This window comes from Protopterus annectens, chromosome 15.part0 (assembly GCF_019279795.1).
Source record: "Protopterus annectens isolate FY-2018-M chromosome 15.part0, PAN1.0, whole genome shotgun sequence".
Classification (NCBI taxonomy): domain Eukaryota; kingdom Metazoa; phylum Chordata; order Ceratodontiformes; family Protopteridae; genus Protopterus; species Protopterus annectens.
In genome coordinates this window covers 794580190-794724368 of record NC_056749.1, presented here as the reverse complement: position 1 = coordinate 794724368, position 144179 = coordinate 794580190, and positions in this window count along the sequence as shown.

Genomic DNA, 144179 nt, shown 5'->3' with positions numbered 1-144179 from the left:
TGTATGGTGCAGAAACAGGGGCAATAAAGGCACAATAGCTGAGGAAGTCAGAGGTGATGGAGATGAAAGAGATGGAAGGCAGGATGGACACCGTGGGACAGACAAAGAAATTAGGGCATAAGAGCAGAAAGCAAATTAGCTCCAATTGCAGAAAAGGTCAAAGAGAACAGATTACTTTGGTTCAGGCACATGTGTAGAAAAACAGAAGACAATCTAGTAAAGAAGACTTGGAACAGACATTAAGAAGGCAAGAAGAAACAAGGGTGTCCAGAACAGAGGTGGATTGATTGAGTAAAAGAAGACCTGCGATAGTCAGGCATGAATGTCAAAGAAGATAGGAGAATGGCATTGGATATAGAGAGATTGACACAACTCTGTGATCCCATGTAGAGAATGGGGAGGAGGGGGTTGATGACAATGATGATGATGATGATAGTGATGATCCCATGTAGAGAATGGAGAGGAGGGGGTTGATGACAATGATGATGATGATGATGGTGATGATCCTATGTAGAGAATGGGGAGGAGGGGGTTGATGACAATGATGATGATGATGGTGATGAAATAAGAAACATAGTTCAAGAGTTTGAGCTGCTAGTTTCCCTTCAAGGATTTGTCTATATTGTACATAAATTAAGTACACCCGATTAATCTAATACTTTTTCATATTTTATCTGATTTGATTTATTGAGTATATTTTTCATGTTTAAGGAATTTATCCAAAATGAAATAGCTAATTTCCTAGATAATCAACTTAGTGCACGTTTTATGCCATCTGCATTTATAGTTATTCCATATGTTCCAAATTCCCAGGTTAGAGGGTTAATAACTTCTCCTCGTCTCCTAGACTAACCACTTTCTTGAGGTATTTAGTATTGAAAATTCATATTCACTTGTGTTAATCTATAATATGGATATTGCTGGTACTATGGAAATTATTGCCTTTGGAAATACACAGGCCACTGCTTGCTGTGCAAGCATCTGGAGCAGAAGGGGTGGAGAGCAGGCCTTCTTGAAGACATGTTTAGATAGTGAATAACAGTGAGAGCCACAGTGAATTTCTTATTCTGTCCTGTGAAATGTACAGTGAGGACAAATGCCCTGCAAGTACCTTGACGGTAAACAGCATTGCCAGAGTCAGGCACATCTCCACTTGTATCATGCGTTCTAATCACAAGTCAAGACTGCATTTTCCAAAGCATCATGCTAATATTCTTGTTTCTTAGCTGAACCCTCAGTGAAGGTTAATTTTTCTACCATACCTTCATTTCTCTAGTGTTTGTTAAAAATTAATTTCCCAGAAATGACTACAGTAATTTATGTGATAAATCTTTAGTGGGTAGAAGTGGACTTTGAGTGCCTCTCTGTTTTCAGTTACTAATACTTATTGAAATATATGCAAGCATTCTTTTACTGCCCTTATAAAATAGAATAATTCTCAGTTAACTTTATTTAATATGAACAGACGTTGGCTGTAGCTATAAGAAGAATCTACATTGCCGATATTATCCAGCTTGCTTTACAGCCAAAATGAATACTGTCAGAAATATTTATATCTATAATATTTCCTTTTCATGTAACGACACTTACATTACTGCAATATTTATTTCAAGATTGACATAATAATTTTCATTAATGAATACACTATTTTACTGCGTGTCAGAATGGTAATTGAAATATTTACATATGCAATGATCTGCAATTCTGCACACGTCTCCAGCAGCCGTAAGTGTTTGGAAATGACACAAAATCTGAACTGTATGTATTACATCAAAGTCAAGCTATTCATCTGTATAGCTTCAAAAGTCATAAATACATATGAAATAAGTAAAATTAATCATTCACTAAAAGCGTGTATCAAAATAGAAAATTTGATATCATAAGTAAAACCACAAGAAATAAATAAATCACCTGAGGAATAATTGAGTGCTGTTATTAAATATCCTTTCCTGCTGCACAAAATGCATGTACTTTTTCAGGCTTATTTAAAAGCCCAGTATAAAAAAAAACTCTGTCATAATAAAAAAGCACTGTAAATAACACATGTAAGCTTGCCAGTCACAGTTTACACTCCAGCAGACTATCAGCTGCTTCTGTAATACTAATGAAAGTTAAAATGAGTTCTAAAATACGTGTATGAAAATTGTGACTACTATTTTTTTTCTTTTGTAATGTAAAGGCATCTGAATTTCAGATTTACAGAAGAAATTTAATCACAGTCTATGTATACTGATTTAGTAAGTGGATAGTGTTGCCAGCAACTAAATGGATTAGTTGCTTTTTAAGGTGGCATTAGTCCAAATGCATGATTACTTCATAAAGCAGATTGCTTTCTCTGAAAGGTAAACCGTTCTTTTACATTTTGGAAAGCAGCCATTTATCTGCGTGGCAACACTAGTTGTACTCTTGAAATAAATGCATTAAATATGTCTTCACTTGTCACACAGATTAAAGGACATCTAGGGACAAAATAAATGTTTGATATCCCACAGTAAAAGTAATAAATATATAATATTTTGCTATTATTCTGGGATACCAGAAACAGTAAGTCTTTACCCAGATAGCACAGCTGAGATTCTTGCATGAAAGCATCTGTGGTCATTTTCAGAGTAAGATTATACAGAAAGTAATTTCTCTACATTGTCAGCAAAGACTCCTACAGGAAAAGTTATGGTTTTCTGAATAATAGCATGTCTGTGATTGTTGGAGTATAAGTAAATCTATGCTCTGCAAATTCAAGCTTTTGAACAGTGGTCTTGAAGAAAACTTTTGAGAATTTCATGGACTGGAGGAAGATCACAATAGGCTATACTTAAGAAAATAACATCTAGCTTGTGCCCTGAAACGTCTGGCACTAAAACTAAAACTCATATACTTTGGCCATATAATACAAAGAAAGGCGTCAACAAATAAAGCAACGATGATAGGAAAGATCAAAGGCAAAAGGGGAAAAAAGGCAGTAGAGGCTAAGCTGGATACGTAGTATTTCTGAAGTAATGAATATGAGTTTAAAAGAACTTAAAAGAGTAGTTCTTGAAAGAGAGGCATGATGTCATAAAGTTGTTGAGGTCAAGAAATGTCAGATTTGAATGAGTAAACAATGTCATCTTTACATGCAGTTTGTGACATTTTAGTCACTTTTTTCTGTCTGTTAATCACTTTCTCTCTCTCTCTCTCTCTCTCTCTATATATATATATATATATATATATATGTATCTATATATACATACCCGGTTCGGTAGAAAGAGAAATTAGTGGAAGGTGATTTAACTGGTTGACAGCTAGCCAAATTTTAATGTTGTTACTTTGAACCCCCCCAAAAATGCTCATTAGCTTGATCAAAAGAACTTATTCTGAATACCCTGTGAAGAACTGACTTCAGGATTTATTATCACAGTAACAGAGTAGCAGAGTGCCCTTACTGAATGAGCTAAATGAAGGTGTGTGGGCCTTTATGCACCCCCATAAAAAATCATTCTTATTGTATGTGCAAATGTTCTTCTGACCATTTTATTTTCACAAAAAAGTGCATTATATAGTCTTTGATGAAAGTTATAGCTGCTTAGAGATCCAGTTACTTACAAATGCCCTATTACATATTTTATCTTCCGTAGCTGTTGATAATATACATAGAGATATTGTTCTGAACAAAAGCACGTCCTGTAGCTTGTGTCCTGCAGAATCCGGCATAGTATATTGCCAATGTTATTTTGATTTTAGAATCATAGTGCTAGTTTTCTTAACATATTTATGTGTTTAAGAGTTGATTTTTGGGCACCGCAACTGAGCTACCAAGTGGTGCAACTTCAGCATCAAACTCTACATCATATAATATTACACAGGGCTAGAAGATTCATTGTACGACTATCAAAACAACAAATACAAAGTACTTAGAAATAATTCTCAGTCTCTTCCATTTTCTCTGAAAATAAATGATCTAATTGAAGAAAATGTTACTAAATAATTCAAAATTTAAAAATTAAAGAGTTCAGTGAATGAGATTTTATTTTAATGTGTTGAAATGATGTATTTAAATGCATGATGCTGGAAATGCTAGCTGAAATGTCTCAGATTGCCTACATTCCTAAGTTAGTCCTTCACTATCAATTTCTGAAACAGATTTGTCTGAGGTGAAGGACTCCTTTTAAAAAATAAGTGTGACAGATCTGAGTTATCCAAAGCTGATAATTTATTTTGCAAAAAAATCATATCACTGGATCTGTTCCTGCTTATCTCTAGGAAAAATATGCCGCTTTTATCTTCAGTTTGCCACATCAACAAACCATTTCTCTTCATTCAAAATCCAATGCCTCATAAACCAGTCTACATCAATACCTGAAGAGTTTAACTAACATCTCCCAACGATATGTATGTATATATATATATATCTACACTACTTTGTAATGCTGGTCACGCACACTATTATTCCTCTGATATAAACGTTATTATAGCCATATAAGTGTGCATGTGTGTGTGTGTGTGTGTGTGTGTGGTGTATGTGTGTGTGTGTGTGTGTGTGTGTGTGTGTGTGTGTGTGTGTGTGTGTGTGTGTGTGTGTGTGTGTGTGTGTGTGTGTGTGTGTGTGTGTGTGTGTGTGTGTGTGTGTGTGTGTGTGTGTGTGTGTGTGTCTGTGTGTGTGCGTGTGTGCGTGTGTGCGTGTGTGCGTGTGTGTGTGTGTGTGTGTGTGTGTGTGTGTGTGTGTGTGTGTGTGTGTCTATAAAATTGTCTCTGAACCTGCTTTACACCCTACCTCTCATGTCCAGTATTAATATTTTCTGCCCTACCTAGTTCTTTCTCTGGATTTCTTTGAATTTCGAAGCATTAATCATATGATCTATTAGCTATATGACAAACCCACTAATACACCTTTTCAAATGTTCAATGTTCAGAATATACTAATACATAATAATCTCTAATAGCTGCCTCTACTTTCATATGAATGCAGTCAAAATAGCAAATGTATGTGTAATTGTTCATGCATAATATTTAATGTCTGTTCATGTATATTACTGAATGCCTGTTTAAAAATGTTTGCAATTCTCTCCGTAGGCAAATCTAACAAGTCTGCATGTTGCCAAAATGTGCAACTCCATCCCTCAGCCTCTAAACCAATTGTTCAGTATTATGTAAATCCTTTAAACTTGGACTCCAACATCTCCTAATGGAGTCATGTCACAGCTGTTGCTCTAACCCTGGCTTAACCACTTATGTTTGGTTTATAACCTTATGCTGTATCCTGTGCAAATGTACTTCCTGGATGCCTTGTGCTGTAAGATTTTACATTACTGTAGAGGTTTGTGCATATGATCTATATAGCAGTATTTTTCTTTTCATCTGTGTAATATTCCTGATAAATTTATTGATTTTTGTGTCTATATGTTGTAAATCCACAATAAGTTGTATATTCGCAATAAGTTGTTCATGTTTTTGGTTTATCTTTCTGTGGAGCTTTTGTCTCCAGGCCTATACTAAAGTGGAGTCTTATCACCCCAGATGGACCTTCCTGGTTAACAAATACAATAAATAAAACAAATAAATAAATCAAATTTACAGTATATTGGGGAACGGGAAAGGACAATTGTAGTCCAGCACATGTAAGAAATAAGAGAACTAAAACTTGTATAATAAGGACTAGTGAACTCACTGCGTTTCTATGAGAAGGGATACCTCTATGGAACAAGGGTTAGTGAACTCACTGCATTTCTGAGAGGAGGGATGCTTCTACAGACAGCTTTGTGCCTTTATGAGTGCATTGTGGAAAATATTTGATCTAATCACACCAAGATCAGCAGTAAAAAATTAAATGGCTAATTCAAGTTCTTCAGTGGGCATGGTTTTCTGTGTGGTAACTCAGGATTGGATGCACAAGCTCCCCACCACCTGGGATGGAAAGCAGAAATCTCTCAGAATAAATGCAAAGATTTATTGTAGGAGGCCTTCATCTGGCACATTGCATTATATTCAATTAGATAAAATCTGTCCTAGAAAATACCAGATGACTACTACCTGTCTGTCAAAAAAAAATGTATATATATATATATATATATATATATATATATATATATATATATATATATATCACATGGGTCAGAAATTTATAGCGAGGTCACGAAAACTATTTTATAGACCTCAAGAAGCTCAACTGGACTGTCTGCACTGCTATTATGAAAGAACTGGTGCAAGAGAGTACTAAGAAATGCTGGCAAGTTAAGGCTAAAATCTTCACGTTGTAGGACCTTGCCTAAAAGGATGGGGGTGGGAAGATGGTGTCTGACACATCTTGGAGTGAGGAAAGAAAGTCCTGCTTATCACATGGCTGATACCTAGCAGTAGCACCATGACTTCAGCTAGTAATGTCTCAGACTGGATACATGGCTGACAACTAGCAGTAGCACCATGAGTTCAGCTAGTAATGTCTCAGACTGGATACATGGCTGACACCTAGCAGTAGCACCATGAGTTCATCTAGTAATGTCTCAGACTGGATACATGGCTGACAACTAGCAGTAGCACCATGAGTTCAGCTAGTAATGTCTCAGACTGGATACTTGGCTAACACCTAGCAGTAGCACCATCAGTTCAGCTAGTAATGTCTCAGACTGGATACATGGCTGACATCTAGCAGTAATACCATGAGTTCAGCTAGTAATGTCTCAGACTGGATACAAGGCTGACACCTAGCAGTAGCACCATGATTTCAGTTAGTAATGCCTCAGACTGAACACATGGCTGACACCGAGCAGTAGCACCATGAGTTCAGCTAGCAATGTCTCAGACTGGATACATGGCTGACATCTAGCAGTAGCACCAATAGTTCGGCTAGTAATGTCTCAGACTGGACACATGGCTGAAATCTAGCAGTATAGCACCATGAGTTCAGCTAGTAATGTCTCAGACTGGATACATGGCTGACACCTAGCAGTAGCACCATGATTTCAGCTAGTAATGTCACAGACTGGATACATGGCTGACATCTAGCAGTAGCACCAAGAGTTCGGCTAGTAATGTCTCAGACTGGACACATGGCTGAAATCTAGCAGTATAGCACCATGAGTTCAGCTAGTAATGTCTCAGACTGGATACATGGCTAACACCTAGCAGTAGCACCATTAGTTCAGCTAGTAATTTCTCAGACTGGATACATCGCTGACACCTAGCAGTAGCACCATGAGTTAAGCCAGTAATGTCTCCGACTGGATACATGGCTGACACCTAGCAGTAACACCATAAGTTCAGCTAGCACATGTTTCAGACTGGATACAAGGCTGACACCTAGCAGTAGCACCATGAGTTCAGCTAGTAATGTCTCAGACTGGATACATGGCTGACATCTAGCAGTAGCCCCAATAGTTCAGCTAGTAATGTCTCAGACTGGACACATGGCTGAAATCTAGCAGTATAGCACCATGAGTTCAGCTAGTAATGTCTCAGACTGGATACATGGCTAACACCTAGCAGTAGCACAATTAGTTCAGCTAGTAATTTCTCAGACTGGATACATCGCTGACACCTAGCAGTAGCACCATGAGTTAAGGCAGGAATGTCTCCGACTAGATACATGGCTGACATCTAGCAGTAGCACCATAAGTTCAGCTAGCAATGCCTCAGGCTGGATACATGGCTGACACCTAGCAGTAGCACCATGATTTCAGCTAGTAATGTCTCAGACTAAATACATGGGATACATGCCTGACACCTAGCAGTAGCACCATAAGTTCAGCTAGTAATGTCTCAGACTGGGTAAATAGCTGACACGTAGCAGTAGCACCATGATTTCAGCTAGCAATGTCTCAGACTGGATACATGGCTGACACCTAGCAGTAGCACCATAAGTTCAGCAAGTAATGTCTCACACTGGATACATGGCTGGCACGTAGCAGTAGCACCACAAGTTCAGCTAGTAATGTCTCAGACTGGATACATAGCTGACATATAGCAGTAGCACAATGAGTTCAGCTAGTAATGTCTCAGACTGGATACTTGGCTAACATCTAGCAGTAGCACCATGAGTTCAGCTAGTAATGTCTCAGAGTAGATACATAGCTGACACCTAGCAGTAGCATCATAAGTTATGCTAGTAATATCTCAGACTGGATACATGGCTGACACCTAGCAGTAGCACCATGATTTCATTTAGTAATGTCTCAGACTGAATTCGTGGCTGACACCTAGCAGTAGCACTATGATTTCATTTAGTAATGTCTCAGACTGGATACATGGCTGACAACTAACAGTAGCACTATGAATTTAGTTAGTAATGTCTCATACTGGATACTTGGCTGACATCTAGCAGTAGCGCCATAAGTTCAGCTAGTAATGTCTCATACTGGATACATGGCTGACATCTAGCAGTAGCACCATGAGTTTGGCAAGTAATGTCTCAGACTGGATACTTGGCTGACATCTAGCAGTAGCCCGATGAGTTCAGCTAGTAATGTCTCAGACTGGATGCATGGGTGACACCTAGCAGTAGCACCATGAGTTCAGCTAGTAATGTCTCAGACTGGATACATGGCTGACACCAAGCAGTAGCACCATGAGTTCAGCTAGTAACATCTCAGACTGATCTCTTGGATGACACCTAGCAGTAGCACCACAAGTTCAGTTAGTAATGTCTCAGACTGGATACATGGCTGACACCTAGCAGTAGTACCCTGAGTTCAGCTAGTAATGTCTTAGACTGGATGAATGGCTGACACCTAGTAGGAGCACCATGAGTTCAGCTAGTAATGTCTCAGACTGGATACATGGCTGACACCTAGCAGTAGCACCATTAGTTCAGCTAGTTATGTCTCAGACTGGATACATGGCTGTCACCTAGCAGTAGCACCATGAGTTCAGCTAGTAATGTCTCATACTGGATACAAGGCTGATACCTAGCAGTAGCACCATGAGTTCAGCTAGTAATGTCTCAGACTGGATGCATGGGTGACACCTAGCAGTAGCACCATGAGTTCAGCTAGTAATGTCTCAGACTGGATACATGGCTGACACCTAACAGTAGCACCATAATTTCAGTTAGTAATGTCACAGATGGGATACATGGCTGACACCTAACAGTAGCACCATGAATTCAGCTAATAATGTCTCAGACTGGATACATGGCTGCCACCTAGCAGTAGCACCATGAGTTCAGTTAGTAATGTCTCAGACTGGATACATGGCTGACACCTAGCAGTGGCATCATGAGTTCAGCTAGTAATGTCTCAGACTGGATACATGGCTGACACCTAGCAGTAGCACCATTAGTATAACTAGTAATTCTCAGACTGGATACATGGCTGACACCTACCAGTAGCACCATGAGTTCGGCTAGTAATGTCTCAGACTGGATACATGGCTGACTCCTAGCAGTAGTACCATGAGTTCAGCTAGTAATGTCTCAGACTGGGTACCTGGCTGACACCTAGCAGTAGCACCATGAGTTCGGCTAGTAATGTCTCATATTGGATACATGGCTGACACCTAGCAGTAGCACCATGAGTTCAGCTAGTAACATCTCAGACTGATCTCTTGGATGACACCTAGCAGTAGCACCACAAGTTCAGTTAGTAATGTCTCAGACTGGATACATGGCTGACACCTAGCAGTAGTACCCTGAGTTCAGCTAGTAATGTCTTAGACTGGATGAATGGCTGACACCTAGTAGGAGCACCATGAGTTCAGCTAGTAATGTCTCAGACTGGATACATGGCTGACACCTAGCAGTAGCACCATTAGTTCAGCTAGTTATGTCTCAGACTGGATACATGGCTGTCACCTAGCAGTAGCACCATGAGTTCAGCTAGTAATGTCTCATACTGGATACAAGGCTGATACCTAGCAGTAGCACCATGAGTTCAGCTAGTAATGTCTCAGACTGGATACATGACTGACACCTAGCAGTAACACCATGAGTTCAGCTAGTAATGTCTCAGACTGGCTACATGGCTGTTACCTAGCAGTAGCACCATGAGTTCAGCTAGTAATGTCTCAGACTGGTTACATGGCTGACATCTAGCAGTAGCACCATGAGTTCCGCTAGTAACGTCTCAGACACGATACATGGCTGATACCTAGCAGTAGCACCATGATTTCAGCTTGTAATGTCTTAGACTGGATACATGGCTGACACCGTGCAGTTGCACCATGAGTTCAGCTAGTATTGTCTCAGACTGGATACATGGCTGACATCTATCAGTAGGACCACGAGTTCAGCTAGTAATGTCTCAGACTGGATACATGGCTGACACCTAGCAGAAGCACCATGAGTTCAGCTAGTAATGTCTCAGACTGAATAAATGGCTGATACCTTGCAGTAGCACCACGAACTCCGCTAGTAATTTCTCGGACTGGATACAAGGCTGATACCTACCAGTAGCACCATGAGTTCAGCTAGTAATGTCTTAACCTGGATACATGGCTAACCTCTAGCAGTAGCACCAAGAGTTCGGCTAGTAATGTCACAGACTGGATACATGGCTGACACGTAGCCGTAGCAGTTAGAGTACAGCTAGTAATGTCTGAAAGTGGATAATTGGCTGACACCTAGCACTAGCACCATGAATTCAGCTAGTAATGTCTCAGACGGGATATATCGCTAACATCTTGGTGTTGCACCATGACTTCACCTAGTAATGTCTCAGACTGGAAAAAAGGCTGATACCTAACAGTAGCACCATGAGTTCTGCTAGTAATGTATCAGACTGTACACATGGCTGACATCTTGCAGTAGCACAATGAATTTGGCTAGTAATGTCTCAGACTGGATACTTGGCTAACACCTAGCAGTAGCACCATGAGTTCAGCTAGTAATTTCTCAGACTGGATACATGGCTGACACCTAGCAGTAGCACCATGATTTCAGTTAGTAATGTCTCAGACTGGATTCGTGGCTGACAACTAGCAGTAGCACCTTAAGTTCAGCTAGTAATGTCTCAGACTGGATACATGGCTGTCATCTAGCAGTAGCACGATGAATTCAGTTAGTAATGTCTCATACTGGATACTTGGCTGACATCTAGCAGAAGCACCATGAGTTCAGCTAGTAATGTCTCATACTGGATACATGGCTGACACCTAGCAGTAGCACCATGAGTTTGTCTAGTAATGTCTCAGACTGGATACATGTCTGACACCTAGCAGTAGAACCATGAGTTCAGCTAGTAATGTCTCAGACTGGATACTTGGCTGACATCTAGCAGTAGCACCATGAGTTCATCTAGTACAGTCTCAGACTGGATACATGGCTGTCATCTAGCAGGAGCCCCATGAGTTCAGCTAGTAATGTCTCAAACTGGATACATGGTGACACCCAGCAGTAGCACCATGAGTTCAGCTACTAACGTCTCAGACTGATCTCTTGGCTGACACCTAGCTGTAGCACCACAAGTTCAGTTAGTAATGTCTCAGACTAGATACATGGCTGACACCTAGCAGTAGCACCATGAGTTCAGCTAGTAATGTCTCTGACTGGATACATAGCTGTCACCTAGCAGTAGCACCATGAGTTCAGCTATTAATGTCTCAGACTGGATATATGGCTGACATCTAGCAGTAGCTCCATGAGTTCAGCTAGTAATGTCTCAGCCTGGAAACATGGCTGACACCTAGCAGTAACACCATGAGTTCAGCTCGTAATGTCTCAGACTGAATACATGGCTGATACCTAGCAGTAGCACCATGAACTCCGCTAGTAATGTCGTGGACTGGATACATGGCTGATACCTAGCAGTAGCACCATGAGTTCAGCTAGTAATGTCTTAGCCTTGATACATGGCTGACATCTAGCAGTAGCACCAAGAGTTTGGCTAGTAATGTCTCAGACTGAATACATGGCTGACACCTAGCAGTAGCACCATGAGTTCAGCTAGTAATGTCTGAAAGTGGATAATTGGCTGACACCTTGCAGTAGCACCATGAGTTCAGCTAGTAATGTCTCTGACTGGCTATATCGCTGACATCTAGCAGCTGCACCATGAGTTCAACTAGTAATGTCTCAGACTGGATACATGGCTGACACCTAGCAGTAGCACCATGAGTTCAGTTAGTAATGTCTCAGACTGGATACATGGCTGACACCTAGCAGTGGCACCATGAGTTCAGCTAGTAATGTCTCAGACTGGATACATGGCTGACACCTAGCAGTAGCACCATTAGTATAACTAGTAATTCTCAGACTGGATACATGGCTGACACCTACCAGTAGCACCATGAGTTCGGCTAGTAATGTCTCAGACTGGATACATGGCTGACTCCTAGCAGTAGCACCATGAGTTCAGCTAATAATGTCTCAGACTGGGTACCTGGCTGACACCTAGCAGTAGCACCATGAGTTCGGCTAGTAATGTCCCATATTGGATACATGGCTGACACCTAGCAGTAGCACCATGAGTTCAGCTAGTAACATCTCAGACTGATCTCTTGGATGACACCTAGCAGTAGCACCACAAGTTCAGTTAGTAATGTCTCAGACTGGATACATGGCTGACACCTAGCAGTAGTACCCTGAGTTCAGCTAGTAATGTCTTAGACTGGATGAATGGCTGACACCTAGTAGGAGCACCATGAGTTCAGCTAGTAATGTCTCAGACTGGATACATGGCTGACACCTAGCAGTAGCACCATTAGTTCAGCTAGTAATGTCTCAGACTGGATACATGGCTGTCACCTAGCAGTAGCACCATGAGTTCAGCTAGTAATGTTTCATACTGGATACAAGGCTGATACCTAGCAGTAGCACCATGAGTTCAGCTAGTAATGTCTCAGACTGGATACATGGCTGACACCTAGCAGTAACACCATGAGTTCAGCGAGTAATGTCTCAGACTGGCTACATGGCTGTTACCTAGCAGTAGCACCATGAGTTCAGATAGTAATGTCTCAGACTGGTTACATGGCTGACATCTAGCAGTAGCCCCATGAGTTCCGCTAGTAACGTCTCAGACACGATACATGGCTGATACCTAGCAGTAGCACCATGATTTCAGCTTGTAATGTCTTAGACTGGATACATGGCTGACACCGTGCAGTTGCACCATGAGTTCAGCTAGTATTGTCTCAGACTGGATACATGGCTGACATCTATCAGTAGGACCACGAGTTCAGCTAGTAATGTCTCAGACTGGATACATGGCTGACACCTAGCAGAAGCACCATGAGTTCAGCTAGTAATGTCTCAGACTGAATAAATGGCTGATACCTTGCAGTAGCACCACGAACTCTGCTAGTAATTTCTCGGACTGGATACAAGGCTGATACCTAGCAGTAGCATCATGAGTTCAGCTAGTAATGTCTTAACCTGGATACATGGCTAACCTCTAGCAGTAGCACCAAGAGTTCGGCTAGTAATGTCACAGACTGGATACATGGCTGCCACCTAGCAGTAGCACCATGAGTTCAGCTAGTAATGTCTCATACTGGATACATGGCTGACACCTAGCAGTAGCACCATGAGTTTGTCTAGTAATGTCTCAGACTGGATACATGTCTGACACCTAGCAGTAGAACCATGAGTTCAGCTAGTAATGTCTCAGACTGGATACTTGGCTGACATCTAGCAGTAGCACCATGAGTTCATCTAGTAAAGTCTCAGACTGGATACATGGCTGTCATCTAGCAGGAGCCCCATGAGTTCAGCTAGTAATGTCTCAAACTGGATACATGGTGACACCCAGCAGTAGCACCATGAGTTCAGCTACTAACGTCTCAGACTGATCTCTTGGCTGACACCTAGCAGTAGCACCACAAGTTCAGTTAGTAATGTCTCAGACTAGATACATGGCTGACACCTAGCAGTAGCACCATGAGTTCAGCAAGTAATGTCTCTGACTGGATACATAACTGTCACCTAGCAGTAGCACCATGAGTTCAGCTATTAATGTCTCAGACTGGATATGTGGCTGACATCTAGCAGTAGCTCCATGAGTTCAGCTAGTAATGTCTCAGCCTGGAAACATGGCTGACACCTAGCAGTAACACCATGAGTTCAGCTCGTAATGTCTCAGACTGAATACATGGCTGATACCTAGCAGTAGCACCATAAACTCTGCTAGTAATGTCGTGGACTGGATACATGGCTGATACCTAGCAGTAGCACCATGAGTTCAGCTAGTAATGTCTTAGCCTCGATACATGGCTGACGTCTAGCAGTAGCACCAAGAGTTTGGCTAGTAATTTCTCAGACTGAATACATGGCTGACACCTAGCAGTAGCACCATGAGTTCAGCTAGTAATGTCTGAAATTGGATAATTGGCTGACACCTTGCAGTAGCACCATGAGTTCAGCTAGTAATGTCTCTGACTGGCTATATCGCTGACATCTAGCAGCTGCACCATGAGTTCAACTAGTAATGTCTCAGACTGGATACATGGCTGACACCTAGCAGTAGCACCAAGAGTTTGGCTAGTAATGTCTCAGACTGAATACATGGCTGACACCTAGCAGTAGCACCATGAGTTCAGCTAGTAATGTCTCAGACTGGATACTTGGCTGTCACCTAACAGTAGCACAATGAGTTCAGCTAGTAATGTCTCAGACTGGATACTTGGCTGACACCTATCAGTAGCACCATGAGCTCAGCTAGTAATGTCTCAGACTGGATACTTGGCTGACACCTAGCAGTGGCACCATGAGTTCAGCTAGTATTGTCTTAGACTGGATACATGGCCGACACCTAGCAGTAGCTCCATGAGTTCAGCTAGTAATGTCTTAGCCTGGATACATAGCTGACATCTAGCAGTAGCACCAAGAGTTCGACTAGTAATGTCTCAGACTGGATACATGGCTGACACCTAGCAGTAGCACCATGAGTTCAGCTAGTAATGTCTGAAATTGAATAATTGGCTGACACCTAGCAGTAGCACCATGAGTTCAGCTAGTAATGTCTCAGACTGGATACATGGCTGACACCTAGCAGTAGCACCATGAGTTCAGCTAGTAATGTCTCAGACTGGATACTTGGCTGCCACCTAGCAGTAGCACATTGAGTTCAGCTAGTAATGTCTCAGACTGGATACTTGGCTGACACCTAGCAGTAGCACCATGAGCTCAGCTAGTAATGTCTCAGACTGTATACATTGCTGTCACCTAGCAGTTGCACCATGAGTTTAGCTACGAGTGTCTCAGACTGGATACATATCTGACACCTAGCAGTAGCACCATGAGTTCAGCTAGTAATGTCTCAGGCTGGATACTTGGTTGACACTTAGCAGTAGCACCATGACTTCAGGTAGTAATGTCTCAGACTGGATACATGGCTGACACCTAGCAGTAGCACCATGAGTTCAGCTAGTAATGTCTCAGACTGGATACTTGGCTGACACCTAGCAGTAGCACCATGAATTCAGCTAGTAATGTCTCAGACTGGATACATGACTGACACCTAACAGTAGCACCATGAGTTCAGCTAGCAATGTCTCAAACTGGATACATTGCTGACATCTAGCAGTAGCACCATGATTTCCGCTATTAATGTCTTAGACTGGATACATGGCTGACACCTTGCCGTAGCACCATGAGTTCAGCTTGTAATGTCCCAGACTGGATACTTGGCTGACATCTAGCAGTAGCCCAATGAGTTCAGCTAGTAATGTCTCAGGCTGGATACTTGGCTGACACCTTGCAGTAGCGCCATTAGTTCAGCTACTAATGTCTCAGACTGGATACATGGCTGACACCTAGCAGTGGCACCATGAGTTCAGCTAGTAATGTCTCATGCTGGATACTTGGCTGACATCTTGCAGTAGCACTATTAGTTCAGCTACTAATGTCTCAGACTGGATACATGGCTGACACCTAACAGTAGCACCATGAGTTCAGCTTGTATTGTCTCAGACTGGATACTTGGCTGTCACCTAGCAGTAGCACCATGAGTTCAGCCAGCAAATTTTTTCGGGCTGTCTGTGTGCTATAATAGTTAATGATTTACTGGTTGGATGTAATGATGAAGCAGAGCATGACAAAAACCTCAGGAAAGTTCTGGACAGAGTGCATGAAGTGAACTTGAAGCTTAATCCTCTGAAGTATAAAGTTTGACTACCAAAAGGTACCTATGTAGGTCATTTATTTATCATTACAGGTTTACAACTAGACCCTTCCAAACAAGCAGCCATTCTTAAGATGCCAGCTCCCGACAATGTCCAATCCCTGCAGCATTTCTTTGGTATAGTTAACTACAGTTGACTTTAGTGAGTTATCCATGCCTTTAAGAGAGCTGACATGCAAAATTGTTACCTGGTCATGGTTTGAACAACACCAGAGAGCATTTGATAACCTCAAACAGCAAATTGTCAACCCGCCTACATTGAGATACTATGATGTCCACAAACCAGTAGTTCTTTCCTGTGATGCTTCAAAGTTCGGTGTCGGTGCATTTATTTTTCAAGAGGGCAGACCTGTTGCCTATGCATCTAGAACTCTTACCTAAACTGAGATGCAGTATGCTCAAATTGAGAAGGAACTTTTGGCAATTGTGTTCACATGTTCGAAGTTCCATGATTATTTTTATGGCTGTGCTATCCAAGTCAAAACAGATCATCAACCTCTAGTCATTATTTTAAAGAAGCTTATGCGTATCACTCTAGCAAGACCACAAAGAATGATGCTCAGATTACAAAAGTATAATTTCAAAATGGTCTACACAAAAAGCAAGCTTCCTTATCTGGCTGATACCTTATCTAGATTGCCCAGTAATTCCACAAAACAACTTAATGCAGAGAATTTTGACTTTGATGTCATGGAAGTACATAATTTTTCTACCATGAGACTTGATGAACAAAGAGATCATACAAAGACTGATCCAATTTTGCAGAAGCTCAACGACTTCATCAATGCTTGACGGCTGTCAAAGCAATTTTGTGTACTGCCAGAAGTACAATGTTATTTTCCATACAGAGATGTGATGCAGATGGAAGATTATATCATTTTCGAAGGTCCAAAAGTTATTGCTCTTACTTCCTTACAACAGAATACCTTCAGATTTTGCATCGTGGCCACCCAGGTTCTGAGGCTTCCAAAATGTGGGTGAGAAAACTAGTATTTTGGCCTTCTCTGTCAAAAGGACATTGATAACGTGCTTTTGTCCTATTCAGTATGCAATGGTACTAAACTGCATTTGCAAAAAGAGCCACTTCATTTAAGCCACATTCCTGAACTACCTTGGTCAACAGTAGCCACTGACATATTTGGGTGGAACAATCAGCATTACTTAGTGTTGGTAGACTCTTATTCAAACTTGTTTGAGATCGATTTTCTACCTAACCTCATATCCAATGCTGTTATTACTAAGATGAAACATCATTTCTCAGTTCATGGTAGTCCACTTAAAGTTATTTCTGGCAATGGTACCCAGTTTACCAGTCAATTGTTTCAGAAATTTGCAAAAGAGTGGGATTTTCTCCGTGTTACTAGTAGTTTGGAATGCCCACAGTCAGACATCCTTGCTGAAGATGCAGTACAGAGTACAAAGCAATTACTAGAGAGGTCAAAGTGTGACAATACCGATATCTTCTTAAATTTACTTAATCTCAGAAATACACCCAGTAACAACCTACTAGGCTCACCTGCTCAGAGACTTCTATCTAGGTAAACCAGAACAACCTTGCCTATCAGTTCTAGTTTGTTGGTGCCTAACGCTAAAAACACCACAGCAATCAAAGCCCAACTCTTTAAGAAGCGCTCCTTTCAGAAGTCAAGCTATGATAAAATGAGCATATTTCTTCATCCATTAAAAGAAGAAGAGACAGTGAGGATGCAAACAGCAAAAGGCTTTGATCAAATTGGTCAAGTGAGAGGCATATGTGCTGATCTGAGATCCTACTTAATGGAATTTGAGGGCATAGAATACAGGAGAAACCAGAGGCAACTTTTTTTGGTGTCTGAAATGACATTGCAGCATTGTACCTGTGATGCAAACTCTAGATCTCAGAGCAACCCTGACAATGTTCATACTGAAGAACATGTCTTATTATCCATTCCCATTTCTGATGATGTTCCCAATGTTGAACATTCCTTAAAGACAGTCCCCGTTGCTAGATCTAATTCTGATTTTTATGTTACATGATCAGGTCGTTTTTCTAGACCTAGTGTAAAATACACAGTAACCTGGACATGATTGTTTTATATGTATCTAATTTTGTATGATTGGATGTCATTGAATTAGTTCTGTATAATTGTATGTTAAAAGATAATTTCAGTATAATTGCATGTCATTGAATACTGCCATTTCATATATGCTCTATTTCTTAAAGAGGGAGGATGTAGATCAGAGCGTGTGTATGTACCTTTAAGAAGCATTTCCAGATGTAGCACGTGCATATAAATGCTGAGCATGTGCAGGCAGCAGAGCTATTTTGAGAAAACAGCCAGAGTGTTAACATGTATGAGTGTGGTAGTCAGTCTGTTTATAAGTTTATTTAAGTTTAAGTTATTAAGTCTCAATCCTGATGTGTTTGCGTGTAATAAAGCAGCTTGAACCAAACCCACAACTGTTCGTTTGTTTTATCCTGACTGGATGAGCGACACCACCCATCCTCACTTTCCTTACATTTATACTCTAGCCACCACACCCCTTCCTTGATTGTACTCCCAATCAACTTCCACTTTCTATCATTAACCACTCCCCTTTATAACACACCCATATTTCTTTCACACCATTACCTCTCATCCCCTATTTCTTTCCCTCCATTTTTTCCTGACCTCATCACACCTTACAATGTACCACTACTAGCTAACCACCCCACTTCTCATCCTTCTCACACTCTTAACCTCATACCACACTAAACTCTCTTACCCAAGTCTATCTTCTACTCGCTCATTCACCCTTACTAATAATGACACCATCCACTCATACACAATCTCCCCATCTCTGTATAACTTCGCCCACGTCTGCCTTCACAAATATAAAGTACTTCAGCACACCTCTCTCTCCTGAAAACCAGAGGTAAAGCACTATACCTTACACCCTCATCATACACTGTTTTCTAAACCCACAAGTATTCTGCATCTTGCTGGAGACATCCACCCCAACTCATTCCCCTCTACCCCATCTCGCAACACCAATTTCCCTACACCTCTCTCCATCCCTCCATACTTTCTCCAATCCCCTTCCCCACCCTCCCACCCCTGCAACTTCTTCCCCTAAAATTCCAACTATCTACTCTATGATCATTCAAAGCCTCATCAACAAAACCACTGGACTCCATGCACGGATTACCCACACCTCCCCACACATTCTAGCCTTATCTGAAACTTGACTTAAACCTCATATCACTAATAATGAAATATTACCACCTGGATATAACATTTAGTGCTCTGACAGAATTCCAAAAAAAGGTGAAGGTGGTGTCATCCTTTACTTTGTCCAACTCAGCCTCTCACCTCTACCCATTCCTAAACCCAATTTTGAACCTGTTGAACTGCTTATCCTTATCTGTCACCTAAATTCACTCAAAAAAATTTGCTATAGCCTCCATATGCATCCCTACAGGGAATGATATCCCCACCCTTGAAAATATGCTGTCTTCGATCTCCCACAACATATCCTATGAAGCTGTGATCCTTGGAGATGTAAATATTGATTGGTCCAAATTAATGTGTGACTCTCCATAACTCAGTATCAATTTACATGGTTTCTACCAACTTGTCAGATCTCCCACACGCATGTACAAAATCTCTTCTACCAGTTCAATCCTAGACTGGGTTATCACAACCGGACCTAACCTCTACCACAACCCCTGTACCTTACCTGACACCTTGAGTGATCATCTTCCCACCCACATCCAAAGATATTCTCTCCAACCACCTAAAACTCACTAATACAGAGACTGCCATAAACGCTCATACTTTAAAGCTGACATGTTTAACACTAGACTATTGAGCATCAACTGGTCCTTCCTCCATCACCTCCCTCTCGACAAGGCTGTGCAAAACTTTAATCAAGTATACCTTGACATTCTTAACTCCCTTGCCCCCACTTAGGAAAATTAGAATTAAAGCTAATTATGCCACCTGACTTATTAAAGAAACTCACTCCCTTATGCATAAAAGAGATAGTGTTTGGAAAGCCTGGATTAAATCCAAGTCATCATCACTGCTCCAAATCTACAGAGAACTCAGAAACCTTTAAAAAAATAATAGTGATAGGAACTTTTACAACTCATCCCAATTCAACAAAAACACTAATCCAAGAAAAATCTGGTCTACCATTAACAAAAGTCTTCACCCAGGTAACCCTTCCACACTCACCCCTTTCCCTCCCACAAAATAGCTCTTAAGAAACTGCCACCCTTCTTAACAAATACTTCATATATACTATCCAAAATCTTACACATACTAGCCACAACCCCAACCCCCCTTCCACCTCTTCTAATCCAAACGACAGAAACCCTTTCTCCTTTAAACCAGTCCCCACCACTTACATCAAATCACTCCTGCTTGAACCTAAACCTTGCTCTCCCTCTGCAGGCAACCTACCTCCCATCTTCCTTGAACTTGCCACTGAATCCATAGCCTAACCTATCTTTCTGTTAATAATTAGATGAATTCAAGAAGCCACAGTCGCAGACATTTGGAAATCCTTCTATACCATCCCATTGCAGAAAGGTGGAACTTCCATTGACACATCTAATTACAGACCCATAGACATTCTTTCCCCTTTTTCTAAAATTCCTGAAAAATGCATCCATACTCAGCTACTGAATCTACTACTCCAAAAAAATCTGTTAACTCCCACTCAACACGGCTTCAGGCCAAACCACAGTACTGCTACTGCACTCTTATCTTTTACCCACACTGTAGCCGAGGCCAGAGATAATAACCAACTTGGATCCTGTCTTTTCCTTGACCTCTCCAAAGCCTTTGACACTATATCACACTCTTTACTTCTATCTAAACTATCTGATCTCAGTCTTTCTGGGCCCCCTCTTGGTTGGTTTGCTACTTACCTCTCCAATAGGCTACAATCAGTCAGATGGAACACGTTGTGCTCCTCCTTCTTACTCATCAAATCTGGAGTCTCCCCGAGCTCTTTCCTTGGCCCCCTTCTGTTCAATATCTTCACCAATGACCTCCATACATCTTGCAACAAGTCTTCTCTTATTCAATATGTGGAAGATTCTGCGCTCATTTCCATCTCCAACAATATCTCTCAGCTTCACACAGTCACCCAAGGCTCTTTCCTCTCCATTGAAAGATGGATCTCTGATAATCACCTCATCTTAAATCCAAAAAAAAAAAAACAATGTTTTTTCCTTCCTCAACCTCTGTCTCAGCATAGATCAACATTTGTCATCTCATCCCTTGACAACACCATCATTAAAGCAAAACCGCCCACTAAGCTTTTAGGTACCATTATTAATGATGAATTAAAATTCAACCTGCATATCAACAAAGTATTTAAAAAACAACAAAAACTAGGTCTACTGTACAAGAATAAGAAATTCTTCACTTTAGATGCTAAACTCTCCCTGCCTCAAGCATTCTTCTTTATGCAGCCCCAATCTTTACAAACACCCATTACACATTATTATCTAAGCTAGAACAAACATACAACAAAATAGCCAGATTTGCTGCAAACCTACCATATACCTCTCACCACTGCCTTGTTCTAAATGCACTTCAATGGGTACAATTCCCCAACAACTTCGACTGTTACAATTCCAAATTACACATTTAATACTACACAAGCCTACATCCTGCCCTTCCCTCTCCTCCCTTGTATCTATTATACCCCAATCGTCCTCTCTGTACCTCAGATTAACAACTCCTTGATATCTATAGCCCTAACAAAAATATTGGAAAACTACTATACAAACACACAGTATCCCAGGCCTGGAACAAACTCTCCTCATACATAAGGTCTATAATGCACCTAAAACATTTCAAAAAAAGAGCTGAAACACTACCTACTAAACACAAGATCATGTCCCTGTCATGGTCCTACCTAATTCTCCACATCCCTTACCTCCACTATTTTTCTGTCTGAATATTATATACCCTACTCTTTCTCTACTTTAATCATACTGTTCTTTCAAGTTCACTAGCAAGGCTGCAACAATCCATGTAAATATGTGTATCTTAACTTCTGCTTTAATAACTACTCTTAAATATGTTGCATGTTAATACTGAACTGCCTTTTTTAATTCACTATGAACTTATTTCCAGCATACATTTTTTATTAGACTATTGTAGCCTCATCTTACAAATGTATTAATTACTATATGGATTCTTTTTTCTGTAATCATAACGTTTTATGAAACTATTACTTGTTAGTTTGTATAACTATGGAGCTTTTCTCCTTGGGTCTCCACTGAAAATGGGCTTCTGGCTCAGTTGGACCAACCTGGTTAACAAATGTCAAATATATAATAAATAAATAAATAAATAAACTTGGTGAACATTAATCCATTGTTCAGACATCCTTTACATTAGTTACATCATTTACAAATAGTTTCAATTAAAAATAGTTACATACATTGTATATGAATATATTTTTTAAATGCAGGGATGTATATCCAGTGCAATATCATCAGTATGGATAGATTGCCAGGTTTTATGTCAGAATATTTGTTACTATAAAGACTTGTTCAAAATCTACGACATAGGAAGATAAGACAAAGAGTTAGAGCAGCCAAAAGAAAGGAAGGAGGGAGGAGGCACAATGAAGGTAAAGTAGATGAGATGATAGAGGAGGGTGTAGTTCTAATAATAGTATGTTAGGTTTTGTGCAACAGAGTTATGACATGAATTCATATAGCTATATTAGTACCAGTTAAACCAGGGTGGTGCAAGTGCAGAACCATTTATTTATGAGGTGTTGATTCAGTTGGCATTTAAAGTCTTTCAAGATGCAAACTGTTCTTAACTGGAGTGCGATAGTATTCCAGCTCTTAGCAATGCAATGTGAATACAAGCAGATGTACCTGGCATTTATCAACATTTACCCAGAATGTCATCATCAGATGACAACAGATAACTCTGACTGCTGTGTTGAGCTGGTGAGCATATAATCTGTGACTGATATTAATATACAACACATATGAGCTCTTATAATGCTAGTTAGCTGAATGAATGCTATGTATATGCTGTGTATACTCCTATTGTGTAGAGCAAGATAATGTAAGATTTACCCGATTGTTACAGCTAAAGACATGCATTGTGTGATGGCCCTGTAACATAGGACATGTGAGCATAAAGGTAGCACAGCAATTGTACATAGGTCCATAGGGTCGTAGGAGGCTATTAGTCTAGCAGCCCTAGAGCTCTTACAAGCCTAGCCATGTTATTCCCGAGTTGCCTCAGTTGTCCGTGGTTAGATGGCCGTAATTTGCTGAGCACATCTATGATAAATATTGACTACCCCTGTCCATGAGGGTCATGGGTGCCACCCCAGGGGTGAATTTGTGGTCTCCCATCCATTTGTCCAGTTTGCACTCAAATAGGGTCAGTAAGGAGCTCTGCGTCATGTGAATTGGAAGTTTATTCCAGAGTAATGTCAATCTTTGGGAGATATATCTGTCTTTCCAGCATGCTCTGTTTATGTCACAGGCTAGGTTAAGATCCCTAGAGTGAGTGACTCTTGTACCATTTGACAGGTATACCAATATGCATTATGACAGATAGGGAAACACTTACATGGCATGTAATCATTGGATGACAACTACTGACTCCAACTGCTGTGTCATGCTGTTAAACACATAATTTGTAACTGATGTTAATGTATGACACAAATTATGTCTCAGGTGAAAAATGTTAAGTAACTTAGGTCTCAGTCAGCCAAACGCAATGCCGCCACCTGCAATGCACCAACAATAACAGAGATTGGGATATCCAATCAGTGTGCACATTTTAGAATACTGATTACTGTAGATCAGAGTGTATGTGCTGTGTCTTTAAGAAGCATATCAAGGACTGAGCGTGCAGATATCAATACCAGTCACATGCTATTCCCAGTGCCATTTTGAGAGTTCAACCAGAAAGTTAGCATGTATGATTGCAGTAGTTAGTTTGCATATAAGTTACTTAAGTTAAAGTCAGTAAACCTCTATCATGATGTGTTTGTATATAATAAAGCTGCTTGAACAGAACCCACAAAGAGTTTTCTACTGTGTCCAAAGTAGGAGAGCAACATGGTGTCAGAACCAGGATAGCTGAAAATAATATTCAGCTCCATGAGGTGCAGAGATGACAGTGAAGGTAAACTAAGAGAAACAAGCACAAACAAGTGGCAGAAAAGAAGCAAAGGGAATTAGAATTTGCACAAACTACTTATTTTATAAAAAATATAAAATGGAGCAATACAAGGGCACAGACCGCATTATTAAGCAAGTGGGAGGCACAAAAGGTTTATTAACTCGGGGAAATGTTTAAAATAAAGATATTTGACAGCACAATTATCAGAAAAGTAAAACAAGTATGTTTAAAGCAAAACGAACATGGTTAAGGCAAAACTGACATGTTTAGAGTAAAATGAGCACAAAAAACGTACAATGGGCATGAAAACAGATAAAACAAGTAAAACAAATGTAATAATAAGGGAAAAAAGGAGCACATTAAGCATAACTAAAGCAAGGCGACTGCATGTGTTTTGGCAGAGGGCTGTGTTTTGGCATAACTATGACTTTGTATTGTATCACGGGCATAACTAGAGTTATTCAAATTATCTCAAATTCTGTAAAAGTGCTTACAGTGTGTGCTTATTACTGTGTATGTATTCTGAAGAGTTAATTTGTGTGCAAAGTGCAACTATTTCATGAAGTACAGTCAAAGTATAGCCATTTCCAAATGTTTCTTGTGCTGGATGTGTCTATTCGTGAAGTGCCATCAATACAGAGGGTTTCTTGCACTGTAAAGAATTGTCTAGCAAGGTACCACAATTTTGGAGAAATTTCAATGTGCTGTGTACAGTCTATTTGCAAGTGCAATTACTTCAAAATGTTATTACTTTGAGCTTCTCTTGCCCAGTTCATTTGCATCGTGCAGCTGTTTGAAATGTTTCTTAAAATGATGATAAATTTACTTTTATAAAATAGCAATTTCAAGAGTATTACAGTGCCTGAGAGACTTATTTCCCAAAGTTCAGTTACACAGAGGCTTGCATTGTGCAAATGTTCATCGTGTTACCCTGCTGCAGTCATCACACTTGGGTTATCCTGCCGTCAGGCGGTCCCGCAGTCGGCCTGAATTCCAAAGTCTTGGTCCAGCGTCAGTTGCTGTCGCTTCTTCCCTGACATCAGTGCGCCAGGGGTATATAAGAGGCATCCAATGCCATTTTCTTCAGTCTTTCTTGCCGTGCGGTGCCCGAAGCAGAAGCAGTTCGCAAGTGCCGGTCGGCCGACACCTGAGATTTTCGATTCGAATTTCAGTCCGAAGTCTTCAATAAAGCTAAGTACCCCATTGGGGAACCTTTTTTTGCCTCAGTCCGATGTCAGAAAAAGTTAACAATTGCATTTCTTGTGGGAAGCAAAACCTTCATAAGGACTTCCATTCCTATTGTATTCCTTGCCTAGGCCCAGACCACGACGTCACAGGTTGTCGGTTTTGTGCTAGGTTTAATAAACGAACTATCAAACGCCATTTTGACTTTGCACAACATTACTTTGGTAGGAAATTTAATTATATCATGCTGTCAGAGCAGCCGACAACCGGCATGCATAAGAAATGCAAGGATAAGGACAGGCAGCCTAGGAACAAGCCAGACTCCGAGGCCTCAGCCGGGCCTGTCGCCGGTTCTCCGGTTTTCAGTGAGGCGCCTACGCAGCCCCTGATGACTGCATAACTGGAACTCCAGACAGCTGTGAATTCTCAAGCGGAGTCTACTAGGCCGAAGCAGCCATCTTCATTAGGCCCTTCCAACACCGGAGCAGAAGTAGACCCTGGTGCAGTGGAAACACTTTCGGTTGCAGAAGGCGTTTTCAGACCGACTACAATCACCATTAAATCTTACTCTAAACTTAAAACTCCTTTAAAACCAAAAAAAGACTGTACATCAGTCTACAGTACAAGGCCCCATGCCTAAGAAAGAGATGCTTAAGATGGCTGAAGATTTGATTACCCTAATCAGGGGTTCCCATCCCCCTCCTGATAAAAGACCAAGACAAGAGGAAGATTCTGCTTCCTCTGACCAGGTTTCAGTTTCCTCAGATTCTTCTGAGGAACAGGATTACACTTTTCCACCTTATGAAGACTCTGATGCTGAAGACTCTATTCCCTCAGCATCTCCCCCCTGAAGACTACTCCTTTGGGGAAACTTTACATACCATGAGGGAACATTTTCACTGGGAAGGCCAGGACTACTCTGATTCTAAGAAAAGGCTCCGAGAGTTCCTTTTATTATCCCAGCACAGACCTCTTGCTATACCTCCAGTTTTAGATATTGTGCATGATGTTTACTTGGAGTCTAGTCTAAATCCAGACTCTCTACCTCCTGCTCCAGCCAAACCAGACAGATATTACAGAGTACCTGACTCACACAAATTCCTTTATAAAAGCCCTGTGGCTGACCCAGAAACAATTTCCCAGGGTCCTAAGGGAGCTAAAGCTTCTATGGCTAAAAATCCTGTGCCCTCTGAAAGGGATTCCAGAGCCCCAGATAGATGGGGAAAGAAAATATACACCTCAGCAACTCTGGCTATGAGAGCATTAAATTGTCAGTTTCACATGCTGAAATATCAACAATTCCTACTGTCTCAATTAAAACAAAAAATGAGCACACATACTGAGCAGTCTGAAGTTGCATGCAGCTGAACAGGTGGGCAAACATACTTTACAATGTGGATTTGATTCATTGGAAGCTTCCTGTAGAGCAGCTGTTACTGGCTCTATCATATGTAGACATGCTTGGTTAAAAGAACAGACCCTTCCTGATCATGTTAAAGCAAAATTATTGGATGCACCTTTACAGCAGGATGCATTATTTGGTGTCAAAGCAGAAGAGGTTTTAAAGAAAATGGAGGGTAAGGCAAAGTCTATACAGACGGTCAAGGATTTTTTGCAGGTACAACCCCCTCATTTCAGCAGAAATTGGCCAACAAAAAACTGGTCCTTTCCAGCTTCTGACAGATCACAGAGGGGCAAATACAGATGCCCAAGTGGTAGAGGTCAGTCACAAGGCCCTTACAAACCTTGCCAATGGGGTACTGGTATCCAGAAAGGAGGAGAAGACAGGGCCCAAGCTAGCAGAAGACAAACACAATGACTCAGTCCTCAAACTACCAAGCAAATCTCTCCTGGCAGCTCCCCTGGGAGGAAAATTAGCATTTTTTGCAGACAACTGGCACATCATCACAAAAGACAAATGGGTACTAAACATTGTCTCTCAAGGATACATATTCCACTTTCATACCTTACCAAGGATAAAAGGAATGCCAAACCTGCCACCAAATCAATGGGCAGAGGCACAAAAACAAATTACAGCTCTCATGGACATGAGAGCCATTCAACAGATACCTGCACAGGAGCAAGGACAAGGATTTTACTGAAGACTCTTTCTAGTCCCAAGAAAGGGCAAAGCATGGAGACCCATTCTGGATTTTTCAGTTCTGAACACCTATCTGCAAGTACCAAAATTCAAGATGCTAACACTACAGCAGCTTCTTCCCATGCTGGGCAAGAATGCTTGGCTAGTAATGTTGGACCTCAAGGAGGCATACCTGCATGTCCCTATCAGACAAAATTGCAGAAGATACCTCCGCTTCATTGCAGGTTTAACGCATTATCAATTCTCTGCACTGCCCTTTGGCTTATCTACTGCGCCCAGGGTCTTCACAAAATGACTGGCACCAGTAACTGCATACTGCAGACAAAGAGGAATTCAAATATACCCATACCTGGACGACTACCTTATTCAAGCAGAAAGCAAGGACATTCTTTTACAGCATCTGGCATTTGTCAAACACCTTCTAAGTTGCCTAGGGTACACAGTAAATGAAAAGAAATCAAAACTAGTGCCCTCACAAAACATAATATTCCTGGGTGCCAGCTTGAATACAATGGCCCAGATGGCTTATCTCACGCCAGACAAGCAACAGCAGCTGACTCAATATTTAAAAATAATGGCAACAAAGACCCAACTCCCTGCAAGAAAAATTCTGCAGGCCTTTGGATTCATGGCATCTTGCATACTACTAATACCATTTGCAAAACTGCATATGAGGAAATTACAATGGTACCTGAAAAGCGTATGGGCTCAGCACAACCACGGCTTGGAAACAATGATACCACTCATTCCCTGCCTTCAACAGGAGTTTCTATGGTGGGCACAGGCATGTCACCTCAACAAGGGTCAGCCTTTCACCTTACCCACAGCCAGGCAAACTATGACAACAGATGCATCGGACTATGCCTGGGGAGCACACATGGCAGGACAGTGCATTCAGGGCAAATGGACTACAGATCAGAGGCATCTGAATATCAATCAAAAAGAAATGCTAGCAGTACAGAATGCCCTAACAGCTTTCAAGAACCTTTTACACCCAGGACAACTAATAATAAAGACGGACAATACCACAGTAATGTGGTACATAAACAAGCAAGGGGGCACACATTCCTACCCTCTATGCAGGCAAGCAATGACCTTGTGGAACACTGCACTGTCTTACCAGGTTCAATTACAAGCACAATTCCTGCCAGGAAAGAAAAACACATTGGCAGATGACCTAAGCAGAAACATCATGGATCCACATGAGTGGAAACTAGATCCACAAGTATTTGCAATAATAGCTCAAAAATGGGGACGCCCAGACATAGATCTGTTTGCAAGCCCCCAAAACTACCAACTTCAAAAATTTTGCACAAGGACATTCTATCCACAAGCTTGGAGAGTGGACACCCTCTCATTCAGTTGGAAAACATTTACAGTGTATGCCTTTCCTCCACTGCCTCTTCTAGCAAAGGTACTGCTGAAAGTCAGATTAGAGAGGCCACAAATGATACTCATCGCACCAGACTGGCCACGCCAGCATTGGTATCCAATTCTAAGGAACATGGCCCATGGCCCACCATGGATTTTACCACAGATTCCTCACCTGCTCACCCAGCGAGACAATCAGATTCTACACAGCCAGCTCAAGACTTTAAACCTGGCTGCATGGCAAATTACCTAAACAACCAGCCAACACCTCTATCCAAAGCTGTTATGGATGTCATTCTGGAAGCCAGAAGGCCCAGCACCAGGAAAACCTATTCAGACAAATGGAAAAGATTTTGCACCTGGAACCAGGCTAAAGGCCAAAATCCACTGGATCCAAACATTCCTCAGATTCTACAATATTTAACTGAGATGTTGCACAAAGAACTTTCCTTTTCATCTATTAAGATCCACGCCTCAGCAATTTCAGCTCATTACAACACGGATCCTCCTTTATTCTCACATCCACTCCTAAGACAGTACCTCAGAGGGGTTAAAAACATAAGACCACCAAGGAGAGCAGCAACACCTACTTGGGACCTCAACTTTGTTCTGGAAAAGCTTACACTGCCGCCCTTTCAACCAGCTTTTTCAGCTGACTTAAAATTTCTTTCATGGAAAACTGCCCTGCTACTAGCAATAACCTCAGCTAGAAGAGTCTCAGAGCTACAGGCACTAATGGCAGTGGAGCCTTTCCTCATTTTTCATCAGGACAGAGTTTCTCTACGAACTAACCCTTCCTTTATGCCAAAGGTGGTATCCAGTGTGGCCCTTAACCAAACCATTCATTTGCCCACCTTTTTCCCAAATCCACAGAACAAAGGAGAAAGACTCCTGCACTCTTTGGACATTCACAGGCAATTACATTACTACTTGGATAAAACTAAGGCTTTCAGAAAAACTGACCAGCTCTTTGCAGCCTATGCTACAGGATCACAAGGAAAAGCTATTTCAAAACAGACCATTTCTAAATGGATAGGCCATCGCATACGTTTCTGCTACACACATCATGGGAAACCAGTACCTGCTAACATTAGGTCCCACTCCACCAGGGCTACAGCTCCATCAGCAGCCTTTCTCAGGGGAGTGCCAACCAAGGATATTCTGGAAGCTGCAACTTGGAGTTCAGTGCACACCTTCACCAAACACTATCACTTACCTCTATATTCTAAGACTATTGCTGGTTTTGCCACTGCAGTTTTGCAGGGCCTACTAGCTTCTTCTATCCCTGTTTAACTCCACCTCCCATCCTTAGCTTTGGAATTCAACCCAAATGTGATGACTGCAGCAGGGTAACACGATGGACATAGTGCAGTTTTGTACCTACCATAAATGTAGATGTTCGAGTGTTCACCCTGCTGCAGTCCAGGTTACCCTCCCTCCATCCCCTCTGTACTAGCTGAATTTATCTAGACCACTCTATCCTATACAACCTCTGTGGTGTATTTGCTTGTGCCTAAAGATATTGTTTTATTTTTATCTAGCTATATATATATATATATATATATATATATATATATATTTTTTTTTTTTTTGCCTACCTATTGGGGGCTAATGACATCTGGGGCAAGAAAAACTGAAGAAAATGGCGTCAGATGCCTCTTATATACCCCTGGCACACTGATGTCAGGCAAGAAGCGACAGCAACCGACGCCAGACCAAGACTTTGGAACTCAGGCCGACTGCAGGACCGCCTGATGGCAGGATAACCCAAGTGTGATGACTGCAGCAGGGTGAACACTCGAACATCTACATTTATGGTAGGTACAAACCTGTACTTTATTTGATATGTTTCTTACACTGATAAGAGGTGATTTCTTGCAAAACAGTAATTTCAAGAGTGTTACCATGCCCTAGAGACTTATTTTGCAAAGTTCAGTTATACAGACGCTTGTTGTGCTATTGGGCAAAGTTACTAATACTGGCATAAATTTCTGGCATATGTGCATGTGTATGTGTTCACTCTTATTTGCAAATCCCTTCACTGGTATGTGTTAATATGGCAGATGGATTTCAAAAGCCCTTACCAGTTGTATTTGAGCAGAATATTGCAGAGAATTGGAGAATATTTGAGCAAGGGCATATCATTGCTGGTGCCTTCCTGTGTCCTGACAGAGTGCTCTTCAAACTATCTGGATATATACAGAGCTGAGTATATTTTTCTGGCACTTCAGAGTTGTGTACTGGTAATTGTTGTCTGACTAATTTTATATCATTGCTGGCTGACTTCAGAGTTGTGCAGTTATTTTTGCTTTGCTGTATAGTTTTTCAGATCTCTGCTGAAGATGCTGGTTTTCCCCTACTCAGCCTCCCTGTTTTGTTGTAAATTTGGAGGCTTTTGCAGTTGCCCACCCCCACTGTAGATTTGATCTGGGACACTCCCCCCAGTCCCATCTCTTTACCTCATTTTACCTAATAGACTCCTTCTGCGCTTGTTTTTAGTCATTTTTAATTTAATTGCATTTTTTAAACTGTTTGGTCTAACATTGCTACATACTCATGTGCTAGCTTGCACTGCATTTGAATTGTTTTTACTACTGTTTTAGCTACTTTTATATATATATATATATATATATATATATATATATATATATATATATATATATATCTATATCTATCTATCTATATATATATATATATATATATATATATATATATATATATATATATATATATATATATATACATAAATTCCTTTCCCGTAACTAGTGTAGTCCAGATTCAGATTTGCTGTATCCAGGACTGTATGTAAGCTTCTGAGCCCCCCCCCCAAGCTTTCTGTGTTGGAGGGAAGCCTTCTAGCTTATCAGTGGGAGTGGTAAGCATTAGGTAACCTATCTACCACATAAGGAGTGGTCCTGGCCTGTAGTTATTGGCCGTTTGGGCAGTTTGTCCATCTCTCTCAACTTTTTGATTTAAAAGCCCGCATTTGCACTTGTTTCCCCCCTTTCCTGTAACTACTTTAGTCTATATACAGATTCTTAGTTTTAGCACTTGAATTTGCTTATTCGTGATCAGCACTTGTTCAGAACTTGTAAGCACTAAATAACCTACTAATTACTACAGCACTTAACCTTCCTCATTACCTAGAGGAAAACAGTTTTGGTACTTACCTTCCTCAGTTGCTTAGAGAAAAACAGCTCTTGTACTCACTTTAATCACTTATCTAGAGGAAAATAGTTTTTTATTTAGGCATGTCCAAGGGTCAGCTCCCAGTGTTCTCTCCTGTCTATCTGATGAATCTGGGCATCCTGGGGCAATGTAGAAATTGCCTCATGTACACAGACAACTCTCTCCTCCTACCACCCAACACTACAACCTGTGAGAGATGCACTTATCTAGCCAAACTGGAGGTAAAGCTCTTTCCAATCAAGACTGAACTTGACAGTCAAGAGGAAAAGGTAAACACTTGCACCACACCACACTCATCACATAGTCTCACTAAATCTACACCACCAAAATGCACACATAGAAACACATAAACATTCGTGGAGGCTCTCAATAATAATCTGCTCAAGCAACAGAGACCTCCAAAGCAGAAATGCAAGCAACCTCCACCCCCTCCCCAACACAACCCAAATGACACATAGCCTGCAGACTCAGTGTGCCACTCACCCACAGCCAATAAAGCAAAGCAACGTACCCAACACACTAGTCATAGGTGACTCTATAGTCAGGCACACTGATATCCCACTCACCAGGCTAAACAAGGAGAAGGTTACTGTCAGCTGCCTGTCAGGTGCCAGGATCCGCCACATAACCCTTCCACTCAGGTCACTCCACAAGAAGTACAAATATGTCTCTGTCATTGTCCATGTTGGTGTGAACGACCTGAGATGTACCTCCCTGGACTACATGAAAAGAGATATGGAAGAACTCTCCGATCTTGTAGCCCAGGCAGGTATGACCCTAGCCCTGAGTTGCATTCTGCCATCACCCAAAATGATGCAGCAGTACAAGGACAAAATAATTGACTTCAACAATTGGCTAAGCTTCTGGTGCCATTCTAAAGGGATCCAGTATCTGTTTGCATGGGATGACATGGTTGACAGACCACAATGCTTTGCCAGAGATGGCCTGCACCTGTCACCCCTGGGATTCCGGATACTGGCTATGGTTCTTGTCACCCCTATAGTACCTTTTTTAAGAAAGGTTCAAATGACAAATTCACCACCGTAACAGGAACAGGCAAGCAAAAACTGAGGGTGATGCTACTCAATGCTAGAAGCATAAATCTCAAAATGCACTCACTCAAGGCACTCCTTAAAATAGAGAACATTGATATCTGTGCAGTGACTGAGACCTGGTTCAAGGCTCCCGAGAGCACCCCTGCACTACCAGGCTATAACTCATACCACACGTTTCGGCCATGTAACGTGGACCGGAACACCAAAGGCAGAGGTGTGTCCATATTCATTAAGGATATCCACACCTCCAGGCTAGTTGCTCAGCATAACGCAGCTGAGGTTATCCAAGTGCAACTAACTCTGGGCAAAACTGCAATCCAAATTGTAGCTTGCTACAGATCACCCACCATGCCCCAGGATTCCCACTCCTCTTTTCTTGATGTACTGGAAAATATTAGGGTTCAACCAAACACCCTAATAATGGGTGATTTCAACTACCCCACCATTAACTGGGAAAACTACTCATGTACCAACTCCTTTGCTCAACGCTTTCTGGAATTCATAAACTCCAATGCCCTGGATCAACTTATCCACATCCCCACCAGGGGCAACAATACCCTAGATCTAGTCATTACCAGCATGAGTGACCAGTGTTCCACACCTGAAGTCAACTCCTCATTGGTCCGATCCGACCATAAGCTAATTACCCTAGATATCTACATCCTGCCCCCACCCCCCATTAAGGAAACGATGGTAAAACATTTCTCCAAAGCCAAATTCATGCTTCTTAACACAGAATTGGTGAACTTCATGACACCCATGCACATGGACAATACAGTTACGACTACTGAATCCTACACAATTGCACTTTATAAGCACTTACATGAGTGCATGGATCGTGCTAACCCAAACGGAACCAAGACACTATCCTCCAAAAAAAGGAAGCCAATCTGGTGGTCCCCTGCCATAAACAAACTGTACAACAGAAGGAAGAAACTGTTGCAAAAGAGAGTAAATTCCCATGAGTGGAGGAGCTCCCTGCTCAGCCTCAGTAAGAAGCTGTGATCCCTGATATAATCCTCCAAAGCTAGTTACAAAAACAAAATCACAGCTGATTCTAAAGACAACAACAAAGCATTCTATAGCTATGTCAAGAATCTCAATGGCAACACTCAGAGTTAGAGCACAATGGCACTAAATATACAGACCCAACTGATATTGCCAACATCCTGGCAGATAGGTTCAGTGCTAACTTTACTCCCCTCTCACCCCCTAAAGAGCCCATCTCTATACCGGAAGAATGCAAAGTTCCTGTAATCATGGCTGCACAGGTAAAAACCACACTCTCCAAAGCCAAGAACACAGCATCCATGGGACCAGACAACATCCCAGGTTGCATTCTACATGAACTACAGAATGAACTGGCACCCTACCTAAGTACCATGTTCAATCATAGCCTCACCTCAGGCTTTTTGCCTGCTGAATGGCGCACAGTGAATGGGGGGTGCCACCACAGGCCCCGGGAACTACCGCCCCATTAGCCTGATGAGCCTGGTCTGCAAGGCCATGGAACGTATCATCATGGAACTTATAAACAAAGACATTGGTAATCTCCAAACTCTGGACCCTACCCAGTTCGGGTTTGTAAAAGGTAGATCATGTCTCCTAAAACTGATAGACTTCTTTGAAGCAGTCACCATAGCCGTAGACAATGGTAAGGTGGTTCACACAGCCTATCTAGATCTTGCCAAGGCTTTCAACACCATCCCCCACTCTGAAATTATAGATAAACTCACTAAACTAGGTATAAATCCTTATGTCACAAGATGGGTTGCCAACTGGCTCACTTGCAGAATCCACACTGTGAAAGTAGCAGACTCCAAATCCGACTTCAGACCAGTGACAAGTGGAATACCACAGAGTTCAGTCCTGGGTCCTCTCCTGTTTGGTATCTACTTCTCTGAAGTACAGGCTAACACAGAAGGTCTTTGGCTAATGAAGTTCGCAGATGACTGCAAACTAGGAGCCATAATCGAAACTCCTAACGGTGTGGACATCCTACAAAAGGGCCTCACTGAGACAGATGCCTGGTGTCAAAGCCATGGCCTGAAGCTCAATGCCAAAAAGTGCATTGTTATCCCCTTTGGTAAAAACTCTGCACCCATGAACTACAACATAGGCGGTAGTATACTTAACACCAAAAGTGTGATGAGACCTTGGGACACAGGTGGACAGTAGCCTCTCCTTTGATAATCACATCACCACAGTAGTCAGAAAATCCTTCTACATGGCACACCTCATCACAAAAGGTTTCTCATCGAGAAAAAAGAGGTCATTGTTCCCCTCTACTCATCACTCATTAGACCCATTATAGAGTACAACGCCCCTTTTGGTATGTACCTCACAAGACATCTACAACAACTGGAAAGGCCGCAGAAATACCTCACAAAGAGGATTACTGACCTCAAGCAGATGCCCTATACAGACCGTCTCAAAAAACTCCAGCTTTACTTCGTCGCATATCGCCTACTCAGAGGTGATCTCTGCCTAACATACAACGGTATGTCAAACCCAGAGCTGTTGGACATGCTCTACTTAAAGAAATCCCAATCCCTCAAAGCTACATGCTCTAGGGACCTAAACCTTGTCACCACAATAAACAGAACATGCCAGAGGGATAGATTCCTGTCCCAGAGACTTCCCATACTCTGGAATAAACTACCTATCTATATCAAACAAAGCTCCTCATTAGCACTCTTCAAGAAAAATCGTGATGATTGGATGGGAAATAGGAAATTCACCCCGGGGATCACCTCTGTGGCTCTGCTCGACAGTGTCACAAGAAAATAATTTTCTTGGTTGGCAAAAGCCAGGGTATCTTTTTGGCTGGGCTTGTATAGGTCCCAGGGCCGATAGCCTAGTACCTACCTATGAACCTATGAAGAGTACGATATTTTTATACAAGCAGCTAATTCAGATAAAGATGCATGCACCAGGGCATTCATTTTGCTAAACCTCGCTGGGTCAGAGGCCATAGAAAGAGAGCATTCATTTGTTTATGCACCAGCAGTATGAGGGAGAAGGTGAAAATCATCATATTGTTGTACAGACTGAATCAAGGGAAGACCTCATGTGTTTGAAGTGCAAGTTCAGAGAAATGTGTAACTCCCAGACAAATCTTACATTAGAGAGGCATTTGTTCTACATGAGAGATCAAAAACCAGAGGAAACATTTGCAGCTTATATAAGTGACCTGAGAAACAAAGCCAAAATGTGCCAGTTTGGAGATCTAAAAGATGAGTTAATAAAGGACAGGCTCATGTGTGATATTAATAGTACTGCTGTGAGAAAGATTTTGATTCGTGATTTAATGTTGAGTAAAGCCACAGAGATTTGTCAAATCCATGAAGTTACAGAAAAACACACAAGTATGCTTACAAGTGACAAAGGCATGGTTTCTGCAGGCTCCAGAGCAAATGTAGATGGTATACAACATGTGGTAAACAGAAGCAGGCTTAAGCACATGGCAGCCATAGCCCCTGCTGGCTCACCAGGGAAACCATGTAGTTTTCCAGCAAGTTCTATGACTAGTTCAGTTAAAGGAGCATGTTCCTCAGTGCAGTATAAGCGTGAATCAGCAAAACCCAAGTCCAACTTTATTGTTAACTGCCACAATTGTGATGCAAATCACGAGTCTTAAACAGAAATGGTTAGCATTTATTTTATTGACATTTGTTAACAGGGTTTGTCCAACTGGGCTTGTGGCCCATTTTCAGTGGAGACCCAAGGAGAAAAGTTCCAGTAATACATTTTAAAACAAGTACAATTTTAAACAATATTGATATAATAGTAGTTATAGCAAAATGATTTACATATGTTGGGATACATGCATAAAGTTAAAGTTGTATTAAAAAGAAGCTAAGTAACAATTTTACATTGATATAGTTCAATAGGTTAACAAATAACATTTTTTGTTTGTAGAAAATTGTGCAGATGCATAGTAGACACATTGGAGAGAGAGGTGTAATGTGGTACTAAGTATGGTCCTTTTGAGGGTACATAAAGGGAAGGAAGACTAGGCAGGGTCATGACAAGGGCAGGTTCTGGAATTGAGAAAATAAGCTTTTAGTTCATTTTTAAAGTGTGAGGTGTGGGAGACTGAACGTAAGTCAAGGGGAAGTTTGTTCCAAGCATGGGCAAGGGAGTGTTTGTAGAGTAGTTTGCCTACTGACCTTTTTGGGTGGTAGATATCAAGTAATTGTTGGTTAGAAGTATGGAGGGTCCTGAATGGGATGTAGATGGAGACTAAGGAAGATAGAGATGGACAGAAGGAGGGTTTATAAAGAATAGAGTGTAGCATATGAAACTGATAAGATAGCAGAAACTGGGGAAGTTCAAGCCATTGAAGAGAGTTTAAAGAAATGCAGTGGTGTGAGTTGTATGGGGAGTTAGTAATGCATCTGTCTATTTTATGGTAAGTCTGTTGCAGTTTGTTTAGTGTGGAGGCCTGGATATTGGTAAGACCTGGGACGGCGTATAAGAGGGAGGGGAGGAGGAGTGCCTGGCCCAGGATAAGTCTAGATTCAGGGGTTAGAATTTTTTGTTCCGATATAGCAGACCTAGTTTCTGGTTTGTTTTTTTTTATACATTGGAGTATGTGTAGGTTGAACTTGAGTTCGTCATCGATAATGACCCCTATGAGTTTTGTGTGGGTGTCAGGTTGGATATTTGTATTGTTAGATAGATGTATACAAAAGGAGGTTTTGTGATGAGAAAGAGAATGGTGAAGGAAAAGTAGGAGTTTGATCTTTTTGGGATTTAGGATCAAGAGGTTGTGAGAGAGCCATTGCTCAGTGGATAGTAGGGCCTGTTGGGTCAGGGAGTGTAGTTCAGGAATGTTATTTGAGATGGATATAAGTGTGGAGTCGTCGGCATACTGAATAAGGGAGGATTCTTTGCATGAGGTGTAAAGATCATTGGTGAAAATTTTAAACAAAAGGGGTCCCAAGATGGAGCCCTGGGGAACACCAGTGGAGATGGGAAGGAAAGGTGAAGAGGATGAGAGCCATTTGACAGATTGTTCCCTGCCAGATAGGTAACTATTAAACCAGGCAAGTGTGGAGGGGGATAGGTGGAGATTTGTGAGTTTGGATAGTAGTAGAGGATGAGAGACAGTATCAAAGGCTTTGGAGAGATCTAGGAAGAGACAGGAAATGAGTTTATTGTTGTCTAGGGCCTCTGCAATGATATGAGTGAAGGAGAGGAGGGCAGTGTTGGTGCTGTAGTGAGGACGAAATCCATGTTGGGTAGGGGTAAGTAAATGGTGTGTGAGGAGGTGATTGAGAAGCTGTGAGTGAATACATTTTTCTAATATCTTGGAAAGGGGGACAGAATGACAATGGGTTGGTAGTTTGAGGGGTCAGTGGAGTTTCCACCTTTAGGAAGAGGGATAGTGAAGAAAGATTTCCAAAGGGTGGGGACAGTTGATTCCAGAATAGATCGATTAATTAGTATAGATACAGGATAGGCAACTGAGTCAGCAGCAAGTTTGATGAATGTAGGAGATAGATTGTCAGTGGAAGGAGAGCAAGGTTTTAGCTTGAGTAGTAGAGATTTGATGTAAGTAATGGGAACTGCTCAAAAGAAAACAAAGTTGTGTTAGTGGGACTTGGAGAGGTGGGTGTCGAAGTAGAGTTTGGCTTAGAGGTTACCAGATTTTGGATGGAAGAGATAAAGTTTTTATTCAGGAGGGTAGCTGTTTCCTGAGAGGAAGAGTTAGGGTATGGGGAGGGATTAGAGGGCTTTCCAGGATAGAGGATGTTGTTGAGAGTTGACCAAAATGTTTGAGGATTGGATTTGTTGTTAAGCTGAGCAGAGCTATAGTATAACGTTTTGTCATTAGTTGTATGCTTTTTTGCAAGGTTCCTCAGTTGCCTGTATTTTTGAAGAAAAGGTGGTTGTTTAGTTTTAGTCCAGGATTTCCAAGCATGATCTCTTTGTTTCATAAGGGACCTAGTCTCTTTGGAGAGCCAGGGAGCATGGTTTGATTTTACTCTGATCTTCCTAGAGGGAGCTAAGGAGTTTAGAGTATTCATGAAGATGCTATTGAAAGTATGGGCAGATTGTTACCAGGAGGAAGGTAGATAGAGGCAATTGCAAGTTTTTTGTGGGGATTCAGATGGCAGTTAAGGATGATGATTTCAGCTGGGAGGAGGTCAGGAATTGGGGAAGGGTATGGTGAGAGGTTAAGAATGTTTGAGTAGAGGATGGCCATGCCACCACCTTTTTTTACAGGTCTATCAGATCGGAAGATACTCCTGGTGGGAGTATTTCACTATTTGAGATGTGTGGCTTGAGCCAGGTTTCAGATAGGGAGAGGATGTGATGGGTATTGAGAGCTATTCATGAGTGCAGCTCAGTGACTTTATTTGCTAGACTCTGAATATTCAATGAGTAAATAGTTAAGTATTTGGATGGAGATGATTGTAGTGACTGAGGTTGGTGACTGTTAAAGGAGTAAGATGGGGGCAGCAATGTCACAGTTGTAAAAAATAGAACCATTTTCAAAAGTTTTGCAAATCAAGTAAACTTCACACAGTTGTAAGGAAAGGTCACACGAAAAAGCAAGCTGATCAAGTAGAGCTGCAGCAGTAAACTTTCTATATAGATGGCATATCAGTAGTTGGTGAAAGAGTTGATGCAGTGAATTTATTGGTGAAGAGCAAAGTGTTTTATACTGTCCGGATCAATGCTAAATCCACAGAGCTTAAAGTAGACACTGGCTCAAAGTGTAATGTTATATCAGCAGACACATTGACTAACGTAACAACTAATGAACAACACAATGTGGCCAGTAGTGGGAAACTTGTTGCTTATGGAGGTGAAGAAATTCAGTCTGAAGGCTCAGTGATGCTTTCATGTTATTTAGCTAAGAACTGTTACAACTTATTATACTATGTACTCCGAAAACCAGTACAATCTTTATTTTGTCTCAAACATAGTTTGAGAATGAATCTGCTTTCTTTTACCAAAAAATTCCATCACATAAGTGCATATCCTAGTTCCAATTTTTCTGAAGCCATTCTCTCAGAGTATGCTGATGTTTTCGATGACAAGTTGGGAAAACTTCCAGTTATCTATTCCATGAAGTTAGACCCAGAGGTCACTCCAGTAGTCAGACCAGCAAGAAGAATTCCGATAGCCATACAGGATAAAGTTAAGGCTCAGCTGGATAAAATGGTGCAGCAAGGTGTGATTTGTCCAGTTACAGAACCAACTGAACATGTGTCATCCATGGTAGCAGCTCATAAATAGGCTCAGATGAAACCAGGATATGTATTGACCCAAGGGATTTGAACAAAGCATTGAAGAGAGCACATCATCCAATATATCCAGTCAAAGAAGTCACAGCCGATACCAAATGCCACTGTTTTTTTCTGTCTTGGATTCAAAGAGTTCATTTTGGCAAGTGATGCTTGATCGCAAATCCTCATTACTAACTACTTTTGGTACCCCATTTGGCAGATATAGATTCCTAAGGATGCTATTTGGAATAAATTCTGCAAGTGAAGTCTTCCAGTGTGCAATGGAACAAACTTTTTTGGGTTATTCTTGTGACATAATATTATTTGATTTATTGGTTGTAGGCAATGGTGAAGCAGAACATGACAGAAACCTAAAGAGAGTTCTAGATAGAGCACATGAAGTAAACTTGAAGCTCAATCCTCTGAAGTGCAAATTCAGATTTCCAGAAGTTACATATGTAGGTCATTTATTTACCAGTACTGGCTTGAGACCAGACAAAGCAAGCAGCTATCCTTCAGATGTCAGCACCAGACAATATTCAAGCTCTACAGCATTTCCTAGGCATGGTCAACTATTTAGGCAAGTTTATACCAGACTTCGGTGAGTTGACACCACCTTTAAGAGAGCTGACATGCAAAAATGTTGACTGGTCATGGTTAGAACAGCATTTGAAGATCTTAAACAGAAAATTGCCATTAAGATACTATGATGTGAATAAACCAGTCAGTCTTTCCTGTGATGCTTCAAAATTTGGTCTTGGTGCAGTTATATTTCAAGAGAGCAGACTAGTAGCCTATACATTCAGAACACTTACTCAAACTGAGATGCAGTATGCTCAAATTGACAAAGAACGTTTGGCAATAGTATTTGCATGTTCCAAGTTCCATGATTATATTTATGGTTGAGCTATTCAGATTAAAACTGATCACCAACCTGTAGTTATTATTCTAAAGAAGCTTATGCATTCAGCTCCAGCAATATTACAAAAAATGATACTCAAATTTCAAAAGTACAAATTTAAAATGGTCTATACAAAAGGCAAACTACTCTATCTGGCTGAAACATTATCCAGATCACCCAGCTTGACGCAGAGAATTTTGACTTTGACATGATGGCAGTGCATAATTTTTGTACCACTAGGCTTGATGAGTTGAGAGATCACATAAAGACTGATCCAATTTTGCAAAAGCTCAATCACTACATTAATGGCAGATGGCCGTCAAAGCAATCTAGTATAGTACTTGAAGTGCAAACCTATTTTCCTTACAGTGATGAAATGTTGATGGAAGATGGCATTATTTTCAAAGGCCCAAAAATTGTTGTTTCTGCTTTCTTGCAACAAAAATATATTCAGATTTTGCATCGTGGTCACTCAGGTTCCACATCCACTGAGAGAAAAGTGAGAGAACTAGCATTTCCTTCACTACTGAACGACATTGATAAAGTACTTTCTTCTTGTTCAGCATGCAATAGTACCAGATCGAACTACATGGACAACAGTAACCACTGATATCTTTGAATGGGACAATCAGCACTACTTAGTATTGGTAGACTCTTATTCAAATTGGTTTGAGATTGACTTACTACCTGTCCTAACATCCACTGCTATTACTAATTTGAAACCTCATTTCTCAGTCCATGGTAGTCGACACAAAGTTGTTTCTGACAATGGTACTCAATTTACCAGTCAGTTGTTTCAGACATTTGTAAGAGAATGGGACTTTGTACATGTTACTAGTAGTCCAGAATACCCACAGTCAAATGGACAAGCTGAACGTGCAGTGCAGAGTGCAAAGCAAGTACTTGAAAGGTCAAAGCACAACAATACTGATGTCTTTTTGAATTATTTAATCTCAGAAACACACCCCGTGGCGATATTCTTGGCTCATCTGCTGAAAGACTTCTATCCAGGCAAAACAGAACAACTCTACCTATTAGTTCCAGTTTATTGAGGCCTAAAGCTAAGAACAACAGAACCATCAAGGCTCAATTATTCCAGAAGAGTTCTATCCAGAAGTCCAGTAATGATAAATCGAGCAGATTTCTTTGTCTGTTGAGGGAAGGATAGACAGAGAGAATACAAACGGTGAAAGGTTTTGACCGAATTGGTCAAGTTACAGGTATATGTGCCAAGCTGAGATCCTACCTTGTAGAATCTGAGGGTGTGGAGTACGAGAGAAATCACAGACATTTTCTTCCTTTACCAGAATCATCATTGTAGCATTGTTCCTGTGAAACAGACTCTAGATCTTAGAGTGAAACAAATGTTGCTCCCATCACAGTGTGTGTTTCAACCTCTAATTCCATTCCTGAAGATGTTCCTAATACTTCCAAGGTTGAACATTCTGTAGAGACAGCTCTAGTTGCTAAACTAATTCCCAGTTTTATGTCACACGATATGGTCGAATAGCCAGGCAAAGTATGAAATCCGTAGCAACATGGACTTAACTGTGTATGTATGTACCTAGTCTTGTATAAATGAATGACAAAGAACTACCTGTGATATCTGCATGCCAAATAGATTCATAACGCTGCATGGTCTATTTCTCAAAGACAGAGGATGTAGATCAGAGTGATGTGCTGTGTTTTTAAGAAGCATATCAAGGACTGAGCATGCACATATAAATACCAGGCATGTGCTATTCCCAGTGCCATTTTGAGAGTTCAGCCAGAGAGTGAATATGTATGATTACTCGAGCTAGTTTGTATATGTTACTTAAGTTAAAGTCAGTAAACCTCTAGCATGATGTGTTTGTATATAATAAAGCTGCTTGAACAGAACCCACAAAGACTCTTCTATTGTGTTCAAAGTGGGAGAGTGACAATTACTCTTTAGTGTATAATTTAGCAGTAACCCACAAATAGGTTTGGGAATCTCAGGATTAACCCACAGTTGGTGTGGTTTGTTCACAAGGGTGAAGCCCGAGTAATTGAAGAAAGCCATCTGTGGGCTAATCCTGTGATACCCACTCCCAGCCATCGGTTATTGATATTACGCAATGGCATTATTTAAGAAAGAAATTGCTTACCTTTCTTAAATACTGTCTTTGTACAGTGCAGCTGTAGTGTTCTTCTGCATTTGTTGATGTACTGCGCAGGCATATGGAGCTTACGTTCCCACACTTGCACAGTACGTCATGCTTGAGGAAAAGAAACTGAGAAAAGAGAATCTCCTCTGTTGCTGTTTTTTTTTCATTAATGGTCTTAATGAAAGAAAGCTATATAAAGCCCACCATAATGGGGAATGAAAGGTCCAAAAATAAGGACAGATCTGTTTTTTTTTTTGCTCTTACAAACTTACAAAGTTACTGTAATACTAGATTTTGTGTTAGCAGGCATTTTATGAAGGATATGAATCTTAACAAAGGTCCATCATTATTTAATGACTTCAACGTGCAGTGGCTACCCAGACAGTTACATTTTCCATGAGGAAAAGATCAAAACTATATGGCAAAAATCTGGACATTCTGTGAAAATCTTGACAGGTGAGAGGTATTAGAGTCTGTGGAGACTTTGAGAGAGACAAAGTAGAAATACAAGGAAAATCTGGCATGTTTCTGTTTCTTTAGATTTGCAGAATGTGCATGGTGTTTTTCTCTGACCTCTAAGCATATACTAATAGAAAAGTTCAGCTGTTCAATGGTACTCCAGTGGCTGGATTTTTTTCTATTAATATATGAGTGATTTACAACTGGCATGCTGGTTTGGCTGCCCAATCAATGTACACATTTTTGAATGGCAATGAGCTGTTATTGTATAAAAGCTAAAACCTTTGTTGTAGTAGTTGTGTCTGGGGCTGAGTGCTCCTAATTTAATAATGTCGTTTTTGGGGGGATATCATAAATCTGACTTGTTTCATTGATATAATCAGTGTCTCTCATAGGTTAATAGGTTCATAGGTAGGTACTAGGCTATCTGCCTGAAGGCATTTATAAGCTTAGCCAGAATGTGTTGGCTTTTGCCACCCCCTTAGATTAGTTCCCTGTGCCTCTGTCCAACAGAGCAACTCATGTGATCCCTGGGGTAAACTTTGTTTCCCATCCACTCGTCAAGGTTTCTCTTGAAGAGTGTTAGCGAGGAGCTCTGCCTAATGTAGATTGGAAACTTATTCCAAAGCATGGGAATTCTCTGGGACAGGAATCTATCCCTCCAGTACGTCCTATTTATTATTGTGGTGAGGTTTAGATCCCTAGAGCATGTGGCTCAAGGGGATATGGTTTTCTTTAGGTGGAGCATGTCCATCAATTCTGTGTTGGACATGGCCTTGTATGTCAGGCAGAGATCACCTCTGAGTAGACAGTATGCAACCGAGTACAGCTGAAGTTTCTTCAGTCAAGCTGCATAGGGCATCTGTTTGAGGCCAATGATCCTCTTGGTGAGGTACTTCTGTGGTCTTTCCAGCTGTTGCATGTGTCTTGTAAGTACATCCCAAATGGGGCATTGTACTCTATGATGGGTCTGATGAGTGATGAGTAGAGGAGCACAATGACCTCTTTTGATCTGGATGCGAACCCTTTTGTGATTTGTTGGGCCACATAGAAGGATTTTCCAACCACTTTGGCAATGTGATTATCAAAGGAGAGATTACTATCTACTTGTGTCCCCAGATCCCTTATTACGTTTTCTGTATTTAGGGGACTACCACCTATGTGGTAGTTTGTGGGTACTTTGTTTTTTCCAAACGGGATGACTATGCACTTTTTGGCATTTATCTTGAGGCCATGATTTTGACACCAGGTATCCGTTTCAGTGAGAACCTTTTGGAGGATGTCTGTGTCAGCCGGAGAGTCAATTATAGCCCCTAGTTTGCAGTCATCTGCAAACTTGGTCAGCCATAGTCCTCCTGTGCTTGCCTGTACATCTGAGAAGTATATGCTGAACAGGAGGGGTCCTAGGACTGAGCCCTGGGGAACGCCACTTGTAACCGGTTTATAGTCGGATTTAGTTCGTGCAACTCTCACCATGTGGGTTCTGTCCATGAGCCAGTTGGCAACCCATCTTGTGATGTAGGGGTTTATGTTCAGGCTGGTGAGCTTGTCTATAATACCAGAATGGGGAATGGTGTCCAAGGCCTTTGCAAGGTCTAACTAGGCTGTGTGTACCACCTTTCCCTCGTTTATAGCCTTGATAACTGTCTCAAAGAAGTCCACCAGGTTTAGGAGGCATGATCTGCCCTTAACAAAGCCAAACTGGGTAGGGTCCAGTGTCTGGAGGTCCCCAATGTCTCTGTTAATGAGTTCCATGATGATGTGCTCCATAGCCTTGCAGACCAAGCTAGTCAGGCTTATAGGGCAATAGTTCCCAGGGTATTTTGTGGCTCCACATTTGTGGAGTGGAATAACCGTTGCTGTGCTCCACTCAAAGGTACATAGCCTGTGGAGAGGCTGAGTTTGAACAGTGTGTTTATGTGAGGGGTTATTTCATCTTTGAGCTTGTGTAGGATGTAGCCTGGGACACCATCCGGTCCCATTGATGCTGTCTTTTTGGCTTTGGAGAGGGCTGTTTTAACCTGAGTGTCTCTGATATCAGGGGCTCTACATTCTTCTGGTATGGTTATGGGCCCTTTTGGGGGTGAGAGGGGGGTGAAGTTTGCACTGGACCTGTCTGCCAGAATGTTGGTGATATCGGTCAGTTCAGTGTATTTTGTGCCATTCTGTACTAACTCCGAGCAGATCTGAGCATTGCCACTTAGATTCTTGACATAGCTAAAGAATGCCTTGTGGTTATCTTTGGAGTCCTTGGCAATTTTTCTTTCGAAACTCGTCTTGGATGATTTTTTGAGGGATCGTAGTTTCTTGCTGATACTGATCAGGGATGTCTTCCCTTCTTGGGATTTTACTCTTTTCTGTACTAGTTTCCTCCTTCTATTGTATAGAGTGTTTATGACAGGGGTCCTCCAGACTGGTTTCCTTTTCTTGGAGGAGTGAGTCTTGGTTTTGCTTGTGATAGCACGATCCATGCATTCTTGCAGGTGCCCATAGAGTGCATTAGTAAAGGATTTTGCAGCTTGGACAGCGTTATCCTTTAGCATGGGGGCTTTGAAACTTTCTACCTCGATCTTAAGTAAAGTGAAGTTTTTTTTTTTAAAGTTTTTCACTGTGGTTTCCTTGTCTGGGGGTGGGGGCAGAATGTGGATATCCAGAGTGATTTGTTTATGGTCAGATCTAACCGGTGAGGGGTTGACCTCTGGTGTGGAACACTGGTGATGACCAGGTCCAATATGTTGTCACCTCTGGTGGGAGTGCTGACCAGTTGATCCAGGTCATTTGAGTTTATAAATTCTAGAAAATTTTGGGCAAGGGAGTTAGTACTTGAGTAGTTCTCCCAATTGATGTTTGGGTAATTGAAATCACCCAATATTAGGGTGTTTGGTAGGACCTTTATATTTCCCAATGTTTCCAGAAATGCAGAATGGGGGTCTTGGGACATGCTGGGTGATCTGTAGCAAGCTACAATTTGAATTGCAGTTTTGCCTGTTGTTTGTTACACGTGGATGATCTCTGAAGCATCGTGCTGTGCCACTAACCTGGAGGTGTGGGTATCCTTGATGAATATGCCCCCGTCTTTTGTATTTTGGTCTGGGTTCTGTGGCCGAAATGTATGGTATGAGTTGTAGCCTGTTAGTGCTGGGGTGCTCTTTGGAGCCTTAAACCAGGTTTCTGTTACTGCACATATATTGATTTTCTCCACACTGAGGAGTGTCTCGGGTGCATGCATTTTGAGGTTTAGACTTCTGGCATTGAGTAGCATTACACTCAGTTTTTTGTTACTTGTGCTATTTACGGCAGTGGGTTTGTCTTTTGAGCCATGCCTAATAAAAGGCACTATGGGGGTGGCAAGAGCCTTGGCCAGTATTCAAAAGCCTAAGGTTGACAGGTGTAAGCCGTCTCTAGCAAAGCAGCGTGGCTTGTCGAGCATGTCATCCCAGGTGGACAGACACTGGATCCACTTTGAATGACACCAGAAACTTATCCAATTGTTGAAATTGATCATTTTTTCTTTATACCATTCTATCATTCTTGGTGAGGGCAGGATGCTACTCAGGGTCAGGATCATACCGGCCTGGGCTATGTGATCAGAGAGCTCTTCCATGTCTCTTTTCATGTAGTCATTTCTCACAAGTAATAAATATTATTGTAAGGTCACTATGATTTCTTAATCATTATGCATGTATCTTACTTAAGTCATTGACTGCTTTATAAACATCTAATTTATATTTCCTCCAGATTTTCAGTCTCGTCTGCTGCAATTTTTCCTACATCTAAGATGTAGCTCCTTTTCCATTATCTGCACCTTCTCATGCATGACCTCATCAAAAAAGTAGTCTCAGCCTTTTCATTCTACTCTCCTTCTCTCACTCTCTCTGCAACTTCCTTTGCTGTTAGTTAGCCAGTTATAATTTATTTCCTTCTCGTCTTTAATTTCTAAGTTAAATCCTCTTTGAGTTTTGCAATGCCAGACTTCTTTTTGATGCAGCATTTCATGTTTTGTTTCCCTAACGTCTGCCTGTTTATCAAACATTTTGCCTTTTTGTTATTGATTTCCCTACTCAATAACCAACAGTGTTGTCCTACCTCTGTTATAGTCCTCCCATTTTCTTTCACTTATTTTTGCATCGATCCTTCTTTCCTGTAGCTTTAACACTGTCCTATCGCACTTTTCAGATGCTCCTTGTATCTTTTATTCACCACACTTTTAATCTTGTTGTCCTTCTTTTATTTTCTTTTGACATTTGTTTTACTCCCACACCATCTCTAGTCATTGTTAATGTCATCAGTTACGCTTCAATGATTATTTGTTTCAGTTTACTTTACTTGTAAATGTATCACTTCCTGATATCAGTATCGCTTCGGCAAATTTCCAAATGATTTCTTATTAAAATGATCTAGTTAGCAGGCATGTATTACCCCTCTCATCCAAGATGTATATTCCCTTTCTCTCTTCTGCCTGTCTGCCCCCATACATCTTCTCATTTTCCCTTTTATATCTACCTTCTTTGTTTTTTTTTAGTGTCTCTATCACATCATCTAAAGTTGCACTGAAGCCTTCTCCAATCACATCGACTTTGGAACTCCCGCTTGATTGTTCTCAAACCAAAATAACTTCCTGTAGAAGCCATTCCCATCTTCATTCAGAGTAAATATGTTACCAATCATCCATTCAGCTCTTCACTTCCAGCTTAAATCACTCTAATTCATACTTACCCTTTTGAATATCTTGCATCAACACCAACCTTACTATTAACAGAGCTGTCACTACTGTTTCCTCTGTTCTCACATTTATGTGGCTTTCATTAAAAGTGACTCTTTTAAGTGGTATTCCATATTTCCATTACTTTTAAACTGGTCACTTGCAATAAACTATCTCACATTTCTCTCTTCAAACATTTTGCATTTACTGATGTTCTCCAGTAAAACTATGGGGCTGACTAGTGATTCAGAGATATGGAAGAAGTTACATGCAGGAAAGGTTTCGTGACTCATTTGTATGTCTGTAAATCGAATACCTAACATAATTGAAACAACTGCATTAGTGATCCCCCTACCAACCCCTGCAATACTATCACACATGTACCTACACACACACACACACACACACACACACACACACACACACACACACACACACACACACACACACACACACACACACACACACACACACACACACACACACACACACACATACACACTCACACACACACATACACATACCATACCTCTCAACTTCTTAGTGCAAGAAATCTACACAAATCTTAAAATAATGGTGGAAGACAGGCCCTAAATTAGGGACAGATGTTAAATATTGTTCTTATAAACCTAGAAAGTTAATACAATAACAGGTTTTGCATTAGCATGAATCCTCAGTGATTTGCCAGAAAACCACAAGTTTTATGGGTAACAGTCAAAAAATTTGAGGCAAAAATCTGGACATTCTGCAGAGATCTGGAGAGCAGTTGAGAGGTATCACATGCCCGTGCACGCACACATACACACAGAAGACACACACACTCACATGTACACACACACACACACACACACACACACACACACACACACACACACACACACACACACACACACACACACACACACACACACACACACACACATTCTGAAGTACATGCACAGTCACACAGACATCTGGACAGTTGTACACATGTTCATAGGTTCGTAGGTGTTTACTAGACTAATGACCACAAGGGCCTTTTTAAGCCTAGACATGGATCGCAAATCTCTGACAACTTCTGGTACCCTTGATAAGTGTAAGCAGAGGCTTTGGAGATGCAACATTTTCAAGCAGGGGCCTGGGAGATGAACCATTTACATGTTGCCTGTATCCATTAGAGACATAAGTGCTAAACCAGGGATGAATTTCCTCTTCCTAATCCAGTTGTCCAAGTTACACTTGAATTGGGTTAGGGATGAACTCTGCTTCACATGGATAGGGAGCCTGTTCCAGATACAGCGCAGTCTCTGGGAAAAATGACTGTCTCTCCAGCAGGTCCTATTTATATCACAGGCAAGGTTTAACTCTTTCAAATGGGTCATTCTGGTGCTGTTTGTTTTGTGAATATGGTAGAGGTCCATCAGACTGAGGTTTGACAATGCTCTGTATGCCAGGCATAGATCACCCCTCAACAGCCTGTAGGAGGCAAAATATAGGGATAGGGCATCAAAGTGGTCTGCATAGGACATTTTACTTATACCCTATGTTCTTATAGTGAAGAACCTCTATGGATGCCACATTTGTTGGATATGCCTGGCTAGGTACATACCAAAGGGAGCATTGTACTCAATAATAGGTCTGATGAATGCCAAATACAGTGGAACAATGACTTTTCTGGATCTAGAAGCAATACCTTTGTTCATAAGTTGCACAACATATAATTATTTCCTCACTACAGTAGACACATCATGGTCAAATGATAGATTACTATCTATGTGTATCCCTAAATTCTTAACTACTCTGTCAACTCTAATTGTCCATATGATAGTTACCAGGGGTGGATGACTTCCCAAAGGATACTGTTATGCATTTCTTGACATTTAGTTTTAGACCATGGCTCTGACACCAGTTGTTTATCTGTGTCAGCCCTTCCTGGAGAACATTTGTATCAGTGGGGGAATTTAATGACAGCTCCTAATTTGCAATCATCTGCAAATTTAGTCAGCCAGAGACCATTGACATTGACCTTGACTTCAGAGAAGTAAATGCCAAAAATGAGTGGTCCAAGAATCGATCCTTGAGGGACTCCACTTGTAACTGGCCTCTTCTAAAGATGGACTCCCCAATTCTAACTTCCTGGGTTTTGTCTGTGAGCCAGCTGGCTATCGACTGGATGACATATGGGTTTGTACCTAACCTCTTGAGTTTGTCTTTAATGCCTAAGTGGGGTATTGTGTCAAATCCCTTGGCCAGATTAAGGTGGGGAGTGTGAACCATTTTTCCCTCATCCATTGCTTTGGTGACCTTCTCAAAGAAGCTCCCAGGTTGAATAGGCATGACCCGCCCTTTCTGAAACTAAACTGGGTTGGGTCCAGTGTCTGAAAGTTTACTATATCATTATTGATCATTTTCATGATGATTATTTTCATGGATTTGCATATAAGACTAGTGAGACTTATGGGTCTGCAGTTTCCAGGGCCTGTAGATGGCCCACTTTGTGAAAAGGGATGGTTGTTGAGGTTCACCATTCCTGAGACACAAAGCCTGTTTGAGGGCTACCATTAAAATTGCAAAGGTTCTGATAGGTCATGTTTCATGCTATTTAGAAGGCATACTGGGATATTGTCTGGGCCCATTGATGCAGTGTTCTTGGCCTTAAAGAGAGCATTAGGGACCTGTTCCCTAGTTAAAGGAGGGGGAGTTATATTTGATAGCATTTCCTGAGGGAAGGCTGAGTGGGAGAGAGTGGTAAAGTTGGAGGTGAATTTGTCAGCAAATAGGTTTGCTATATCTTCTGGCTCAGTATAGGTGGCTCCATTTACAATGAGCTCTGAACACAACTGTGTATTGTCTTTGATGTTGCGAACATAGCTAAAAAATCCCTTGTGGTTGTCCTTGGCCTGGGAGGCCAAATTTACCTCAAATTTGACTTTGGCAGACCTTATTGTCCTCTGAGTTCTTTGTTTAGTTTGTCGAGAGTGCTTTTATCCTGCTGGGTGCTGCACCTCCTAATTTTTGCATGATTTTCTTCCTTCTATTATACAGCCTATTGATTTTGTGTTTCCACCAGGGTGCCTTCTTTTTGAGTTCATTCTGTACTTCTTCCTGGTGAGTACAGTTGCCTCTATGCAGCTATTAACATGCTTTCATAGGGTTTCTGTGAACAGTTCTGCATAGGAAACAGTGTTCTCAGAGTTTGTGGGGCTTCAGATTTTGTCAGGTTACCACTTAATAGCAGGAAGTTAGCCTTAGAGTAGTTCTTGAATATTCCAGGGGTTAGCTGGTAGTCCAGGTTTTATTTTTACTTCAAAGAAGACATTTTTTGGTCTTACCTTACTAGGGAAGACATTACACTAGAGAGTGTGCAGCACTCTCCCATATTACTGAGGACCAGATCCAGTATGATTGCACCCCTGGTTGATATATTGAAAATCTTGTCCAGGGAGTTTGTGTTTACAAAATACAGGAATCTTTTTCCCTCTATGTTTGGTGTCACATAGGATTTCCAGTTAATACTGAGGCAATTAAAGTCACCCAGTAATATAGTATTGGGTTTGATGGTGAGTGTTTCCAATAAGTTTAAATATATGGTATTTAAACTTATACAGTCATAATCATGGCCCTAGACACACAGACACACACACACACACACACACACACACACACACACACACACACACACACACACACACACACACACACACACACACAAACAAACACACACATGCATGCACATGCACTCACACACATATACACATGCATGTGTGCATAGCCATTCAGTTCTTACCTGTTGTAGCACTCAGTACTGCACAGTGAAACAGAAAACATGGATGGTCACCATAAAATAGCATATTCGGTCTCCATTCCCCTGCTATAAACACACCCCAAGATTCATTAAACTCCATGCAGGAATAGTGCTATTCCTGCACAGAGCGGATTGTGCCCATGTAGAACAGCAACGCACCTTGCATATTAATGAAGACGCGCTGCTGTATTCTCCACATGGACATGATTCATGTATGAGCATGGGGTGGGGGGCGTCTGAGCATTGCTCACACAGTACACATGCTCCCTGCACTATTGAATTCCTGTATGGCAATCAGTAAATTAACAGTGTCCACGGACACTGTTATTATAACATAATAGTGTCCTTGGACAAAATACACTAAAAAACACACAAAAGTACAGCCCTCCACAATGGTCCAGCACATACAGATAGTATCCACAATGGTATGTCAGTGTACATGCTGGCATACCAAATAAGTAAGCATGTTCCTGAGAGGAACATGTAAAATAATGCCACCTGTATGATGTAGTCATCCAGATGTCCTGCCCTAAGAGGCAGAAAGCAATGTGCATACCCCTAAAGTAAATAAAAATAAAACACATTTATTTTTTTTCCATCCCCAATAAAGTTTAAGTGTAGCTAAGCAGGTGTGCATGCCGCACAGTTGCTTTGAGCATAGCTTAAACATCCAAAGGGGCTAAATAGAAACATACAGCCAAATTCATCAAAGTGAAATAGAGTAGTGGTTAGAGCATTTACTGAGCATGTAGTCATTCATAGTTCAAGTCCCATTGCATCCCATTCCTTTTTATATGTGAAAACAGCACTAAAAGTATCTTTTTTATAAATAGGTAGTAAATAATATATATTTGTTAACCAGGGTAGTGTAGCAGGTCCAAATGTGCTGTGTCAGTGTAGTACAAATGTGAAACTCCCATATAAACACAAGTGTCCCATATAGTATAGCCACAAAAGAATATAATGCAATGAAAGCACATAGGGGGATGTTATGGAAGGGAAACATACATATCATAAGATGTCATTAATAAGGAATCAACCCCACAATCCTGACAGTCCATAAAATGAAAGTTGAACAAAGCTAAAGTGTGCTCAGCTATGCTTAGCTGAAGTAAGCATTGCTAAAATTTGTATGCTTAGCAATAATTAGCATAGCTAAGCGGATCTGTGCACTGGTAAGTAGTGCTTGCCATGTCTAAGCAATGCTTATCTTATCTAAGTGGGCTTGCCCAATGCTTAGCTCAGCATATTCAAAACCATCCAATCACAGCAAAGGGCAGGAAATCAGCCCTATTTAAACCTCACAGGCAGGAGTACAGCCCATAACCAGTTGTAGCTCATCACTGCAGGCACTATGGCTGGTGTTGGTGAAGGTGTGTGCTTTTGGGTGCAGCATGGAGCATTAAAAAGTGCAGGGTCATGGTTGGACTCCTAGTAAAAGACCATGAAGGGAGACTGCTGCAGTACCAGTACCAAGGCTCCCAATACAAATTGAAGGCCTGGGACCATCTCATACATGATCGCACCAGTGCCACTGGCATCGCTCAGACTGGTGAGCAGGTTCAGCACCACTTTGCTGACTTGAAGGGTAGGAAGAGGGAGCTGTTGGACCAGTGGGTTAAAGATGCATGGGCGAGGAATGTCCCAGCTATGTAAGTATCAGTATCAATAAGCGTTTTCCAAGGTCCAGCCTGTGTATGTGATGGATAGGCATGCATAAATGTTTCTCTATCTTCTGTACATCTGTAGATGGGAGGGCCATGAACATGGATGCCCATGCCAGCAGGCTGTTAAGGTTGCATTGTGAGGCTGGTGAGTACAAACCTAGCTTGTATAATTCAGGGCAAATAAATAGAAAGGAGTAGAGTGTCACCTGTCAGTATTTAAAAATGGGTATGGTTTGTACTGACTAAATGAGACATTAGCAGAGTAATAGTGATGTACAGGGTATATATCAATAAAAGTGTCAGTACCTGTCAATAAAAGTCAAAACTCCGGACTGGTTCTGTTTACTTTGGTATGTGGTGGTATGAATTGAAATGTGTACAGCTTCTGCACAGCAACTATAGCTCTGAAGGCATTAAATAATCAAGGCTCATCTGACAAAGATTGTGGAGTTGTAAAACAGGAGATTAACTAAATGAAATGTTCCCTGCACCAAGATCTGATACCTGAATAGTAATGTTGTGTTAGCCAGTGTTTTCCAGACTGTGCTATGTCCAAGTATGAATACACAGTATGAGAACCATCTGCCATGCATGAATGTCAGAATTACAAGGTCAGATTGTACAACCAAGAGAGTATTAGGGAGAAAACAGTCAAGTAAGAGACAGCAGTTTCTTAATAGCTCATTCTGATGTAACACAAACTTGTTGTATTTTTTGCACAAACAGGCATGGTTTGAATCCCGGGAGTGGTAGTAAGCTGTATGCATAATTTTACCCAGGAATATGTGAATATATATAGAAACTGTCAGGTAGTGTTAACAGAAATTCCCTCCACAGGTCTGCCAGATAAGAAAAGGTATATCTTAGCTGTAAGAAGGCTGTACTTATACACTGTATACAACACCCACTGTCCAACCCCAAGGCTGTAAATGACAGCAAGATAAGTACATACACCAAGTAGTCTCCTTCAAGAAATGTCCAAGTGTCATGCCATCACAGCTAGTGGTCACTGCCGTCAATACCCAGGGTGACCGATAGAAATCAAGGTAGAATATGGCAGTAGCACACATGCACACACACACACTCACACACACACACACACACACACACACACACACACACACACACACACACACACACACACACACACACACACACACACACACACACACACACACACACACACACACACACACACACACACAAAGTATGAGTGCACATATGTAACCTTGACTATGTGAATATGGGTAGAAACAGTCAGGTAGTGTTAACAGAAAATTTCTCCACTGCTCTGCCAGGTAAGAAAAGGTATAAATTAGCTGTAAGAAGGCTGTAATTATACATTGTGTACAAAAATACCACTGAACAACACAAGGCCATAGGTTGATGTAAAGTTAGATAATACCTGGACTGTAATCATTAAAGCAATGATCATTAAAGTTGTGAGCAATCAAAGCCTATACAGTTGTTAATTGACATCGCTCACTCTCTCCTACACCCTATTTGCACCAATAATCTAAACACATAAATCAATGGGTATGTTTTTAACCAAACCTGCTGTTGGGACATGTGTCCTATTGTCTACAAATATTTAAATGTTTGACTATTAAGGTTCCCTGTTCAAATACTATCATTGGTGGCCTGTTTCTATCACTGTAACCTGCATGCTGTTATAATGCCCGCTCTGGTTCCATATGTGCATGTGTTCTGTTTGCAATGCAACTGTTTCAAATCTGTTGTTTTGGGTTAATGTGAATACCTATGCATGCTGTTATAAATAATCCTGCAATGTGTTTTTCATCACTAACTAACATGTTATAAAACTGCAATACCATAGCACATCTGGGAAGGCCGATCCCAGAGGATCCGCCTGTCCTGCCTCAACTGGCCATGTCACTGGGCCCCAGCATGTCTGGGACCCAACCCAGGACCTCCTCATCCGCTGGTCCTGCACCACCTTTGGGTGGAACAGCCTCAGGGGATGGGGCTCATCCTCCCCTGGGAGCAGGCACTGACAGGACACTGTCACCTGACATCAGGCCTGGGGATTGGTGCATAGAGAGCTTTGAAAGGAGTTCGGAGATCTGCTATGCCAGATTGAGGTCCGTATGGTGCATCTTGAGGGTCAGCCTGCCACTCCTGCTCAGCCCCCAGCATGGCCACCTTTGGGTCATGAAGGTGCAGTGGTGACTGCCCATGGGTGGGGACCTCAGTCCCACTGTATCCATTTGGGGCTCATGTGAGTCCGATTCCCAACCACCCTCCCTGTCCAAGGTGTTTACCCCCCACATGTGTCATATACCGCCCCTGTCTGCTGTCTTGTCTGTCTTGTTTGTCTTCCTACCCAACCTACCTCTGCAAATATACCTGCTATCCTTCCCCAACATCCCACACATGATTGGATGACTGATACTATTTAAAGTCTGTTAGTTTTTAATATGGTGTTCTGATGAAGTCTACGGAGGGTAGATGAAAGCGCTAAACTAGATGTCTCAATAAATACAGCTTTTGCATTCCATCTGACTCATTTTTGGAACCAGACACCGTAGTTAACCAGTTACATTGTTCTAACTGATTGGTAACATCCCACTCTCACCGTATTAAAAAAAAAGGGAAATCTGTTCCCACAAAAAATGTCTCCCCATACATAGGTGTCCATTTCGAACATGTGTCCACTGGACACATGTAATCCGGTCTAATTGGCTTAACAACACATTACTGTTGTCTGCACCCCTCTCTCAAGGGTTTGAGTGTCCAAATTCACCTCCAAAAGATGTACAAATTCACAGCTGTTGCTGTATCAAAAATGGACAGCTATGGACCTTCCCTACATCTGTTCAGCACATCCCTAACTATCTGTCACATTGTTTTTCCCTCTGCGTGCCCCCTTTTTCACTACTTTACTATCACCCCTTTTTTCTTTTAAAAAAATAATCTTGTGGGTAAGCTGCAATAAGCAATGCCTACACAGATTAAGCACTTTCCTTTTTAACTATGTGTTGGCATTGCTTAGCATCATGCAAACCCACTTATAACTGCCTTAATCAGCCTGTCTCCATTAGCCACTGTTCTGCACAACAATGAATTAATCAGCCCTACCAAGTCCTGAACCCAGGACCCTGTACATCATAGTCAAACCAATTTACCACTACACCATCTGAGATCCAGCAATAAATGCTGTTTTTTCAAAAATATCATTCAGTACAGGTATAGCATAGTAGGGAAAAAACACTATGGGATCAGTCATGTTTGGTATATATAAATATAAACATATAGATGTGTATGGTGATAGATACATTTTAAAAAGTATATACATCAGATATAGGGAGCTATACATACAAAACAAATACATATAGAATATAAACATATATTTTGTTATATCAAAAAAGGAATATATATATATATATATATATATATATATATATATATATATATATATATATACCCATAACATGTAGTGGAGTTATACCCAGCACCATACTTCTATACCTCTTAGTGCAATAATTCTGGACAAAGGCTGTCAAAATGGGGGACAATGGTCCAAGAACAGGGACATAATGTACGTACTGCAGTTATAAATGTAGAGTGTTCATACAGTAACAGGGTTCATGTCAGCATACATGTCCAAAAGGATGTGAGTTGTGAAACTGAAATGTATGTCATCATTTACAGACAGAAATCCTGGCATCATCACAGTGACATCACAGTGATTTACCACAAAATGAAAATAATGATTCAGTGGAACAGAACATACATGTGGGCAATAATCCTGGACAGTCTGAAACAATCTGGCCATTTGAGAGGTATACTCAGAACCCCATTATACAACAAATCTGGACCAAGCCTGACCAGGGGTGTAAAGCCATGAAATGGGTAATATATCCCAAATACTGGAGTAGATAAGGTAACACAGTTGATGCAGTAATACCCTCCTGTCTATTGTACCATATATTGACTGGAATAGCCCAAGTCCAAAACCAAATTACTCCCCACTACTCACTGACATACATCTTCACATCATCCCACTGATGTGTCAGACATACACAACATGTATAGGGGCCAGGCAACAGTACATTTGATATATATTGGGACATAACATCACAGTAGGGGAACTACAATGAGCTGCTAGGCTTGTCACCAAGTACTGTCTAAACTACAGGCAGCCTGACATAACACAGACCCAATTTTGCTATGAGGGAATACACATGTAATTGCAAATATATCAGGCACTACAAGGATGTAACAGTGCTGACCAACAGGCACCAGTGTGAAAGTGCATACCCAAAACCAATCTCACCACATTCAAAGTGACATACTGGTAAGCCACAGGAAAAGTAGAGTATATGGACTGTGTGAACAAAATCATCAACATGTTTGTCACTTACACACTACCCCTATATATACTGGCACAATTCACAGTGTAGTCTGACACATGACTGTGGTATGGGACATGTATCAGTCTGCTCCTACAAACATATACAGCTGATAGAGTACCAGAAGCTGGAGCAGCATGCAAAGTCAGATAGAAAAGGACCCTCAGCACTTACATCTACCTCCCCCCTAGACAGGCCAAATAACAAATTCACAATACACTGCTACACAATCCTGACAAGTCTGTCGACAATTGCCCAAAATACACAGTCCTCTCAACTGTATAGAGTCCCACAGAATGTCCAGGCTTTGTCCTCATATAATGCCTTCTACACTTAACATGTCTGGCAGTCTGATACATCACTGGGATGATATCTTGAATTAAGTCACTATATAATGATATACTACACCTATCCACCTCTTACAGCATGACATCTGGACAAAGCCTGACATATTTCGGGGCAGAGACCCAAACACAGGGGCATCATTGGCATACTGCTCTCATAAACTAAGAAAGTTGCTGATGTACCAGGGTTGTTGTAACATATCTGTTCTGAGGGATAGGAAGTCAGAAACACACATGGATGTTACCATTTACTGACTACAATCCTCAGAGTATGCTACTGCATTTCTAAGGCCAAAAAATGTGTGAGTAGCACACCAAATATAAGTATCCAAACTCTAGCCAGTCTGTGGATAGCCCTACATTTGGAAGTTATGTCAAACATATAACACTATCAGAGTTAAATTCAAGCAGAGCAGCCATAGCCACTCAAACCCTGTCAAACTAGCATTAGATCAACTGTATAACAGCAATACTTACATTCTGTCCTTATGTCTGGAACATTCTCCCCCAGTTTGTTGAGCTGTCTCCACGGTGTTTGCTGCAAAAAGGTATTCCCAACTACACTCTGTGATGCTGTTTGTTACACACCTCCATGAAGTACTCCTCCCCAGCAAGGAAAAGGGGCAATGCCCACATGAAGTACTCAGTTATAGGAGTGTGTTTCCATGCTATTGGGTATGAGAATGATACCGCAGCTATTACACATGCAATTAGCAAGTGGAGGACTCCAACTGGTGCACATGCCATCAGCTGCTCATGAGCATTACCTACTAAAGGCAAGATGCTGCCTATACAAAACAGATACACACATACACACACACACACACACACACACACACACACACACACACACACACACACACACACACACACACACACACACACACACACACACACACACACACACACACACACACAGACACACACACACATGCACTCTCTCTCTCTCTCTCTCTCTCTCTCTCTCTCTCTGATGGAGTATACCAACTGAACTGAAAACAAATAAACACAGTTATGTCAAACAATCAAGCCTGTAATGGAATGTAGCATGTGACATGTAAACGTGAAAAATAGGTTCAAATAATATTATGTCTCAACAACACATGCTGTACTGATGTATTGCTGAGCAGACTCTATGGCCATAGAAATTGTGTCTGTCTACAGTGACATAGAACACAGGTAAGGGCCCTGAGTCACCCCAGGAAAGGATGGCTCACATATGACCACTACTGGAGTGTGTGTTGCACAATACCGACTGTGACACTGCTAGGCCACACCCAGTGCAAATCATGCCATCAGTAACTCTGCTATGTCCAGCTCTGACTTGTGCATCTTTTTTCATTGTCAGTGTCTCCAACCCATATAACATAGCTAGTCTCACTATCCTCTTGTAGGCCTTCCCTATCACTCTTAATTGTACTTGTCTGTCACATATCACACGGCACTCTTCCCCACCACCCACATCCTGCCCATACTCATGTCGTCACCTCTCCCTTACACTCGCCATTACTCTCAACTGTTGTTCCCAAGTATTTACACCTATCTACCTTTGCAAACTGTACTCCCTTTATCCTCACCATTCCTCCATCCTCCCTCCCAGTCACACACATATATTCTGTCTTAGTCCTGCTGACCATCATTCTTCCCCCTCTAGACCATACCTCCACCTCTCTAGGGTCTCCTCAACCTGTTCCCTACTCTCACTACAGACCACAATGTCATCTGCAAACAGCACAGTCTAGGGGGACTCCTGTCTGATCATGTCTGTCAACCTGTCCATCTCCACTGGAAATAAGAAAGGGCTCATAGCTGATCCCAGATGTACTCCCACCTCCACATTAAACACACCTGTTACTCCCAATGCAGAACTCACTGCTGTCACACCAGCCTTGTACATATCCTGTAGCATTCTTACAGATTCCTCCGCCACACCTGATCACCTCAAACAATACCACAACTCCTCTATAGGCAACCTGTCATATGCTGTCTGTAAGTCCATAAAGACACAACACAGCTACATCTGACCTTCTCTGTATGTCCCCATCAACACTCTCAGAGCAAACATCACATCTGCACTGCTCTATCCTGGCATGAAACCATGCTGCTGATCAGTAATCCTCACCTCCCTTCTTAGCCTAGCTTCCACCACCCTTTACCATTACCTCATACTGTGACTGATCAATGTTATCCCTCTGTAGTTACTACAGCTTTGCACACCACCCTTATTCTCATAATCAGAACCCAAACACATTTCATCCACTCTGCACACATCCTCTCACCTCCCTCAATTACAGTAAACAATCCAGTTAAAAAGACCACTGCCATTTGTCCTAAACACATCCATGCTTCCACAGATATGTCATCTGGACCAATAGCCATACTATTCTTAAACCTCTTCATAGCTATCCTTACGACCCCCTTAATAATCTGTTGCACATCCTGAGTCACCATATCCACATCATCCAACCTTCTCAGTCTCTCATTCTCTTCATTCAACAGCCCATCAAAGTACTGTTTCCACTTGCTCGACACATTCTTCTCGCTAGTGAGTGCAGTTCTACCATTATCCTTTCTCAGCCTTACTTGTTGCACATCCTTCCTAGCTACATGCCTCTGTCAAGACAATTGGTACGGGTCCTATCTTCCATCCCTGGTATCCAACCTTACATACAACCCTTCAAATGCTCCATCCTCAGCCTTTGCCACCACTCTCTTTGCCATGCACCCCATCTCCCTATACACCTGTCTACTTTCTGCATTGTCTGACAATCCCACTTCTCCTTGGTCAAACTCTTTCTTTTAATACTCCCCTGTACTTCCTCATGCCACCACCAGGTCTCCTTGTCCTCCTTCCTCTGTGCAGATGTCATACCAAGCCCCATTCTGTTCATCTCCCTTACTAGCTCGGATGTAGTTACCCAGATATTTGGGGTCTATATTACATCAATGAACATTTAAATGTTCGAATCTCTAAAGGTCGACCTTTAGAGATCGAACATTTAAATGTTTGAAAATGTAAAAAAACAAAATAAAGAAAACAAAAATTAAGAAAAGGGTTTTAGCAGGGGGGAAAGCCCCCCTTCACCCTACACACACCCCCGCTACTTAAATATACCAACTCCAAGATCGTACATCAGTGCACTACAGTGCGGAAATGGGAAATTTCCCCTTCACTACACTGTAGCATGATCTTGGAGTTGGTATATTTAAGTGGGGGGGGGGCACAGGGGGACTTGCTTAGTTTTTTTTTTTTTTAAGATTTTCAAACACGTAAATGTTCGATCTATAACGGTCGACCTTTACAGATTTGCAGGGGCAGCTCATGCTATTGGACTGCAGGACTGCAGCCCTCCCAGCTGTAAAACAAAACAAAAAAGAAAAAGAAATAAATAAAATAAAAGAAATAAAAATGCATGTCCCAGAACATTGTGCATGTGCGATTGCAGCATGCGCACAGAATCCAGACTGTCTTCACCAGCAGTCTGGAGTACGAATACAACATTCAACTCCACATTTTCCCAGCAGTCTATGCAGTTACAACTGCATAGACTGGAAGGGGTCAGACTGCAACATCCACAGGCAGGAAGGACTAGGTGCTCTCACGGATGTAGAACAGGCTTTACTCTGCATGTTACAGCAGCTTTTGGCACATGGCTCAGAAAGGAAGAGATGTATTCGGCATGGAAAGCAGCTTTGTCTTAGGTAGGGTGTGTGTGTGTGTGTGTGTGTGTGTGTGTGTGTGTGTGTGTGTGTGTGTGTGTGTGTGTATGTGAAATGCCCCAGTTGCTACATAGTGGTGGGTAGAGAATAAGGCTTGAACCCTGTACCTTGAGGCCAAGTGGCAAGAGCCTGAATTCCCTACCCACCACCATTTATAAAAATGTGTAGATTTTTGCCTCATATTTGTTCTGTTCCTCATACAATCTGTGGTTTCTGTATTTTTGTTTCTTAACACAGTCAGTAGTGCAGTGATAGCATTGTTGCCTTACAGGTTGTCTGGTTTGATTCTTGGCTGGGGTGCCTTCTGTGTGGAGTCTTCATGTCCTCCCTGTGTTTGTGTGGGTTTGCTCTGGTGTCCTCCCATTTTACAAAGACATGTATCTGGAGTGTTTCTGCTGAAAATTGGCTTTTGTTCCATGTCAGACTTTCCTGGTTAACAAATGTTAAATAAAAATGGCAAGCATTTGAATTTCAGACGTCATATTCTTCAGAAAGTACATGGTAATGCAAAACCTATTATTATAGCATTTTTCTAAGTTTATAAGTTGGATATTTGAAATTTGTCCCTATTTTTGGGACTGTATTCACACATTATTGGCTTCGTCCAGGTTTTTTGTGCCAAGGTTGAGAGCTATGGTGAGAACTGAATTCACTGAATATGTTTGGGGGCTGTATTCCCCCATTATTGGCTTTGTTCAGGTGTTTTGTACTAAGATGTTGACAGCTATGGTGAGAACTGAATTCAATAAATGGTACCCATTTAACTTTCAGTCTTCCTCTCTTTCATAAAACAGATGATTTGGCATAGTGGTATGCTGCTCTGACTATTTTGCACAGGGTCCTGGGTTCAATACTTGGCAGTGAAATTTATGGTGGTAACACAGCATTTTATTCTAGCAACTTTCCAACATTATATAATCAATGTTTAAAATGTGTCACTATTTTTTGGTCTTTTGCCCCCCCCCCCTAAATTTTGGCTTTTTCCAGATTTCTTGTTTTGCAAAGTTCAGAGATACAGCTGAGTCTCAAATACATTTTACAAGAAGCTGAGAGCTGCAGGGGAACAAAAGTTTAGTGTTGCTTATGCTGAGTCTGCTTGCATTGTTAATAGCCTAACAGGTAGTGTACTTGCTTTTGATGCAGAAGGCTGTGGGTTCTACTCTCACAGTAGCTAGATGCATTGCTGATACTGTATTGCATTGTAAAGGGGGTGGATGCTGCAGTCCTTTTTAGTGAAGATACCTAGTAACTATATGAACGTGTTATCAGTTTGCCATCCATTCCCTATTGCAATATTACTAGCTTATTGTTTTTTTAATGCAACATAGGCAATTTTTTCCTCAAGGGCAACATGAACTTTATTTGTAGATGAAACAATGAAATATAAAGTTGTTTGCTAGCAGCAACCTCTTCATTAGTTACAGATTTCTTTAATGTGGAATTATTTAGATGACTTTTACTTCTTCAGAGATTGTGCATATTTACTGATACTGGTGGACTGTAGAAGTTTGAGTAGACTTGTATGATAGAAATGTTCTGAACTGGGCAGTTTTGTCATTATTGGTGCATGCATTTAGTTTCATTGTTTACTGGAAAAATGTTCAAAGCAACAAATTTAAAATGCAGTCTAACAACTGTACTATATTGTACAAGTAGTATAATTTAATACAATCAGGAAGGTGTATCAAAGAGCACATGTGTTTCATGTGCAAGGGGCCTATGATTTGAAAACAGCCCAAAGTTAATCTTTATCTACCACTGGCAAAATGTATTTTCTTTGAATGTGGCTTTCAATGCTGTTTCAGTGAATGTGAGTTTCAAGGGCAGAGAAGTTTTAATGCTAATAAGTCTGTTTTCATTGTGAGATTGCATCGCTTTGTTTAGCAGATGTTTTAGTGCTTGTGCTGTAAAATGCAAAATAAAACTTTCAAATGAAGTCCAAATCATTGTAGAAGTAAAGCAGTATGCACGTTAATGTTTATGGTAAATAGGGTGAAATAACCAAGTAATGGTTCATTGGAATGGCTGCAGGGGGGAGGCTCCATTCGACCATGATTTTGTGAGGGAGAAGTGCGACAAACTCAAAGACAGCCCCGGCTGAACTATACCTCTCAACTGTCCAGATTTTCACAGAATTAATAGATTTTTGCTTCTTATTTTTGGTTTGTTCCTCATAAAATGTGTGGTTTTCTGGCAAATAATTTAGAAATTAAGTCACTAAATAATGACAGACGCTGAGTTTCAGACTTCATAACCTTCAGAAAAATGCATGCTATAGCAAGACCTGTTATTCTATCAGTACTAAAAATTGTTGTATAAACTGAGACAGTTGTTTATATATTCCCCCAGTATATTTGGCCTTGTCCAGATTTCCTGTATTAACAGGCTGAGAGGTACATGCAAATAAATTGCTTTATAGAATTTGACATATTCAAACCTTTCAACTGTCCCCAATTTTGGCTCAAAATGTTGCTCTTCACCTAATAATCCCGCCGCAAAATGGCACTTTTGGAAGAAAACGTGGAGGGTTTACAATTAAGAAATAACTGTAATAATCAGAGTTATAGATTACTTTTATTTCAGAAATGCACGTAGATTATTTTATTTTGTCAGCTGCTCAAGTTAGCAGTACTAATATTAAAAAAATTGTCCCTTCTTTGACAGGTTCCCAGCTGTATTGTGTGGCTATTTTATATTTTTGCATCACATTTTTGGTCCATTTTTCATAAAATTGTGTTTTTTTTGGCAAATTAGTGGCAAATCATTAAAGACTGAAGTCAGAAAATAATGACCGACGTTTGAGTTTCAGATTTCATACCCTTCTGAAAAATTCATACTAATGCAAGACCTTCTATTATCTTTCTAAGTTTATAAGAGCAATATTTAAAAAGTGCCCTTATTTTTGGGCCTTTGTCCCACTTTTATGTATGGCTTTGTCCAGATTTCTTGCTCTAAGGTTGAGAGGTATGACAAATGTGCCAGGGCCATCACAGTCAGCCAGAGACTTTTCAAATTGTGACATACTTGTTGCACCCCACTCCCCCATGTAGTGATTCTGTATGTGACCAAGCAAGGCAAGGAGCAGTTATGCAGTGTAAATGTGCAGAGTACCCCCCCCCCCCATCCAAGGTAGACACAAGTACTACTTTTATTGTGTCCTTGATTTTGCAGAATGATCTGGTTTCTGTCATATTTTTATACTGTTAATTTATGCTTCTTATTACTCAGAAAGTGCCAGTTGCTCTGTGTTTAAGTAGCAATGCTTTAATGACCATCAGGTAAGCTTGTCTGATATTTGCTACTTTCAGCATGTTACCTGGTACTTTAATAAAGCTGAATATAAATTATAATTAGAATTGCAGTGCAAAGAAAAGTGGATTGAGTTGAGTGCTGCTTGTTTTTCTTATACTTGATTTTGACTGGCATTCCAGTAATGTATTTAAAAAATAATTTATTTTTTCATGCCTCACAACCTTTTTGTTTCCATCTAGATATTAAGTAAGCTGTCATGCAGCCAATGCATTCAAATATTTTTTTCTTCTACACTTCATTTTGTCTTGATTGGACTCTCATAATGACGGTTTGGCACCCAGGACAGCGTATTTAATTAAAGTTCCAGTTTTTGTGGTTTTGAGCATAGCTCCTCCCCTTTTTAGTTGGTCACACCCCTTCCCATTGGCCACACCCATTCAGCTGTCTCCTATAGCCCCCCTTTGATTTGAAGTCACCAGCTGCCACTGCAGAGTTGAACATTTATGTGTTTGTTGATCTAATATAGACCCGATATTTGCTAACACTTTACTGCCACCCACTGCCTGTCTGAACTCTTCCCTGAGCTCAACTTCACAATCACCCTTTCTCACTATCCACCATTTGATCCATGGTGCTGCCTTCACACTCCTTTCCATCTTTGTGATCACCAACGTCATCCTAAAGACCAAACTTCCATGCTGCCTAACTACACTTTCCCCTGTCACCACTTTACAGTTACCGATCCCCTTCAAACAGGCCCACCTGCATAGGAGATAATCCACCTGTGTGCAGCTTCCACCACTCTTGTATGTCACCCTATGCCCCTTGGTCTTGTAATGCTATGTACTCACCACACCCATGTCCAGCCTCTGTTGCAAACTCCACCACCATCTCACCTTCTGCATTCCTTTGCTTAACACCACACCTACACATCACTTCTGCATCTATTCTGTCCCCTTCACCAACATGCCCATTGAAATCTGCTCCAGTCACCACTCACTCACCCTTGGGTACACGCATCACCACTTCATTCAACCACACCAAAGCATGTCTGTCTCATCCATCACACATGCAATTAGCAGAGCATATGCAGTAATAACTGTCAACATTACATGATCAACATCTGGAGCCCTTCTCCCCGGGCCTCCGCTGAAAATTGGCTTCGTTCCAAGTCAGACTTTCCCGGTTAACAAATGTTAAATAAATAAAAAAATAAAATAAAAACTCCCAACCTCCTGAACATCACTCTACCCAACACTCTTATCACCTCTGCAAACACTCTTGGCATAATGTTCCTTCAGGTTGACCCCTACACCATTTTCCCTCCCATACACACCATGATAGAATGATTTGTACCTGACTCCAATACAAACAGCTGTACACCCCCTTCCATCTGGTCTCTGGCACAAACAATATATCCACATTTTCCCTGTCCAGCATATCAGCTAGCTCTGTCCCCATACCAGTCATACTCACAACATTAACAGTTCCTACCCTCACTACCACACACCTAACCTTTCACCTTTCTGCCTGCCATATGAGCATCAGACATCCTCCAGGGTATGGCTGTGAATGCAAAGGTTGCTGCACTATTAAATGACATATGTGTGTTACAGCAATATGAAGAAAGTGTTACTAATTGTAGCCCATAATGCACCATTGTATGTGCATTGTCCTACAGATGTCATGCCCTAACAGGCTGGCATGACTGACTGAGCAGCAAGGCTGCCATTACAGTGTTCCATACTGACATAGAACAGAAATGTATAGCAGGTATTACCTGTGCATATGTATGTATAAGTAGGTGTACCAGGCTGCCTCACAACAGCTGACATGGTATGCAAAATGTCAGGTGAATAAGCAGTACATGTTATACACATGTGTAACTTTAGTTTCTGTGCATTGAACAGAGTTACACCTCTACAGCTACTGGTTGTGTCATTTCCCAGACACAGACATGGGTAGTATAATAAGCATGAGTACACAGACATGGGTAGTATAATAAGCATGAGTACACAGACATGGGTTGTAAAATAAGCATGAGTACACAGACATGGGTAGTATAATAAGCATGAGTACACAGACATGGGTAGTATAATAAGCATTAGTACACAGACACGGGTAGTATAATAAGCATGAGTACACAGACAAGGGTAGTATAATAAGCATGAGTACACAGACACGGGTAGTATAATAAGCATGAGTACACAGACACGGGTAGTATAATAAGCATGAGTACACAGACACGGGTAGTATAATAAGCATGAGTACACAGACAGGGGTAGTATAATAAGCATGAGTACACAGACACGGGTAGTATAATAAGCATGAGTACACAGACATGGGTAGTATAATATGCATGAGTACACAGACATGGGTAGTATAATAAGCAAGAGTACACAGACACGGGTACTATAATAAGCATGAGTACACAGACATGGGTAGTATAATAAGCACGAGTGCACAGACACGGGTAGTATAATAAGCATGAGCACACAGAAATGGGTAGTATAATAAGCATGAGTACACAAACATGGGTAGTATAATAAGCATGAGTACACAGACATGGGTAGTATAATAAGCATGAGTACACAGACATGGGAAGTATAATAAGCATGAGTACACAGACATGGGTAGTATAATAAGCATGAGTACACAGACATGGGTAGAATAATAAGCATGAGTACACAGATATGGGTAGTATAATAAGCATGAGTACACAGACACGTGTAGTATAATAAGCATGAGTACACAGAAATGGGTAGTATAATAAGCATGAGTACACATTCACAGGTAGTATAATAAGCATGAGTGCACAGACATGGGTAGTATAATAAGCATGAGTACACAGACATGGGTAGTATAATAAGCATGAGTACGCAGACATGGGTAGTATAATAAGCATGAGTACACAGACACGGGTAGTATAATGAGCTTGAGTACGCAGACATGGGTAGCATAATAAGCATGAGTACACAGACATGGGTAGTATAATAAGCATGAGTACACAGACACGGGTAGTATAATAAGCATGAGTACACAGACACGGGTAGTATAATAAGCATGAGTACATAGACATGGGTAGTATAATAAGCATGAGTACACAGACATGGGTAGTATAATAAGTATGAGTACACAGACACGTGTAGTATAATAAGCATGAGTACACAGAAATGGGTAGTATAATAAGCATGAGTATACAGACACAGGTAGCATAATAAGCATGAGTACACAGACATGGGTAGTATAATAAGCATGAGTACACAGACATGGGTAGTATAATAAGCATGAGTGCACAGACATGGGTAGTATAATAAGCATGAGTACACAGACACGGGTAGTATAATAAGCATGAGTACACAGACATGGGTAGTATAATAAGCATGAGTAGTGAGTACACAGACATGGGTAGTATAATAAGCATGAGTACACAGACATGGGTAGTATAATAAGCATGAGTACACAGACACGGGTAGTATAATAAGCATGAGTACGCAGACATGGGTAGTATAATAAGCATGAGTACACACACATGGGTAGTATAATAAGCATGAGTACACAGACACGGGTAGTATAGTAAGCATGAGTACACAGACATGGGTACTATAATAAGCATGAGTACACAGACATGGGTAGTATAATAAGCTTGAGTACACAGACATGGGTAGTATAATAAGCATGGGTATCACATTGAAATTGTTGAGGTGGCCAACTGTGTTCTGACTTTTTGTCCATGCCTTCTACAAACAGATGTATGACCACCCATATAGATGTATGGCCTCAGCAATACCTTACTTGTAAAATCTGTCTCCACCAAAGTAGAGACAACCCCTTTGCTGGACAGCAGCAATGCACAAAGCACATAATGTGATCCTATATTGGTTGTACAGGGCAAAGTATGAGCAGGCACCAACTGGACAGCATGTTAACCTTTGTCTGAATGAGCATAATAGGTCACAGGTGAATTACTATAAGGCTAACTACGAGTACTAATTGGACACATCCACTAAGGGCAATCTCAATACCATCTCACATATGTTTGCAGTCTCAGATGTACCAACCCAACCCACCCTGTAATGGTGGTCAATCACAGCACATACATACATACCATAGCTACAGACAACCTGCTGCAGACAGGTTTAAGGCAGACATCACCACTCTGGATCACCATCAGTATAGGTGGATATGCACAGCGCATGCACACCTCCCCTCATCAGCATGGATCAGGTCCAAACTGCCTATTCAAAGTTAACAATAGCAAGTTCCCTTGGGGCCTAATAACATTCTTGTCTGCATCCTACATGAACACAGGCATATGCTTTCAGCTCCATTACACCATGTATACAAGCAAAGCCTGAACACCATTGACATCCTATCTGCAAGGAGCATGGCTACGTTCATCCCTCTACACAAATGTGAATGATGAATGGTGGTTTATGCACTCATTGGGGGGAACATAACACATCAGGACCAGGAGTACAATGCATGTTTATACAGTGCTGCCATGTACAGGGGTATGATGTGTTTGCAAGTGGTGGCTAATGATGGTCCATATGCTGGCTCTGTAAAGAACTCTGGGCAATGTCTCAGGTCCTGTGATGTGTTTCCCTGTGTATTTCCTCCAGGTGCCATGCAGCAGCAAACACCTTACACTGGTGTTGAAACAGCAGACAGCAGAGAAGCTGTAATCTGAAACGATGGCATTCTTTATGGCTGTAACTGACAAAATCTGCAAAAGCAGACTGCCCTGTTGGATGAGATCATCCACAGAGTGAATGTATTGGGCCACCATGGACACTCATATGATCAGGTCAAGCATAGAACAACTGACCTGATACATTGTACCCGGCAAAGGGCTGCAGCTGCTGTAGCAGGGGACTGTACTGCTTCCGGTGGGGGGCCAGTGGCACAAGCCCCACTTACAGCAATAGTGGAGCTCCTTGTCAACCTTGGGGTAGACCCCACACAAACTCAAACATGGGAAACAACAGTTGTGTAGGTGGGTGGCACCCAGGCAACAGGTAAGGAGCATCCAGGTAAGGCCAAAGTGCACATCAATGTAATGAAGTAGCATTTAAACTGTCTTCTACAGAGTCTCTAGATGCATATGTCAGTGCAAAATGGATTAGTGGGCGGGGTGTAATAATGCACACAAGTGCACATCTATGGTGAAGGATAGCAAATTGTGTACTGTACCTGTGCAGAAATGTAGCATTCCTCTTGTACCAATGCCTAATGTGAATTTGCTGACAATACCTCTCCCTCACAACTACATAGGTCCCACTGGTCTGCACATGGGACAGCAGCCTGAACCCAGTAAGTATGGGATTTCCCTGTTGTGACTCACCAGTACCTCAGGCATGCTAAGGTTAATGCATGTAACCATGCACACAACTGTTACACTCAGCCATTTGGCAATATCTATATATTCACCTGTGGTGGTGTTTACTGCATTGCATCATGGTGGTCATGACAGGGGCCTATATGCAGGAGATGTCACATATGTGTAGCATACCTTACAACCTGTCAATGCAGGACACCTGGACAAAGGCCAACAAAATAGGAGGGCAAAGGCCCAAAATCAGGATCATATTGTAGAAATCAGTAGTATATAGTGCATATAAATGGTGTACACACCTGTTAGAATGCCAGGTATGTATGATATACAAAAATGAGAGTGCCAGGTATGTATGATATACAAAAACGAGAGCATAATAGGCAAGTTCAAAATACTGCCAACCTTTCATGTGACCTATAACCTGTACAATTCAATTGTAAAGCAAAAATAAATCTGTCATAGGAATAATAATGACACATAACAATAGTACAACAACCTAGATGCATATGTGTGCACAGGCTGAAGCTAGTATTGCGTTGAGGCAGCTTTTGATATAACTACAGCAGTACATTTATTGGGTACACAATAGCCATCAATTACAGAGACTCTTTGATTAACAGCAACTAACGGTCTGCTGTCCTACCAGGATTATCCCAACATATACCCAGTTGCCTGCTACAGCAACAGCTATGGTTCACATAGAGCTGACGAAGCTGCTAATGGACCACATGTTTGAGTTGTATCAGCCTGGAGAAGGGTACCCAAACATTCCCACAGAATTGCACATACCATGGAACACAGTGCAGACAGTCATCAAAAGGTGGTGAAAATATGGGGCTAGAGTGACATTGGAAAGGAGTGGACATCCCACCAAAGTCTATGAGACTACATGACCAAAACTGGCCAGAGAGGCTGCCTGGAGCCCTACAGCAGCAGTGAATGAGTAGCAGGAATCCCCAGCAAGTACTGGGTGTGTACTACATGTCACAATAACCTTCCATGGTCTCCACATGTCCGGCCTATAGAGTAGGGTTGGAAGATGGCAGAAGTTCGACACACCACACAATATCCAGGCCTGGTGAAAGTCTAAAAAGCAAGTGGGAAATGTGTTATGGTAATATGGGAGCATGGTTGTACTCATTAGCCACAATGCTGACAGGTGTGTTTGACACAATGTCACCTCTGCACATCACCACACAACACCACCCCCATGGTGAACCATGGGGGTGGCAGTGTCCTTCTTTGAGAGTGCTGTTCACAAGCTGGAACTGGTCCTGTAGCCAGGTTAGAGGGGATTTGAACAGTTCAAAACACTGGTCCCTTGTGACTTCAAAATGTTCTGGTGTCTGCCACATAGCTGTGGATGGTGAGGAATTCCACCTTTCCACACAACAATGGCCCAAACCATACATCCATATCAACAAAAGGATGGCTTCACCAGAATACATGCAATGATCTGCACTGGCCGAGCCAGAGCCCACACCTATATCCAATAGGATATATGCCGGGTGACCCAAAGAGGGGAGTGCACAGGGGATGCCCCTGCAACCTGACATAGTTGGAGGTCTTTTGCAAGGGAGTGTGTGCAAACATTGGTAAGTCAAGATGTGCCATGTTGATAGAGACCTTCCCAAGAGGACTGCATGCTATAATGGAATCAACAATTGTTTAACAGAGTATTACTTTAAGGGTGTGCACACTCATGCAACCAGCCTATTGCACCTATTTCATTTACCAGATGTTACCTGTAAGTGATGTGTATGTTGTTCAGTTGGATTGCACAGGTTATATGTCATTTAAAATGATGGCAATGTTGTGACCTGATTTCTGAGGTCTCATGTCATATATCACAAAGCCCTGACATGTTAACAGGTGTGTGTACACTTAGTATATCCACTGTAAGCTTGGGAAGTTGTTTGGGTAACTGGCTTTGTTTTAAAATACATGTACTGCAGCTTAGGCAGTCTGCACCTCCAATTAGGACATTTCTTAGTGCCATCATTCCACAGACCAACCCAGTAATGTATCAGACAAACACAGGAGTATGAGGAATAGACCAAACATATGAGTCACACATGTAGACATTCAGCAAAACCCTGTATGGTCGGGGTTATGTTCTGTAGAAGTTGCCACAGTGGTATATAGGTGAACAGCAATAATTTTTCATGGATGCAGTGTGTGCTAGGTTAAGGGCCATCACCTACTAACACCACTCATGTATCCTAGAGGTGTATATTAGTAGTAATGGTAATTGGAAAGGGATGAACTTCATGATGCTGAGGGTCCATCCAAAGTGTGTATGTTATTGTCTGACTGTGTGTCATGAATGCCCCCAATCAGCTAATGTGAGGTCTGTGTAATGCCTTTGAGGCACCTCGCGTGTGTTTGTGTGTGTGTGTGTGTGTGTGTGTGTGTGTGTGTGTGTGTGTGTGTGCATGTACCAGCAAACCTTATGATGCCAGTAGTGATTTCATATGTTGTTTTTCCCTCACAGGTGGACATGGTTGCTGCAGTCCCTCCCGATCTGATACTGATGTCAATGTCTCTGCAGATTCTGACCATGATGATACTCATATTGAGGCACAAGTGGGGTTTTTAGGGGCTGATACTGTGCCATCAGTTGGCATCCCATTATTGTTAGCCCCATCCCCACACACAGTCACAATGTCCACACACACCCCATCATCAGTGGCCACAGATAATGGAGAGTTGGTGGGTGTTGACATGGAACAGGCTACTGTGGTGACTATGGCATGTGAGGGTGCAGGCACTAGCCATAGCCAATGTGCTGGTGAGGTCCCACACAGGCAGATGGGCAGGGCTGCTCAAAAGAGGATTGCAGCCCATCACACACCTGTTGCAAGTGCCATGGCAGCAGTCATCAGACGCACATCTCAGGCTGTCATGCGAACACAGGCACATAATGAACATAATAACAGACATATATGCAGGGTCATGGATGAGTACGTCCCTGGTGTCCATGGCAATATGAACTCACTGGAACCATCTGTGAGCATACTGGGGTCATGGATAGATGGTGGGGGGAGACCTTGGCACTCCTTGACCGTGGAATATCTGTGCTTGAGCATTTGGCAGACAATGGCCAACAGCCATGTGGCTGAAGGGCAGCACCACAATCAGCTGAGGGTCTGCGTGTCCATGCATCATCACACACATTCCCATGCTGGCAGTACCACCAGCACTACTGATGTGGGTGCACTGTCCATGCCATGACACAGCAAGCCATGAGTACGTGATCCTGGCTGGTCCCAACAGGGACATGGGTCCAGCAGGCAGCAGTCATCAGTGGGGAGTAGTACTGCATCTGGACTCGGCTCTGGTGGTGCCGATGATACCCTCAGCAGGCCCAGTTCCCATGTCCATGGCCAGAGACAGTGAACTGTACACTCTGACATGTACATCCCACAGCTGTCCAAAATACCCCTGTGTAGGATGCCCATATGGCGTGACTGTGTGCATACAAACACACACACATCACCATCGGAAAAGTCACCTCCTCAAACACAGACACACAGACACACACACACTCACACACACACACACACACACACACACACACACACACACACACACACACACACACACACACACGCACACACACAGGATCACAGTTACCAGTGTTGTGTTTGGAACCCCTACTCATCAAGTTGTGATACCACAGCGTTATGCAGTTATTGCAGGTGGCACAGGACTACTAGTGTGATTACTGTTACAACGTACCTGTAAGTTGAATAACATCACATGGCCTTGTGGGGTATGGCAATGGTGGCTATACTGGGTGGGAGAGTTATCATAATAGTGTCACATACAAGTCTAAACACTCACAACTGCTATACACACCAATGTGCATGTGCTCGCATGTGCACACACACACACAAACAAACACACCACCCCTGCACTGCCAATTTAATGAACACCCCCCAAACACACACACATGATGTCAACTGTGTAGCCCAGCCTAGGCTTCTGCTAAACCCACACAACACCCTGTGCATCTGATGATACCTGTGCCACATCCATGCCATCCATACCATCAATGCAGGGACATGCTTATATGGATCTGATGCACAGGGTGGCTTTAGTAGAGTGCAGCTATTTCATGCTATATAAGGTGCTGTCATCTGGCATTTGTAATGAGTACACATCAGAGTGTGCGTGTGTGTGTGTACCTTTTCAGCCATGGTGCATTACTGGTGTTAGTAACACTAAGCAAATGTGTTCTCACATGCTGTAGTCTGTTTGTGTTCTGGGTGTCTGTGTATCAGCAGTATGTGGCCCTGCAGACATCACCAACAAGGAGTATGGCAGTGTAGTAACACATCGGCTACATCACTGTCAGGCTACAGCTGTACCTGCACACATTTCTCAGGTCTGTGTAACAGTTCTTGCATGTGCCTCACAGCTTATAGGGCTGTTGGGTTGTATCCCAGTCTATGGTCGTTGACATCAGCTCTAGTATAGTGAACAATGGTAAGTGTGGTGGATGGAACACACATCAGATTGCTAATGCCCTCAACCCCAGAGGATATTGTGTCAACCAAACACACAGAGAATATTGTTCACACACACACACACACACACACACACACACACACACACACACACACACACACACCCACATACACACACATACACGGATGCACACAGGATCACAGTTACCAGTATTGTGTTTGGAACCCCTACACATCAAGTTGTGGTACCACAGCATTATGCAGTTATTGCAGGTGGCACAGGACTACTAGTGTGAGTACTGTTACAAGGTACCTGTAAGGTGAATAACATCACATGGCGTTGTGGGATACGTCAATGGTGGTTGTACTGGGTGGGAGAGTACTCATAATAGTGTTACATACAAGTCTACACACTCACAACTGCTATACACACCAATGCATGCACACGCACACACACAAACACACACACACACACACACACACACACACACACACACACACACACACACACACACACACACACACACACTTGCCAGTACTGACATTACCAGACCAACCTATCTTGTTATTCATACCATACTATTCCATACTGTTGCACAGAGCATATAGGGCTGACGAGTGTCTACAGCTACCACTACTGTTGATGTCAGCAGCGGAACTCATACAGTAGACTTAGGAATATGTACTGTGTGTACCATGGCATAAAATATGAATCCATGCCCATCCAATGGATGTCATTCGCACACAAAAAACAAGATACTCTTCTCTCACACACATTTGCCAGGAATGAGAGTAGAACCCCTACCTATCTATTTATTGCTACAGATTTATCACACTCACCACGGAGGTTATGCAATGATCCTTGTCCAAAGGTACTTCTAAGTTGAGGGACATCACCAGGCCTTGCAAATTATGACAACAGGTGATGTACTGGGTGAAAGAGGTCACAAAATGCAGTAACCTACACATATACACACTTGCACACACATTTGCCAGGACTCACATTAGAACCCCTAGCTATGTGATTATTGGTATTATAGTGTTATGCAGTAACCGCACACATCATAGAGCTTATAGGTTGTGGAGTGTCCCAAAGTACCTATATAGTGAATGACATCTACAGCACTTGTAAGGTATGGCAATGGTAGTTGTACTGGGTGAGATGAGCCACCAACTACTTTCACACACGTGTTTAAATACAAACCCTTTCAGACACACTAATGCACACACACACACACACACACACACACACACACACACACACACACACACACACACACACACACACACACGCACTTTACAGTACTGAGATCCATGAGTTCAAAGAGTCATAGGTGTGTATGGCAAATGGTCATGGAGACTTTACAAGGCTAGCCCATGAGAATACACTGGTATCATGCCACCTGACAATTCTCCCCAGTGTGTCTACTGAGTATAGTCACTGGAGTGATTCCCAGGGTGGGTATTCTATTCCCCATCAACTCCTCCTGATTTCTCTTGAAGATGGCCAGTGATGTGCTAGGCCTGACATGTATGTGACATCTATTCCATAGTGGGCCCAGTCTCTGGGTTGTGAACCTGTCCCTCCAGCATGTCCTGTTGAGTGTGAGGATGGGGTTGAGTTATCTGGGGCATGTTGTGTAGACAGATTAGTTTCCTCTGATATAGCATTCCTGAAAGGGTTGTGTCCGTCATGACTGTGTATGTTAGGCAGAGATCACACCTAAGTAGCCAATATAAGACAGAGTGTCATTGCAGTTGATGGAGTCTGTCCATATGGGGCAAGTGTGTAGTACCTAAGATCCTCTTTGTGAGGTACATTTGCAGCCTCTCCTGTTGTTGCTGGTATCCAGTAGGGTACATGGAAAATGGACCGTAGTACACATTGATTGGCCTACTGAGGGGAGTGTACAGGGAAACACTGTCTTTTTACTTCCCGGATTCCACACCCTGAGTCAGGAGACGTGGCACATGGAAGGACCTTTGGAAGACAGTGGCACTGTGGGAGTCCCCATCAAGCTCACTGTCAGCCTGTGTTCCAGGTTCAGTTATACCAACATCAGTGTTCAGTGGACTACCATCAATGTATTACTTTATGGAAGCCATGTTGTACCCAAAGGGGATGGCAGCACATCATCTGGCATTGAGCTTATATCCAGAGTTCTGACAACAGTCATAGGTCTCAGAGAGGCCTTTGTGAAGGATGTCAACCTCACGTGGGGTTTAATAATAGCACCCACCTTGTAGTCATCTGCAAACATTGTCAGCCAGGGTGCCTTTGTATTGGTCTGATCCTTAGAGGTAGAGGTGTGGATCCCAAACATGAGGGGACCCAGGTCCACAGCCTGTGGAACTCCACTCATGACTGTTCAGCAGTCTGACATGGAATCCACTGTTTTCACTCTGTGGGCTCTATCTGTGAGCCGGTTTGCAGACCACTTACTGATATAGGGGTTGCTGCCTACCTGAGTCAGTTTGTGTATGATTTCTGAGTGAGGACTGATAGCCAAGAATTAGATGGGCAGCCTATTGTGTTATCTATTCCATACTGTCACATGGTTATTGCACATGGCACAATGCTTATAGGGCTGCAGAGCATCTACAGGTCCCTCTACAGTGGATGACAACTGTGCGCCTTGTAATGTGGACACTGGGACATGTACTGGGTGGGCAACAGCAAAAAGTAGCAAAACCCACCCCCCAATGGACATAGTTCTCACACAAAATCAATAACCCTACCACAGATATGATACTGTTCACACACACACTTGCCCGGACTGAGATTAAAACTCCTGCCTATCTATTTATTGCTACTACAGTGTTATGCATTTATCACATGCACCACAGAGGTTATAGGGTATAATGTTACACCGCTATTGGACATGCCACAGAGCTTATGGGATTGAGGCCTGATGAAAGGGAATTCTAAGATGACTGATATCTGCAGAACTGCTAAAGTAGGGAAAGAGGAAGTGTACTGGGTTTGAATGAACCCAAAAGCTTTGACTTGTAAACACACACACTTTAACATTTCCCAGGACTGGGATTAGAACTTCTACCTAACTAGTTATTTGTACTATAGGGTTATGCAGTTACTGCACACACAATAGAGCTTATGAGATTGAGGTTTGAAGAAAGGGACTTCTAAGGTGATGATATCTGCAGGACTGCTAAAGCAGGGAAAAGGGAAGTAGATCGCGTTTGAATGGGCCCAAAAGCTTTAACTTGTAAACACACACACACGCGCACACACACACACACACACACACACACACACACACACACACACACACATACACACACACAAAACACAGTTTGACATTTGCCAGGACTGAGATTAGAACTTCTACCTAACTAGTTTTTTGTACTATAGTATTACACAGTTGCAAACACACACACACAAGCACAGTTTAACATTTGCCAGGATTGAGATTAAAACTCCTACCTAGCTAGTTTTTTGTACTATAGTATTATGCTGTTATTGCATGCACCACAGAGATTGTGTGACTGAGGCTTGATGAAGGGACTTCTAAGGTGAATGATATCTGCAGGATTGCTAAAGTAGGGAACGGGGAAGTGTATTGGGTTTCAATGGACCCAAAAGTTTTAACTTGTAAACACACAGACACAGTTTAACATTTGCCAGAACTGAGATTAGGACCCCACCTAACTAATTATTTGTATTATAGTGTTACACAGTTATTGCACGTACCACAGAGATTATAAGGCTGAGGCCTGATGAAAGGGAATTCTAAGGTGAGTGATATCTGCAGAACTGCTAAATTGGGAAAGGGGAAGTACACTAGATTTGAATGGACCCAAAAGCTTTAACTTGTAAACACACACACAGTTTGACATTTGCCATGATGCAGATTAGAATTCCGACCTAACTAGTTATTTGTACTATAGTGTTACACAGTTTTTGCATGTGCCACAGAGCTTATGGGGCTTAGGTCTGACAAAATTGACTTCTAAGGTAACTGATATCTGCAGGACTGCTAAAGTGGGAAAGGGGAGGTAAACTGGGTTTGAATGGACCCAAAAGCTTTAACTTACAAACACACACACACTTTGACAGTTGCTATGAATGAGATTAGAACTCATACCTAACTAGTTATTTGTATTATAGTGTTACACAGTTATCACATGCACCACAGAGCTTATAAGTCTGAGGCTTGACGAAAGGGACTTTTATGGTAACGGACATCTTCAGGACTGCTAAAGCAGGGCAATGGGAAGTGCACTGGGAGGGGAAGGCTTGTTCATTCCTAGAACCTGCTAACATTTCTCTAAGTGTATGAGCATGCCCAGTGCAACCTTCTCTAGAACATGTGGGACTCCATTCCAGGGATTGTTATACTCCAGTCCGGTTTGTTTTGTGCTACATACCTCTCAACCTGTTGGTGCAGGATATCTAGAGATAGCCTATCAAAATGTGGGGATAATGGGCCCTACGATGATTGTGACTATTTCTCTCAGTGATGTATGGGTTGCTAGGGTTACAGGGCTTGTTTTAGCAGACATCTGATATATCTGTTGTTTGACACTGTCATGTATTGTTTCAGTACCTCGTGACATACCTTCACAGATCATCACAGAGATTTAGCAGAGTAAAACAGGATGGATGATGCACACACCAAAAGTATGGGCCAAATGCTATGAATTCTGGCACAATTCAGCTTGTTGAGAGGTGTCCCTATGAGCAATTGACTGTTGGAGCTGTGGAAATAATCCAGCACCTTGGTGATATATTACAATGGTGGAATCTCTGTGCATTTCTGTTTTGGCCTGGTCTGATTTCCAGTCCACAGTTGGGTAATATAAGTCAGACAGGATCAGGGTGACAGGCAGACTCCAGATAGATTTGTACAGGATAAGATATGAGGGGGGTGTCCTAGGTCAGATATGTTTATCTATAGCTACCAGTGCTTTGCATAGGGGTCTGCTCAAAGGTTGACTGCATTTGGAGGGTCGTGTGTGTGTCAGACTGTTTGACCAGCCTGGAGGTGTGTCTTTGTCTCACATATGTATGGTCCACCTCATTTTGTTTGGATGACCACATTTTGAGGTCAGGATGTTGCATAGAATGAGTGATCAGGGAAGGGTGTCTTACTCCTCATGGCTGTGGGCCAGAGTTCTGTGGGTGCAGACATGTCACCATCTTCCAGGGTTAGGACTGCCTGCAATGAATGCATTCCCATGTTTAGACTCCTAGGCCTGCCTTTTGACTGTACAGAGTATCATAGAATGTCCACATTTATGACTCATATAGCTTGTTGGTTACACAAACTAGTGTGGTTTTCAAGGAAAAGTGTTTTGCAAGTCACTCATGGTTGAAGTCAGATATTACTGACAGTTGACATTGCAGTTTCGGACTTCGTACCCATCAGACATTCCATGCTACTACAATCATTCCATCAACTTTATTACATTATTAGAACAATATTTCAAAGGTGTCCTTCTCTTTGGACCTTTTTTACCCCATTATTCATGACTTTGGCCAGATTTCTGGCTCTCTGACACTGGCAGGTTTTCACCTAGCAGTTCGCAGCATGGCCTTTCTTTGCCTTTTTTAGACTGCATTATGTTGGTGTTATGTACCCCATGACACTCCATAACAAGGTCCTGTGGGTGAGGCATGGGCATTTGCCGTAGGCCTGTAGGCCAGGTGTGACAGATGCAGGCTATCTGTAGCAAGGCAGTCCATTCTGATGATCAGATATTCCCAGGCCACCAGCAGTGGACAACCCTGAGATGGTACCAGTAAGTTGACTGTGGGTGTTACTGACAATTGCTTTCTGTTTGTGTTGAGCCATCACTCTAGTTGATGGCTGGAAGCTGCTTAAGGCTAGGAACAAGTTACTGCATTTCTATGGGACTATCAGGGGTGACACATGTGTACACACTACACATTTGAAGAGACTGTGCTGATATTTGCTTAGCATTTTGGTCCCATTTACCATAGTGGTGTGCCCTATCTTTCAGACTACAGGCATGACAGTATCGACCACAGGTCAGACTGTTTTGGTATAGATAATTGAGTTTCAAACATCTTAACTTTGAAACCCATACTGCCACTGCCAGACCTGCTGTTATTTCACTTTGTAAAGGTCTGTAGGTGGGGATTTCATGGATGTCATCATGTGAGGGCTTTTGCCAGGCATTTCTGTATGGTTTTGTACAGCTGAGCTGCTGGGTGAGGCTGGAATTGGGTATGGGACCCCTACTTTGACATCCATACATGTGACCTATGACCCCCAGTTATCTGTCTCACCACATATACTGCAGTGGTATTTGTCAACTAGGGTGGTACTGCATGGTGTGGGTAGGCTAGTACTGTGAATACACTTCCTGCTGTCCCACAGAGCTGTCAGTTGTCTGCTGCTATTCCAGTAAGCCATCCCATTCCCTTGCATGTCTGAATCAATACCATAGATATGCTATCACAACATTCCACTCCATTCATTACTTTTGTAAAGGAGACTGACTTACTTTGTGCCTGAGGCTGTTGTGGAGATGGTGATTGAGGGCTGACAATGTCAGATGCACACAGTATGCCTACACATGGTAGAGTATAGGCGGTGTGTTGGTTGGCATCCATTTTACTGTGTGTGAGTCAGAGAGAGATCAGTCCCTTGGGTCCTACAGTGACAGTGTATGTGCTATGCGTTGCCTCTTTGCCAAGGATGGGGCATACTGGGCACACCTCCATCTGCCTACAGGTTCCTCCTCCGAGTCCCTCTGTGCCTGTGGAGGCCTAGGCAATGGTGGGGGGCTGTGTGTCCCTTCCCCATTTTTTTCCTGCTGCAGCTGTTTCCACAGGATCATATTGTGTAGCATGGCACATACTATGAACATGTGTGCACATGTGGCTGGAGAGTACTACAAGGCTCCACCGGATATGTCAAGGCAGGGGAACCATGACTTGAGCATCCCAAACACATACTCTATAATGATTCTGGTTTGCACGTGTGCTTCATTATGGCATTTTTGTGTGGGTGTGAGTCTACATTTCTGATGGGTGTCATCATCCATAGCTCCAGTGCATAGCCAGCATCCCCCACCAGATGGCCATATGGGATGTCCTCACTGGAAAACACCTGGTGCTGCTGTGATGAATGCCAGATGTGGGAGTCATGATAGCTTCCAGGTCTGCCAGCACACACATTCATGATAATGCCCTGGGTATCACACATGACCTGGCAGTTGATGGAGTGGAACCCCTTGCAGTTTAGGTAGACTCTACCCTGGTCACCGGGTGGTGCTTTGATGTTAATGTGCATACAGTCTATGGCACCCAGTACCTCCAGGTATTCTGCTACATGGTAGAAGAGACGCATATTGCTGGTCCTCTCCTCACAGGTGCTGTGGAAGCAAATGTGCTCAGCGGCATGCAGTTGCATGGCATCCAGGAATTGGTGGAGTATTCTGGACGCAGATGCCAGTGAGACTCCCATAGTATCCCCAGTTGGTCTTTGGAAAGTACCTGTAGCTAGTATTCTTAAGGTTACATATACCTTGGTATCCACTGGGATGGGCTCCCCTCAGTTGGTTCTGGGTCTGAGGCAAGTCTGGCACAGCTCAACAAGTTGCTGAAATATGTCCCTGTCCATCCTGTAGTGCTCTACTATCTCCAGATCATGTAGCCCCTGGTAGGTTACCCTGGGCCTGAACACTCTTCTCCTCCTCCGCGGTCTGAGTTGGTTGTCAGCATTATCCTCCTCTCCACCCTCAGTCTAAATTAAAGCAACAGCAGCCCCTAACATGTTTTGTTAGTTTTGTCAGTTTAAAATTCCCCCAAATATGTACACCAGTGGTGTAGGGTTTGTAGGAAAAAACTGACTGGAAGGTGTTTGCATAGTTTATAGTAGTGTGCTGGGCTGCTGCCTGTGTGATTGGCTGATTATGATACATAGTTTATAGTAGTGTGCTGGGCTGCTGCCTGTGTAATTGGCTGACTATGATACATAGTTTATAGTAGTGTGCTGGGCTGCTGCCTGTGTGATTGGCTGACTATGATACATAATTTATAGTAGTGTGCTGGGCTGCTGCCTGTGTGATTGGCTGACTATGATACATCGTTTATAGCAGTGTGCTGGGCTGCTGCCTGTGTGATTGGCTGACTATGATACATAGTTTATAGTAGTGTTCTGGGCTGCTGCCTGTGTGATTGGCTGACTATGATACATAGTTTATAGTAGTGTGCTGGGCTGCTGCCTGTGTAATTGGCTGATTCTGATACATAGTTTATAGTAGTGTGCTGGGCTGCTGCCTGTGTGATTGGCTGATTATGATACATAGTTTATAGTAGTGTGCTGGACTGCTGCCTGCGTGATTGGCTGACTATGATACATAGTTTATAGTAGTGTGCTGGGCTGCTGCCTGTGTAATTGGCTGACTATGATACATAGTTTATAGTAGTGTGCTGGACTGCTGCCTGTGTGATTGGCTGACTATGATACATAGTTTATAGTAGTGTGCTGGGCTGCTGCCTGTGTAATTGGCTGACTATGATACATAGTTTATAGTAGTGTGCTGGGCTGCTGCCTGTGTGATTGGCTGACTATGATACATAGTTTATAGCAGTGTGCTGGGCTGCTGCCTGTGCGATTGGCTGACTATGATACATAGTTTACAGTAGTGTGCTGGGCTGCTGCCTGTGTGATTGGCTGACTATGATACATAGTTTATAGTAGTGTGCTGGGCTGCTGCCTGTGTAATTGGCTGATTCTGATACATAGTTTATAGTAGTGTGCTGAGCTGCTGCCTGTGTGATTGGCTGACTATGATACATAGTTTATAGTAGTGTGCTGAGCTGCTGCCTGTGTTATTGGCTGACTATGATACATAGTTTATAGTAGTGTGCTGGGCTGCTGCCTGTGTGATTGGCTGACTATGATACATAGTTTATAGTAGTGTGCTGGGCTGCTACCTGTGTAATTGGCTGACTATGATACATAGCTTATAGTAGTGCTGGGCTGCTGCCTGTGTGATTGGCTGACTATGATACATAGTTTAGAGTAGTGTGCTGGACTGCTGCCTGTGTGATTGGCTGACTATGATACATAGTTTACAGTAGTGTGCTGGGCTGCTGCCTGTGTAATTGGCTGACTATGATACATAGTTTATAGTAGTGTGCTGGGCTGCTGCCTGTGTAAGTGGCTGATTCTGATACATAGTTTATAGTAGTGTGCTGGGCTGCTGCCTGTGTAATTGGGTGACTATGATACATAGTTTATAGTAGTGTGCTGGGCTGCTGCCTGTGTAATTGGCTGGTTCTGATACATAGTTTATAGTAGTGTGCTGAGCTGCTGCCTGTGTGATTGGCTGACTATGATACATAGTTTATAGTAGTGTGCTGAGCTGCTGCCTGTGTTATTGGCTGACTATGATACATAGTTTATAGTAGTGTGCTGGGCTGCTGCCTGTGTGATTGGCTGACTATGATACATAGTTTATAGTAGTGTGCTGGACTGCTGCCTGTGTAATTGGCTGACTATGATACATAGCTTATAGTAGTGCTGGGCTGCTGCCTGTGTGATTGGCTGACTATGATACATAGTTTATAGTATTGTGCTGCACTGCTGCCTGTGTGATTGGCTGACTATGATACATAGTTTACAGTAGTGTGCTGGGCTGCTGCCTGTGTAATTGGCTGACTATGATACATAGTTTATAGTAGTGTGCTGGGCTGCTGCCTGTGTAAGTGGCTGATTCTGATACATAGTTTATAGTAGTGTGCTGGGCTGCTGCCTGTGTGATTGGCTGACTATGATACATAGTTTATAGTGGTGTGCTGGGCTGCTGCCTGTGTAATTGGCTGACTATGATACATAGTTTATAGTAGTGTGCTGGGCTGCTGCCTGTGTGATTGGCTGACTATGATACATAGTTTATAGTAGTGTGCTGGGCTGCTGCCTGTGTAATTGGCTGACTATGATACATAGTTTATAGTAGTGTGCTGGGCTGCTGCCTGTGTGATTGGCTGACTATGATACATAGTTTATAGCAGTGTGCTGGGCTGCTGCCTGTGTGATTGGCTGACTATGATACATAGTTTATAGTAGTGTGCTGGGCTGCTGCCTGTGTAATTGACTGATTCTGATACATAGTTTACAGTAGTTTGCTGGGCTGGTGCCTGTGTGATTGGCTGGTTCTGATACATTCCACCTGCCAGCTATGCTTGTTCTCCTTGATTGCCTTCCTTCTGCTGTTGCCCCTTCCCATCTCCTCCCCGTTTAAGTCCTGGTGCATGCTGCACATTCCCGGCGCTCAAATGTAAACAGTTCTGCTATTTCCTGTGTTTTTTGGGGGGGGGGGGTTTGTTTATTTTATTTAGGCTCAGTGTGTGCCATGCACACCCGTTTAGCTAAAGTAAACAGTTTTAAGGAGAACTGGCCCTCCCTGGACACGAACACGCACTGCATTTCATGGAATTAGAAAATACAGCCTCAGACACACCCCCTTCCTTAGCTGTGCTTAGCTAAGGGCAAACACAGGCCACTGAGCTCCAATGTGCTTACAGCAAGCATGACACACCCCATTTTCATTTTAGCTGCTTCTCCTGTCTACTCAGTGATGTTAGAGCACCTACACAGTTAGGTGCAGTCTGACACTTAGAAGAAATTTGGGATTTAGTATAAATCCCCTCATTTGCATACATCACTGCCTTAATTCATAGTCACCACACTTAGGCTGGCCTTTTCCCCCTTAGCAACCACTATTCTCTGGTATTGTTTTCATTCTGCATGCCATTGACTATACTGGCAAAATGCAGATTTCTGTAAAAATTTATTTCCCCCCCCCTTTTTTTATATTCAGGACGATCCCGTTTGCACGTCATTGCTCTATGCTTAAACGGCCGAGATCGGCCAAAAGAAAAGTTTTATTTTAAAAAATTAAACTATTTTTCATGCCAATGGCCATATATTTGGCCATTGGCATGCCTACTAAATATAATACATGCTTTCTTTTGAGCTGTCATGCCTCAGTTTTCTCATTTGCAGAAATGTATTCAACTAGTGACTGAATACATTTCTGCAGGTTACACTATTCCTGCATGAACACCTGCCTGCTGAATCACTAATTCACCTCATTTGCATGGTTTTCACCAGAAAATGAGGTAATTAGCATAAGGCAGTGGTGTTCATGTAGGAATAATGTAAGAGCGCTCGTGCACATCCCAGGGGCTCTATATTGAATTGCTCGGCAGACATATTGTGTGCAGCAGTTCCTGCACTGTTCCTGCACATCGTGCAGGTCTTACTGAATCCCAGGGACAGTGTAGTTTTTGTCCCTGACGCATTCTACTGTTCTGTCTTGATGCCAAAATAAGGCTTTGGGACCAAGAGCAAGGATAACATACATTAGCCACTCCCATTTTCTTGCAGCATATGTAGAAGAGTGCTTTAGCACCACCTGCTGCAGGCCAACAGTCATACTGAGTTATTGTGCTGGAGAATGGGTGCTGTGCTCTGTCTTTCTGTATAACCTTCCTTATCCATGAACACAAACCCAGCTACGTGGTTTAGAATTATAGAGCTTAGACTCTCTAACACTCATCCCTTCCTGCACATCATCAATCACCACCTTCTCATTGCACATTTAATGCAAGTGTATTTACTTAACAAACAACCAAAAATCTGTTTCCATTGTAATAAAGATGAAAGTAGTCATACAACATGAAAAACAAAAGTAAAGCAATGAAACTTCAAAGCAAATGTATTTATTAATACATAGAAATGTAATCTTATTCCAAACAAATTTTGAATTATTTGAAAAAATCAGTGTATTTGTTTTGCATGCAACTGGTACTAGAAATGAATGCAACCATCACATTTCGTGATATATGTCAGTGGCTTGAGAAAATCAATCATATTATAAGCCTCCTAATCTAAAAGTCTCCCAAATAAATCTACCTATGAATAAAAGAAGAGCATCTAGGAGACAGGTGGCATGCAGCTTGTGATCGTTCTGTCATATAATCAGCCCTGTTCTTCTCATCTTTCAAAAAGAAAAACATGAAATACAAGTCAATAGCCCTTCTCTTCAATAGGCAACTAATAAACCAATGCTATGTCTCAGAATAATTCTGTTTATGACAATTCTCTCTAAACCAGTTCAGGCACATTCAAGAAACTGTAAAGAAATATAGGTGCCAGACAAGACAAGCGACATGCTTGTATTCTGTACTTGTGATGCCTGTGAAATATATATATATATATATTCAAAAACGTTATAAAAATCAGATTCTGTTGAAGGTGAAGTTTTCCCTGAACACAAAAATGCAATCTCCTCATTAGCAGTCAGGAAATCAAGAGCAGAAAGTTATATCATTGTTGAAGTTCATGTCATGGGAAAATAGGAGAGCCATTTAATGTTTTTGGACTTTTCTCTACAATCCTTGCTCTAGACCACAGAAAGTTTCTTTGTACACTTTTGATAGTTATAGCAGTGAGTTTAAGGTCAGTCAGAATGAATCAGATGCAGCGAGCAAATCATAGCTGATGAACTTCCTGGATACTTTGTCCCACATTAAATTATACGCTGCTAATGTACACTCACTCATGAGACAATACAGACGAGGAACGCTCTTACAGTCCAAAAAACTGATTACAAAAGATTGAATGGAGTACAGCTGCCACATTAATTAGTCTTTTGTGATGAATATTCCATTACAAAGCCGAGTGATGACAAGGTACAGGTCAGATAATTATTTTCAGTTGTTACAATATTGAGTTATGAATTAGGCATCATCCACATCAGCCTTGAGTTATTGATGAACAAATAACCCAAAATTTAAAGGCTAGTTATCATTTATAATTATAATTTCATTGCCATGCATATGGGACAGGCTTAAACTTAAGTTTAGTGCCACAGAGCTATGAATCATTTCAACTACACAGGATATAGGATGCAAGGCTTGAGACCCTGTAGGTTGGTGATTATCAATGAATTCCTGCATACTTTCATAGAACTCATCCCTACATAGCAACTCTGCTGTGTAATCCTTCAAACCTGGGTCATTTTTAACAGTCATTTTAAAAGCATGATGGTGTAGGGTATTTTTCCTCAGTTCTTAGATGACTTCACTTGAACTGTCGTTCCAATTCTGTTAATTCCTCATCAGCTTTATTCCTGAAATCCCAGTACTTTTTGCCATTCACACACCTCTCCAACATATACAAATACCTGTCCAAATTCAACAGTTTTGATGACACTGAGATAACACACCACAATACACATTTCTAAGGGTTTCTAAAGGAAAAGTGTGTATGTGTATGTGATGTTGGGGGGGGGGGGGCAAATTACCACCATTATTTCTGACTGCATTGATGCCCATGATTAGAAGTGACACATTCAGAATACATTGCTATCTCCAACATATCTCAAAGCACTGTCATCAGATATTGCACACACTGTCATCATTGCACTTAAAGCATACATACCACGGTTGCTGAGCTCATCAGATATTGCACACGGTGTCATCATTGCACTTAAAGCATACATACCATGGTTGCTGCTGCCTGATACTCTCCACTGTAATGTAGAAAGAGAGGGGAAAAAAGAGTTCAGTCAAACCCTCACAATGATGGGCTCTGACATGGCAGTCTATTGTTTTCCTGAAACCTGCTTTAGGTATTTAGCTCTCTGGATCAGTTTTACTGTTCCTTGAGAGAATAAAGGTAGTTACTTACTCTTCTGTGGTTGGTACTAGTGAGGTTGTCTCTTACCAATGATTTGAAATGATTGACTACTGCCACTTTTGGTGGACTTTTCACAGTATATTGAAGGAGAACAGTTATGTGGCTCTGTGATCTACACTACTGAGTCGCTACTTTCTACACCCTGATGCACTGATAAAAGAGAGAAACAAGATCACAGTGAAGCCCTTACAGCAACTTGGATCAGACCTGGATGCCCACAGTTTCACTGGGACCTGCTTTGTGATATTTGGCTAAGTGAAATAAATTACACCCAGGAGTTAATAAACTCTGTCTAGGCACCGTGTAGAGCCTACATGGAATGTATCCATGTACACGGCCACGGTTGCCCCTCAGCTGCGCGCCATGCATATTAATGATGGTGCACTGCTGAGGGAGAGTATAGGAACAGAGATATAGATCAGTGTCGAGAGATATGTAGAGGTTACTAGTGGCTGTGGATGCCTGGTCAGATGTTATGTACAGGATGCCACTCCCTGTAATGCACCCTGCCACTGTTGAAATGCTGTGAATTGTGTTAAATGTGTAATATATAAGTTATATGGTTTTATTTATTTTTAATTATTATTTTTTTGCATGTTTGCCCTGCGCAGAATACAGAAATGCCAAGCCATGCTTACATATAGCCAGCTGACACCTGCTACACATGAATAAAATAGAAACTGGATGTAATCAATTATCATAATTATTTTATTTTTCATTTGTAATTTTTTTTGTAATTGTTCTTTGCGTGGTGTGGTGCTGAGCGCCACAAAGCAGAGCACCTCTTATACATACATAGCCAACACCTACCAGACATTTAAAATAGGAACTGGATGTAATTAATTATTTATTTATAGGTTTCTTTATGTGTATTTAAGTGGCATGACGTGGTGCTCATCGATACTGACAGGTAGCCTAGTAGTATATGTGAAGGTATACTAGTTTTCATAATATCCAAGTAGCTAAATGGTAAGAGTTGTAGCTAGGGATGCCAACTTTTCATGTCAAAAATTCTGGACATGTATGTGAAAGAAAAATGTGTGCAATTTTGGTACCCCCCCCCCATGCAGTCATTCCAGTGTCCCATTACATGGCTATTTCTCCATTTCTCCCCAGTTGCCATAAGTATGTATACTCTTTTCTGCTTTACTTCTGCAATAATTATTGATATTTGGATTTAATTTAAATATTTTATTTCAAATTATATAGCAAAAACACTGATGGACATTTGCTAAACAAAGCAATACGGTCTCAAAATGAAAACAGACTTAGCATTACAATTTCTCTGCCTTTGAAACCCACATTCACTGAAACAGCATTGAAACCCCCATTCAAAGAAAATGCATCTGACCAGTGTCCCTTGCACACATTTTAGGATCATGCAAATGTTCTTTGATTCACCTTCCTGATTGTATTAAATTATAATATATAATAATTAAGTTATATCCCATGTATAATACAGCACCACTTGTTAGAGTATCTTTTAAATTTATAGTTTTGAACATTTTTCCAACAACCAATGAAACAAAACATATGAATCAATGATTACCAAACTACCCAATTCAGAACATTTCAACCATAAAAGGCCACTCAAACTGCTGTTAAAAAGATCTGTAACAAATGAAAAGGTTGCTGCTAGCAAACAACTTTATATTTCAGTATTTCATCTACAAATTCAGTTCCTGCTGCCCTTGAAGAATAAATTGCCTATGTTACATTGAAAAAATGGTAAGCTGGTAATATTACAATAGGGAATGGATGGCAAACTGAAAACAGGTTCATAGTTACTAGGCATCTCATCCAAAGGAGGACATATGCAGGAGTACAGCACCCCTACCCCCTTAAAATGCAAAACAGTATCCGCAATCCATATATATGCTACAGGAGTAGAACCCACAGTCTTCTGCATCAAGATACAAGCATCCTACCTGTTATGCTACTAACACTACCTTAAAGTTCTATACCACAGTGATACCATTGCCAAACAAAACAATTGCAGCATGAGCGACAGTAAACTTTTCTTCCCTTGAAGCTCACAATTCCTTTAAAATGTACTTGAAACTCAATTCCTTGAGAAATGCACCTGAAAGTCAGTTCCTTGAAAAATGCAGCTTGGTATTTGAGGTAGAGAGGATTCAAGTTCCTGTTTCCTGTAGCTAAGGTACAGGCCTTGAGCCTAAGCAAATTATTAACCACATGCTAACCATAACTAGGGCATTTCCCTCACACACACGCACACACACCTCAACCTCTTAGTGCAAGAAATCTGGACAAGGCATAAATAGGGCCAGATTATAAATATTGCTCTCATGAACTTAGAAAATTACTAGAATAACAGGATTTATGTTAGCATGAATTTTTCTAAAGGACATGAAGTCTAAAACACAAATGTTTGTCATTATTTACCAACTTCAATCCTTTTTATGAGAAACAGAAAAAATATAGGGCAAAAATCTGGACATTCTGCAAAAACATGGACAGCTGAGGGGTAAGCGTACCTATCTCTTACACACACACACACACACACACACACACACACACACACACACACACACACACACACACACACCATACTTCCCAATCTCTTAGAGAAAGAATCTGGACAAAGCCTGTCATAATGGGGGGGTCAAAGGTCCAAAACTAGGGACACATTTTAAATATTGTTGTTTTAAACTTTAAAAGTTGCTATAATAACATTTTTGTGTTAGAATGCATCTTCTGAAGTATATGAAGTCTGAAATTCAAATGCATGTCATTATTTATTAACTTTCATCCTTAAATCATACCAGTGATTTGGCAAAAATGAAAAAAGTAAATTTTTATGAGGAACAGACCAAAAATATAAGGCAAAAATCTGGACATTCTGTGAAAAATCTGTACAGTTGAGAGGTATGACACACACATACACCCCTACACCCCCCATACCTCTCAACCTCTTAGAGCAAGACATTTCAACAAGGTCTGGCGATATGAAAGGTGCTCGTTAAGAAGTATGCTAAGCTGAGGAGAGCTGAATGAGAAGGTACTTTGAACATGAGGAATTCTATATGGTTACTTGGAGATGTTGCAATGGCAACGTATAAAGGAAATGATGTTGGGTTGGGATGGGGTGAAGCTTTACAAAGTGTAGCAAAGGTAGTACAGAGCAAGCTTACCTTTGGGCAGAAGTCAATCGTTATAGAAAAAGGTGCAGGGGATACTATCTACACCACCTTGTAAGGACAATCAGTAAAGAAGGTAAGTGGCTTCAGCTATAAACCTTAGCATAATAAAGGGGGGAGTTATTAATTTCCCTACAGGAGCTATAAGAACAACTGAAGTTAATGGTGAGATAAATTGTTTGATAATCATTTATTTCCAAAACTAGTATTCACATCCACGTCTGGGATTTTCTCTGTCTCAACAGATGATATTACCAGTTCTGACTGCTCTTTCTTAAACAGACTGCACTATGATCTGCTTGAGTAAAGCCTGTTGTAATTTGTCAATAATAATCCTGCTTTTAGGAGTGTCTGAAGCCAAGGTGTTACAATTTACATTTGGACCATATCTATTTCTCTGCCCTAAAACACGTCAAGACCACATGTGTTTTGGTCAAAATAAAACTAACATCGTAGTCCAAACTGCTGGCTTAGTATCACAGGCTGACAGAAACCTGGGCTGTATCCCACACAGATGAGACTGGTTACCTGTTCTGATGTGCTGGGCCTTCAAAGCCCACATTACATCTGATGTAAGCCCAGGACACACTCCCTCCCTAAGGAACACCATGGCATGCTGCACATTGCATGACTACTGTAATACAAAAGCAAGAACTGAAGCAAAAGAATGATCCGTACAAACAAGAACGATCTGAAGCAAGCATTCCTTGTGCCCCCAGCCTTGTGCTAACCATAGACTATGAAAAACAATGCCATTTGAGCATGTGCACCACTAAACTACACAGGGAACATACTCATTTCTGATTGGCAGGAGGACAAAAAGGTTGGACTGTGTGTGTGAGTGAGTGAGTGAGTGAGTGAGTGAGTGAGTGAGTGAGTGAGTGAGTGCGTGAGAAACAGTTAGATAGACAGCTAGATGGATGGTTTGGCAGGTTCACTGATTGATTTATGATAGTGTAATATATTCTTACATTGAAGTTTGATTTAAAAGTTTCCAAAAAAAATAATAATGTCAGAATTTAATGTTTATTTATTAAGGTAATTACTTTTTCTGAACAATACACTGTTCTGAAAAGCAATCTCCATTTTCTGGACAGTGTCTCTTAATTCTGTACAGTCCTGAAGAATTCTGACTGGTTGACAACTCTAGTTATGGCCTTATGTGTAGTAGGTCCTGGGTTCGTCTCCATAGCAAGCAGAAAATGTTTGTAATTTAATGTATAATTTTTGTTTAATTTAATAACAAAATTGTGAAATATGGGTCTGCTGCGCTTTACTAAGCTTTGTTCAACCATGCTAAGCACTGCATAAACATGCTAGCAGCTACCAATGTTTGCACAGTGCTAAGCTTCATTAAAACCATGGTTGTGTGAGTTTTCACACTGTACAGCTCTGCTTAGCTAGTTTGCACACTAAGTGACGTAGCACTTTTTTGAATGTTGCTCAATGATGTGTAAGGGTGGGAGAACAGCCTATATTAAGTGCAGTAGGTGAGAATTCTGCACCATTCATTGGTGTTCAATTGACTGTTGACATGGCTGGTGGTACTGGTAAAGCTGCACAGTTTTAGGTGCAGAAGTGGGGTATTCAGGAGTCCAGGATCATGGCTGGGTTCCTGGTAAAAAAAACATGAACCTAGGCTGCTGCAAGGTGGTTTCCGGGACTTGGAGTGTAAGGCGCCTTGGACTGGTTGGCCAGGGAACTCCCCAGAGTTACTGGTATCCCCCACACTGTTGAGCAGTGTCATCACCATTATGATGACCTGAGCAGGAGAAAGAGGGGAACCATGGATATCTGGGTCCAAGAAGCTAGAGCAGGGAATGCCTGACAAACATGTAAGTAATTTTTCCTCTCTTTTACCAATATGCAAGCTGAATGTCTGTAAAACTGGTATGCATAATGGTGTGCTTTTCTCCTACCAGCTGCAGCTGAGAGGGCTCACAATTTTGAGTCCCATGACAGGCACATGGCCAGGTTCCACTGTGAGTGTGGTAAGTACAAATGTATTATGCTAACTGTAGTGCAATAAGCAAGAAAGAGTAAAGCATTTACTGCAATAAAGTATACACAAGAAAAAGTTTAGTGCAATGAATGGGCACAGTTACAGTTATTAAGCATGTTTCAGCATAGCTGCATGCACCACAGCACTGCTTAAACTTGAATAAAACTTAATGGAAAACATGGGAGTGTTCCTGAGACTCTTAGTGCAATAGTACACCGCTACAAAGCCAAAGACATAATAATGGATGTAAATGAGGCATCTAATAGCAGGTACATGTGTCCTTTTATGAACAACATGTAGAAAGACACCTGTTAAGGCATTAATGGCAAAATACATGTGCAACTGGGATCCTGATAAAGAAATACATCCAAATAAAGTCTTTCACATACTGATGGATATGTATAACATGATTGTCACAACCTGTAGGTGTGAAAATATGTCTTGCAAATACACCTGCTGCAGTAGTGACTCAGTAGCTCAGTCTGTTAAATGTCACATAAATAGTACATTTTTGCCACACACAATCCTGGGTTCATATCCAATGTTGTGTAGCACTGAATTTTCAGTATTATGAAGCCAGCAATTAATGAAAGAGTCAGGACTCTTTATCCACAAAATGCATGTCAAATGAATTGACTGCTTTTAACTGATGGAAGTCACAGGCCTGCAGATAGGAACACACTTCACGTATCTCTATAGCAACTGTATATGTGCATAAATTGTCACATCATGCATTAATATGCATTCACAGAGAATGTCAACTCAGGTACTGAGAAGGTTGTTGTTTGTCTTTTGGTTTTTCCTGGTTAGGGATCGCCACAGTGGAACTCTGGTCTGCTAATGATTGGCAGTGGATTTTTATGGTGCCGAGTTGCCACCCCGACACCCAGCCTTCAAAGAAGGCACACCCATTCATGCACGCACCTACCTGCATATCTTTAAATGTCACTCAACCACAGGGTGGTCATGCAGACTCCACACAGAAGGTCCTCAAGATGAGAATTGAATGGGAGAACGTCTTGCTGTGAGGTGACAACGCTAACTGCTGCACCACTGCAGCCTAACTCAGGTACTGAGAATGAGGGCCACTGATATCAGAGTGCACCACACAATCCTTCCAAAGTTACTGTTCAGATTATCACAGCTGAACAACGAAACATAACACATTTGAAGTCCCTGCTTGTAACAAGGACTGCTCTCATACATGCTGTAAATTACTACCAGACTGTAATACATGGCTTGGCAGATGACCAAATGGTGGACATATTTGCACACACACACACACACACACACACACACACACACATATGTATATATATATATATATATATATATATATATATATATATAGGTCTATTTCACATAATCGAACATCCAAATGCTCGACTGCCATATGGTCAAGACCATATGATCGAACATTTTAATGTTCAAAAATGTGGAAAAAAATAAACAGTGCTAGCAAGGGGGCAAGTCCCCATGCACCCCCAGCTATTTAAATATACCAACTCCGAGATCACACTACATTGTGGTAAAAGGAAATCTTCCCATTCCGCACTCTATGGAGATCCCCATTCAGACTGTTTGAGCTTTTAAAAGTTCGATCATATGCTCTCAGCCATATGAAAGTCGACCTTTTAAAAGTTCGACCATCTGAAGGGGAACCATATATATATATATATATATATATATATATATATATATATATATATATATATATATATATATATAGGAACACTACTAAATCTCGAATGTTTGAAATCTCGAATTTCAAATGCTCGAGACCATGTAGCCGAAATTGCATATTACCGAAAGACCAGAAGCACGAAATTCAAAATCCCGATGGTAAGGGATTTTGAGTTAGCACTTCTGGTGTTGCGGTTCAGGTAAGTATGTGTGTGTAAGTGTGTTTGAGGGGCTTTAGTGTGTGTGTGTGTGTGTGTGTGTGTGTGTGTGTGTGTGTGTGTGTGTGTGTGTGTGTGTGTGTGTGTGTGAGGGGCTATAATGTGTGGGTGTGTGTTTGCCTTGTGTGTATGTCTGTGCGATCTCGGAGTTGGAATATTAAAGTCGGGGTGTGTGGGGGGCATAGCCCCCACATCGGGGGGGTGCAGGGGGGCAAAGCCCCCCTGCTTATCTTTAGTGTAGGGTGGTTTGTTTGGTTATGGGGGAGGCTGTGTATATGTTTGTGTGTGTGCTGTATGTATGTAGTACTTTCGCGATTTTGAATTTCGCGCTTTTAAAATGTCGGTAATGTGTTGTTCAGGGATTTTAGTCTTGGTGTTGTGGGCTTCGGGAGTGTGTAGTTTCGGTATTATGTAGTGATTCCATTTATATATATATATATATATATATATATATATATATATATATATATATATATATATATATACATATATACAATCTTGCTCAAGGACACACCAAACATGTGGCCTAGTACTCTGTTATTGATACCGTTGCCTAAAATACTTACCTTAAACACAAGCCTTCATTGGAGTGTAGAGGGTACTGTCACTTTAGGCCTGGCTCTACAGCAAGACTGACACAGCTCCCACAGTTACTCCTACAACTTGTTGTCCTCCAAAGTGTTCATACTCTGTGCCAATGTCTATTATCTGCAGCAGAAACTGCAGCCTGTAGCACACCCATCTCTATGTAAAGGTGACTGCTGCAGACCTACCCTCTGTGACGACGTAGTCTCATCACCCCAGTAATCTGCAGCCGACATATTAGAAAATGGTCCTAATCTACATGAAGGCCTTATACATTCTACAGTGGGTGCATGTCATTGGCTGATGATAGTGCAAATCAGCTGTGTTGGCTGCAATTAGAATTTCAGAACAACAGATTGGTTTAGAAGTAATCACCTGCTGCTAGGAAGCATGTGTAAAAAACACACAGCTGGCTAGCCATTGTCACAGCTATACTGTCACCACATATCAACCGAGGAGTACTGCACTCCATCAGTTATGTAAATGTTTTTGTGTACAACAGGTTGCAGATGGGTTAATAGACTTATGGGGAATAGTGATTACAGCATTAAGCCTGTCTTAGACCTGTGATAATGACATGTCAGTGACTTTCTGTTGTCTGACACCTACACAGGATGTACAAAACATCAAGGGTGCATTGTCTTTTGTCATTGTGGCACACTGGTCTCATTGGACTGTCCCTTTATAGTGGTTGTAATAGCACACTGCTATTCATATGGCATTGTTCGTATGGCATATTATCGAGGGGTTGCCCATAGGGGACACACCACAGTAGATCTGAGTGTTGGATGTATGATAATACAGCAGTAGCTGTCATGGCACAAATGGGATTACCTGACTATTGCTACTGTCTCTGTTGTATCCACACATGTTGTTTGTTTGCACACTGTGGAGTATGACATGTGTGAGCAAGCAATGGTTAGTGCCAGCCATTTTGGCCTTGTTGTATTTGTGCATAGTGTATGTCCACATATGTGAACCTGTAATGTGTTCCCCTTTTGTTGTCTTTCATGAATTACATACCGTAGATTCCATGCACCCTTCTCAGATGCAGAGAATGAAATTATACTGCAAGCACTAAGGCAACATCATCACATCCTACTATCCAGGAGGAGACAAAGCAGGAACAGCTGACTGTATTGTGGGCAGATCTTGTCCATGATGTGAATGACATGGGCCAGCAGGACAGGACATATGAGCAGGTTCAACACCTGGCAATTGACATGATCAATTCTCCCCAATGAAGGGCAGCAGATGTAGCTAGGGAACATGATGTCAGTGGTGGAGGGCATGCAGTGGAACAACCACTCTCAGCCACTGAGAAATTCTTGGCATCCTTAGGCACACACAACGGTTCCCTGGCATCCATCACACCATACATCATGGAAGTGGGTGCCACAGTTTCCACAGCTGGGAAGCATGCAGGTAAGCTTACTGTGATCAGCACTGTAATACTGTAGTAGTCAATGTGTCAGGCTGTAGATACTTTTATGTGGGTGTCAGGTCTTTGTTCTTGTGGGGGTGTTAACCTTAGTTATACACTAATGTTTAGATTGTGACCAATGAAACAAGTAACACAGTAGCTACTGTAAATTTGAGATATATATGGATGTATTACCTTGTTGTACTGCAGCATGTGGTGCTACGGACATTCCCCCACCCTCAACTTTCTCAAATTCATCAGGTATCACCCAAGGCTGTGGTCCTGCGCCTGGTAAGCAAGACACTTGTTTTGTTAAGAAACAATTATATTCTAATACAGTTAAAGACAAGAATAATGCCCTTGTAAACATAACTATGTGTGGAAAGAGAGTATGATGTTTTTAAATTCCAGTCTAGAGCAGGTTGAACAGAACCCACGTATGTTTGTCTGATTTATCCTGACCAGACAAGCAACATGGTGGCAGAACCAGGATTCCAGAGACTGCAAGCTACAAAGTGCAAAGTTAACAGGGAAGGTAAACTAAGTGAACCAAGTACAAATTAAATGATTTATTTATTAAAAAAGATAAAACAGAGCATTACAAGGGCACAAAAATGCATTATTAATGAAGTGATGGGCACAAAAAAGTTTGTTACGATATTTGATAAAACAAGTATCAGAAAAGCACATGAAGGGTTTGCAATCACCTCGGAATTGCAAAATTGAGCATGTTTAGAGTAAAACAAGTACAAGAAAAGTATAATGAGCATGGGAAAAAAATTAACAAGCAAAACAAATATAATAAAGGGCAAAAGGGGCTCATTAAGCATAAATAAAGCAAGGTGACTGCATGTTTTGGCAAAGGGCTGTGTTTTGGCATAACTGCTGTTTCGCATTGATTGAAGCTATTCAGGACATAACTAGAGTTATTTCCAATTGTGTAAAAGTGTTTACAGTGTGTGCTTATTACTGTGCATTTATTCAAAGGAGTTTATTTGTGTGCCAAGTGCAACTGTTCCATAACATGCAGTCAAAATACAGCCATTTTGAAATGTTTCTTGTGCTGGGTGTGTCTATTCCTAGAGTGCCACCATTACAGAGTGTTTCATGCACTGTAATGAGTTATTTAGTAAAGTACAGCCATTTTGGGAAAGTTTCAGTGTGCTGTGTACTGTTTATTTGCAAAGTACAGTTACTTTTACATGTTTTTTTACTCTGAGCTTCTCGTGCCCAGTTTATATGCACAATGCAGTTATTTTGAAATGTGTCTTACACTGATAAGAGGTGATTTCATACAGCACCATCATTTCAAGAGTATTCTTGTGCCCAGGAGACTTATTTTGTAAAGTTCATCTGTTTAGAGGCGTATTGCGCTATTAGGCATAGTTATAAGCACGGGCATAAAATTTTGACATATGTATATGAGTGTGTGTGCATTCATGCATACTTGCAAAAGCCTTCATTGGTATGTATTAATAAGGCAGAGCCATTTCGCAGACCAGGTCCACTTGTATTTGATCAGAATCTTGCAGATAATTGGAGAATATTTGAACAAGAGTACAATATTTTTATACACGCAGCTTACTCTGACAAAGATGCATAGACCAGGGCATTCATTTTGATAAACCTAGCTGGGTCAGAGGCCACTGAAAGAGAGCGTTCATTTGTGTATGCACCAGCAGTATATGAAGAAGTGGAGGAAAACCATCATATTGTTGTACAGGCTGAGTCAAGGGAGGATACCTAGTGTTTAAAATGCAAATTCAGGGAAATGTGCAACCCTCAGACAGATGTTATATTAGAGAAGCATTTGTTTTACATAAGAGATCAAAAGCAAAGGGAAGCTTTTGCAGCTTATATTACTGACCTAAGAAACAAAGCTAAAACCTGCAGGTCTGATGACTTAAAAGATGAATTATTAATAGTGCTGCAGTGAGAAAGATTTTGCTTTGTGTCAGTGATGTAATGCTGAACAAAACTATTGAGATTTGTCAATTCCTTGAAGTTACAGAAAGGCACACAAGTATGCTTGCAAGTGATAAGAGCATGGTTTCAGCAGGCTCAAGAGGAAATGTCGACAGCATGCAACAAGTGGTTATCAGAAACAGGCCTAAGCACATGACAGCTGTAACCCCTGTAGGTGTGGCAGGAAAAAATCCAGACTAATTCAGTGAGAAGGACATGCTCAATGCAGCACAAGGTGAGCCAACCAAACCCAAATCAAGCTTTATTGTTAAATGTCACATTTGTGGTGCCATTCATGAGTCTAAAAGAGAAAAATGCTTAGCATTTGGTCAACAATGCCACAAGTGTAAAAAATAGAACCATTTTCAAAAGTTTTGCAAATCAAGTAAGCCTGACACAGTTATAAAGAAGGATCACTTAAAAAAGCAGGTTGATCATACAGAGAGCTGCAACCCTACTTTCTACCTAGATGGTGTATCAGTAATTGATGAAAAGGTTGATGCAGTAATTTTATTGGCAAAAATGAAGTGTTTTGTACTGTCCAGATCAGTGTTAAATCTACCAAGCTCAAATTAGACACTGTTTCAAAGTGTAATGTTAAGTCCACAGACACATTTGCTAAAGTGAGAGCTGGTGAGCAACTTAATGTACCCAGTTGTGTGAAACTTGTTGCTTATGGAAGTGAAGAAATTCAAACCAAAGGCTCAGTAGTGCTTTCGTGTTTTTTGGCTAGGAACTGCTACCGCTTACTATTCTATGTAGTCCAAAGACCTGTGCAGTCATTATGGGTCTCAGAGAAAATTTGAGAATTAATTTGTTTTCCTTTACCAAAGAAGTTCATCATATGAGCACATGTCCCAGTCCCAGTTTTACCAAAGCTATTTTTTCAGAGTATGCTGATGTTTTCAGTGACAGGTTAAGAAACTTCCAATTATCAGAAAAAATTGAGTGCGCCTGGAAAAAACACAAATCAATCAAATACCAGTTGCAGTGAACGGAACGCCATAGAGCTATTTGCCAATGGTAAAGTACCTGAGAAAACAGCCAATACACATTTTCTATGAATGCAGATAGCTAAAGAAGGATGAGTTCACCAGATATAAAATCCAATTTATTGAATTGTAAAAGAAGAAAACTGCCACAACACATTTTCAAAATTAGAATATAAACTTTGCTAAATGCCACAAAATGTTTTCATAGGAGTAACACTCGAACTTCATCAGATATGAAAAAAACTTTCATGTTGTCACTTCCTTTTTATATACATCTTAATTGGAACACTAATTCAATTGATCAATTAGTCTTTTACAGGAACTTGCACTAAAACACTTTAAATGAATAAATTACATAAGATCATTTCCTAAAACATCAAATATTTCACACAATGAACTTTAAAAACCTATTCACTAATATAAATAATGCTGTATTAAAGTATTTCATATAAATACTAAATATATTTAAAATACATGTTGACTATATATGGAACTTTTATAATATAATATATAATATATGAAATATATAATAAAATGGACTACATATTCCCAGCAATTAAATACAACTAATACAATATACTGTAGGTGTAAATATAAATAAAATATATAAATGTCATGTTACTGACATTATATGTATTATAACTTTGCAGATCTAAGCTTGAGTAAAGGGGCAATGGATATGTGGTCGTTCATACCCGGAGATTTATTGGCTTCTAAAACTACTTGCCAATATGTCTCCCTATATTCTAGTTTAGTTTCCCAGGGGCCTCCCCTAAGTTCTCTAGGAACCATTTCTACTACATGAAAGTGAAATGTAGCTTGGGGGCATTGAAGGGTGTGTTTATATAAAGCATTTCTAGAACTTTGCTTCTGGATGTCATTCTTATGTTCATATATTCTACGTTTTAAAGTTCTCTAGTTTTCCCTACATAGAATCCTTCACACCCTTTACATAAAGCAATATACACTAGCCTCTGGGAGTTACAGTTAGAATAGTTCAAAGCTGCTATCCATTTCTTCCTAGCTATTACAAATATTTTTTGTTGACGTGTAATAGGGCATGCTCTACATTTGCATGTGCCCTTAGATTTACTGGAAAAAACAGAAGGATACTTATTGTTTTCTAATAAGTTTTTTATATTGTAACCTTTCCGGAATACAGTTTTAATAGTTTTCCCCTTTAAGTTAGGTAGGCCAGTGAATTCAATAAATTTGACACATTCGCTTTCTACTATATTTTTAATTTCATAAGCATTAGCACTAAAATTAGTAATAAAAATATTGTTATATGTTGAATCTGTTTCACATTCCTGTTGACCTGTTAGAAATTCAGTTTGTATTGACCCCATCCCTAAAACAGGTTTGAATTTTCCCTGTCTGTTAGAACGGACTTCCCTTTGTATGTCAATTATTAGTTCAGCAGGATATCCTCTCTGCAAAAACATTTTCATAAGTAGGTCACATTCTCTCATGGAATCATCTTCATTAGAAGTCATGTGATAAGCCCAAACATACTGTCCCTTGACTATACTCTTTTTTTGGTATAAGGGATGGGCACTGGTATATCTAATGTAGGTGTTGGAAAAGGTGGGTTTCCTGTATATAGCAGATTTAAACCCACTTTCGATCACTTGTAGGAAATGTCCAAATAATTTACATAATCAATGGTCACTTGATGCGTAAATCTTAAGAATGTAGTACTTTGGTTTATGTCGCTAATAAATTCTTTTAATAATTCCTCTGTACCGGTCCAAAAAATGCATATGTCGTCCATGAATCTGGTGTATAGATTCCAATATTTAACATACTTACTTTTGTTTATACATTTTTTCTCCCATACCGACAATACTATGTCAGCATAGGTGGGGGCACAGTTGGTCCCCATAGCTACCCCGGATTCCTGTTTGAAAAATTAATCTTGGAAATATAAAAAGTTGTTGTTCAAAACAAGTTCAGTTTATTCTAGAATAGTATAAATGTCATTCTCACTGGTCATTGAATTATCTCTGAGATCCTCCCTATCCAGGCTAGCCCTGTCTCATGGGGTATAACAGAAAATAAATCTGTTACATCAATAGTAACAAATTTAAGGTTGGCTGCCTTTAAATCCAGTGTGATTTGCCTTAAGAATTCCCAAGAATCTTTTAACAAATACTTGCCTTTCCTCCACAATAGTTTCATTTTCCAGTATAGAAATTTTGATAAAGGAGAAATCTTGGAGCCTTCAGATGCTACAATGGGTCTTAAGGGGGGGTCAGAGACATCTTTATGAACCTTGGTTACCCCGAATATTGAGGGTACCCTAGGTGAAGTGTTTTCCAAGTATAGGTAAGTATCATAATCTATTACCCCCTGATCAAATAGATTTTTGAGGGCCAGGTCTATTTTTTTTATACGAAATATTCATTTCGTTAATAGATACCTTACTGTATCTGGAAACATCATGTAATATAGAATACATTTTGCCATCATAAATAATTTTATCCATTATTATAATCCCCCACCCTTATCTGGTTCCATAATCCTAATATTTGGATCTTCTCTCAAAGTAGTTAGTAATCATTTTTCTTTTTCTTCCAGATTAGATACTTTGGTATTGATCCTGATTTTATCTCTAATTTTTTTCTCAATACTATATTCCAAATTTTTTAATTGAGGGTGGATAGGTGGATGAAAAGTACTAGGTTTCTTAGGCCCTCTGTTTTGTATTCTCTCGAATTATTTCCAAACATATTTTCCAAATTTAGTCTTCTGACGAACATCTTGACATCTAAAATAGCCTGTGCTAAGTTACTGTTCTGGCTAGGTACAAATTAAAAACCTTTAGTGAATAGGTTAAAGAATTCTTGGGTCACTTCTTGATTACTATAATTACAGATATGGAATCCGGCTTGGCTTACTATTTCATAACCTTCTCCTTGTGTTATGTTAATATCCATTTCTGATACTACTGCCAGGTCCTGTTGTATCCCCCTCTCCTCTGTTGGTATTGCCCCCTGTAAAAATGGTTATTATTCACATTTAAATTCCTATTACGGATTCTTTCGGACCTCCGTGGAAGGGGCTCAAAATTACCTTCAGTGGGCTCTGGGCCATCTATGTGTTCCTGGGTATGTCTATTGTTTTCATAATGGGGGGCAAAGCATTGGAATTGTATACCTTTCCTCTGCTAAATGATGTATAATTGTTGCGTGGAGGTGCTGGGTATTGTAGTCCTTCCTGATATTCTCTAATGTCACATTCAAGTTTTTTTTTTTGTATTTCCGTTTTATGATATCCTCACATTTTTTGTCAATTTGTGCTCTAATATCATAATATCTATTCTCAGTTTCTATACTAAAAATTAAACCTGTGGTAACTCTCTCATTATACATATCCTTGTTCAGCAATCTGCAAACGTCCAATTATATATTATATGAAATTAGACCCAAAGGTCAGTCAAGTGGTCATACAGACAAGAAAAGTTTTGATAGCTATGCAGGATATAGTCAAAACTCAGATGGATAAAAATGGTGCAACAAGGTGTAATTTGTCCAGTTACAGAACCAACTGAATTGGTGTTGTCCATGGTAGCAGCCCACAAAAAAAGCTCAGATGAAATCAGTATATACATTGACCCAAGAGATTTGAACAATGCATTAAAAAGACCTCATCATCCTATGCGTACAGTCGAGGAAGTCACAGCCCTAATAGTGAATGCCACTGTTTTTTTCAGTCTTGGATGCAAAAAGTTCATTTTGGCAAGTGATGCTTGATCGCAAATCTTCACTACTGACTACTTTTAGTACCCCATTTAGAAGATATAGATTCCACAGGATGCCATTTGGAATAAATTCTGCAAGTGAAGTATTTCAGCATGTAATGGAGCAAATTTTTTTGGGTTACCCTTGTGTCATAATAGTAGATGATTTATTGGTTGGAGGCAATGATGAATCAGAGCATGACAGACACCTTAAGAAAGATCTTGACAGAGCAAATGAAGTGATCTTGAATCTCAATCATCTGAAGAGTAAATTCAGACTACCAGAAGTTACAAATGTGGGTCATTTATTTACTTGCACTGGCTTGCAACTAGACCTATCCAAGCAAGCAGTCATTTTTTAAGATGCCAGCACCAGATAATGTTCAAGCTCTACAACATTTTCCTGGTATGGTCAACTATTTAGATAAGTTTATATTAGACTTCAGTGAGCTGACAGCAACTTTGAGAGAGTTGACATGCAAAAATGTTGCATGGTCTTGGTTGGAACAGCACCAGAGAGCATTTGAAGACCTTAAGTAGAAAATTTCCACCACTTGTACATTGAGATACTACAATGTCAATAAACCAGTAACTCTTTCCTGTGATGCTTCAAAATTTGGTCTTGGTGGAGTTATTCTTCAAGAAGGCAGACCAGTAGCCTATGCATCTGGAAATCTTACCCAAACTGAAATGCAATATGCTCAAATTGAGAAAGAACTTTTGGCAATAGTATTTGCATAATTTTCATAATAGCATTTGCACGACTGCTCTGTGAAAGCTAGCAATGAAGACATCATCAAATTTGTTGATGACACCACAGTGCTAGGACTCATAAGTGGTGATGATGAGAGTGTGTATAGGAATGAGGTCAACTCCTTGATTTGATGGTGCAATAACAACAATTTGGACATGGACGTCAATAAAACAAAAGAAATTATTGTTGACTTCAGAAATAGCTCTTCCGTGCACCTGCCCCTCAAGATCAATGGTGAAGAAGTGGAGAGAGTCCAAACTACAAAGTTCCTGGGGGTATATATATCAGTGGATATTTCATAAAGTACAAACACAGGCCAGCTAATTAAAAAAGCCCACCAGCAACTACACTTCCTAAGAAGGCTGAGAAAAACAAAGCTCTCTATGAATGCTCTAAATACCTTCTACAGAGGAGCCATTGACAGCATTATCACCAGCAACTGCACTGTATGGTTCAGTAACAGCACAATGGCCGAAAGGAAGAAGCTGCAAAGAATAACAAGAACAGCAGAAAAGATTGTGGGCACTAGTCCTCCTACCTTACAGGAGCTCTAAGATCGTGGGCACTAGTCTTCCTACCTTACAGGAGCTCTAAGATCATGGGCACTAGTCCTCCTACCTTACAGGAGCTCTAAGATCGTGGGCACTAGTCTTCCTACCTTACAGGAGCTCTAAGATCGTGGGCACTAGTCTTCCTACCTTACAGGAGCTCTAAGATCATGGGCACTAGTCTTCCTACCTTACAGGAGCTCTAAGATCGTGGGCACTAGTCTTCCTACCTTACAGGAGCTCTAAGATCGTGGGTACTAATCTTCCTACCTTACAGGAGCTCTAAGATCATGGGCACTAGTCTTCCTACCTTACAGGAGCTCTAAGATCGTGGGCACTAGTCTTCCTACCTTACAGGAGCTCTAAGATCGTGGGCACTAGTCTTCCTACCTTACAGGAGCTCTAAGATTATGGGCACTAGTCCTCCTACCTTACAGGAGCTCTAAGATCATGGGTACTAGTCTTCCTACCTTACAGGAGCTCTAAGATCGTGGGCACTAGTCTTCCTACCTTACAGGAGCTCTAAGATCATGGGCACTAGTCTTCCTACCTTACAGGAGCTCTAAGATCGTGGGCACTAGTCTTCCTACCTTACAGGAGCTCTAAGATCATGGGCACTAGTCCTCCTACCTTACAGGAGCTCTAAGATCATGGGCACTAGTCTTCCTACCTTACAGGAGCTCTAAGATTGTGGGCACTAGTCTTCCTACCTTACAGGAGCTCTAAGATCATGGGCACTAGTCTTCCTACCTTACAGGAGCTCTAAGATCGTGGGCACTAGTCTTCCTACCTTACAGGAGCTCTAAGATCGTGGGCACTAGTCTTCCTACCTTACAGGAGCTCTAAGATCATGGGCACTAGTCCTCCTACCTTACAGGAGCTCTAAGATCATGGGCACTAGTCTTCCTACCTTACAGGAGCTCTAAGATCGTGGGCACTAGTCTTCCTACCTTACAGGAGCTCTAAGATCGTGGGCACTAGTCTTCCTACCTTACAGGAGCTCTAAGATCGTGGGCACTAGTCTTCCTACCTTACAGGAGCTCTAAGATCATGGGCACTAGTCTTCCTACCTTACAGGAGCTCTAAGGTCATGGGCTCTAGCCTTCCTACCTTACAGGAGCTCTAAGATCATGGGCACTAGTCTTCTTACCTTACAGGAGCTCTAAGATCATGGGCACTAGTCTTCCTACCTTACAGGAGCTCTAAGATCGTGGGCACTAGTCTTCCTACCTTACAGGAGCTCTAAGATCATGGGCACTAGTCTTCCTACCTTACAGGAGCTCTAAGGTCGTGGGCTCTAGCCTTCCTACCTTACAGGAGCTCTAAGATCATGGGCACTAGTCTTCTTACCTTACAGGAGCTCTAAGATCGTGGGCACTAGTCTTCCTACCTTACAGGAGCTCTAAGATCATGGGCACTAGTCTTCCTACCTTACAGGAGCTCTAAGATCATGGGCACTAGCCTTCCTACCTTACAGGAGCTCTAAGATCGTGGGCACTAGTCTTCTTACCTTACAGGAGCTCTACGATTGTGGGCACTAGTCTTCCTACCTTACAGGAGCTCTAAGATCATGGGCACTAGTCTTCCTACCTTACAGGAGCTCTAAGATCGTGGGCACTAGTCTTCCTACCTTACAGGAGCTCTAAGATCATGGGCACTAGTCTTCCTACCTTACAGGAGCTCTAAGGTCGTGGGCTCTAGTCTTCCTACCTTACAGGAGCTCTAAGATCGTGGGCACTAGTCTTCCTACCTTACAGGAGCTCTAAGATCATGGGCACTAGTCTTCCTACCTTACAGGAGCTCTAAGGTCGTGGGCTCTAGTCTTCCTACCTTACAGGAGCTCTAAGATCGTGGGCACTAGTCTTCCTACCTTACAGGAGCTCTAAGATCATGGGCACTAGTCTTCCTACCTTACAGGAGCTCTTTGAACTGAGATGCAAAAAGAGGTCCCGCAAAATACTGAGTGACACTTCTCATCCAGCATGTGGTTGGTTCACAAAATTTGCTTCTGGGAGAAGGTTACAGAGCATCCACTGCAGGACCTCCATATTCATGAACAGTTTTTATCCAACTGCAATAAGACTCATTAATGCAGACATAAATCTGGATGTATCAGAACTATAATAGGTTGTTACGCTTTTATTCTTTTTCTTTTTGTTTCCATACAGTAATTCTATTTATTTATTGCAAACTAAAATTAATATATTCTCATTCAACTGCAATTCCTGTCACTTCCTTATGTGGAATATCACCCAATCTCACCTCTGTGTATAGTGTGCTTTTCTTTTCATGTATTATTTATCTAGTAGTTAGTGTTGTCCAGTGTAATAAATAGTGTACAAACATTCACAACTGCTACTTAGATATTTAGATTTGTACTATAGTAATTGTTTAATCTTTAATAGGTTCATAGGTTCATAGGTTCATAGGTTGATACTAGGCTATCTGCCCTAGGGCATTTATAAGCCTAGCCAGAGTGTGTTTGGCTTTCGCCACCCTTTTAGATTAGTTGACTGTGCCCAAGTATAGTAGGGACACAGAAGAGATCCCAGTGGTAAACCTACAATCTCCCATCCACTTGTCAAGATTTCTCTTGAAGAGGGTCATTGAGGGACTCTACCTAACATGGATTGGGATTTTGTTCCAGAGTGAGGGGGAGCCCCTGGGATATGAATCTATCCCTCCAGCATGTCCTATTTATTTCTGTGCTGAGATTTAAGTCCCTGGAGCGTGTAGCTCTAAGGGATTTGGATTTCCTGAGGTGGAGCATGTCCATTAATTCTGGGTTGGACATGGCTTTATATGTCAGGCACAGATCGCCTCTGAGTAGGTGGTCAGCAACTGAGTAGAGCTGGAGTTTCTTTAGCCTAACTGTGTAGGGCATCTGTTTGAGTCCCTTGATCCTCTTGGTGAGGTACTTTTGGGGTCTTTCCAGTTGCTGCAGGTGTCGGGTAAGGTACATCCCAAATGGGGCATTGTATTCAATTATGGGCCTGATGAGTGATAAGTAGAGGGGAACAGTGACCTCTCGATCTAAATGTGAACCCTTTCGTGATAAGGTGGGCTATATAGAAGGTCTTTCTAACCACTTTGGCAATATGTTTGTCAAAGAAGAGATTGTTATCTACTTGGGTCCCCAAATCCCTAATTACTTCTTCCGTACTTAACGGATTACCACATATGTGGTAATTTGTGGGCACTTTGTTTTTCCCAAAGGTGATGATGATGCACTTTTTGGCATTTAGCTTTAGGCCATAGCTCTGGCACCAGTTATCCGTCTCTGTGAGACCCTTTTGGAGGATGCTTGTGTCAGTCGGCAAGTCGATTATGGCACCCAGTTTGCAGTCATCTGCAAACTTGGTCAGCCATAGCCCTCCCATGTTAGCCTGTACCTCAGAGAAATGTATACCAAACAAGAGAGGTCCCAGGACTGAGCCTTGTTGGACGCCACTTGTCACTGGTTTAGAGTCTGACATGGCACCTGCAATTCTGACCATGTGGGTTCTATCCCTGAGCCAGTTTGCAACCCATCTTGTGACATAGGGGTTGATATTTAAGCTGGTGAGCTTATTTATGATGCCCGAGTGGGGTATTGTGTCGAAGGCTTTTGCGAGGTCCAGGTAGGCTGTGTGGACTACCTTCCCTTCATCTATGGCCTTGGTGACTGTTTCAAAGAAGTCAACTAGGTTCAAGAGGCAAGATCTGCCCTTAACAAAGCTGAATTGGGTAGGATCCAGTGTTTTGAGGTTCCCAATGTCTTTGTTTATGAGTTTCATGATGATACACTCCATAGCTTTGCAGACCAGGCTAGTCAGGCTTATAGGGTGATAGTTTCCGGGGTCCGTTGTGGCACCACCTTTGTGGAGTGGGACCACTGTTGCTGTATGCCATTCCTTGGGTACATATCCTGTAGTAAGGCTGAGATTGAACAGTGACTTTGTGTGAGGGTTCAGTTCTTCTTGGAGTTCATGTAAGATGCAGCCCAGGACATCGTCCAGTCCCATTGATGCTGTGTTTTTTGCTTTGGAGAGGGCAGCTCTCACCTGTGCATCTGTGATGTCAGGGAGGCTACACTCTGTTGGGATAGACATTTGCTCTTTTGGGGGGAAGGGGGGGAGTTTGCACTGAACCTGTCTGCCAGGATGTTGGCAATGTCTGTGGGTTCAGTGTATTTTTTGTCATTTTGAACTAACTCAGAGCATATCTGGGAGTTGCCACCCAGGTTCCCGACATAACTAAAGAAGGCCTTGTGATTATCTTTAGCATCTTGTGCAATTTTTCTTTCAAAGCTGGCCTTAGATGATTTTATGAGGGATCATAGTTTCTTGCTAGTACTGATCAGAGATGCCTTCCCTTTTTGAGATTTTGCTCTATCATGTAGTAGCTTCCTCCTTCTGTTGTATAGCTTATTTATGGCTGGGGTCCACCAGACAGGTCTCCTGCCTTTGGAGGAATGAGTCTTGGTTTTATTTGGGATAGCATGATCCATGCATTCCTGTAGGTGTCCATAGAAAGTGTTTGTAAAGGATTCTGAGGTTTGGGCCATATTTTCCAATGGCCCGGGGGCTTTGAAGGATTCCACCTCGGTTTTGAGAAGTGTGAAGTTTGCTTTTGAGAAGTTCTTCACCGTGGTTTCCTTGGCTGGGGGTGGGGACGGGATATGGATGTCCAGTGAGATTAATTTATGGTCAGATCTTACCAATGAGGGGTATACCTCTGGTATGGAACATAGAGTCCCCATGTTGGTGATGATCAGGTCCAATATGTTTTCCCCTCTAGTGGGAGTGGTGACCAGTTGTTCCATAGCATTTGAGTTTATAAATTCTAGGAACCGTTGGGTGAGGGTGTTGGGGCTTGAGTAGTGCTCCCAGTCTATGTTTGGGTTGTTGAAGTCACCCAATATAATGGTGTTTGGAGAGACCATCCTATTCTCCAGTGTTCTCAGGAAAGCCGAGTGGGGTTCCTGAGTTTGGGAGGGTGGTCTGTAGCAGGCTACAAACTGAAAGGCAGTTTTGCCCACTGTTGGTTGCACATGGATGGTCTCCGATGCTTCATGCAGTGCCACTAACCTGGAGGTGTGGGTATCTTTGATGAATATGGATACTCCCCCTCCTTTTGTGGTTCGGTCCAAGTTTTGGGGCTGAAAAGCATGGTATGAGGTATAACCTGGTAGTGCTGGGGTGCTCTCGGGAGCCTTGAACCAGGTTTCTGTTACTGCACAGATATCGATATTCTCCATACTGAGGAGAGTCTCGAGTGCGTGCATCTTGAGGTTTAGACTTCTGGTGTTGAGCAGCATTACCCTTAGTTTCTTTTTCTTTGTGTTGTCTATGAAGGTGTGTTTGTCTTTTGAGCCTTGCCTAAAAAAGGCACTATGGGAGTGGCAAGAGCCTTAGCCAATATTTGAAAGCCCAGGGGTGACAGGTACAAGCTGTCCCTAGTGAAGCAACGTGGCTTGTCGAGCATGTCATCCCAGGCTGACAGACACTGGATCCCCTTTGAATGACACCAATACTTTAGCCAATTGTTAAAATTGATCATTTTGTCTTTATACTGTGGCATCATTCTTGGTGAGGGTAAGATGCTACTCAAGGTCAGGGTCATACCGGCCTGGGCTACATGATCAGAGAGCTCCTCTATGTCTCCTCTCATGTAGTTCAGGGAGGTACGTCTCAGGTCATTCACACCAGCATGGACAATGACGGAGTCATATTTGTACTTGATTTGGAGTGACCTGAGTGCTTGTGTTATGTGGCGGATCCTGGCACCCAACAGGCAGCTTACAGTGACCTTCTCCTTGTTCAGCCTGGTGAGTGGGACGTCAGTGTGTCCGACAATAGAGTCACCTATTACAAGTGTATTAGGTGTGTTGTTTAGCCTTAAGGGCTGTGACTGTGTGACACACTGACTTTGTGAACTATGTGATATGTGGGTATTGTTGTGGGGTAGCGGTTGCTTGGATGTCTGCTTTGGAGGTCTCTGCTGCTTGGGCAGATTTTTATTTAGAGCCTCCGTGTATGTTTTTGTGTGTTTAAGAGTTTGGTTTTCTGTTGCGATAGGTCTATGTGAGACTGGATTTGTGGTGTGTGTGGTTACCTTCTCCTCCTGACTGACTGCGCCAGTATTGGGTTGAGAGAGCTCAGCCTCCAGTTTGGCTATATAGTTGCATCTCTCACATATATTTGAGGTTGTTGGGAGGAGGAGAGGGTGGTCTGTGTACATAAGGCAGTTGTAACATTGCCTCAAGATTCCCAGATTCACCAGCTGGACTGGAGAAAAAAAACAAAACTGACTTTTGGACATGCCAGAATAGTATAAGGAACTACTTTTTGGCTGATCAAAAAGGACCAATAGGGAGCCAAGTACTTAAAGGGAGTATAAGAGGGTGTAGTGCTTTAGTTTATTAGTGCTTACTTATAAGATTACTTATACGAGCAACTGCAGGGCTTTAGAATGAAAATAGAGTGCTTACTTTGAGATTTAGAACAGTTTTAAGGGAAAAAGTGAAGAGTGGACTTTGTGGAGCCGAGAATAGTTTAAACCCGTTTATGCGGCGCTGCCCGATGCTGCGCTATGTGCAAAATCGTGCAAAACTGCACAAATGCGGGTTCATGTCTGTCTTTTTGTGTTTGTTTTCGCCTGTAAAAGAGCTGACACTCAAAATTTCATTTAGGTAGCACTTGTGTTTCCTAAATGACAATAAAGTTTCTTTGAATCTTTGAATCTATGAATGTTCAAAGTTTCATGATTATATTTTTGGTTGAGCTATTCAGACCGAAACTGATCACCAACGTCTAGTTACTATTTTAAAGAAGCCTATGCATTCAGCTCCAGCGAGATTATAAAGAATGATGCTCAAATTGCAAAACTACAACTTGAAAATGGTCTATACAAAAGGCAAACTTCCTTATCTGGCTGATACCTTATCCAGACTGCCCAGAAATACAACATAACAGCTTAATGCAGAGAATTTTGACTTTGATGTCATGGAAATGCATAACTTTTCTACCACAAGACTTGATGAACTGAGAGATCATACAAAGACTGATCTGATTTTGCAAAAGCTCAACCACTTAATTAATGTTGGATGGCTGTCAAAGCAATCTAGTGTACCACCTGAAGTGCAAACTTATTTTCCTTACAGAGATGAGATGATAAGGGAAGATGGCATTATTTTCAAAGGTCATAAAATTATTACAATGTGAATATATCCAGATTTTGCATCGTAGTCACCCAGGTTCTGAATCTACCAAAAGAAGGGTAAGAGGCCTAGTATTTTGGCCTTCTCTAGCAAAAGACATTGATAAAGAACTTTCTTCTTGTTCAGTGTGCAATAGTACTAAATCACATTTGCAAAAAGAACCACTTCAGCTAAGCCAAATTCCTGAACTACCTTGGTCAGCAGTAGCCACTGATATATTTGAGTGGAACAATCAGCATTACTTAGCGTTGGTAGACTGTTATTTGAACTGGTTTGAGATCGATTTACTACCTAACCTAACGTCCACTGCTATCACCAAGTTGGAATATCATTTCCCAGTCCATGGTAGTCCACACAGTTATTTCTGACAATGGTACTCAATTTACTAGTCAGTTGTTTCAGAAGTTTGCAAAAGAATGGGACTTTGTACATGTTAGTAGCAGTCCTGAATACACATAATCAAATGGACAAGCTGAATGTGCAGTACAGTGTGCAAAGCAATTACTAGAGAAGTCAAAGCATGGTAAAACCGGTATCTTTTTTGAACTTACTCAATCTCAGATACATACGCCATGATGATATACTTGGCTCCCCTGCTCAGAGACTTCTATCTAGGCAAACCAGAACAACATTGCCTATCATTTCCAGTTTGTTGAGGCCTAAAGCTAAGAACAATAGAACAATCAAAGCCCAACTATTCAGAAAGCGTTCTTTCCAAAAGTCCAGTTATGATAAATTGAGCAGATTTCTTCATCCATTGAAAGAAGGAGAGGTAGTGTGGATACAAACAGCAAAAAGTTTTGACCGGATTGGTTAAGTAACAGGTATATGTGCCGAGTCTAGATCCTACTTCGTAGAATCTGAGGGTGTGGAGTACAGGAGAAATTATAGACATCTTCCTGTATCAGGATCAATATCTCAGCATTGTTCCTGTGATACAGACTCTAGATCTTGGAGCAATCCAGACAATATTCCTGTTGTGAAAAGTGTCTTAACTTCTACTTCCATTCCTGATGATGTTCCTGTTGTCCCCAAAGTTGAACATTCAGCAGATACAGTCTCAGTTGCTAAACCTACTTCTAATTTCTGTGTGGTCATATTTCTACACCTAGTGTAAAATACACAGCAACCTGGATATAATTGTCTACATGTATTTAGTTCTGTATAATTGCATGACAAAAAATGACTTTGTATTAATTGCATGTCAATTGATGTCGTCACTTATGCATGACAATTTCTCAAAGAAGGAGGATGTAGAATAGTGTGTGTGTTGTACCTTTAAGAAACATTTCAAGGACAGCACATGCATATAAATAGCAAATATGTGCTAGCTTCAGTGCCATTTTGAGAGTGCAGCCAGAGAGTGTGCCTAAGTTAAAGTTATTAAGCCTCAATCCTGATGTGTTTGTACATAATAAAGCTGCTTGAACAGAACCCATGTATGTTCTTCTGCTTTATCCTGACCAGAAGATTGACAGAATCTAAAATGTCTTTTAAAATGCAACAGGTTGAAGGCAAATACATTAGACAGTGAAATATGTGTTTCCATATATTTGTTAAGAGAGTTGTACTGGGTTTTTATGTTTTGTTTTTTCAAGTATGGTGTCATACTGATTTATTAAAAGTAAATATTACTGGTCGTGTTTTATTTGAATTACTTCAAGTGATTGTTATAAAGGTCCTGAGTTGAATTTGTATTTTGTTCTGAGGAAATGTTTTGTGGACGAAAACAGAGAAGAAAGTTGTTTGACCATTAATGCAGTTGTGGGTCTTTGTTGGTATGAGTCTTGGAGGCTTTTTGTACACAATAGTGCAGGTATTAATATACTGCTTTTTTCTTTTTTATTGCAAGTGACCGTGGGGGTTGGTGTCTGTCCCCTACACAACTGATGTCAGTGTCTGTTCAGACTCTGATGATGATGGTGGCCACAGTGAGGGATAGGTGGGGGTGTCAGGGTCTGAATCTGTCCCAGATGTAGATATACCCCACTTCTGCCCCCATTGTCACCACACACAATCTGTATGCCCACACACACCCCATCACCGGAGGCCACAGATATTGGACAGTCAGAGGGTGGGGACATTGAACAGGAAAGTGTGGCAATTATGGCTCCAGTGAATGTAAACAATGACCATAGCCAGAGAGCTGGCGAGGTCCCACACAGGTGGATTGACAGGGGTGCTTGTAGCAGACCTGTTGTCCATCCACCACCTGGTGCAAGTGTCACATCATGGGTCACATGGCACACGCTTAAGGCCATCATGGAGGCACAGGCACATTCTGAATGGAACATGAGATGAATGCTTAGGGTTATGGATGCAGCACAGTCTGGCATCCATGACTGCCTCTACCACATTGGGGACACCCAGGATTGGTTTACTGATGCAGTGGGCAGATGGTGGGCTGAGACAGTGTCTGTCTTGGACTGCACATTGTCTCTGCTGGAACATGTGGTTGGAGTTTAGTTTCAGACCCCTGTACATAGGTCAGCAACCTCATCTGCTGAGAGTCCATGTGGCCATGCACACTCACGGCATTACATCCAGTGCTACAGAGGGGAGAGTGCTGTCCACACCATGACGTGGCAGGCCATTGGCTCATGGCCCTGGGCATTCCCATGGGGGACACAGTCCCAGCAGACAGCAGTCACCATCAGGTACTAGCACCACTTCTGACTTTAGACATGGAGGTGCCAGAGCAACTCCTGGTAGAGCCAGACCCATGTTCAAAGCTGGAAATGGGGAACTGTCAACTCTACCCTGTACGGTCCAAAGCTGTTCAACATACACACATGTAGCACTATCTCTACGCTTGACTGTGTACATGCACACACTCACCCACAACAGTCAAATGCAGGTCACTTACAGACACACAGCTCCTCTCCATGGTCCATCTTACATGCTCCTCTCCTGACTCACACACATGCTGTCTACCGTTTGGCCCAGCCTAGGCCTCCTGCACCCCCACTGAACACCCTGTGCAAGTGATGATACCTGTGCCACATCCCTGTCATCCTCACCATTGATGAAGGAAAATGAAGCTATGGGTCTGATGCACAGGGTGACTATATTAGTTAACATGTACTTGTGTAATGCAGTGTTGTTTCACCATATCACTTGTAGTGGTTACCAACAGATACTATATGCTGGCATTTGTCGTGAGTACACAACATACATTTGTGCACCTTATGTTGTATGATGCTGCACTATACGTACATGGCTCCATAGGTTCATATGTGTATAACAGACTAACAAGGGCAATGGTGGCATTCAGCACACTCATGCATTCCTAATCTGTGAGAAGGTCTGCTGCCCTTGATAAGTGCCACCAGGGTTTTGAGAATTAACACGTCTACAAGCTTTGCTGATGAAGGTGACCCATTTACATATACCTTGTTTCCAGTACCAACAGTTGTCTGACAACAGTTATGATTGTCGTGCTCTGCTTCCCAATGTGTAACCTGCACATGATGTGTTTCACAGCAGATGTGTGCTTTTACATGCATGGGGGGACCTGTTTCATGTAGGATGTGCTGCCTGTGTTACATACCTGTCTCACCAGCATGTACTATGCATACCGCACTAATGTTGTTGGTGTGTAGCACAAGTGACACATGTGTTAATGCTGCCATGGAAACATGGGAGGTACACAGTGAGAACTGACACCTCCCTGTTTGGAGCCATACACATCCCCTCCAAAGCATTTAAGAGACAGACTACACATGTATGGTCATGACATGGACTTCATAGGACATGTTATCTACACTGTGTATTGGTTTAGCATGGAACCTGTTACAGTTGTACAATATGCCTGTATAGTGACATGGCAAGGGTGACATTGCACACAATGATAGGTGTGATGACTTCCACATTTAGTATACCAGTGACAGTCTCCTGTCACTATTAGTTGTACAACAGTGAATCCATCCACATTTTTCCAACCAGTGACAGTTGAAGGCTACATTGTATGCATCCCCACAGGATGGTACTGTGCAGTTGTTGCCATTTAGTCATTGTCAGTGGCTCATACAACAACTGACTATGTCTTAGGCCATCCAGGATAACTTTTAGTTATGTGTGCGATTTTGTGACAGCACCTGATATGCACTCACCTGCTAATGTACTCCATCAGAGGTCAGTGACAGTGGCTGTGACTGCAGAGAGGGAATAGATAGAAGGGGTATGCCAATGGTGAACTACAATGGTGACTGGTGTCATTGCAGCATAGGACTCACACTGCTATGATGCCTGAGTATGACTGTCAGACACTTGCCTATCCACCAACTGATATAACACTCTGTACATGACATACACAGTTCCCACCATGGCCTGCTGGCCTAATATTGTCATACACATTTTCAGGCCATGGTTGGTGGAGTGAGACTTATGTCCGACATCCATTGCATAATGTAACAGTCAGTGGCTCTGCTGGTTACATTTGGCAGGCATGATATGGTCTTCAGTAACGGTAACAGTGTTTAGTCCAGTGTCAGTAGGTGTATGACAGTGATAGTGCTCAAATCCATGCTAACCCCTATCTTGGCATTTCAGGTGACAGGACTCAGAGATCTGGGGACACTGCTTTGCACTACATGCTAGTTGTCCTCTTTGCATGTAAGTAAGTATTGCATTTACTGCCAGCATGTTGCAGGAAGAGAGTCTTGCAAGATGTCTGTATAGAGCACAGACAAACACTTTAAGGAAGTGTAATATGTACACACTGTGTTGCTTAACCATGCTGTGGCTCACTTGCCATAAGGATGGTCCAGATCCTTGCCTACAATGCCCTGGAGCAGTGCAGTAACATTCCCACATGGGGAACCAACATATTACATAATGCGTTTACCAATATGGGTGACTACTGCAGCCCCAGAATGTGAGGTCCTACCTGGTGGGATCTGGCCACAGATCATGATCTTTGGAACTACCAGCACACACACACCCTTGCAGACAATAAAGACATATATGTGAATAAAACCGCATATGACCTCCTGTGGGATGGTTGACATAGCTTGATTGCACATCCCCCTGCAGATGGAACAGGCAGATATGCAGAGCTCTACACCCAAACATTATGTCAGCAGCATTACAACTGCATGACCTCAGCTGTACAGGACAGGTGGGACAAAGGGTCTTCATAGCTCACCACACCTGAGCGGTGGACAACTGCCATTAGCAGGCTGTGCAATAACAGGTGGACTTTGCTGTGTGACAGTTGGGGTGAGGGTGCCCCTAATATGCAGGTACAATCTCCAAAGCTAAATGAAGCACATAGTGTTGTTGTGATGTGTAGACATGGTAAGTGGCAACATTAGCCACCCACACAAAGCAGAACCACAACATGCAGTGTAGTTACATGTGTAACATCATAGGACAGGCCCAGAATGTGGCTGACTTCAAACATCCTAATGGCACATATGATGGGTCTGTACTCATTACCTAACCTATATTCCCACACTGTCTGCGTCAACTACACTCCCTTGTCCCCACCACATGTGACACATGACATTCCTACAACCTGTCCCATAAGTCCCATATGTATAGAGCAGTTTGTAACTGGCCTCCCAATGGACCATAAACAGCATATATTACACATGCTAACATTCCAGGCTGCATCCCACATGTGATCTCACAAGGATTACTAACTTAATTGGGAAACCCTTGCAATCATACTGACATCACTGGCTGCACACCAGCTGAATGGACAATGGCAACTGTTCCACCCTTGCACAGAGGTGGTGCATCCACTGACCAACATAATTGTAGATCTCTTTGTTTAAGTATACATATCTGTATGCCCATAGGGGCAATCATCATGGAGCTGCTCAGCACACATATTTGTGATGTAGACACTGTTGACTGTACACAGTTTGGATGTGTGACACGGAGAGCATAACTGTTACATGTGGTGGACATTTCCGAGGCAGTCACCAAGGACCTGGTTAAGGGTACATCAGGATGTACAACCCCCAGACTGATCCAAGCCATTTGACTATATCCCTCACTCAGGCAACATTTACAAAACATCCACTTAGGCATCCATGATACTATCATTGTAGGGGTCACTAAGTAGCCCATTGATGGCACATATACGCAACATAGGGACATCTGCCTCCAATACAAGATCTGTAAGCAGCAGTGCTCAACAGGATGCAGTCCTGGGTCCACTACTGTTTGGAATCCATGTAACCACAATACTTGCAACTACTGAATGACTGTGGCTAACAATGTTGGCTGATGCCTACACATTGTGAGCATTCATAGAGCCTGTATGTTATGTCAGTAGCCTACAAGAGGATATTGATGAACAAATGTCTGTTGATATACTAATGCTCATAAACCCCAAGTGAATATATATGTAGTATCAGATTCCATCAGGTAGACTTATGTACCTGGTAAGTAGAACATCAATTGCAACATGTGCTGTACATACTCAGGGGCAAAAGAACTAGGCACACAGACCTGGCCACATACGTTTACACCTAATGGGCTTCAAATCACCATGTCTCTACAATGGTATGGCAGGAGTCATATGGCATAGCTGAGGCCACAGTCACCAGTAAGTGACATACTCATAACCTCCACATACCCTTCTCTCCTCATGCCAATATCTGAGTACAATGGCCATTTGTTGATGTGCCTTACCAAGCAGTACTGGCAATCGCACACAACAGTATGGTCCCTCATAAGGACAATTCACGTCTTCAGTATGTGTTCAATGGGGATCGTCTACATTGAATGTCATTGTTGCCTTTGGCATATAGACTACTCAGAGGTAATCTGTACTTTGCATACAGGGTAATGTGTGACCCAACTTGACTGCATATGCAGCCTATCTGTAGGAAGCATAGTAAATGGATGACTCACTGTAAGGACATTAACCTAGTATGTGACATTAAAACTACATGCTTGTGGGAGAGATTTGTCTAGCAGACTAAAACACACCCTTGGAACAGAACCCTGCCTAATGGCACACAGAGCACCTCAGTGTACCTCAACACATGCCATCTGTCTAATTTGCTGGGTGATCATCATCTCAACACAGGGCATCTGCCTGTGTCCATCTTGGATGAGGCAATATGTGCTAATACTGTAACTATGGGTATGACAATGTCTATGATTGTGAGGGCTGTATGGCCATTATTCTAGTTCAGTTCGAACATTCTATGGTTCCATAACATGATGTACAATGCTCTAACAGGCTCACACACAAATATGGCTACATTGAAGCTAGCACCACTTCCAATCACTGTTACAGGACATGCCAAAGCACACACGTATTGCAAGTTGGCTGTATGTAAATATAATCACTTACCTATGTAATGGTACATACTACAGATCACAAAACATGTTGCATGCAACACACTTCATGACTGCTAGTACTATCAGTTTAGGACATATTATGCTTGATGATATAAATAGGCCTTGTTGTGGTCAGTCCTTTGGGGGGGCAAAATCACCCACTATAAATAAAACACTGCAAAACACTACCTATGTCTAGGCTACCAAGGTTATGCCATATGGACATATACACACGCACCAAGTGGGTTGGAGTGAGTTTAGAACCCCTACCTATCTAGTCTTGTACACTATAGAGCACAGTATTTATCACATGCACCACAGCTTAGGCCTGACACTACACTGTCAGATGGTAGTCTTAAGGTGGCTGACATCATCAGGCCTCATAGAAGAGGACAGTTTGGAAGCCAGCAGCAAGTTACAGCCCCACAAAGTGCATAACCATTGCAGGTGGATAGCCCATGAGGGCATGTCCATTGTTTTGCAGATGAATATACATATACACACACAGACACAAACACACACCAAGTTGGCTGGAGTGAGATAAGAACCCCTACCTATCTAGTTTTATACACTGCACATCACAGTACTTATCACACTCACCACAGAGTAAGTCCATTGTATATATGACTGTAGGTGCAGTACTTGTGCATTACACAAACTAGGCTTGTATTTAACAGCATCTGTGGCCTGTAGAGTGATATTGCTTCATGCTGTTATTTGCATCTAGTATCCTAGCAGTCAGAAAACTGTTATTTATCCTAGCTATGTGCATACAGTTACCAGTATGGCCATATGTGGTTGCTTGCATGCATTGACAACATTATACATTACACCACCTGCTCACCTGCGTCTGTCTACATAGTGATATCCAGCAGGCACCAGGGTCTGTAGGTAAGTGAATTATGTACTGTTGCACCCTTAGTCTGGATCCTCTGAGCAACAGTATGGCTGTGTGATAGTGCAGATTTACTCACCATTATTAGGGTATGTCAGACAATACAGACATCCACACACATATTTCTGTATATAACAGGGATGTATATATAAATGTAGCTGTGTGTGTGTGTGTGTGTGTGTGTGTGTGTGTGTGTGTGTGTGTGTGTGTGTGTGTGTGTGTGTGTGTGTGAGTGTGTGTGTATGCTATGTATATCTGTTATGTAGATATATGGGGGAGTGTATCATTTTAATATCAGCATATATCTATTTAACACTACATAGCGATAGATATACTATGCATGTGAGAGGGAGATAGTGACAGATGGACATGTATAAGTATATGTCTGTATGTATAGACATTTATACATAGCAGGTTATTTTGATGAAGGGACAACAGAATTGTGCTCATTTTAACTGAGTGTCTGGGCAAGCCCAGTGGGACTGTCAGTGCTTATAAAGTGACTCCAGGCCACACATACCTGTTCTCCAGTCCGGGATTTTGTATGTTACAGACATTAACATCTGCCCCTGTTTCTGCAGTACTGCACTTCATTCAAAATGTCCATGGCATTCTCTAGCTGTGTGCTGTACTTAATCTGTGACTGAGGTTGGTAATGTTACACCACCAACAGACTGACAGTCTGCATACCTCTCAACTGTTCTGATTTTCACAGAATATCCAGAGTTTTGCCTCATATTTTTGTTCTGTTCCTCATACATTTGTGGTATTCTGGTGAATTACTGAATATTGATGTCACTACATTATACTAAATACAGACAAACATTTGTATTTCAGACTTTATATCCTTCATAAAATATGTAATAATGCAACACCTTTAATTCCAGCAACTTTCTAGGTTTATGGAAACAATATTTAAAATCTGTCCCTATGTTTGGGCTTTTGTACCTCCAATCATTCTGGCTTTGTCCAGCTTTCTTGCACTAAGAAGTTAAGAGGTATAACAGTCTGTGAAAACACCAACATAGTACTACCTCACATGCAAAAGATGTGAGTAGTTCCAGATTAGAACCATCAACACCTTCACTCATGCTAGTTTCCTTAGTCCACTGAACCACACAGGTCACCAGAGAGGAGTCATTCATCACATAAACAGCATAAATATGTACATTGTTATCCTGAGTGAAGAGAGACATACAATGTGTGAACAATATCTATGTTACAGCCCTGATATTGCCTAGTCCACTGATATGCCATAGGCGATTTTCTGATAAAGCAGTTATATGGGTACACTGCTATGTTGAGGGTGGGGGAACAACAGCACATGATCAGCTTGGGTAGACAGTTGTCCACATATCATGTGTGGCCACTGTTTAACATCTCCTTAACCTGATGTCATGAATATTCTAACCATGAGGCATAGTGAATATTAAGGAACACATATTATTGGACTGGGTATCTGTAGTCCTATGTGGATGTTACATCTGTCCAAATAGCCCACTATATTTCCTTGCATAACAGCAGCAAATCCATACATACAATACCATATTATAGTAACACTTACAATTAGTGTGTAGGTTAGAGACTTACTTTGCGAATGCAGCAGTTGACAGACCTGTAGTTCAGAGCTGACTCTGTGTGATGCAAGCAGTACACAGCCAATACATGGATAGGTACAGGCTGTGCTCGTTGCCTGCCATCAGCTATTTTACTATATGTGTATGAGTAGGAGTAAGGTGTCAGTCCCTAGGGCCCTAGCTTGTCAGTGAATGTGCTATACATTGTCCCTTAGCCAATGCCAGAGTGTACTGGGCATGCCTACTTCTGCCTACAGGGACATCATCAGGGGGATCCTCCTCCGAGTCCTCCTGTGAGTGTGGCTGTGGTGACCTAGACACTGGTGGGGGGCTGTGTATCCCTTCCCTTTGCTGATCCTGCTGCAGCTGATTCCACAGGATCATATTGTGTAGCATAGTACATACTGTGGATATCTGTGCACATGTGACTGGAGAATACTGCAAGGCTCCACCAGATATATTGAGGCACCAGAACCATGACTTCAGCAACCCAAACCCATGCTCAATGATGTTCCTAGTTTGTGCGTGTCCCTTATTAAGGTGTTTTTCCATGGGTGTGTGTGCATTTCTGATGGGTGTCATCATCATCCATGGTTCTAGTGTGCAGCCAGCATCCCCAAGTAAATGGCCATGTGGGATGTCCCCCCTAGCAAACATCTGGTACAGCTGTGATGCATGGCAGATATGGGAGTCATGATAACTGGCAGGGCTTCCAGCACACACATTCATGATAATGGCCTGGGCATTGCACATGACCTGGCAGTTGATGGAGTGGTACCACTTGTGGTTGATGTAGATTATGCCCTCCTTACTGGATGGTGCCATGATGCGTACATGAGTGCAATCTATGGCACCCAGTACCTCAGGGTAGTGTGCTACATGGTAGAATTGTTGCATATTGCTGGGTCTCACCTCAGGGATGAGGGAAAAATGAATGGGCTCACTGGCATGTGGTAGGATGACATTCAGGAACTGGTAGAGTACTCTGGATGCAGATGTATGTGAGACCCCCATCATGTCCCCAATTGGTCTTTGGAAGGTACCCGTGGCTATTATCCTAAGGGCTACACATGCCTTTGTTTCCAATAGGATGGGCTCCCCTCTACTGGCTCTGGGTCTGAGTTGAAGGCGGCAGAGCTCAGTGAATCCTTATAGTACATCCATGTCCACCCTGTAGCACTCATGTAGCTCCTGGAAGGTTACCCTGGGCCTGTACACTCTTCTCCTTCTCTGTGTAGGCCTGTTGTCAGCAGCAGCAGCAGCACTGACTTCAGCATCTAGAAAATACTGATGTAGCAGACCTGCAGCAGCACTGACCTCAGCATCTAACATATACAGATGTAGCATCAGTACTGACCTCAGTATCTAACACATACAGATGTAGCAGCAGCACTGACCTCAGCATCTAACACATACAGATGTAGCATCAGCACTGACCTCAGTATCTAGGACATACAGATGTAGAATATCTGCAGCAGCACTGACCGCAGTATCTAGGACATACAGATGTAGCATCAGCACTGACCTCAGTATCTAACACATACAGATGTAGCATCAGTACTGACCTCAGTATCTAACACATACAGATGTAGCATCAGCACTGACCTCAGCATCTAACACATACAGATGTAGTATCAGCACTGACCTCAGCATCTAGCACATACAGATGTAGCATCAGCACTGACCTCACATCTAACACATACAGATGTAGCATCAGCACTGACCTCAGCATCTATCACATACAGATGTAGCATCAGCACTGACCTCAGCATCTAACACATACAGATGTAGCATCAGCACTGACCTCAGTATCTAGGACATACAGATGTAGAATATCTGCAGCAGCACTGACCTCAGTATCTAGGACATACAGATGTAGCATCAGCACTGACCTCAGCATCTAGCACATACAGATGTAGCAGAACTGCAGCAGCACTGACCTCAGCATCTAGGACATACAGATGTAGCAGACCTACAGCAGCACTGACCAGCATCTAACACATACAGATGTAGCAGACCTGTAGCAGCACTGACCTCAGTATCTAGGACATACAGATGTAGCAGACCTGCAGCAGCACTGACCTCAGTATCTAGGACATACAGATGTAGCAGACCTGCAGCAGCATTGACCTCAGTATCTAGGACATACAGATGTAGCATCAGCACTGACCTCAGCATCTAACACATACAGATGTAGCATCAGTACTGACCTCAGTATCTAACACATACAGATGTAGCATCAGCACTGACCTTAGTATCTAACACATACAGATGTAGTATCAGCACTGACCTCAGCATCTAACACATACAGATGTAGCATCAGTACTGACCTCAGTATCTAACACATACAGATGTAGCATCAGCACTGACCTCAGTATCTAACACATACAGATGTAGCAGCAGCACTGACCTCAGCATCTAACACATACAGATGTAGCATCAGCACTGACCTCAGTATCTAGGACATACAGATGTAGAATATCTGCAACAGCACTGACCTCAGTATCTAGGACATACAGATGTAGCATCAGCACTGACCTCAGCATCTAACACATACAGATGTAGCGTCAGCACTGACCTCAGCATCTAGCACATACAGATGTAGCATCAGCACTGACCTCAGCATCTAACACATACAGATGTAGCATCAGCACTGACCTCAGCATCTAACACATACAGATGTAGCATCAGCACTGCCCTCAGTATCTAACACATACAGATGTAGCATCAGCACTGACCTCAGTATCTAGGACATACAGATGTAGCATCAGCACTGACCTCAGCATCTAGCACATACAGATGTAGCATCAGCACTGACCTCAGCATCTAGCACATACAGATGTAGCATCAGCACTGACCTCAGCATCTAGCACATACAGATGTAGCATCAGCACTGACCTCAGCATCTAACACATACAGATGTAGCAGACCTGCAGCATCCTCTAGCATTCTTTCAGTTAAAATTCCCAGGTCTGTACTCCAATGATGCAGAGTATGGGGGGAAAAATCAGATTATAGGGTCTATGCATACTTTGTAGTGCTCCACTGTAGGTGCTGTCTGCATGATTGGCTATGTATGATGCACTGCACCTGCCTAGTATATCATTAACTACATTTAATAGACATAGTTTAAGTTAAACAAGGGTCAAAACTAATTAATACATCATTGCCTTTTAGATACTCTCAGCAATGCGGTTTGTCACACAAATGTATGCCCCATAGGTGAACAAAACTTAGCAGTCAGTGGGCACACTGACCAGACTCCCACACTCAGCATGGTGGCACTCAACACAAACACATGGAAGCATGTACCCCATAGGTGAACAAAGCTTATAAGTCAGTGCACACACCCCCAGACTTCCATGCTCAGTATGGTGGTACTGAGTGCAAACAGGCACTGCTAAGCTCCAATCAGCTTAGTAGTCATCGGACACACCCTCTCCTGATATCATCTACCTCCTATGAAGACACCAGCATGGTTCTCTGCCTACACGGATGGGATATGCGGACACGATTACCCCATTATGCTAGTCAGTAACTCCACCTCATTTGCATAGGGATCCATGCTCACGACCTGGAAATTATACTCTTTCAAGCCCTACCATGTTAGCAACAGCACCAATGTACCACTGTAGATACTCCATGCATGGTCCTGTAATACATTTCTGTCTCATAATATTAATTTTATTTCCACATTTTTTTTTATTTTCTTAAGGCACGTTTGCACACCGTGGCTTGCCACGCAAACATGCCTTGATTATTAAAAAGTAATTTATTTTAACATTTTTTTCTGTAACTTTTGAGACACACAGAGGATATTTTTGCTCATATCTGTGTGTGGTATGCCATTTCTGTCCATCTATCTACATTTTTACAGACCCTTTTTTCTGTCTACATTCCTGTACATGGAATTTGTTCGTGTACACTGTGGACACTGACACAGTGTCTGCAGGGCTATCCTTTTGCTGGATTGCTCTATCTGCCTCATTTGCATGAGATTCACCTACTTATGAGGTGATTTACATGCCACGAACCTTCCTGTATTGGTGCATGCATGCGTGCTACCCAGCAGTGCCTACTGGATTGCAGACCTGCTTACTTTAATGTAAGCAGCATGGCGTGCTGCCTACATGGTAAAAATACCAGGCAGGCTTTATTAAATTCCATCCTACTAGTTCTTCAGAGAGGAGAATTACCATTTCTTCTCTGGCTAATACTGCAGATGGCTGTTATAGGATCCTTAACTTGGTTGCATTTTGTAATTTTTGTGAATTTTTTTGTAATGTATTAAGGAACATCTGCATAGCTCAGCACTGTATACAATAAAGCAGGCACCTTCCAAAACTGCAACTAGTGAATGAGAGAAATGTGATTTCAGTCAGGTTCTTACAACAACTAGGACCTGAACATCGGTTTTATGTGCAGCATGGCAAAGCCAGTTGAGTAACAGCCAAGCAATCTGCATAGGTAAATTAAACTGCTTGTCATCTGATATGTCTAGCATCAGGGATGCTTCTTCTTTAGAGGAAAAGAAAGGATATATATGATTTCATAAGCAATGACCTTATCTTCTTTCACTTCACTAGTGTAATTTTGTTTATTGTTACTAGTGAAGGTAAAAATCAAGCTAAAAGTAATTATGGGTGCACTATATGCTGGGTGATATTAGTTAAAAATAAAACTAAAAACATTTATTTATTTATTTATTTATTTATGGATTTATTTATAATTTGTTTACCAGGAAAGTCCAACTTGGAATGAAGCCAATTTTCAGCAGAGGCCCAAGGAGAAACACGTATTTGTGATGTGGGAGGAAACAGGCGCACCAGGAGAAACCCCACATGAATGCATGGAGAACATGCAGACTCCACACAGAAGGCACCCAGCCGAGCATCATACGAGGGAACTACTTGCTGTGAGGCGACAATGCTACTGCTGCACCACTGCGCCATCCATGCTACTATTGTTACACTATTAATCGTTTTGAGGCAGGCAGTATCCTCATTAATAACTAGAACAGCTGGCAACTAATCATTCACAAATTACACACTACTGCTGACATTGGTCACACTGTTATTAACTGTACCAATTAGCTGTTAACATTTGCACCACTGTCCAGTTGTACTGACCAGCTAAAGTTGAGTTAGCAGTTGCACTAATGCTTATTATTGTTTTTAGCATTGCTGCTTAAAGACTGTATTATTGCTTGTTGCTCGTCTGCGTTGTGGCTCAGAGTTAGTTACTCTGCATCAAAGGATCAGCTGATTGCTGCATGGCTCTTTGCTGCATCAAAGGATCAGCTGATTGCTGCATGCCTCTTTGGTACATCAAAGGATCAGCTGATTGCTGCATGGCTCTTTGCTGCTTCAAATTATCAACTGACTGCTGCATGGCTCTTTGCTGCTTCAAAGGATCAGCTGATTGCTGCATGGCTCTTTGCTGCATCAAAGGATCAGCTGATTGCTGCATGCCTCTTTGCTATTATTCAATGTTGATCATTATGGTTCACTATGAAATGTCACCTAGTGATTTACTGATCCTTCCCTAGAAGTTGTTGTTGTGAATGTATCCAGCTTACTTTCTTTAGCATTCTTGTACTTTCTGGTGAGAATATATATTATCTGTGATACTACTGCTGCATTTGCAAGTATTGATGTTAGCTTATCTGTATATGCTTATTTCATTTGAACTTCCCTGTCTGACTTTTTTGCACTTGTTAATGAAGTTACCAGTACATGCTGAGCCCCGACATTGATCGTTATTGTGCCTTACTTTTACCGTAGCCTCCCTGATATTGTAACCTTTATTTTAGTCCAACCCATTATACCTTTCTATTTTTATATCAGGTCTAGCAAATAGGTCTAAATGCAGTTTAAGAATAGGATTTAATCTACCCTGTTTGCTTGTATCTGTTTATTTCTACTGACTGATATAGAATCTCACTCTGCTCTTACCCCATGTGAAGCCAGCATTTTAGCACTTGGTATTTTGAGGCAACATAGCAACTACTATTTGCTTACCAAAACCCACATTTTAATTATTCATAAAAATTTGATTTGTGAGAAGTGATTAGGTGTAAATGGCCTGTGAATTAATTACCTACTATTTATTTATGAACCTAGAAAACTATACACTGAGCAGTCATTTCAGTCATATAGAACGAACACACCTTCAAATGCCACCAGTACATGATAGTCCAATAGATACAACAACATTACTTAGATCTTATAGAAAGGTTTCACAGTCCTCTTCCCCACATTAAAGGATGTAATGATATCACATATTCTTACTAATATGTCACTGCACATATGTATTTACAGAATGACTGCACCATTCTGCAGCCCCTGCTATTAATTTAAAAATAGCTTGCATACTTAAATATTATGTTTCATGTTTTCTGTTCATATATTTATCAGGGGGATTATTAACCTTCAAACTTCTATCCAAAATAAACTATACCAGTGCCATACGAAAAATAGCAACATTTGCTAGTAGCTCATTAAACAGAACCCATCACTGCTTAGCCCTAAGACAGCTCATTTGGCTTGAATTACCCAAGCAACTCATTTGCACACAACTACTCCTGGTCCACAAATTAATATACAAGCCAGAACAAAGCAAAGCCCTACTAAGCTTATTGCATGCATACACCACTGCTAGGCCACTTTGATCTGAAAACAAAATGCTCCTCACTACCTACAAACCACACCTGCCAAAGGGAACTCTTCTCTGTTCCAGCTACCTAGCCTACTCATGGAGCTTTATCTCCTCATCCCTTAAACATACTAGCAACCTTTTCAATTTGAAGACCAATCTAAAAAATATCTATCTGACACGTGGAACAGCACATGCACATCCCTCAAAACAGATGCATAATGACCTGTTTACCATAACTATGCCTTTCTCACTCCTGAAATTGGTCAGTAATGATTAGTGCACGACCCTGGTAAACAAATGTAAATCAATCAATCAGTCACTATCACCTCCATATCTCTGCAGGTAGTAATGGCCTTACATCTCACTTTAATGGTACCAGAGTACTGCTGTCTGCTCTTCTTCTTCAGTCGACACCTATAACTATTTATGTTCCTGTCTAATGCCCTTCCATAACATTGCCTTCTGTCCAATAATAATAAACTTCTTCTTCAGTCGACACCTATAACTATTTATGTTCCTGTCTAATGCCCTTCCATAACATTGCCTTCTGTCCAATAATAATAAACTTCTTCTTCAGTCGACGCCTACAACTATTTATGTTCCTGTCTAATGCCCTTCCATAACATCGCCTTCTGTCCAATAATAATAAACTTCTTCTTCAGTCGACACCTATAACTATTTATGTTCCTGTCTAATGCCCTTCCATAACATTGCCTTCTGTCCAATAATAATAAACTTCTTCTTCAGTCGACGCCTATAACTATTTATGTTCCTGTCTAATGCCCTTCCATAACATTGCCTTCTGTCCAATAATAATAAACTTCTTCTTCAGTCGACGCCTATAACTATTTATGTTCCTTTCTAATGTCCTTCCATAACATTGCCTTCTGTCCAATAATAATAAACTTCTTCTTCAGTCGACGCCTATAACTATTTATGTTCCTGTCTAATGCCCTTCCATAACATTGCCTTCTGTCCAATAATAATAAACTTCTTCTTCAGTTGACGCCTATAACTATTTATGTTCCTGTCTAATGCCCTTCCATAACATTGCCTTCTGTCCAATAATAATAAACTTCTTCTTCAGTCGACGCCTATAACTATTTATGTTCCTGTCTAATGCCCTTCCATAACATTGCCTTCTGTCCAATAATAATAAACTTCTTCTTCAGTCGACGCCTATAACTATTTATGTTCCTGTCTAATGCCCTTCCATAACATTGCCTTCTGTCCAATAATAATAAACTTCTTCTTCAGTCGACGCCTATAACTATTTATGTTCCTGTCTAATGCCCTTCCATAACATTGCCTTCTGTCCAATAATAATAAACTTCTTCTTCAGTCGACGCCTATAACTATTTATGTTCCTGTCTAATGCCCTTCCATAACATTGCCTTCTGTCCAATAATAATAAACTTCTTCTTCAGTCGACACCTATAACTATTTATTTTCCTGTCTAATGTCCTTCCATAACATTGCCTTCTGTCCAATAATAATAAACTCTCTCTATATATATATATGTCCTTAATTTTCCCTCCTGCACATTATTCTTCCGAGTCTCATTCTATTACTCTGTCTATTTTGGCATCAGAATAGTCTGCAGGGGGATTCAATAAAGCCTACATGATCAGTTTTCACTGCAAAAAGTTTTAGATTCAATAAACTTCATGTAGTTGTGCACACGCACAAACATGGTAAATTCTGTGGCATGCAAATTACAGCATAAGTAACTGAACTGCATGCTAATGAAGCAAACCAACATTGTGGAGTGATTCAACAAGTTATATATCAACCATGTAGACTCTGCTCGTGTTGCCCATGTATTTGAAAAATGTTCAAATACAGCCACGGAAAGGAGTCTACATGGAAACAAGAGCAAGTAAAAGTTATTAGATTTGTACAGAACTGACACATTATGACATCATTAGACAGGGTGGTGCTACAAAAGTAGAGTAACAATAGCAACAATCCTTTTTAAGTACCATGATATAAATCCAGCTTCACTCCCCCACCCCCAAATGAAGAATGTGCTCATAACCAATGTAGACAGCTAAAAGTGTAAACCCCATGAAAGATACTATTCATACTGTCAGGTAAGCATATGCAGTATGTAGCTGATGGAATACAGTCAGATGTTATCAAAAGCTGTATTACTCTGTGCATGTATATAGCAAAGTAATACCCTCTCTTGTGTTTACAACGTTGGGCTCCCCTTCAGTTTCCCTGCTTACATGGTTACCATGTAGATTCAGGGCTGTCAGCATGGTGAATATGCAAATGAGGGCAAAACTCATTAGAATTGATGAATCACAAAAACAATGTAACCATGTAGGGATGTTCATTTTGTGTAGGCACTTCCACAGTGCTTTTTTTTCAGTGGATAGCAACACTGAATGATGACATCAGGGGGTATGTCAGGTTACACTTACAGAGGTGTGCATATAGGTCTGTGAAGGGTGAAAGTGCATGTAAGCAGTGCACAATTCACAAGTTCTGTTTTTTTTTTTTTTTGTTAAAATCTGTCATCTCTATTTGCTTTAAGTTATTATTTAATTATTTTTGTCAGTGTTTGCACACTACAGCACTTAGCACAATCACAGGAAATGGAAGAGTGAATGGCAGGTTTCTCTATGCTTGACATGCATGTGTAAGGATGGAGTACAGATGGTTCTGAGTCCTAATACAGGGTGTGCAAAATTTAAATCAGTTTTTGTACTCCATGTTTGCATGATATCATGGGAACAGAGGAAGGTAATAACAATATTTGCTTGTGTTTTCCTTATTTATGAGTAGATGCATGCAAGGGGCACAGAGGTGTGCGTAGCAGCTCGGAGGTGTGCATTGCATACTAATGATTAGTAATGGAGTTAACAGACTCAGTTAAGCAGCAGTTGTGTTGCATAGGTGCTAATTACAGCATAAGCAGATGATTTTTAGCATGGTGGAGCTATTCAACAAGCCATAAAACATCCATGTTGTCTCCATTCTTGTTTTTCCTGAATACTTCAAAACCATTGTAGTAGAGACAAGGAAATTTTCAAAGGGACATAATTTTAGGGGCTGCTGCAGCTTGGTTCCATCTGTATGTGCTAAAGACTGAAGCCAGTGCTGCTGATTCTGGTGACAATAGGCTTAGGCCGAGAAGGAGAAGAGTGTTCAGGCCCAGGGTAACATTTCAGATGCTATATGACCTGGATATTGTAGAGTACTACAGGGTGGACAGAGATACATTAAAAGAACTCTGTGAGCTCTTTTGCCCTCAACTCAGAGCCAGAGCTGACTGAGGGGAACCCATCCCAATTTGGTCCTGTGGAAACAGTTTTAGCAGGATCAGCAAGAGGAAGGGGCAAACATACCCTCCACCAATGCCTAGGTCACCACAGTCAGAGGAGGACTTGGTGGGGGAACCACCAGCTGCTGTGGCTGGAGGTAGACGTAGGTGTGCTCAGTATGCCATTGCTTTGACTAAGAGACAATGTATAGTACATTCACTGACCACTTAGGTGTTTAAAACCTTTCTTCTACTCACATAGATATAGTAAAATTGATGCTAGCAAATCACACAGCCTTTACTTCCCATGTATTGGCTGTGTACTGCTTGCATCAGAGTCATCCCTGAACTAAAACTGTGTCAACTTCTGCATTTGCAAGGTAGGTTCTAAACCTAGAATGTATTATTTAATAATTTTATGGCATATCCTTGTATATTTTAACTTGGTACAGTAATCAGATAAATAGTGTTGGATTTCTACAGAAACTACCTTAACGTATGACAACAGAACAATGATTGTACTTATATGTTCCTATTAGCAAGTCTTAGGCCTCAGGCATCAAAGATTCACACAGTCATACCTCTCAAAAGTATTGATGATCAGTGCATGCCCTCAGTATAGCACCATATGTTTGTACTGGGAAATCATTAAAGAGAGAAGTTAGAAAGTAATGATACCCATTGCAGTTTCTGATTTCACAACCCTTCCCAAGATCAAGCAATAGGCAGGATGCAAAACAAGGAGAGTAACCATAGCAACGTGTCCTTGTTTGTGCCATAACAGTAACTCATCTTTGCTACCCACCAAAAGAACAGGCTATGCCTGTTTCTGATATGAGTGACTGATTTTTGCCCCCCCCCCCCACAAAAGAGCAGTGTAACCTTGTTTGTGCCAAAACAGTAACTCACCTGTGCTACCCCCAAAAGAACAGTATATGGTTGTGTGTGCCATCCAACCTGGCCTTCATTTGCTGGCAACTGCATATCATATTACTCCCCAGTTAATATCCTCACACAATTTAAGTCCAAAGATATTGAATGGCTTACACACTGCACATCTCATTCTGCTGGTCAGATAAGTGATGAATTACCAAGAAAAACAGAAATGTAAGGCACAGCTGTATACTTGCAAGCATAATCATAGCAATTTGTATGCTCAGTAAGTGCAATGTTGATAATTAAATGTACAAATAGCTGATGGTTTGATAACAGTGTATATTCTGTTGCAGTTGGTTGTGTGAAGAATGACTTCAGTCCTTTGCTGAAAATTTGTTTCTCTGGCAGAGAGGAATAAGGCACCCATCCTGTTTTCTGAAGATGCATTAGTGGGAGAGTTCAAATCCCAAGTTACGTAGAAATATCTCATGTGTACTATCATGTTCTTCTGTGTATGTCATGCATTGGTTTTCTTCATTTCATATGTTTCTCCTTTTTTTTCATTTTTTTAATCCTATTACTTTTACTGGACAACTAATATATTACAGGTTTGGCTGTGCTAATTTGGTTTGCACAAAGTGTCACATTGTGAAAACAGGACAAACCAGGTCATCTAGGAAGCAGCACAAATATAAACTGGATATATACAACCGATGCTCTTGCATTGCAAAAGACATGCCTGGAGTACAGATGAAACTATCCGCCATTTGCAATGTGGCTCACATTTGCACACTGCTTACCTATGTGCAAACAGGTGTATCTCGCATAAGTGTACACCTTATTCACCATCGCACAAACCAGCTGCTCACTGCTCTATTGGACTGTATATATCATGCTTCATTATTGGTATTTATTCTCTATTTCCTTTGTCTGACGTCAAACTACATGTGGAAACATTACAAACCAAGGGCCCAATCTAACTATATATCATATGTTTATAATACATTAATGTGTTGGCCCCCCACACCACCAAGCACTACAACATGGGGGTCTCATTACTTTTTCCACACATATATCAACCACAGTACAAAGTGTACTATATATTATTGTGTGCTCCATCATGGGCAGGGCCATTTGGTGGTGCTCACAACCTTGCTAAACTCAAACATCCAACTATGCTCAGTAATGATACTTGTGCTGCTCCACAGCTAGGCTTCTAAGCAGCCTAGTGCTATTACTGCTATTAGGCTGCTTGTCTCATATAATGCTATGATGCTATGTGCTTAGGCAAGCCTCTCAAGCTGTTGTGCACCACATGGCTTGTTGATGTCATCTACTATAAATGCACCTGCACTGTTGTATAAATCAAACTTGTGTTGTGGCGCTTGTGCTAAGTACTGTAGTCTGTGCACTTAGATTGGTAGAGTTTCAGTTTTCACTGCAGTCAACTGTGTGTGAGTGTGTCTAGTCAGCAGAATAGACGTGGTAGCCTACAATTACTTCTCCAAGGGCATGGATTGCTAGTATTTTGATACTTGCACAAGCCTACACATCCATTTCATGCAACCTTCTCAACCTATTGTCTCCCACATGGCCCGCTGATGTCATCTACTATAAGTTCACTTGCAATCCTATAAAAGTCAGACTCATGTCATGGTGCTTGCATTAAGTACTGTGGTTCTGTAGCCTGGGATTCCATTCTCACTGTAGTCAAGTGTGTGTGTGTGTGTGTGTGTGTGTGTGTGTGTGTGTGTGTGTGTGTGTGTGTGTGTGTGTGTCTGTCTGTCTGTCTGTCTGTTAGCTGTTGATTGACTTTACCAAGATTCAGCATGTGGGACACTTACTGCTGATGTCATCAGCTATAAACTGTTGTCTGACACACTCCAAATTGGCTTGAGGTGTGGCACTTGCATAAAGTACAGCATTCTGTAGTCTCTGTACTTAGATAGGTAAAAGATCTCTTTTCACTGTAGTCAACTGTGTGTGTGCCTGTTAGCTTAGCTTAACATTACCAAGAGCCTTTTACACCAGCATGTGAGACACATATTCTGGTCTCAACAGACACTGCTGATGTCATCAGCTATATGATAGTTTTGGATCTGCAGTAATCCCAACAGGCCATGGTCAGACAGTGGCCTCATCCTATACCACACTGATTACAGTGACATAGCTTTTAACTAATTACATCTGAGTGATGCCTCCAAGTGCATCTGCAGTTAACTCCTACTGATGCCTCTAGGCATCAAATATTGTTTGTTCATATTTGCATAAATAATTCCAAAACCATGCTATGTACAAGGTTTTAAAAGATTTCATCTTAAATCTTGCACAATAACAAACTCAACTGCATTAATATTTGACCTCTGTCTAGTGCAGGTAAATAGATATTAACTGTTGTTTTTGTGATATTAATTTATATAGATATAATTTTCAAAATTTTCTAAGTATAACAACAACAAAGTAATGCAGACAAAAGTCCTTAGCCTCATATGAAAGCACTCAGCTACATGAATAAAATGCTGCTGACAGTATCCCCAGGATTCAGCAAACTTCCATGTAAGAATAGCTTATTCTTGCACAGAGACTGTGCAGCATGGCAGCACACCATGCATATTCATGAAGGCGTGCTGCTGTGCTCTAAAATGGACACCCTTTTGGGCACAAGCACAGGGGGTGTGTCTAAGAGCAGTACTCTCACAATACACACACCCCCCTGCACTCGAGAATTGCCGAACAGCAATGTAAAATGAATGAAAGTCTCCATGGACACTTTAGTGTCTATGGAGAAAATAACAGACAACCTACCTCAGAAAACCACACATATATGGAAGAATGTACACATTCTGCCATATATGTGTGCACCATACACCAGAAAAGAAGTGCAGTCCATTAAAATGGCAGTGTGACACACTGCATACCCCTTGCAAAATACATACTAATTCAAAGCCTGTCATTCTATCAATGTTCTAAGTTTCTAACAGCAATATCTAAAATATATTCCTTATTTTTTTTTTCCAGTGCGCAATAAAATTTATGTGTAGCTGAGCGGGTGTACCCGTTGTGCAGCTATGCATAGCAGAGTTTAAACATCAAAAGAAGCTAAATAGAAATATACAGAGTAGTAATAGTGAAACTGGAATAGCAAAGTGGTTACAGTGTTCGCATAACATGCAGTTCGTCATGGCTCGAGCCCACAGCAGTCCATACATTTTCGTATGAGAAACACAACTAAAATGTATTTTTCATAAATAGGTAGTAAATATTATTATGTATATGTTAACCAGGGTAGTGTAGCAGCCCCAAATGTGAGGTGTCACTGAAATTTAAAGTTTAAGCAAGATTTGGCATAGCTAAGCAGATTTGTGCACTGGTAAGCAGGGCTTAGCATCTACCCCTTTAATCAATGGTTATCTTTGCTAAGTGGGGTTGCCTGGTGCTTAGCTTAGCTCAGCAGTTTCAAAACTGTCCAATCTCGGTAAAGGGTGGTAAATTAGCCCTATTTAAACCACCCAAACTAGTTGTAGCTCCCTGGTCTAGGCTCTATGGCTGGTGTAGGTGAAGGTGTGCACTTTCTGGTGCAGCTTTGGTGCATTCAGGAGACCAGGGTCATGGCCGGACTCCTCATTAATGGCCATGAAGGGTGACTGCTGCAGGACCAATACCAGGGCTCTCAATACAAAGTGGAGACCTGGGACCTACTTGCCAGAAATCTCACCACTGCCACTGGCATCCCTCGGACTGGTGAGCATGTCTGGCACCACTTTGCTGACTTGAAGTGGAGGAAGAGGGACCTTTTGGACCAGTGGGTCCAAGATGCCAGAGTGGGGAATGCTCCAGCAGTATGTAAGTATTAGTCAAAATAAGTGTTCTCCAAAGTCCAGCCTGTGTATGTAATGGATACGTATGCATACATGTTTTCTCTTATCTCCTGTGCAGCTGCAGATGAGAGGGCTGTGAACTTGGAAGCCCACGCCAGCAGGCTGCAAAGGCTGCATTGCGAGGCTAGTGAGTAACAATCTAGCTGGTATTATGTAGGGCAAATAAATAAAATGTAGTAGAATGTCACCTTGCAGTATTTAAAAATGGGTATATTTAGTGACTGAAGAAGTCAGTAGGAGAGTAATAGTGACATACAGGTTATATAGCAATAAAAGTGTAATTACTTGTCAATAAAAGTGAAAACCCCAAACGGGTTGTGTTTACTCTGGTATTGTATGACTTGAAAGTTTCATGCAGCAAGATCTGATATCAGAATAGTAATGTTGTTTTAACCACTGTTTTCCACACTGTGCTGTGTCAAAAGGTATGTATAGGAATGTATAAAAAATGTAATCACAAGGGCAGATTGTACAACCAAGAGAGAATTGAAAGAAAGCATTGAAGGAAGAGACAGCAGTTTCTCAATAGCTCGTTCTGATGAAACACAAACTTGTTGCATTTTTAGCAGAAACAACCACAGTATGAATCACGGGAGTGGTAGTAAGCTGTATGCATAATTTCAACTAGGATTTTATGAATATGTGTAGAAACAGTCAGGTAGTGTCAACATAAATTCCCTCCACTGATCTTCCAGGTGAAAGAAGGTATAAAGTAGCTATAAGAAGCCTGTAGTAATACTGTGTCCATCACTCACAGTCCAACCCCAAGGCTGCAAATAACAGCAAGATAAGTACATATATCAAGTGGTGTCCCCCAAGAAATGTTCAAAAGTGTCATGCTGTCACAGCTACTGGTCCTTGCTACCAACAACCAGGGTGACCAATAGAAATCAAGGCAGAATATGTCAGCAGTACACACACACACACACACACACACACACACACACACACACACACACACACACACACACACACACACACAGACAAAGTATGAGTGCACATATGTAACCCTGACTATGTGAATATGGGTAGAAACAGTCATGTGGTATTAACAAACATTCCCTCCACATGTCTTCCAGGTAAGAGGAAGTATAAAGTAGCTATAAGAAGGCTGTAATTATACTGTGTACAAACATACCACTGCCCAACCCAAGTTCATAGTTGTTGTAATAATACCTGTAGAGTAATGAGTAGAGCAATGGTCATTAAAGCTGTGACCACTGCAAGAATCTACATTTTTTAACTGACATCAATCTCTGTCTCCCCCACCTTATTTTCACCAATAATCAAAACACATAAATGAATGGGTATATTTTCAACCAAACCAACTACTGGGCCATGTGTCCTGTTGTTCTACAAATGTTGAAATGTATTCCAATTAATATTTCCTGTTCAAATACTACCTTTGGTAGCCTGTTGCTATCAATGCAACCTGCATGCTGGTGTAATGCCCACTGTGGTTCCATATATGCATGTGTTCTGTTTGCTATACAAATGTTCCAAATCTGTTGCTTTGGGCTAATGGGAATACTCATGCATGCTGTTATAACTAACCCTGGAATGTGTTTACCATTACTAACCACCATATGTTCTAAAACTGCAACACCATAGTACATCTGTGAAGGCCAACCCCAGAAGATTCACCTCTCCTGCCTCATCTGGCCATGGCATAAGGCCACAGCATGTCTGGGACCCACCCCAGGACCTCCTTGTCCGCTGGACCTGCACCACCTTTGGGTGGAACTGCCTCAGGGGATGGGGCTCGTCCACCCCCTGGGTGCAGGCACAGACAGGATCCTGTCACCTGAAGCCAGATCCAAGGTCTGGAGCTTAGCGAGCTCTGCAAGGAATTGGGAGGTTTGTTACACCATCTTGAGGACCACATGGTGCAGTTAGAGGGTCAGCCTGCCCTTCCTGCTCAGCCCCCAGCATAGCTACCTTTGGGGTCGTGAAGGTGCAGTGGCGACTGCCCATGGGTGGGGACCTCAGTCACACTATATCCATTTGGGGGCTCATGGGCTTCCGATTACCAAACACCCCTTCCTGTCCAAGGTGTTTATCCCTCACATGTGTCATATATCGCCCATGTATGCTGTCTTGTCTGTCTTGTCTGTCTTTCTACCCAACCTACTTCCCCAAATATACCTGCTATCCTTCCCCAACATCCCACTCTCACCTTAAAAAAAAGGCAATCTGTTCCCAAAAAAAAAATGTCACTCCATATACGCCTGTCCATTTCACACACATGTCCACTGGACAGATGTAATCTTGTCTAATTGGCTTCACAACACATGATTGTTGTCCTCACCCCTCTATCTCAGAGTTTGAGTGCTCAAACTTACCTCCAAATTCAGTATATATGCACAGTTGTTGCTGTAGAAGAAATGGACAGCTATGGACCTTCCCTACACCTATCCTGTACATCCCTAGCTATCTTTCATATTGTTTTACGCTCTTTGTGTCACTTTTTTTCCACCACTTTCCTATCACCCATTTTTTTTCTTTTCTTTTAAAGAAATTAGTGTGGGGGTAAGTGGGACTAAGCCTGTTTGTGCAGTGCTAAGAGATGCCTACACAGATTAAGCAATTTTAAGGCTAACTGTCTGTCAGCATAGTTAACCAGAAGTCAGCATTGCTTACTGCTACACAAAATCACTTACAACTGCTTAAAAGTGCCTTAATCAGTGTGTATCCAACAGCCCTTGTTCTGCCCAGCAACAAAATAAGTCTTAAACCCAGGACCCTGCACACCATAGCCACAGCAATTTACCACTAAGCCATGTGAGCTGTACACGTTTGTCATTTTTTCGAACATATCATGCAACACAGTTATTCAACAGTAGGGAAAAGGTTTATTAACATTAGACGTATTGTACATACATACATATAAATGTATATGTGTATGGAGATCCATATATATATATATATATATATATATATATATATATATATATATATATGGAAAATCAATATGTAATATATGTAGAGATATACATAAAATATACACACATATGGCATAAATATATATATATAGAAAAGTAAATCTATACATACATATATATATATATAAATATCTCAGTATGTATGTAAAACAAATGTTATCAATATCAATATATAAAAATATATACATATATCTGAATATAAATATATGTATATATATATATATATATATATATATATATATATATATATATATATATATATATATATATAATACACACACACACACACACTCACACACACACACACACACACACACACACACACACACACACACACACACACACACACACACACATATATATATATATATATATATATATATATATATATATAGTATACAGTATTCCTTAAAATGGGGAACAATGACATCTGTGCTGTAAGAGAGCTAGTTAAAGGCAGCAGGAAGCCCCCTTGCACTACCAGCCTATAACTCATTCCATAACTGTTGGCTGCAGAATTTGGACTGAAGAGCCAAAGGTGGTGGTATTTCCATATTCATTAAAGATGCACACACCTCCAGTGTGGTAGAACAACATTATGCATTACAGATCCCACAGGTGTAGCTAACATTGGGTAAAACAGTGTTTCAGGTTGTATCCTGCTATAGGTCCCCAAACTTGTCCCAAGACACACTCCATGTCCCTAAACACTCTGAAGAATATTAATGTCCATCCTAACACTCTCATACTGGTTGACTCCAATTACCTCACCATTACCTGGGAAAGCTACTCATGTACTGGTGCACATGCCCATCACATCGACCTGGTCCTTGCTAACATGGGTGACTGTTGCTCTACACCAATAGTCAACTCCTCCCTTGTTATATCTTAACACAAATTAATCACCTTTAGAAATCCACAGCCCTCTCCCACCCCCTCCACAGGTAGGCACCATGAAAAGCCTGTCCAAAGCTAACTATGGCCTCATAACAACAGAGGTTGCTAACCTAATGGCAACCATGCAAATGGAGACTAGTTCCATGACTGCTGAATCAAACAACAATAATTATGAACACAAACACAAATGCATGGATGCCGCCATACCCAATAGAACCAAGACCCTCACATCAAAAAAAAAGGAAGCTGATTTGGTGGTCCCCAGCCATAAAGAAACTGTACAACAGAAGGAGGGGACTAATATGGAATAAGGTGAAGTCCCAAGACTGGATAAAAATTCTTATCAGCGTCAATTAAAAGTTGGGATCCCTCATTAAATACTACAAAGTTAGCTGTGAAAAGAGTATTGGAGCACACAGTAAAGACAACCACAATGCCTCATACAGTTATGTAAAGAATCTCCATGGCAATACCAAGATTTGTTCTGAGCTAGACTGAGCCAACAAATATTGCCAATATACTGGCTGACATACTGAGTGCAAACTTTATCCCTCTCTCCCCCTCAAAGGACCAATCACAATACCAGTACACTGCCAGGCACCCAGCATTACTGCTGCACAGGTTAAAACACCACTGTCCAAGGCCAGAAATACAGCTTCTATGGTGCCTGACAATATCCCCTGGCTGTGTTCTACATGAATTACAGAGTGACCTGGCATCTCACCTGTGTGCCCTGTGAAAGCACAGCCTCACCTCAGGTGTTGTCCCTACTAAATTGTGCACTGCTACAGTCACCCCTCTTCACTAATGAGGTGTGACTACAGACCCTGGGAAATACCGCACCAGCTGCCTGATAAGTCTATTATGCAAAGCTATGGAATGCATCATCATGCACCTAATAAACAGGGATATTGGAATCTGCAGACTCAGGATCCCACACAGTCTACTTTTGTGAAGGGTAGGTCATACCTGCTCAATCAACCTGGCCAATGTCTTGCTGTCAGTTGCCTGGGCTGTGGATGAAGGCATGGTGGCACATACAGCCTATCTTGATCTGGCCAAAGCCTTTGATAACATTCCCCACTCAGGAATCATGCAAAAACTCACTAAGCTAGGCATCAACCCCTATATCACTAGTTGGGTTACAAAGTGGGTCACAGATAGGTCTCACAGTGTGAAAATAGTTGACTCCAAGTCAGACTGCTGAGCAGTCATAAGTTCTGGGTCCTCTCGTGTTTGGTATCAACTTCTCTGAAGTCCATGCCAACATGAAGGGGCTCTGACTGACAAATTTTGCAGACAATTGCAAGTTGGGAGCTTTTATTAACTACCCAAGTGATGCTGACAGCCTACTGAAAAGCCTCACTGAGACCATTGACTGGTGTCAGAGCCATGGCCTTGATCTCAATGTCAGAAAATGTGTTGTTATCCCCTGTGTGGAAAACCCTGTTCCCATGATTTACCACGTTGATGGTAGTCCCCTGAACAAAGAAGGCGTTATAAGAGATCTGGGTACACAGGTTGACAGCAATGTCTCTTGACCACCACATTGCCACTGTGGTCACAAAGTCCTTATATGTGGGATATCTCAGTACTAACGCATTAGCATCCAAGAAGGAAGAGGTCATTGTCCCCCTGTACTCTTCTTGACAGAGTGACACAGTTTGTGTCAGCATACATATTCTGATGGATGTGAGTTAGGTAAATTAAATGTTTGTCCTCATTTTCTGACAACAATCATATCATTACAGTGATTTACCAGAGAAATGATAATAATCTGTAAAGCAGACCAGAAATATGAGCAATAAACCTGGACAACCTGAAACAATCCAGCCAGTTGACAGGTATGCTCAGAACCCCATTCTGCAATGAATCTGGACCAAGGCTGACAAAGTGGTGGGTGGAAGCCATGAAAATAGGGATGTATCTGTAGTAGTGGCATAAGTAAACTAACACAGTTGCTGTAGTAACACCCTCCTGTGTGCTCTAACATATATTTACTGAACTAGCACAAGTAATTGAATTAGGACATTGGCTATGGGTAATTGCATGTGTATTTGCAAATATATCAGGCACTACAGGGATGTAACAGCAGTGACAAACATACACCAGAGTGAAAGTGCATACCCACAATCAACATCACCACAGTCACAATCACACACTGTTAAGACAAGTGAACAGTAGAGTATATGGACTGTGTGAACAAATGCATCATTGTTTGCCACTCACACACTAGCCCTACATACAGAATCCCAATTGTCAGTGTAGACTGAATCCTGACCTTCATACAGGACATGTCTCAGTCTGCCCCTACAATCACATACAGCCAATAGATCAGTGGAAACTGGAGCAGCATGCACAGTCAGATAAGGAAGGAGCCACAACACTTACATCCACCGCCTCCATATACAGCCCAAATAACATGTACACATGACATGTGTACACAATC